This window comes from Haliotis rubra, unplaced genomic scaffold (genome assembly GCF_003918875.1).
Source record: "Haliotis rubra isolate DU_JTF1 unplaced genomic scaffold, ASM391887v1 Scf405, whole genome shotgun sequence".
NCBI classification, from domain to species: Eukaryota; Metazoa; Mollusca; class Gastropoda; order Lepetellida; family Haliotidae; genus Haliotis; species Haliotis rubra.
The window spans coordinates 625,968-748,321 of record NW_025767086.1 but is presented as its reverse complement, the minus strand read 5'-3'; the positions used below and the strand labels follow the sequence as shown (position 1 = coordinate 748,321).

General features: G+C 40.0%; 6 protein-coding genes across 6 annotated transcripts; 4 read left to right on the top strand and 2 right to left on the bottom strand.

Annotated features, from left to right (window-relative positions):
- Window positions 1–22,939: 22,939 nt before the first annotated feature.
- LOC124287698 (DIS3-like exonuclease 1) lies at window positions 22,940–58,191 on the bottom strand. Its single transcript, XM_046724217.1, is given in 26 exon segments — window positions 22,940–23,056; window positions 23,058–23,102; window positions 28,701–28,835; window positions 29,322–29,493; window positions 30,017–30,159; window positions 30,622–30,726; window positions 31,324–31,473; window positions 40,439–40,591; window positions 40,708–40,803; window positions 41,837–41,993; window positions 42,589–42,629; window positions 42,631–42,684; window positions 43,247–43,349; window positions 43,570–43,761; window positions 43,980–44,128; window positions 45,128–45,281; window positions 45,695–45,807; window positions 46,993–47,117; window positions 47,526–47,683; window positions 48,071–48,200; window positions 49,811–49,955; window positions 51,634–51,715; window positions 55,849–56,000; window positions 56,622–56,755; window positions 57,037–57,379; window positions 58,067–58,191. Coding segments are annotated over 25 exon segments (3,162 nt in total). The 5' UTR covers window positions 57,194–57,379; window positions 58,067–58,191.
- Window positions 58,192–59,451: 1,260 nt separating this feature from the next.
- LOC124287701 (RNA-binding protein 8A-like) lies at window positions 59,452–64,609 on the top strand. The gene is made up of 6 exons (XM_046724221.1): window positions 59,452–59,607; window positions 61,182–61,241; window positions 61,445–61,522; window positions 62,443–62,579; window positions 63,097–63,227; window positions 64,070–64,609. The coding sequence occupies exons 1-6, from the start codon at window positions 59,544–59,546 to the stop codon at window positions 64,098–64,100; spliced, it is 501 nt and encodes a 166-aa protein (XP_046580177.1). The 5' UTR covers window positions 59,452–59,543; the 3' UTR covers window positions 64,101–64,609.
- Window positions 64,610–64,967: 358 nt separating this feature from the next.
- On the bottom strand, window positions 64,968–68,542 carry LOC124287700 (sperm-associated antigen 8-like). The gene is made up of 6 exons (XM_046724220.1): window positions 68,351–68,542; window positions 66,997–67,171; window positions 66,310–66,355; window positions 66,058–66,172; window positions 65,697–65,759; window positions 64,968–65,444 (listed from the first exon to the last, which is right to left on the bottom strand). Exons 1-6 carry the CDS (start codon window positions 68,432–68,434, stop codon window positions 65,322–65,324), a joined length of 606 nt encoding a protein of 201 aa, XP_046580176.1. The 5' UTR covers window positions 68,435–68,542; the 3' UTR covers window positions 64,968–65,321.
- Window positions 68,543–69,605: 1,063 nt separating this feature from the next.
- Window positions 69,606–83,399, top strand: LOC124287726 (protein FAM184A-like). The gene is made up of 5 exons (XM_046724261.1): window positions 69,606–70,112; window positions 76,971–77,202; window positions 77,601–78,245; window positions 78,954–79,304; window positions 80,854–83,399. The coding sequence occupies exons 2-5, from the start codon at window positions 77,101–77,103 to the stop codon at window positions 80,995–80,997; spliced, it is 1,242 nt and encodes a 413-aa protein (XP_046580217.1). The 5' UTR covers window positions 69,606–70,112; window positions 76,971–77,100; the 3' UTR covers window positions 80,998–83,399.
- Window positions 83,400–86,342: 2,943 nt separating this feature from the next.
- LOC124287702 (Krueppel-like factor 13) lies at window positions 86,343–98,542 on the top strand. Its single transcript, XM_046724222.1, has 3 exons — window positions 86,343–87,139; window positions 93,647–93,736; window positions 94,396–98,542. The coding sequence occupies exons 1-3, from the start codon at window positions 86,614–86,616 to the stop codon at window positions 94,575–94,577; spliced, it is 798 nt and encodes a 265-aa protein (XP_046580178.1). The 5' UTR covers window positions 86,343–86,613; the 3' UTR covers window positions 94,578–98,542.
- A 7,361-nt stretch (window positions 98,543–105,903) lies between these two features.
- On the top strand, window positions 105,904–113,458 carry LOC124287707 (peptide-N(4)-(N-acetyl-beta-glucosaminyl)asparagine amidase-like). The gene is made up of 5 exons (XM_046724228.1): window positions 105,904–106,145; window positions 107,588–107,905; window positions 108,619–109,822; window positions 110,370–110,480; window positions 111,439–113,458. The coding sequence occupies exons 1-5, from the start codon at window positions 105,924–105,926 to the stop codon at window positions 111,609–111,611; spliced, it is 2,028 nt and encodes a 675-aa protein (XP_046580184.1). The 5' UTR covers window positions 105,904–105,923; the 3' UTR covers window positions 111,612–113,458.
- Window positions 113,459–122,354: the final 8,896 nt, after the last annotated feature.

Here is a 122,354-nt window from a genome sequence, read left to right as displayed (position 1 = left end):
AGAAAGCGTATCCTGTGGTACATTGTTTTATATATCTCGCTTCCTGTGTCAGCTGAGTCGACCAGATATCTCGCCGGCTGGGGCAGCTGAGTCGATCAGATATCTCGCCGGCTGGGGCAGCTGAGTCGACCAGATATCTCGCCGGCTGGGGCAGCTGAGTCGACCAGATATCTCGCCGGCTGGGGCAGCTGAGTCGACCAGATATCTCGCCGGCTGGGGCAGCTGAGTCGATCAGATATCTCGCCGGCTGGGGCAGCTGAGTCGACCAGATATCTCGCCGGCTGGGGCAGCTGAGTCGACCAGATATCTCGCCGGCTGGGGCAGCTGAGTCGATCAGATATCTCGCCGGCTGGGGCAGCTATATCTAGAGCACGGAGTATTAGTCTGGTAGGATGGGTACAGCAAGTCCCGTGGAAGTTTTGTTATGAAAGCAAGACATAGTGTTTCTTGTATCCATCAGACATGCTACCTAAATAAAAGTTTGGTTCCAAGTTGAAATATGGTGCAAATATAACTTTGAGCACTGTACAAAATGGTTGTGGAAAAGGTTGATAAAAGGTCAGAAGGTCATAATGGGAGAGTTGAATATTTAAAGTTTGGGGTTATTAACTTTATCCAAGTGTGTTTCTCTATTTCATGAAATATTTTATTAAAAGAAAACCCCAAAATATATTTTTTTAAATTAAAAAATAAAAATAAAGAACGCTCCCTCTCTCAAAATGGCAGCTAGCAGACGAATTTAAGCAGATGTAGGTTTTGTGCATTTTGTAAGTATATGATTGCTCAGTTTATCAAATCAATGTAAATCAAGTTATCAATATAAGTGAAAGAACAGTTATGTATGACACTAAAAAGAGATGTTTATTTCTGTTTGGTGAGACTGTCAGTGAAGGAGCAGTCCTTATTTCAAAATGTAGTTGGTCAATATCAGATTGTGATTTATCAATTTCTTATTAATATGTTTAAAATTTGTCTTCTAAAAGCAGAGTTCTTTGAAAATAGATAAGAATATAATGAAATGATGGATAGAACACTCTATTTTCTGCTTCACACTCTCTCAATTAAATCCTTTGAAATAATTTTCAAGTCATCGGATCGGATCATTCTGAAATGGTTTTATAATCTTTGAAAAAAAATATATACAAATAAACGTGGGTAGAATTTTTTTTATCAGCAGCCTAGGAGAAGGCACGGTGTCCATATTTAGCTTGTTTGACTTAGTCGATCAGATATCCTCGCCGGCTGGGGAGCTGAGTCGATCAGATATCTCGCCGGCTGGGGAGCTGGAGTCGACCAGATATCTCGCTTCCTGGGGCAGCTGAGTCGATCAGATATCTCGCCGGCTGGGGGCAGCTGAGTCGATCAGATATCTCGCCGGCTGGGGGAGCTGAGTCGATCAGATATCTCGCCGGCTGGGGGAGCTGAGTCGATCAGATATCTCGCCGGCTGGGGCAGCTGAGTCGACCAGATATCTCGCCGGCTGGGGAGCTGAGTCGATCAGATATCTCGCCGGCTGGGGAGCTGAGTCGACCAGATATCTCGCCGGCTGGGGCAGCTGAGTCGACCAGATATCTCGCCGGCTGGGGAGCTGAGTCGATCAGATATCTCGCCGGCTGGGGCAGCTGAGTCGACCAGATATCTCGCCGGCTGGGGAGCTGAGTCGATCAGATATCTCGCCGGCTGGGGGAGCTGAGTCGATCAGATATCTCGCCGGCTGGGGCAGCTGAGTCGATCAGATATCTCGCCGGCTGGGGCAGCTGAGTCGATCAGATATCTCGCCGGCTGGGGCAGCTGAGTCGACCAGATATCTCGCCGGCTGGGGCAGCTGAGTCGATCAGATATCTCGCCGGCTGGGGGAGCTGAGTCGATCAGATATCTCGCCGGCTGGGGGAGCTGAGTCGACCAGATATCTCGCTTCCTGGGGCAGCTGAGTCGATCAGATATCTCGCCGGCTGGGGAGCTGAGTCGATCAGATATCTCGCCGGCTGGGGAGCTGAGTCGATCAGATATCTCGCCGGCTGGGGAGCTGAGTCGATCAGATATCTCGCCGGCTGGGGGCAGCTGAGTCGACCAGATATCTCGCCGGCTGGGGAGCTGAGTCGATCAGATATCTCGCCGGCTGGGGAGCTGAGTCGACCAGATATCTCGCCGGCTGGGGCAGCTGAGTCGACCGGAAGATCTCGCCGGCTGGGGCAGCTGAGTCGATCAGATATCTCGCCGGCTGGGGCAGCTGAGTCGATCAGATATCTCGCCGGCTGGGGCAGCTGAGTCGATCAGATATCTCGCCGGCTGGGGGAGCTGAGTCGATCAGATATCTCGCCGGCTGGGGCAGCTGAGTCGACCAGATATCTCGCTTCCTGGGGCAGCTGAGTCGATCAGATATCTCGCCGGCTGGGGCAGCTGAGTCGACCAGATATCTCGCCGGCTGGGGCAGCTGAGTCGACCAGATATCTCGCCGGCTGGGGCAGCTGAGTCGACCAGATATCTCGCCGGCTGGGGCAGCTATATCTAGAGCACGGAGTATTAGTCTGGTAGGATGGGTACAGCAAGTCCCGTGGAAGTTTTGTTATGAAAGCAAGACATAGTGTTTCTTGTATCCATCAGACATGCTACCTAAATAAAAAGTTTGGTTCCAAGTTGAAATATGGTGCAAATATAACTTTGAGCACTGTACAAAATGGTTGTGGAAAAGGTTGATAAAAGGTCAGAAGGTCATAATGGGAGAGTTGAATATTTAAAGTTTGGGGTTATTAACTTTATCCAAGTGTGTTTCTCTATTTCATGAAATATTTTATTAAAAGAAAACCCCAAAATATATTTTTAAATTAAAAAATAAAATAAAGAACGCTCCTCTCTCAAAATGGCAGCTAGCAGACGAATTTAAGCAGATGTAGGTTTTGTGCATTTTGTAAGTATATGATTGCTCAGTTTATCAAATCAATGTAAATCAAGTTATCAATATAAGTGAAAGAACAGTTATGTATGACACTAAAAAGAGATGTTTATTTCTGTTTGGTGAGACTGTCAGTGAAGGAGCAGTCCTTATTTCAAAATGTAGTTGGTCAATATCAGATTGTGATTTATCAATTTCTTATTAATATGTTTAAAATTTGTCTTCTAAAAGCAGAGTTCTTTGAAAATAGATAAGAATATAATGAAATGATGGATAGAACACTCTATTTTCTGCTTCACACTCTCTCAATTAAATCCTTTGAAATAATTTTCAAGTCATCGGATCGGATCATTCTGAAATGGTTATAATCTTTGAAAAAAAATATATACAAATAAACGTGGGTAGAATTTTTTTTTTATCAGCAGCCTAGGAGAAGGCACGGTGTCCATATTTAGCTTGTTTGACTTTAGGGTTAATAAGAAGGTGTTGACTCCCTGATCTCAGAGATCTAGATGGTGCATAAGCCTGAAGAAGATGTGAGAGGTAGCCTGGAGCCATGTTAGTCATGCATTGGTATGCGAGACAGAGGAGTCTGAAGGAGATTCTGTGTTTCACGGGCAGCCAGTGGAGGTCCTTTAGAGTTGGTGTTATGTGCTGCTTTCTGGGGATCTGGGAGGTAATGAGAGCAGCTAAATTCTGTATGCGTTGGAGCTGGTCAGTAACACAAGAGGGAGATCCTGCCAAAAGGCTGTTACAGTAGTCTATACGAGATATGACTAGGCTGAGGCAGAGAGTTTTGGAGGCATCTTTGGTAAGAACGGTCTGACTTTGCTGATATTGTGGAGATCGAAGTAGCAAGTTTAAGTAACATACTTGACGTGTTCTGTCGTACTTAGATCTTGATCGATGACAACACCCAGACAGACGCAGTAGTAATGTCACACTGCTTGCGATTTCCAGCCTGTCCCAGAAGAATGGACTCTGTTTTCTCTTTTTTTCTTTATTTCAAGGCATTTGATGACATCCATGAATATCTTCTGGCAACAGTGATGTCTGATGGAGAGACGCTCTAACTGACTCTATGTTTGGTTGAAATAACATCCACAGCTGCGTGTGATCTGCGTAGAAGTGGTCAAAATTGTGGTCTGCTACAACACAGCCAAGTGGAACAGTGTAGAGGGTGAAGAGGATCGGACCAAGCACGGATCCTTGAGGGACTCCGCACTCAAGCCTAGATGCGGTTGACACAAACTCACCAACAACAACGGTTTGAGTACTGTCCTGTAGATAAGATGCCAGCCGGGTTAAAGCTGAATCCAAGTTCTGTATCAAGTCATTTGAGGAGTCTCTGGTGATCAATCGTGTCAAAGGCACTGCTTAGGTCCAGTTTTGTGAGCAGGGCCACTTGTCCTGTGTCAATACCACATCGTAGGTCATTCAGGATCTTCCGCAGAGCCGTCTCTGTGCTGTGGTGTGCTCTGTAGGCTGACTGGAACACCTCATAGAGGTTATGCCAGGAAAGGTGGCCCATGAGGCGACTGGAGATTGCACATTCAATGAGCTTGGATATAAATGCTAAGTTTGAAACATGCCTGTAGTTTATTTTGGATCCTCACAATCAAGACTTGATTTCTTCACATGTGGCCTAACTAGAGCTGACTTGAGTACACTTTGGACATAACCAGATGAAGTAGAAGAGTTAATAATCAGCACTAATGTTGGTAAGAGTACGTCTAGACAGTCATATAGAAGGTCAGTTGGAATCGGATCAAGTGAACAAGTTGTTCTTTTTGCGGATTTCAGTAGTTTAGTAACTTTAGTGTCAGTGAAACCGTCAATATGAGTAAGAGGCATGCCATCAAACATTTTTCGAGGAAAATCAGCTTCATCCATAGCCGCAGAAGACGAAATCTTGTCATGAATGTCTTGGATCTTTTTGTAGAAATAATCCGAAAATGTCTGTGCTATTGCTTCATTGTCATCGGAAGTGCCGATTCAAAGTGTTTACCCAAGATACTGAACAAAAGTTTGAACAGCAACTTTGCACTTGACTCGTTGGCGTCAATCTTAGAATTGAGATGTTGATTTGTCTGATGACCGTTGTTGAGTGATTTCTGGCTGAAATATACATTTGGCGATGAATCTCCAGGAATTTTCCATCTGCGTTCTGCTTTCCTCTTGTCTTTCACTCTGTCCTTCACTGGTGCATGTTTGTCTAGCTGCTCAAATAGAACTCTACTGTATAGCAGAACGAGACACTCAGCGTCAGATGGTGGCTCAAGTATAAGGTCTGAGTTTAGCAAATTGTCTTTAAAAGTATCCATATCCAGGGAGCGCATGTTCCTACAGCAAGTAATCTTCACATTTGGAGTGGGTATTGAGAGGACCAAGCTCACAAAGATATGGAAATGGTCAGAGAGCTGTAGATCCTGCACAGATACACAACTGACACACACGTCTGAAGCACGGAATACTATCCAGTCCAGAGTGTGTCCACCTCTGTGGCTTGCCTCTGACACGAGTTGTACACAGTTGTGGACTTCAAGAAGATTAAGTATTCGTTTAGTATCATGGTTATCCTTGTTGTCAAAATGGAAACTGAAGTCAACTTCTTCGTCAACTTATCCAGTCTGTGCCGGGACGGTGCCGAGCTGTAATTGCTGCCAATGGTGGCCATACAAAGTACTGACTTTGACGCCATCTTGTGGACTCAAGTAAACAGACACACAACAGTAAAGGCTTTGTCTACAGGCGTTTGAATTTTCACCTTTTTATCCATTGGGATTACATGAAATAATTGGTCTTTAACTAACGCAAGAAATTCATCTAAAAATGGCTTATGCGTTTCTTTTTTGAAGAATATATTTCTGGGTCGCAGTTTCATGTAAAGACCTCTTCTATAGTTGATAAACAGGGTAAGAAGTTCCTTTTTCATATTGTACTATTTCTATATAAAATATATGCTTTGTGTAGAAATGGGTTTTTTATTCATTATTATGACTTTTAGAGCTAAAAATAACTCTTTTATGTGCATTTAAGACTAAAGGCAAACTAAAAAGATCTGGTGACTTACGGCATATGAGAAATATATTCCTTAACCAAATATGCATGGTATTTGATATCAAAACCATTGTTTTGTTCCGGGGTTTTGCAACTTTTTCAGTTCCAGTTAAATTTTGGCAGCCATCTTGGATTTTGGGCTAAAACTAGCTTTCGCATTAATATTCAGATTGGAACCAAACATTTTCTTAAACTCCTTTAACGTATAAACACAAAAGATGTATGATTTGCTTTCATCAAAAAACTTTCACGGAATCCCATAAGCTACTTGACTATATCTTTTATAAGTTCAACAACTCCAGATCTCTATCGGCTATGTATGTAGCACTAGTTACTAACATAATTTCAAATAATCAAGAATATATTAGTGGACCAATAACCTTGAGTTTTTCTCCCATCGAATTACTCTGTGCTACTCGGTTCGGTGGGGTAGCCTAGTGGTTAAGGCGTTCGCTCGTCACGCCAAAGACCCGGGTTCGATTCCACACATGGGCACAATGTGTGAAGCCCATGTCTGGTGTCTCCTGCCCTGATATTGCTGGAATATTGCTAAAAGCGGCGTAAAACTCACTCACTCACTCACTCACTCTGTGCTACTTCAGTGTAGAATAATTCATTTTTAGATGTTTGGTATTGTTCATTTATTGATCGCCATGATCATTCAGCGAATATATTGAAGTATCAATCAACAACTCTTGCGACGGCCTGACGCACATCGTTGTATCCCAGTTCGGGAGATTGTCAGTCACTGGATTGTGGCCCGATAACTTACAGACCGCCTTCAGTTTGCTAGATATGTTGCTGAGGGGCATTAACCAAACTAAATAACAGATATTAACCCACCCCCACGTGTGCCCCAGTGGTTTCAGTCTTCACCTGTATTGCATAAAATGACTGCTATTAAAACACAAACCGATCGCGTTGTAAATCAATATTGTATGTATAAATATCAAACCCCAGTCCCAGCGTTGTAAATCAATATTGTATGTATAAATATCAAACCCCAGTCCCAGCGTTGTAAATCAATATTGTATGTATAAATATCAAACCCCAGTCCCAGCGTTGTAAATCAATATTGAATGTATAAATATCAAACCCCAGTCCCAGCGTTGTAAATCAATATTGTATGTATAAATATCAAACCCCAGTCCCAGCGTTGTAAATCAATATTGTATGTATAAATATCAAACCCCAGTCCCAGCGTTGTAAATCAATATTGTATGTATAAATATCAAACCCCAGTCCCAGCGTTGTAAATCAATATTGTATGTATAAATATCAAACCCCAGTCCCAGCGTTGTAAATCAATATTGTATGTATAAATATCAAACCCCAGTCCCATTGTACATCAATATTGTATGTAAAATATCAAACCCCAGTCCCAGCGTTGTAAATCAATATTGTATATAAATATCAAACCCCAGTCCCAGCGTTGTAAATCAATATTGTATGTATAAATATCAAACCCCAGTCCCAGCGTTGTACATCAATATTGTATGTATAAATATCAAACCCCAGTCCCAGCGTTGTAAATCAATATTGTATGTATAAATATCAAACCCCAGTCCCAGCTTTTGTAAATCAATATTGTATGTATAAATATCAAACCCCAGTCCCAGCGTTGTACATCAATATTGTATGTATAAATATCAAACCCCCAGTCCCAGCGTTATAAATATCAATCAATCAATATTGTATGTATAAATATCAAACCCCAGTCCCAGCGTTGTAAATCAATATTGTATGTATAAATATCAAACCCCAGTCCCAGCGTTGTACATCAATATTGTATGTATAAATATCAAACCCCAGTCCCAGCGTTGTAAATCAATATTGTATGTATAAATATCAAACCCCAGTCCCAGCGTTGTAAATCAATATTGTATGTATAAATATCAAACCCGTTAAATACATCAGACATGTAGTTAGCATCGCTTTACTGAAATATGATGTGGGCGTTGGTGAGTAGCTGACAGGGCTGATTGATTTTCACAAAGAGCAGGTTTAAAGAAACGTGTTCGATAGCACAAGCTGCCAATAATGACGTCAGTGCCTCATCAGATAGGAGGAGTCATGTTGCTTCAAACAGCAATTCAGTTTCATCGCTGTGCATGTAAAGGTAATGGTTAACCTGACCCTGGAAAACTACAGTTTATTGTAGGTTGTCTTGACTTGACATGTCGTTCTGAGTGAGTGAGTGAGTGAGTGAGTGAGTGAGTGAGTGGGTGGGTGGGTGGGTGGGTGGGTGGGTGAGTGAGTGAGGAGTGAATGAGTGAGTGAGTGAGTGGGTTTGGGGTGGGTGGGTGGGTGGGATTTGGGTGGGTGAGTGAGTGAGTGAGGGAGGGAGGGAGGGAGCGAGCGAGTGCCAGCTATGTCATCTGATTCCAGTCACCAATTTGGACCACTCCAGCCTCTTTAGCTGAGTGAGTGAGTGAGTTTTTACGCCGCATCCAGCAATGACCCAGCACAAAAACAGTAGGGAATCCCAGATATGATCAAACTCCGCCTTTTGGGGGAAACGAACCCGAACGTTCGGGTTGACGAACCTCACCGGCCTCATGACACTCATTACAACATCTACAGCTACACTGGAAATTGAGACCACGAAAACTGCAGAATAGTCGTGTAGAACGTGCTGAAAGACCAGACATTATAGTCGGTGGATTCAAAGGCGCGGCAAGCAGACCCTGACAGCTGAGGGGTTCGATTGCCGAGACAAAGCCACAGACAACTGAGCCATCCATGACAAAATTATGAGGGTGCCTGTTTACAATAGTATTTTTACTTCTTTGCACCAAATGGATATGACAAGCAAATGGATATGACAAGCAAATGGATATGACAAGCAAATGGTGATGCAGAGGATCCAGACATGTCCCCTCACTGTGGACTACACTGTCGTCTGATTCAGTGGAACGTCAAGGTGTTTACTTTTCATGGTAAATGGCGTGATGGACAGTAGTACTGTGGGACCGATTTATTGAGTAATCCCTACGTTATTAATAGTATACAGCACATTTCACAGCAAACTAAAAGAGTACAGCACACACTGAACATAAATGGACGATGCCTGTATCTAATATTCAAGTATACTCAACCACCGTGTGTCGAACATAGTACGACTGTCTATATAAGTATAAGCTTGGTCCCTATGTATAACAGATTTAGTTATCAGGTTTCACTTGTGCCTAGCCTCGCTACCTGAACGTGTTTTGCCTAGGTCCCTTTCGACACAGCGTCGACTGACTCACTAACGACCAGAAGTATCTGGCCAAAGACCCAAGCTGTTCCGGGCCACAAAAGAACAGTGTTCAGTTCTGCTCAACAGACATGCCTAGATTAATACACATTGTGTCCACGATTCTAGGAACCACAATACCGTGCGTGAACCACTGATCGAAGTGCATGTGCATCACCTTGCAGGGCACTTTCATCGATTTGTATATGCCACTGAGCGGAACAGGTGGACCCTTACAATATGCAACGACTGGTGTATAATTGATGCATATTCTCTAAGTATGGGCGTCATGACAGAGAATAACAGTTTATTATTTGTGTGATATGTATACTATTATTCGTATTTTAATATCAATATTAATACTTATATTAAATATTATTGAATAATTTAATAACATGTTCAATCAATCATTATAGGTTGTGTGCCTACACATACACAGACGTTATCACTGAAAGCTAAAGTTCGAGGGAACTCCAAAATGACTAGGGGACTGATATGGAATTATGTAAAGTAAAGTGTTGACCACTCACCACCTACAAGTAAAGTTTCGACCACTCACCACCTACAAGTAAAGTTTCGACCACTCACCACCTACAAGTAAAGTTAAACCACTCACCACCTACAAGTAAAGTTTCGACCACTCACCACCTACAAGTAAAGTTAAACCACTCACCACCAACAAGTACAGTTTCGACCACTCATCACCTACTAGTAAAGTTTCGACCACTCCCCACCTACATGTAAAGTTTCGACCAACCACTCACCACCTACAAGTAAAGTTCGAACACACACCACCTACGTGTAAAGTTTCGACCACTCACCACCAACAAATACAGTTTCGACCACTCACCACCAACAAGTAAAGTTTCGACCACTCACCACCTACAAGTAAAGTTTCGACCACTCACCACCTACATGTAAAGTTTCCACCACTCACCACCTACATGTAAAGTTTCGACCACTCACCACCTACAAGTACAGTTTCGACCACTCACCACCTACATGTAAAGTTTCGACCACTCACCACCAACAAGTACAGTTTCGACCACTCACCACCAAGTACAGTTTTTGACCACTCACCACCTACAAGTACAGTTTCGACCACTCACCACCAACAAGTACAGTTTCGACCACTCACCACCTACAAGTACAGTTTCGACCACTCACCACCTACATGTAAGGTTTCGACCACTCACCACCAACAAGTACAGTTTCGACCACTCACCACCTACAAGTAAAGTTTCGACCACTCACCACCTACAAGTAAAGTTAGACCACTCACCACCTACAAGTAAAGTTTCGACCACTCACCACCAACATGTAAAGTTTCGACCACTCACCACCTTCAAGTACAGTTTCGACCACTCACAACCTACAAGTACAGTTTCGACCACTCACCACCTACATGTAAAGTTTCGACCACTCACCACCAACAAGTACAGTTTCGACCACTCACCACCTACAAGTAAAGTTTAGGCCACTCACCACCAACAAGTACAGTTTTTGACCACTCATCACCTACAAGTAAAGTTTTTGACCACTCCCTAAAGTTTCGACCACTCCACCACCAACAAGTACAGTTTCGACCACTCACCACCTACAAGTAAAGTGTAGGCCACTCACCACCAACAAGTACAGTTTTTGACCACTCATCACCTACAAGTAAAGTTTTTGACCACTCCCCACCTACAAGTAAAGTTTCGACCAACCACTCACCACCTACAAGTAAAGTTCGAACACTAACCACCTACATGTAAAGTTTCGACCACTCACCACCAACAAGTACAGTTTCGACCACTCACCACCTACAAGAACAGGTTCGACCACTCACCACCAACATGTAAAGTTTCGACCACTCACCACCAACAAGTACAGTTTCGACCACTCACCACCTACAAGTAAAGTTTTGACCACTCACCACAAAGTAAAGTTTTTGACCACTCCCAACCTACATGTTAAGTATAGTTTAGGCCACTCACCACCTACAAGAAAAGTTTCGACCACTAACCACCTTCAAGTAAAGTATAGTTTAGGCTACTCACCAATAGGTGATTCTGATTGGTGAAGATATGATTATAATCGGATATATAATTTCACTTGATGCCTGCAGCTTGGGGATATTCAGCCATACATCGATTTAGTTTCGTTGTCAATTGTAAATTTGGCAGCAAGGTCATTTCCACCAGATAAACTATAGATCTATAGATCGGAACTGTCTTGTGGGTTCATGTAATTTGTAAATAGCAGGTTACCGCTTACAGGTATGTTGACATCAATGGCCGATGAAGAGTAACGGAAGTTCAGCCAGGTGAATGTTTCTGGTGGAGAGGTTGTCTGGACACAAGAAGCAAATGTTGTACATGTATTTTGCTGTCTCCTTACCTGCAAGCGTCCATCAGTTCCAGGAAGACCTAAGCACCAAGCTTGTTGGTTATGATTGTTCACATCAATGGTATCCCTGTATTTTCTGACCAAACGCCTGGCACCTGTGTAGTGGACATTCATTCCAGACCACTTGCTTTAAAGTACATACCGTAGTTCTGTATACCAATAATTTGCCATCTCTGGCAAATCTGATAATCTTCTTCGTACCATAGTGGCAGACAATGATTGAACATTGTAACCAAAGCAGATTAAATACCGAAATGTGGCACGTGCACAAACTGCAGAATCCGTGGGTTTTCTTCTGGACATGCTCCATATGGGGCATTATGGGAGTCACTCCATATGGTGCATTATGGGAGTCACTCCATATGGTGCATTATGGGAGTCACTCCATATGGTGCATTATGGGAGTCACTCCATATGGTGCATTATGGGAGTCACTCCATATGGGGCATTATGGGAGTCACTCCATATGGGGCATTATGGGTGTCACTCCATATGGTGCATTATGGGAGTCACTCCATATGGGGCATTATGGGTGTCGCTCCATATGATGCATTATGGGAGTCACTCCATATGGTGCATTATGGGAGTCACTCCATATGGGGCATTATGGGTGTCACTCCATATGGTGCATTATGGGAGTCACTCCATATGGGGCATTATGGGTGTCACTCCATATGGGGCATTATGGGAGTCACTCCATATGGGGCATTATGGGTGTCACTCCATATGGGGCATTATGGGAGTCACTCCATATGGTGCATTATGGGAGTCACTCCATATGGGGCATTATGGGTGTCACTCCATATGGTGCATTATGGGAGTCACTCCATATGGGGCATTATGGGTGTCACTCCATATGGTGCATTATGGGAGTCACTCCATATGGGGCATTATGGGTGTCGCTCCATATGATGCATTATGGGAGTCACTCCATATGGTGCATTATGGGAGTCACTCCATATGGGGCATTATGGGTGTCACTCCATATAGTGCATTATGGGAGTCACTTTCCACTAAGTACATTTGCTTTCATTTAATGAACATTATTATCATGCGTATCATTATACACATGCTGAACTTGAACATAGTTCTGTTAGTATATGTATTACGGTTAGGCAGATATTTCAAACCAAAGGGCATATAGGTACAACTGCGAAATAACTGAAATATGTTATCTGATCAAGTTTGTAGGAGAACTAAAATAGTTCAGCACAGCTGTCACCACTACAGTGGGAGAAAACACGTCGATATCAATGCAGTAGCTTGTGGCATGCTAAGTAGGGCAAATATGCAATAGGTCAATAGGTAGCGATGAAATCAAATAGATAAGTTTTAAACATATATTATGCATTTTGCAATCATTACTCCATCCAAATGAACTTGTCGAGAATATTAGTACATAATATTTGTACATATTGCCTTGGTTAAGAAGGCAAAATGTTTACTGTTTGGCACTACCAGTGGCCTCTCGTCGCTATCTTGTAAGTGATATTGACCTCTCGTCGCTATCTTGTAAGTGATATTGACCTCTCGTCGCTATCTTGTAAGTGATATTGACCTCTCGTCGCTATCTTGTAAGTGATATTGACCTCTCGTCGCTATCTTGTAAGTGATATTGACCTCTCGTCGCTATCTTGTAAGTGATATTGACCTCTCGTCGCTATCTTGTAAGTGATATTGACCTCTCGTCGCTATCTTGTAAGTGATATTGACCTCTCGTCGCTATCTTGTAAGTGATATTGACCTCTCGTCGCTATCTTGTAAGTGATATTGACCTCTCGTCGCTATCTTGTAAGTGATATTGACCTCTCGTCGCTATCTTGTAAGTGATATTGACCTCTCGTCGCTATCTTGTAAAGTGATATTGACCTCTCGTCGCTATCTTGTAAGTGATATTGACCTCTCGTCTTGTAAGTGATATTGATCTTGTAAGTGATGTTGACCTCGTATCTTGTAAGTGATATTGACCTCTCGTCGCTATCTTGTAAGTGATATTGACCTCTCGTCGCCATCTTGTAAGTGATATTGACCTCTTGTAAGTCGCTATCTTGTAAGTGATATTGACCTCTCGTCGCTATCTTGTAAGTGATATTGACCTCTCGTCGCTATCTTGTAAGTGATATTGACCTCTCGTCTCGTCGCTATCTATCTTGTAAGTGATATTGACCTCTCGTCGCTATCTTGTAAGTGATATTGACCTCTCGTCGCTATCTTGTAAGTGATATTGACCTCTCGTCGCTATCTTGTAAGTGATATTGACCTCTCGTCGCTATCTTGTAAGTGATATTGACCTCTCGTCGCTATCTTGTAAGTGATATTGACCTCTCGTCGCTATCTTGTAAGTGATATTGACCTCTCGTCGCTATCTTGTGATAGTGATATTGACATTGACTCGTCGCTATCTTGTAAGTGATATTGACCTCTCGTCGCTATCTTCGTAAAGTGATATTGACCTCTCGTCGCTATCTTGTAAGTGATATTGACCTCTCGTCGCTATCTTGTAAGTGATATTGACCTCTCGTCGCTATCTTGTAAGTGATATTGACCTCTCGTCGCTATCTTGTAAGTGATATTGACCTCTCGTCGCTATCTTGTAAGTGATATTGACCTCTCGTCTATCTTCTAAGTGATATTGACCTCTCGTCGCTATCTTGTAAAGTGATATTGACATCTCTCGTCGCTATCTTGTCGACTCTCGTCTATCTTGTAAGTGATATTGACCTCTCGTCGTTGCTATCTTGTAAGTGATATTGACCTCTCGTCGCTATCTTGTATATTGACCTCTCGTCGCCATCTTGTAAAGTGATATTGACCTCTCGTCGCTATCTTGTGATAATGACCTCTCGTTGCCATCTTGTAAGTGATATTGACCTCTCGTCGCTATCTTGTAAGTGATATTGACCTCTCGTCGCTATCTAGTAAGTGATATTGACCTCTCGTCGCTATCTTGTAAGTGATATTGACCTCTCGTCGCTATCTTGTAAGTGATATTGACCTCTCGTCGCTATCTTGTAAGTGATATTGACCTCTCGTCGCTATCTTGTAAGTGATATTGACCTCTCGTCGCTATCTTGTAAGTGATATTGACCTCTCGTCGCTATCGTCGCTGACCTTGCTATCTTGTAAGTGATATTGACCTCTCGTCGCTATCTTGTAAGTGATATTGACCTCTCGTCGCTATCTTGTAAGTGATATTGACCTCTCGTCGCTATCTTGTGATAATGACCTCTCGTTGCCATCTTGTAAGTGATATTGACCTCTCGTCGCTATCTTGTAAGTGATATTGACCTCTCGTCGCTATCTTGTAAGTGATATTGACCTCTCGTCGCTATCTTGTAAGTGATATTGACCTCTCGTCGCTATCTTGTAAGTGATATTGACCTCTCGTCGCTATCTTGTAAGTGATATTGACCTCTCGTCGCTATCTTGTAAGTGATATTGACCTCTCGTCGCTATCTTGTAAGTGATATTGACCTCCTCGTCGCTATCTTGTAAGTTGATATTGACCTCTCGTCGCTATCTTGTGAGTGATATTGACCTCTCGTCGCTATCTTGTAAGTGATATTGACCTCTCGTCGCTATCTTGTATGTGATATTGACCTCTCGTCGCTATCTTGTGAGTGATATTGACCTCTCGTCGCTATCTTGTGAGTGATATTGACCTCTCGTCGCTATCTTGTATGTGATATTGACCTCTCGTCGCTATCTTGTGAGTGATACTGACCTCTCGTCGCTATCTAGTAAGTGATATTGACCTCTCGTCGCTATCTTGTATGTGATATTGACATGTTGTCGCTATCTTGTATGTGATATTGACCTCTCGTCGCTATGTAATTTACTACTAAACACAACAATGGCATACTGGTTTCTCGTCGCTATCTTGTAAGTGATATTGACCTCTCGTCGCTATCTTGTAAGTGATATTGACCTCTCGTCGCTATCTTGTAAGTGATATTGACCTCACGTCGCTATCTTGTAAGTGATATTGACCTCTCGTCGCTATCTTGTAAGTGATATTGACCTCACGTCGCTATCTTGTAAGTGATATTGACCTCTCGTCGCTATCTTGTGAGTGATATTGACCTCTCGTCGCTATCTTGTGAGTGATATTGACCTCTCGTCGCTATCTTGTAAGTGATATTGACCTCTCGTCGCTATCTTGTATGTGATATTGACCTCTCGTCGCTATCTTGTGAGTGATATTGACCTCTCGTCGCTATCTTGTGAGTGATATTGACCTCTCGTCGCTATCTTGTATGTGATATTGACCTCTCGTCGCTATCTTGTGAGTGATATTGACCTCTCGTCGCTATCTAGTAAGTGATATTGACCTCTCGTCGCTATCTTGTATGTGATATTGACATGTTGTCGCTATCTTGTATGTGATATTGACCTCTCGTCGCTATGTAATTTACTACTAAACACAACAATGGCATACTGGTTTCTGTTTTGATTCAGTAAAAGTTAACAACATTGGGTTTTGAAAATAATTAGTTGCCAGGAATGTATGCTGTTGAAGATACGATATCTTAATGTTTTGGGAGTCAAGTATGCTCTGGAATCCAAAGCAGCTGTAGTGAGTGAGTTTAGTTTAACGCCGCACTCAGCAATATTCCCGTTATATGGCGGCGGTCTGTAAATAATCGAGTTTGGACCAGACAATCCAGTGATCAACAGCATGATCATCGATCTGCGCAATAGGGATCTGATTTTTTGTAAATGACATGCAGGGAGGGTCACTTACTTTGTACATACATCGTTAATCGTACAAAGCTTTGTTATTTCACACAGAAGTTTGGAATTCTGGATGAACTTTATTGTAGATATTGAAAGTGTACAGTAATATGTCCAAGGCCTCCTTGCCCATATGCTTATATCGAAGATTTCTCATAAACGGTTTTTCCGCTATTATCTATAACTTTATACATACTCAACAGAGGCGTTAGTTGTTGTGACATCGATGTTTCTCAATCACATTCTTGAGAATGTAATGTTTGGCTTTCAACGAGAGACAGAATCTGTTAAAATGGCCGAAGACTCCCAAACAAGCATTTGTTTCAGTTGCACGAAATTTGAAAACATGCATAGCATATTCGAGAAAAATGGCCAGTTTTGTTCATTTGTTCATGTGCAAAAGTCTACCAAACGCCTTTGTTCTTCGTTGTGGCATGTGAGAACTTATCTACAAACAACTGTCTACACGTGACAAGGTATCTACAAACAATTGTCTACACGTGACAAGGTATCTACAAGCAACTGTTTACACGTGACAAGGTATCTACACTCAACTGTCTACACGTGACAAGGTATCTACACACAATTGTCTACACGTGACAAGGTATCTACACACAAATGTCTACACGTAACAACGTATCTACACACAACTGTCTACACGTGACAAGGTATCTACACACAACTGTCTACACGTGACAAGGTATCTACAAGCAAATGTCTACACGTGAGAAGGTATCTACAAGAAACTGTCTACACGTGACACGGTATCTACAAGCAACTGTCTACACGTGACAAGGTATCTACACACAATTGTCTACACGTGACAAGGTATCTACACACAACTGTCTACACGTGACACGGTGTGTACAAGCAACTGTCTACACGTGACAAGGTATCTACACACAATTGTCTACACTTGACAAGGTATCTACACTCAACTGTCTACACGTGACGAGGTATCTACACACAACTGTCTACACGTGACAAGGTATCTACACACAAATGTCTACACGTGACAAGGTATCTACAAGCAACTGTCTACACGTGACAAGGTATCTACACACAATTGTCTAGACGTGAGAAGGTATCTACACACAACTGTACACGTGACAAGGTATCTGCAAACAACTGTACACGTGACAAGGTATCTACACACAATTGTCTAGACGTGAGAAGGTATCTACACACAACTGTACACGTGACAAGGTATCTGCAAACAACTGTCTACACGTGACAAGGTATCTACACACAATTGTCTACACGTGGGAAGGTATCTAGAAACAACTGTCTACACGTGACAAGGTATCTACACACAACTGTTTACACGTGACACACATTTTTTTACACGTGACAGGGTATCTACACACAACTGTCTACACATGACAAGGTATCTACACAATTGTCTACACGCGAGAAGGTACCTACACATAACTGTACACGTGACAAGGTATCTGGAAGCAACTGTCTGCACGTGACAAGGTACCTACACACAACTGTCTACACGTGACAAGGTATCTACACACAACTGTACACGTGACAAGGTATCTACAAGCAACTCTCTACATGTGACAAGGTATCTACACACAACTGTCTACACGTGACAAGGTATCTACAAGCACCCTGTCTACACGGGACAAGGTATCTACACACAACTGTCTACACGTGACAAGGTATCTACACACAACTGTACACGTGACAAGGTATCTAGAAGCAACTGTCTACACGTGACTGGGTACCAACACACAACTGTCTACAGGTGACAAGGTATCTACACATAGCTGTCTACACGTGACAAGGTATCTACAAGCAACTGTCTACACGTGACAAGGTACCTACACACAACTGTCTACACGTGACACGGCATCTCCATCGACAAGTAACTTATTACATTTGGCAAGGTATCTACACACAGTTCTCTTCTATCAACCCCCCGTGTTTAATTATGTCTTTACCCAGAATACACTCTAATAAGGAACAAATCATTCTTTTAGTGAAGCTTCCCGCCTAAAATATATAAAAGCTGAGCAAAACATTTCCTGTCAGATACATGATTTAATCCATAGACGACGCCTTCCTTGATGACTCGACAAAAGCCTGCTCCATAGAACGTTCTAGTACTGTGGTGTTTACTCTATCAATATATGGCAGATGTCACGTCGCAGCGCACGTAGATGACGATATTGACCTCGCCCCAGTCGATCTGCGCCAACCAGACATAGCTCTTCCAGGACCGCGTTGATCAACCAACAGACACACTTGCATGTGGTCGATATGCATATATTACGGCATTAGACATATCAATAGGGACACAATCAGGTGACGCGTGCCATGATGCAGTTGCCATGACGTGCAAAACAAGATGATTTAAAAAACACGGCAATACATCCTGCTCCATCTGTACTAGAAGGCTTGTTGTTGACTTCTATTATCTTGAATACACATCACTGCCAGACGACAATCTCAAGTTATTTACCGACTGATTCATCATCTTGGGCAGAATCGGTTTACTGTACACTATACGTTTTGCCAGAGCTGACTAAAGAGCCTTGGATGACCAGGCTTGCTGACAGCGTGGCATGGTGCCTCAACGGCGTGGGATAATGATCTTGCATTCGCTCACCTGTTTGGTCTGGTTGATTCAAATTGGGAAGGATAACACTATATGGATGAACAACTTCTTTATTGCTGTGAGAGCTACGTTTCGGTGTAGGTTCTAACACCGTTATCAAGCAAATATCACAGCAATAAAGAAGTTGTTCATCCATATATTGTTATCCTTCCTTACTGCCCCAACTTCTAAATGCCTCTCAAAGAAGACGATTCAATTTAATCACCTTGTTTTGTCTGGTTAAACAAAGTCTTACCGGTTGCAAAGGTCTGATTCCAACGTCTGCTAAATGTCCTTGTATGTAATTACCATTATCATCAATATAATGGCATACACAAAAATCTTTCATCAACTGGTAGTGTTGGTAACGGGTCTTGCAATACTACAATCTTTTTCTCAACACCGTATTGTATTTATCTTACATTTGGCACCTTTCGATTCGGAAATGAGAATCTTTTGGGCGTCATATATCAGGAAATCAATTCAGGGAAATACCAATAATGACATGAAATATGAACTATATATAGAAACATGAGAAAATGGTGAGCTCCTTTAACTTCTTTAGGGTGAGGTGAAGTGAAATTGGGTTTAACGTCGTGCTTGAGAATATTTCGCTCATATGACGACGTGCATGCGTGTGTATGTGTATGTGCGGCTGCTTGTACTAGCCCAGACTTAAGCTGGTTTTATAGTGCTAGCCCATTGAGATACCATGCCGCAGTGAAGCATGACTACCCCACTCAGACACATTATACTGACTCCCAGCCGACCAGTCCTTGTTGTACCCATTAATGCCGAGCGCCAGGCAGGGACCAACAAGTACCATATTTTAAGGTCTTTTGGTATGACGCAGTCGGGGATCGAACCCGCGACCTTCCGCTCTCCGGGCGGACGCTTTAACCACTACACCACGGAGGCGGTTACTTCTTTGGGGTAGAATTCGTTGACGAATCACTGATATGATCGTTCTGCAACATGTTCTCTACAAACAATGGGGATATATTCTCTATCCACAAGAATGTCTTGGCAATAAAAACAATTGGAATCTCTGTACGAATCGGTACTATTATTGTTTTCATGGACGGGGGTCAAAGTACTAGCCATTTCTTTCACAAATTTCTCATATGCACACCGACTTGAAGAAAGTCTGAGTGGTCTATGCTCTCAGCGTTAAGAGTGAATTACTTGATTGTATAAAAGACCTTTAGCACGTATCACCCACACATGACCTATTATCACAGAGCTGACTGTGAATGTTGCCTCAGCTCATTCCTGTTCATTTCGGTGTTCCACTTCATAGGGGAGATATTTTACGAGGGCTTCAACTAATACAATGTGTGAGGTGAGGTTAAATTGGGTTTTACGTCGTGCTTGAGAATATTTCGCTCATATGACGACGTGAATGCGTGTGTATGTGTATGTGCGGCTGCTTGTACTAGCCCAGACTTAAGCTGGTTTTATAGTGCTAGCCCACTGAGATACCATGCCGCAGTGAAGTATGAATAACCCACTCAGACACATTATACTGACTCCCAGCCGACCAGTCCTTGTTGTACCCATTAATGCCAAGCGCCAGGCAGGGACCAACAAGTACCATATTTTAACGTCTTTTGGTATGACGTGGTCGGAGATCGAACCCGCGACCTTCCACTCTCCGGGCGGACGCTCTAACCACTACACCAAGGAGGCGGTACTACAATGTGTACCTTCATGAAGCAAGCTACGTGCAGTTCAGTATACATTGTAGACTTTTTTAACACATATTTCGCGATATCGTAGAATGCGCACGCAGTATAGCATAACCCATGACAGAGTTAAATTCTTTCTTTTGTTTTCTTATTTAAATTTAGGACATATCGCGCATATTGGCATCCCCCAGTAACACTCGAGGGGTTGTATTCCCCACAAGGGCACAATGCGTGAAGCCAGTTTCTGGCCTTCAAAAGCTGTGATGAAGCTGTGATGTGGCTAAAACAGGCCTAACACTATATTCACTATTAGCAAACTCTACTGTGTAAATGAAAGGGTGGGAAATATATTCACACACTGTTGCTCTTTAAACAGTGGTAGGGTACGTTCTGAAGCCAAGCAGTATGTGAAAGATCCGCTGTTCCCCGCCAATATTTGAGATACCGGTTCAATTCAGGGGACGTGGGATTACTTGCTGACAGATAGGTAAAAAACAAGGTTCAGACCACTTTTTAGTCTTGAAAGATGAAACAGTATGGTCTGTGACAGGGTCTAAATGTTCATCATCCATCATTGAGTGAGTGAGTGAGTGTTGTTTTACGCCGCGCCCGGATAGTCACGGATCTCGCTAGGACTAATGGCGCGTGAAGCATGTGCACCTTCATAAAAATGAGGTCAAGCGGTTTCTGAAAAATAGCGAAAACAAATATTATGCCATCGCAGATTTTCAGATCGACACATCCTCGCGATAGAGGAAATGTGCGTTACATGACAGGTCGTCAGAAGTAAGATCAGATTTTAGAAATGCATGCCTTATCCAACGAGATACTCCGCCCATCACAATCCGAAATATCGGAAGAGGACCATGTGATTCCTTCGTGCAAGGAGGTAGAGGACCAATTTTGATTTTGACACCTCAATAAATCATGATTATTTCCATTACCCATAGTGACTGGAGTCCTGCTCTGCTGCACTTTGTTGTAGATGCAGTATTTATAAACCAAAAGGAGAGGGCGAACGCTTCCAGCAGATATAACTGGGTGACAGCTAACGCCGTCGGTTCCAAATGAATTCCCGTGCCTCAAATACTCAATAACACCCGGGAATTCGCCAACACATGCAGTTTATCTCCGAAGTGAAACATTAGAATAAGTTAATTATATCCTTATGATTACGTCATCTGAAAGGGGGTGGGTAGTGTCTCCAAAACAAGCCATTTCAGTAAACATGAAGGGGGGAGTCACTTTAACAAGCGACTGTAGTTTCAAATTGTATGCGTCCAGCGGACTTCTACCAATCTCCCAAGCGTTTTTTGGGAGTACCTAGATAAAAGTTAAACAAAATGGGGATCGTGAAGCTGAAACATAGCAAAACCAATTTGCTTGAGGTTGACTAATAATATGTAGAAAAATAAAACAATAAACAGCTGCATTTGTATCATTTTCTAGGTGAGGCTGACTACATTTTGACTGACCCTTGTATATATAGAACATAATTATTTCATATTTATTTCATGAGTATATACATCATTTTTTGGTGTTATTATACACGTTTTCTGTTGTCGCTGTTCTAAAGTGTTGAGTTGCATACCATTTTGGCCTTCCTTATCTATGGTGATTTGCACCTCCCTGAAGAACTGTACGTCCTGCCTTGTCCACGGTCAGTCCCATCTCCCTAAAAACCTATGTTCTGACTGTGCATGGTTAACATGATCTCCCTAAAAAACTGTAGGCCCTGCCTTGTCCACTGTCAATCCCCTGATGAACTTGACCACACAGTATACCCAGCCTAGTCCACACAGGGTCCCATGTTCCTCAAGAACTGGAACACAAAGTACATCCAGTCTAATCCACAGAGCATCCCACCCCATATCCCACAGGACCACACAGTACACCCACCCCATATCCCACAGGACCACACAGTACACCCAGCCAAATCCACTGGGGGTCCATAACCCTCAAGAACTTGAACACACAGTATGTCCTGTCTGTTTCATAGTAAGTCCTGTCTACAAGTTCACCCAGGTTAGTCTAGAGCGAGTCCTGGGCGGTGGGGTAGCCTAGCGGTTAAAGCGTTTGCTCATCAGGCCAAAGACCCAGGTTTGATTCCCCACACGGGTACAATGTGTGAAGCCCATTTCTGGTGTCCCCCGCCGTGATATTGCTGGTATATTGCTAAAAGCAGCATAGTCCAGATTCAAAGCACACCCAGGTTAGTTAATACAGTGAGTCAAGATTCACAGTACACCCAGGTAAGTCCACAGTGGGTCAAGATTCCAGTACACCCAAGTTGTTGACACTGAGTCAATTCTCCAAGTACGCCCAGCTTAGTCCACTGAGAGGCCCATCTCCCTGAAGGACTGCAACAAGCAGTACAAGCTGTGATTTTCAGCAGACTGCCCGTACTCAGCCTTCAGCTGAAGGAAGTTGGAGCCCAAATCAGGGGGAGGGTAACTCTGATTTCTTCTCCTCAGCAGCACTACGGACTTCCTGTAATGTGGAAACGGGTGTAAAATAGATAAGTTGAGGAAGGAGGGTTGATGGTCTAGAAGCCATACCCCCAAAATGGTGAAAATGTGGTGCACTTCTGGCGACCAAACGGGATGTGATTTTTCACAATCAGGAATGATTTAGCTTTGATTTGAAGCCGGTTGTCATCAGCTACCGTGCGTGACTACCATGCAGGGGCCCTTTTAAGGTGCAACATGTCATGTCAGTTATGGCAATATTTTAATCGACAACTAGATGGTTTAATTTAATAACTCTGGTTTGGTTTGACCGATTTTAATAAAAATAGTAGTTTGGGAATGCTCAGACCATGATTTAAAATTGTGGACAATAATATTACATATATGCTCATCGCAAAAAGTATTTTGGTAAGGTTAAAGGTAAAAAAAATTATAGAAAGGGCATTTGATGAGAAAATATGAGTTGAACTTTACAAATTAACGATAATTTTTCCAAAATTATGTTTTTCAGATTCAGCTATAACATTTAAAGATCATATATACCGTTGGTTGGCATTGCATTCATGAAAAACTATTACAAGGAAACAAAGGTTGGTACTTTGTATTTAGATCAGCAAAATATTACACAATGTCTGTTCAACAGTAACAGCACCATGCTTTAGATAGTCAACGATACTAAATATGTCAAAGATACTGTTGGACTATCATTAAAATCACACAACATAACAGAAAGCTCTCAAATGTATAATTCAATTATTCAAGATGTCTTTCTTTATTCATCAAAGAATGATGAGTCTGTCATGTCATCATAACACAAGCAACATTGCCTTTATATCAATTCGTACTTATTGTTCATAATAGTCATAGTGTATTCCCTGTTGAAATGTTAGTTAATGTCAACACTGTCAAGATCACGGGAACATGTTTCAAGTCTACATCCACATGCCAAAATACACAACAGGTTCAACCTCTTGCAGCTACACCTTCTTGTACATTGACGTTTACATGCACAGATATGTTGAAGAAGGTCCACGGAAACAATTCAGTCTTAACTTATTTGCAACTTTATCACAGAGGAACATTTGATGAAGATCTATTAGGACAGAAACGCACTGCTTTAAATACAAAACATTAAGTGCCTGCTTTTATGGACAACTCAAACGAATCCCTAGACAATATTCATTTAAACATCTTGCTTCTACTGTAACTTTCATAAAAATATGCAAACCTCGGATTTAGTAATATATAATGATATACACAAAGGAGTTACACATAGCATGGTCATGACACTATGAGCATCGATTTTCCCAAGTGGGATTCGATGGCATGTATCAAACAAGTAAGTGAGAACGACCACCCGATCATATTAGTTCGCTCTTACAACATGGGTTGCTGAACATTAATTTTGGCCCAACATATTTGTGAACCTGTGAGAATGGTTAATGAATAAATGCATAGTCAGTCTCATGATATCTGTTGTAGATCATTCCAAATGCTATTATTGAATGTATGTCGCCAATATCTTTTCTGGTCTCTGCAAAAGTCGTACCTCAGAGAGCCAATTGTCAAGTTACATTTAATTACTATCAGCTATTCAATACACGCACAGAAGTTGGTATTTAAGTTTTGGGGGTTTAGACAGGCTTCACTTTGCATTACAGGAGGGGTTGGGCCGAAAGTTTGGAGTATGAGACTACTGGCATGTGTAAGGTCCCAGCGACCGGTGTCAGGCCAGGAAAGCCACATTTCTAATAGATTAAATAATTAATGGATTACCGTAACCGGTAAAAGACTGTTCCTACGCTAAACGCCAAAAGAAACGTTACCCTCATACCATCTATGAATTACGTTAATAAAAATATATGTTAGAAGGTTTTAGTTTAAAAAAAACCCAACTTAACAACCCAGCTTTATGCAAATCACGAATCAAATTCTCAAACGCATTCATATTTAGGTGAACTGCATCTTTTTCAGAAGATTAAATTGTCCTATTTTCGACCATGCCGAAATACACCAATAACAGTGATTTAAAATAGATGTCCAAAAGAAAGGTTGAAATAAAATTCTGCTTAAGACATAGATAAACCATTTTAAGTCACCATTTTTCAATTTTTAAAACAAGTAACACCTGTTGTAGAGTGTGTAAAAATTCCTATGAATTCAGTCTTTTAAAACATTTTCTGCTTATTTGCAATAGTGAAAACAAATAAAACGTGTCTTTGATATTGTGCAAAAGTGTTTAGGAACACCGAAAATGATCTTTGTTAACATTTTTGCTTGCAAAGTAACATTTACACACACAACAATATCAATCGCCAAAACGTAGCAATATTCAAGCAGTATTTGCATCAATTTCACGTGTAGAATGATTCTATAGGGTATAAAGAGAGCCAAGAATGCATGATATGATACACAAGCACGAGAAATGTGCAACGAGTAACAGCGGAAGAGAGGGAAAGAGCCATTGGGATGTTGCAGATGGGGTCGACATACAATGTTTCAGATGCCCTCTGATGCCACCATGTCACGGTTATAAGACTTATTCAGCGCTACAGACAGACTGGGGTCACCGTAGACAGACCAAGAAGTGGACGTCCACGCATCCCATCGAATCCCACTAGTGAAGATCGATGCTCATAGTGTCATGACCATGCTATGTGTAACACCTTTGTGTATAACATTATATATTACTAAATCCGAGGTATGCATATTTTTATGAAAGTTACAGTAGAAGCAAGATGTTTAAATGAATATTGTCTAGGAATTCCTTTGAGTCGTCCATAAAAGCAGGCACTTAATGTTTTGTATTTAAAGCAGTGCGTTTCTGTCCTAATAGATCTTCATCAAATACTCCTGTTCCTCTGTGATAAAGTTGCAAATTAAATCGTTTCCGTGGACCTTCTTCAACATATCTGTGCATGTAAACGTCAATGTACAGGAAGGTGTAGCTGCAAGGGGTTGAACCTGTTGTGTATTTCGGCATGTGGATGTAGACTTAAAACAAGTTCCCGTGATCTTGACAGTGTTGACATTGACTAACATTTCAACTGGGAATACACTATGACTAATAAGAAGAATAAATACGAATTGATATGAAGTCAATGTTTCATTAGGATGTCAAATTATTATCCATCAATTTTAAGGGTTTCACGGCATGTCAGTGCAATACTGACACTTATCAAAATATATCTCCTTCTGACATCAGCTGAATTGTTTTTTCTGCCAGAATGTCATTAAACGCAAATATGTATGACAGTTCAACAGTATCTTCGACATATATAGTATTGTTGATACTTTGTAAAGCATGGAGCTGAAATTATCTTATATTTTGCTGATCTAAATACAAAGTACCAACCTTTGTTTCCTTGTAATAGTTTTTCATGAATACAATGCCAACCAAAGGTATATGTGATCTTCAAATGATATAGCTGAATCAGAAAAACATAAGTTTGGACAAATTACCTTTAAAGTTCAACTCATATTTTCTCATTAAATGCCCTTTCTATTAAAATTGACCTTTAACCTTCAGAAATCAAAGCTAAATCATTCCAGATTATGAAAAATCACATCCCCTTTGGTCGCCAGAACTGCACCACATCTTCACCATTTTGGGGGTCTGGCTTCTAGACCATGATGATAGGGATTACATTCCATAGTCAAGATACTGTGCAGACACAGTGCTTTTCTAACATGGTAATATTATGTGCAAGAAATGATGGGTGTGGCTACATCAAAACTTTACAACATTATTGGGAAGGACAAAAGTTTCTTCGTTTTTTACAACATAATCAGTTGTAAATGTTTACTACTGACATGAATTGCTTTCCTCTTGTTGCTGGGGCTGGTCCTTTCAGGTGAGGAGATTCAAGACCTGACTGACTTTAACGATGTATGCCTTGTAAGGTGAGGAGATTCAAGACCTGACTGACTTTAACAATGTATGCCTTGTAAGGTGAGGAGATTAGGACCTGACTGACTTTAACGATGTATGCCTTGTAAGGTGAGGAGATTCAAGACCTGACTGACTTTAGTGATGTATGCCTTGTAAGGTGAGGAGATTCAAGACCAAACTGACTTTAACGATGTATGCCTTGTAAGGTGAGGAGATTCAAGACCAAACTGACTGTAACGATGTATGCCTTGTAAGGTGAGGAGATTCAAGACCAAACTGACTTTAACGTTGTATGCCTTGTAAGGTGAGGAGATTCAAGACCAGACTGACTTTATCGATGTATGCCTTGTAAGGTGAGGAGATTCAAGACCAAACTGACTTTAACGATGTATGCCTTGTAAGGTGAGGAGATTCAAGACCAGACTGACTTTAACAATGTATGCCTTGTAAGGTGTGGAGTTTCAAGACCAGACTGACTTTAACGATGTATGCCTTGTAAGGTGAGGAGATTCAAGACCAGCCTGACTTTATCAATGTATGCCTTGTAAGGTGAGGAGATTCAAGACCAGACTGACTTTAACGATGTATGCCTTGTAAGGTGAGGAGATTCAAGACCAGCCTGACTTTATCGATGTATGCCTTGTAAGGTGAGGTTCAAGACCAGCCTGATTTTATCGATGTATGCCTTGTAAGGTGAGGAGATTCAAGACCAGACTGACTTTAACGATGTATGCCTTGTAAGGTGAGGAGATTCAGGACCAGACTGACTTTAACGATGTATGCCTTGTAAGGTGAGGAGATTCAAGACCAGACTGACTTTATCGATGTATGCCTTGTAAGGTGAGGAGATTTAAGACCAGACTGACTTTAACGATGTATGCCTTGTAAGGTGAGGAGATTCAAGACCAAACTGACTTTAACGATGTATGCCTTGTAAGGTGAGGAGATTCAAGACCAGACTGACTTTAACGATGTATGCCTTGTAAGGTGAGGAGATTCAAGACCAGACTGACTTTAACGATGTATGCCTTGTAAGGTGAGGAGATTCAAGACCAAACTGACTTTAACGATGTATGCCTTGTAAGGTGAGGAGATTCAAGACCAGACTGACTTTATCGATGTATGCCTTGTAAGGTGAGGAGATTCAAGACCAGACTGACTTTAACGATGTATGCCTTGTAAGGTGAGGAGATTCAAGACCAGACTGACTTTAACGATGTATGCCTTGTAAGGTGAGGAGATTCAGGACCAGACTGACTTTAACGATGTATGCCTTGTAAGGTGAGGAGATTCAGGACCAGACTGACTTTAACGATGTATGCCTTGTAAGGTGAGGAGATTCAGGACCAGACTGACTTTAACGATGTATGCCTTGTAAGGTGAGGATATTCAAGACCAGCCTGACTTTAATGATGTATGCCTTGTAAGGACAGGTTGTCTCTCAGAGCTGAAGGTTGTTCTTCTAGGAAGGAGAGGTTAGGTCAGACTTACCTTCATGACTACGCATACATGATGAATTTTACAAAGAGGTCAAAAGTGTCATAATTCGAATCACATTCCCTTTGTAAAGTACAAATTCCAGTACATTTTGGTGAAGGTGGGTACGGTTCAGAATTCAAACCCACACCTTCAGGGTGAAGCACAAAGTCTCCAGCACTTAGTAAGCAGTCTAACCCACTCAGCCGCCTGGCTTGTCCTCCAGGTAAGGAGAGTGGAGACTAGATTTACCTTTATAATGTCTGCCTTGTTGGAACTAGTTGCTGCTCGATGCTGGGAGCTGTCTTCAAAGTGGGGAGTATTGGAGATGAGTTCCAGCTTCAGAGCTGAGGAATGGGCTCTGGATTGGATCAATATTATCTGCACCTGAGGAACAGCAACACTGATTAAATTCAGAGGATGTACCCAGAAAACAGCGCTACTTTGACCATATCAAACTGAGAATATGACCCTTTGTCACAGTCGCCAGGAAATCCTTCCAACATGGTATGCAATTGGAAAACAATGATCTGCAACGAAGTCAAAATTCTGACCAAAACAATCCATCAGTACTCATAGGACAAGCATGGGTAGCTGAAGACAAATTCTACCTGGACCTTGAGAGTAAAACATGTGAAATGGAATGAAAAGAAAAGAGGTGAGCTGATGTAGATGTTGTGAATTACAAAGCTGATTTATTCAAAATATGTTAATGTATTTTCTAAAAACATAGGACATGCTGTCCTATAAAATTGTCCCAATTTATTGTATTTTCTGAAAACATAGCTGTCCTAACCTATAACATTATTGTCCAAAGTGCAACACTTACAAAAGGGAAAGTTTACAGATGTTACCTGGATGCCATGAACTTACTGTGATGTGGTCAAACAGCTTGTATGTATGACTGCCAAAAGGGGAGGTAATTGTAATAGAAGTAGCTGTGCGTGAGAGGGAGCCACCAGTCCATTCACACTTCCCTTCAGTCGTGGCGATGGCCACCAAGTTTTCCTTGCTTCTCAGATACACAGGCCCCTTGATGCCATACCTGGGCAATGCAAACACATGTGTAACACCTGGCTTACTGGTTCATGTCAAGAAAACCTCACAATCTAATTTCCAGATGACAGATCCTCCTTTTTCTGTGTAAATTTGTTTCCACGGAAATAGCAAATATGACCATAAAATACTATCCTATTTAGCAAAAGGCGCTATACTTCAACCCTAGGTTTATATATGCACAAAGCTTCATGTCAGGAATTCCAGAGATTTACATCTGTGTGACCCAGAGCTTACAAGAGAAACTTAGAAAGTGCCCTTTAACAACCAGACAATGAAACTGCCTTGCTAACCATTGTGACATTACTGGTTGCCATGACGCCAATACACTAAGCTTTCTCCCACTGAATCAGGTTACCAGTACATATAATAATGCTTAGTACACCAGTTGTTTACAAAAGGAGAAAGTTGGTTTCTGGATGAAAAATAGAATCACACCCTTTTGTCTTCTTATATGAATATATTAAAACACATAATACTACATTATCAATACATGATTCTACACACAGTACCTGGGAAGGAAGGCCAGTACACCATTGGCTCGGATTTGGAATATGATGGCGTCCACAGTGCAGCTTGCATCAGTTGGAGATTTGTCTCGGAAGAACAGTGCCTGGAAAATGTCCTGAGAGTCTCTCTGCGAATTCTGGGATGCCTATAAATACAAATGCAATGTTGATGTGAGCCAGTAGTGACTGTGAGGGTTAAGTACACCAAATATGTACATGCTACAATTTTCCTTAATAGTGAGTGAGTGAGTGAGTTTAGTTTTATGTTGCTTTTCACAACATTCCAGCAATATCATGCCTGGGGACACCAGAAATGGGCTTGAAACCTTGATCTTCGGCATGATGAGCAAACGCTGTAACCATCAGGCCACCCCACCGCCCAACTTTCTGTGACAAAATCTGTCTCATTAGACAAATTTTACAGTACAGGCATTGCAATTTACTATAAACAAAACTTGCCTTGTATTTACTTCCTACATTATGTCATCTATGAATAATCTCAGTGATTGACCAATTGATCACATGACTATCAACCCTCACTTCACACACGCACTAGCACTTCCAATGTACTACACACATCCTCTACACCTGCACATTTGAAAACTTACCCTGTGCTTTTGATTGATGTGGTTGCTGAGTTCATCCAATTCCTTGTTGCTAGGCAACCTAGTGTGACTGTCTGCTCCAATGGCTGCCAGTAGCTGGCGATGCACCTTGCAAAGAGTTGACCAGGCTATGAATGTTGATTACACTTCACACTCACAAAATAAAGAAGTTGTTATCCATAAACTCAGTGTTCACGAATAGCGTCTGACCATCTGACAAATCCGGCAGATTCGCCAACGGTCAGACAGAAGTCTACAACCCGCCGGCCCAAGTATCTGACTATATTTCACAATGACTTTGACTGAAGTTGTTTTATGTGACACGTGACACTTGTTTGCTGTTTATACATCTTATTTATGTTTGTTAATAATTTCAATGTCAATTATAAGAAATATTAAATCTGAAATGTGTGCTTAATTTTATTCCATGGGTCCTGTGCATTTTCAATGGGTCAGACAGACATCTGAAACTTACAGGACCCAATGTCCTGTGACTTTGAAACACCATTTGTTAACACTGTAAACTTTGTCTATATTGTACTTCCCAGCTTCTAAAATGCCACACAAAGAAGTTATCAATGTTTGTTCTAAACTCAAAGCAAAACCCATCTGAAAAGAATAAATGTCCCAGAGCAAGTTGTACATCAGTGAGAAATCTGCAGCATTAATGCATTATCTTGTACTACCATTCAGTGACTGACTGACCAGGATATCTGCATATCTCCTTATGGGGGAGGTGAAGTGTGTGTAGAGATCCAGAGCCAAGCCGTAGTGGAAGAATTGGTCCCTTGCCAAGCTGCCTGTAGAGAAGTACTGGGCGTTGGACATGGCCTGTGTCGCCAGTGTGCGGAGAAGCTGCAACACACGGAGACTTCTTGCCCTCAAAATACAAATTACACTGTTACACTGTCATATCACACACAAGTCATCTCTCTCAGGGCTGACTGATCACTGCATGTTCCTGAAATCTGTTTCCAACATCCCAGATCCCTATGTATTTTACTGGCTTCCTCTGCTGACTTAAGTTGTGTGTGGATATACCTGTATGACATCATGTTTGTCCACAACAGAAGATTTCACTATTACATAATTTCTTCTGTATGGCAAAGAACTTGTATATACCTACTTTAACTGTAAGGCCTCCAGAATCTGCCCCACAAACCTAGTTAACTGTCGATTTTGCAATCTACACTATCCACCTTGTTAACTGTCAGTTTTGCCATCTACACTATCCACCTTAACTGTCAAGACTACACTATCCACCTTTTTTTCTTTTTTTTCTTCCACTTTTTTTGTTGTACAGCAAATCATATATGTCATAATATGTCATTTAGCATATGTTTCATTGAAAACAAACTGCTTATGGCAACTGGACCAATGTCATATATTGAGAAACAAAGTTTCATCGAAAAGGGTAATTGAATAGAATGGTTCAAACAACCAGCTTATGGCAACTGGACCAATGTCATACATCGAGAAACAAAGTTTCATCGAAAAGGGTAATTGAATAGAATGGTTCAAACAAACAGCTTATGGCAACTGGACCAATGTCATACATCGAGAAACAAAGTTTCATCGAAAAGGGTAATTGAATAGAATGGTTCAAAAAAAACTACTTATGGCAACTGGACCAATGTCATATATTGAGAAACAAAGTTTCATCGAAAAGGGTAATTGAATAGAATGGTTCAAACAACCAGCTTATGGCAACTGGACCAATGTCATACATCGATAAACAAAGTTTCATCGAAAAGGGTAATTGAATAGAATGGTTCATAAACAAACTACTTATGGCAACTGGACCAATGTCATATATCGAGAAACAAAGTTTCATCGAAAAGGGTAATTGAATAGAATGGTTCAAGCAAACAGCTTATGGCAACTAGACCAACGTCATACATCGAGAAGCAGTTTCATCGAAAAGGGTAATTGAATGGAATGGTTCAAACAAACAGCTTATGGCAACTGGATCAATGTAATATATCGAGAAACAAAGTTTCATCAAAAGGGGTAATTGAATAGGAAGGTTCAAACAAACAGCTTATGGCAACTGGACCAATGTCATACATCGATAAACAAAGTTTCATCGAAAGGGGTAATTGAATAGGAAGGTTCGAACCAACAGCTTATGGCAACTAGACCAACATCATACATCGAGAAGCAGTTTCATTGAAAAGGGTAATTGAATGGAATGGTTCAAGCAAACAGCTTATGGCAACTAGACCAATGTCATACATGGATAACCAAAGTTTCATAGAAAAGGGTAATTGAATAGAATGGTTCATAAACAAACTACTTATGGCAACTGGACCAATGTCATATATTGAGAAACAAAGTTTCATCGAAAAGGGTAATTGAATAGAATGGTTCAAACAACCAGCTTATGGCAACTGGACCAATGTCATACATCGAGAAACAAAGTTTCATAGAAAAGGGTAATTGAATAGAATGGTTCATAAACAAACTACTTATGGCAACTGGACCAATGTCATATATCGAGAAACAAAGTTTCATCGAAAAGGGTAATTGAATAGAATGGTTCAAGCAAACAGCTTATGGCAACTAGACCAACGTCATACATCGAGAAGCAGTTTCATCGAAAAAGGTAATTGAATGGAATGGTTCAAACAAACAGCTTATGGCAACTGGATCAATGTCATATATCGAGAAACAAAGTTTCATCAAAAGGGGTAATTGAATAGGAACGTTCAAACAAACAGCTGATGGCAACTGGACCAATGTCATACATCGATGTCATATCGAAGGGGTAATTGAATAGAAGGTTCAAACAAAGTTTCACCAACATCATACATTGAAAAGCAGTTTCATTGAAAAGGGTAATTGAATAGAATGGTTCAAACAAACAGCTTATGGCAACTGGACCAATGTCATATACATCGAGAAACAAAGTTTCATCGAAAAGGGTAATTGAATAGAATGGTTCAAACAACCAGCTTATGGCAACTGGACCAATGTCATATAATCGAGAAACAAAGTTTCATAGAAAAGGGTAATTGAATAGAATGGTTCAAGCAAACAGCTTATGGCAACTGGACCAATGCTATACATCGAGAAACAAAGTTTCATCGAAAAGGGTAATTGAATAGAATGGTTCAAACAAACAGCTTATGGCAACTAGACCAACGTCATACATCGATAACCAAAGTTTCATAGAAAAGGGTAATTGAATAGAATGGTTCAAGCAAACAGCTTATGGCAACTGGACCAATGCTATACATCGAGAAACAAAGTTTCATCGAAAAGGGTAATTGAATAAAATGGTTCAAACAAACAGCTTATGGCAACTAGACCAACGTCATACATCGATAACCAAAGTTTCATCGAAAAGGGTAATTGAATAGAATGGTTCAAACAAACCACTTATGGCAACTGGACCAATGTCATATATCGAGGAACAAAGTTTCATCGAAAGGGGTAATTGAATAGGAAGGTTCGAACCAACAGCTTATGGCAACTGGACCAATGTCATACATCGCCAAAGCAAAGCTTCATCGAAAACAGTAAGTGAATAGAATGGTTCAAACAACCAGCTTATGGCAACTGGACCAATGTCATACATCGATAAACAAAGTTTCATCGAAAGAAACAGCTTATGGCAACTGGACCAAAACTTAACAAATTTGTTGTCATCACAGTTAGAGTAAGCTATGGCTTTTGTTATGTTATAGTAATTTGTTAACTCCCTCTGGATCAAAGCAAAGGAAAGTTTCCTCCTTTAAGATAAACTTTGAAAATTGTGTTTTTTATTACGAGACAGATTACGTTTAACGGGTCATTTCATTTTGAAGGAAAGCCCAACAGAATTGTTTCTTTAGTAAACTGTATATTGATTTCCGCCTTGCTGTTTATCCAGTTTTGGACTTCAATCCAGACTGAGTTCACAATTTCACAATCCATAAAACATGACTAATATCTGCTATGAACTTATCACAAGTTGTACAAACAGGAGAGTTTAAGTATCCAATCTTAAATAAATATTTTCCAACTGGAAGGATCCGGTTAATAATTCTATATTGAAACCACCGTCAGTTGATCGAAATGGAATTTCATTAATATTCCTCCATTCCATATATGTATATTGTTTTACTATATCTTTCTCCCATTGTTGATTGGCTGAAGTCTTCTGAAACTTGGATCCTAATAAAACATTATAGTAGTATTTTGAGCTCTTTTAGCTATTCAGGAGCAAACGAATATTAAATGGTTACACTGGTGCTGTTAATGGGGTAGTATCATCAGAATCAAACTCATTTAAATATTCATTCAAGGCATTATTTACCCCGTAAAATGTTAAAAATAATTACAGGAAATATTGTATTTATTTTTGAAATTGAGGTATGAAAGAATTTGGCCATCCTGGCCCCGATTTCTCGAAACAAACTTAAGTTTTTACTTAACTGCATTTTTTAAATAATAAAAGCCCAAACAACTTAAGTTATCTATCAACCAAACTCAAATTGTCTACTAAGTTTGAGTTTAATATTGATTTGAGTTTATTCTGGGAAATGCATTTTCCTGCGTTTTCTCAAATTTGAGTAAAAACTCAGACTTAAGTTTGTTTCGAGAAATCGGGGCCTGATCTATCAAATCGTTGATATATTTTACTCTGGCTTCATCCCATTGTTTAATAAATATACATTTTTAATCAATCTTAAAGGTCACATGCAACCAAAAAATCAAACATAATTAAAACACAATTATCACTTCTTCATGACATATAATATGCATTGCTGATTATGAAAAAACATATAAACAAAATTATAAGCGTATAATCGCAAATAAAAAGTGCAATATTTTGTACTTGAGTTTACCTCCCTCGAAACGAAGCAGCCGGGATACCGAACCCAGTCAGAGCGGGTGGGTGTGCACTCAAGTGTAACGGCTGGTTCATTAGCAGATGCCGCCTTCACGGCTCATTGTGTGTGTATATATAGAGATGTTGGGTTTTGTAAATACATGCTCATTTTTTGTGTATAACATTTTGCAATCAACAGACATCATAACATGTCATGTGTTCAACTATCACACCTGCCTGTCTGTGTAATTACATAATGTGACAGAGACCGAACTCGGGCCATAAATCAATGCGTTTTGTTTATGGTGTATAGCCTGATTGGTGTTAAGTTCAAATAGCATGTGGTCAGTGATCGCAGTTGTGTATTGAATATTGTCATTAGCAGACAGGCAGGCAGACACACAGGTGTCAATAAAACAAGACATTGAGTTTTGTCTGTGACAGCGACATATCTATATCACAGTTAGAAATTGTGTCAACGCTAAATAATGACATTGCTTTTAAGTATCGAACTGAGAAAGTGACTCGGTAAGAAGAACGTGTGGTGAAATAGACAAATGAAATTATATAAACAGTTTATTTACTGTCATAACATATAAAAACCTCGCGCCTGTGAGATATCAACAAAACATTATGAAAATAGCTCACACCAAAGCCTTCACCGAGTATTCACCAGACAGCCCGCTTCCAAGTTGCGCGAACCTATTTCACTGCGCACGTGCTATGAGCGCAGCCCAGCTGTTGAAACCCGTATTCCCCAGAAAAGGCTGGGGTAAATTAGTGAAACGTTTGAACTCTGATTTCGCGCGTTTTTTTTCATCGCGTTATTTTTCAACTTTATAAGTTGAATTTGCATTTTTGATGCTTTGTTTCGGTAAGTCCATACCGAAAGGTATCAGAATCTGCAAAGTTGTGGTTTACGTTGCATGTGACCTTTAACATTATTGTTATACCATATATACTGTGAGTACGCATCCTTTCGTGTTTTCTTATGTTTGTTCAGGAATAGAGCCCAGGATGATAAAACATCTCGCCAGAAGGGGTTTCTTATGTTGTTAATGATATTATCTCTTATATAGATTGCATCCATTTCTAAAATAGTACTAGGAATAATATTTGATTCGTAAAGAGATAATCTATTTCAAGAAGGTCAATCGTCTAAGACATGCAATCTTTTGAGAAGCAATAACATCCCTTACAAGTGGAGTTTTGATACCCCCGTCCGGAATGTTGCATATTACCCTGTTCCTTTTAATCTTATTGGGTTTTTCGTTCCAAATAAATCGAAAGCAATTTGCTTGAAAATTTTGTATTACAGTTTCGGGTGGTGTAGGAACGGTAGGAAATAAAAGTTTAAAGGTCACATGCAACCAAAAAATCAAACATAATTAAAACACAATTATCACTTATTCGTGACATATAATATACATTGCTGGTTATGAAAAAACATATAAACAAAATTATAAGCGTACAATCGCAAATCAAAAGTGCAATATTGTGTACTTCGGTTTACTTCCCAAGAAACGAAGCAGCCGGGATACCAACCCAGTCAGAGCGGGTGGGTGTGCACTCAAGTGTAACGGCTGGTTCATTTGCATATGCCCTCACGGCTTATTGTGTGTGTATATATAGAGATGTTGGGTTTTGTAAATACATGCTCATTTTTTGTGTATAACATTTTGCAATCAACAGACATCATAACATGTCATGTGTTCAACTATCACACCTGCCTGTCTGTGTAATTACATAATGTGACAGAGACCGAACTCGGGCCATAAATCAATGCATTTTGTTTATGGTGTATAGCCTGATTGGTGTTAAGTTCAAATTGCATGAGCGCAGCCCAGCTGTTGAAACCTGTTTTCCCCAGAAAAGTCTGGGGAAAATTAGTGAAACGTTTGAACTCCGATTTTGCACGGTTTTTTTCATCACGTTATTTTTCAACTTTATAAGATGAATTTGCATTTTTAACGCTTTGTTTCTGTAAGTCCATACCGAAAGGTATCAGAATCTGCAAAGTTGTGTTTTACGTTGCATGTGACCTTTAAGTTTTGGTAACAATAAGGATTTTAGCACTGTGTTACATCCAAACGGCATTAACGTTCTACATTTCCACATTTTCATTAAATTTTCAATTTCTTTAAACTTTTTGTTGTAATTAGCATCTACCATATTTTCAAGATCGATGTCAAATTTGATACCCAGCAACTTAAATGTTTCAGTCCAGTCCATTCTACAGTTCTTCAATAGTTTCATTCGGCTACATTTTTTTGAACCAATCCAAATCAACTTTGTCTTATCAATGTTAATTTTTAAACCGGAAAAACGTGCAAAAAAGGTTAATGTGTTTATGACTGCCTGCAAACACTTTTCAGTACCATCTAATATTAAGGAAGTATCATCTGCAAACTGCGCTAAAAGATGCTCAATAGACCAATCTTTAATCCTCTGATAGATTTATTGCTCTTAAGTAATCTGTAGGGCTGTGCAATATTACCGGTACAGTATCTCGTGCTCTGAATGTACTTTTATTTTTGTTGGTTTTATGAATGACCCCCCTCAAAAAGTGAACACCCCCACACACACCCACATGTCATGTACAAAATCAATTACCCCCCCTCCCGTTCCCATCATTTCCTAGCGTAATTTTAAACATAATTATTTCTTAGCGTAATTTTAAACATAGCGTTACATAAAAACTTGCTGATCGCCCACCCTAGCTCCCCAGAACAAAATGGGTGAGTCCCCTTATAATCACTGACCATGAAACTTATGTTATACTATACTAAGCAGTAAAAGAAAGGTCAGTTTGGAATTTTCCTTCACAGAAACGGATAACTGTAAACTCATTTAATGTTTTGATTGTATATTTTTGACAACATCTCCAACTTTACCTGAGCAAAGACATTCCTTCCCTAACTCAGAATGGAACCTAGGAAATGGTCTCAAAAACGCTACCTGATCTCGGAGATGGTACTGTGTTCTCCATGTTTTTCATGCAGCTCATGCTGCACGCGCTGTTCGCAAGGACCAGCTCTATAAAATGCACCCCAAACCTGCTTGAAACATTCACATTACTCACGACAGCTCAGAGGTACCAGGCACTAGGAAGACTTGAAGCTGGCCACACTGCACAAGCCGTTGCCAATTACTTCCAGGTCAATGTTCGGACCATCTACAGGCTGCAGCAACGTTTCCGGGCCACCAACACCACAAATGATCGCCCCCATACTGGCAGATCAAGGGTGACCACATGACAACAAGACCACTCCCTTCATGCAGGCATCCGAAACAGCACGCCAGACAGTGTGAACACACGGAAGACCAGTCAATACTGATACAGTACGCCGACCTCTTAACAGCAGGAAACTCCATTGCCGCAGACCTTCATACCTTCGGGCCCATACTGCCAGAGCTACACGGGACTTCTTACAGCAGAATGATGTCAACATTATGCAGTGACCAGCCCTTAGTCCTGATTTAAACCCAACTGAACATCTTTGACATGAAATTCAGTGGAGACTGAATAATGTCATACCAAGGCCGAACACAGCCGATTTATTGTGCCAGGCCTTTCCCAGAGTGTGGTTCAAAGTGCCAATGGCCTTCATCAATCGATGGGTGCACTCCATGCACAGACACTGTGCTGCAGTTATTGCCGCTCGTGGTGGTCACACTAGATACTGAAGTCAAGAGTCTGAATGGACTGCAAACGTTCACGTAATGTCTTGAAAATGCGCCGAGTTATTCATTGATTTGTCAAGATATTGTACACAAAAAATGCTTTTGATCCGCTTATTATGTCCATTTCTGTAATGATTTGATTACAGTGCCTATCTAATTCTGAATTCGTACTGACGTCTTGTTTTTTTTTGCTGCTGAGTATATTACTATACTTTATCATTATGTTCTCAAACCTTTCTTGCAATACCTCAATTAAACATTCCACAATAAGGTTCTATATCATTTTATTTATCTCAAATAGCAGACAGCCATGCAGAATGAGGACTGGGAGCCTGAAAGTATGGTGTAACCGCAACTAAGAAGATAATGTCGCACACACACAGAACTATTATGAATTTATGATGTACGCACTTCGGCAGAAACCCTCCATTCAATATATCACAATATATATTGAAATATCTCTAAAATTATTGCAATATATCGCAATATGAGAATCAGGGCAATATCCAGCCCTAGTAATCTGGGTAATATTTCAGTGTATACTATGAAAATATATGGAGAGATTGGGTCTCCTTGGTGACCTTGTTAACTGTCAAGACTACACTATCCACCTTGTTAACTGTCAACTACACTATCCACCTTGTTAACTGTCAAGACTACGCTATCCACTTTGCTAACAGTCAGCTAAACTCTCTACCTTGTTTACCATCAAGACTACACTATCCACCTTGTTAACTGTCAACTACACCATCCACCTTGTTAACTGTGAACTACACTATCCACCTTGGTAACTGTCAAGACTACATTATCCACCTTATTAACTGTCAAGACTACACTATCCACCTTGTTAACTGTCAAAACTACACTATCCACCTTGGTAACTGTCAAGACTACACTATCCACCTTGTTAACTGTCAGGACTACAGTATCCATCCGGTTGACTGTCAAGACTACACTATCCACCTTGCTAACAGTCAGCTAAACTCTCCACCTTGTTTACCGTCAAGACTACACCATCCACCTTGTTAACTGTCAACTAAACTATCCACCTTGTTAACTGTCAAGACTACACTATCCACCTTGCTAACTGTCAAGACTACACTATCCACCTTGGTAACTGTCAAGACTACACTATCCACCTTGGTAACTGTCAAGACTACACTATCCACCTTGGTAACTGTCAAGACTACACTATCCACCTTGTTAACTGTCAACACTACACTATCCACCTTGTTAACTGTCAACACTACACTATCCACCTTGTTGATTGTCAACACTACACTATCCACCTTGTTAACTGTCAAGACTACACCTACCCACCTTGTTAACTGTCGGATCAGCAGGGTCTACACAGGAATCCAGGGATGCAGCAAGGGCTTTATTAGTGGACACATCTATTGTAAAACCCTTGGATTCTGCACAGTTGATGAGGTTGGCAAAGTGGTCCTGCTTTGGCAGTGGGTGATGACGAAGCTAGAATAAAAAATATCAAGCACATTACTCAAGGCTAAAGACACTCGAGCATGTTTATCACAATTTCCAGTGGAATCCGAATTGTTCAGACCAGAGCTGTCTCCCTTACAACTTACCAGAGACTGGTTAGGGAAGACTTCTGCTATCTTCCTGGCCACCCAGTGGTTGGCAAAGATCATACACTCCGCTATAGTATCATGAATTTCCAGGTGCTGAAGGAGAAATAATTCATAACGATGGAAACCATTCATGAAATGCAGTTTTCTTACATACATACTTGTGGGTGAGATAACTGATATCAAACATGTGTGAGATGAAATTCCAGGTAATTGATTGGCTACTCCATGGTGATGACTTACGGTCAGATGATGATATATGACTTTCCTGACTTTAAGTCATTCATAAGTTACATGTTCTTTGATCTGGTAAGTCTAAGTAAACTCCCGGCTTTAGAAACCCCTAAGCGTTTATACTGCAAGTCAAATATCTGTGCATTATGCAGATTTTTGTTTGTTGAGCGATTAGTGTCTGCGACCAGGGAAGAGAAAATCAAAAAACCATTTTGTAAGCCCCACCGAACTTTAAAAGAGTAGCCGTTGTCTGATTGGTTAAATCCGTTCGATCATCTCACGTTTGATTGGACGGTCATAGGTCGATCAAAGGTTACCTGACGTGACCTTCTGCTAGGGTTTGTTAGACTCAGTATAGCAGTGTAAGGAATAATACTGAGCCTAAGTTTACTTAGGCTGTTGATCTGATGTGGGATTTTTTATAATTATAGCCTTGATTATCCACATATAAGGCAGCATGTTTTGATGGGTCACAATAGGAATGGGAAGTAAATAGGCCAGTGTTGTGTACAGATGAGCCACTGTGATCAAAATGTGAATATGTTGTTAAAATGGTACAGTCTTAGCATATGTATGAAACAGATTCACACTTGTCAGATGCCACTGATCCTACAAGACTGTTTCAAAACATAACCCACTTTTGTCCATACCTTTTGAAAGAACTTTATGGATGAACAATATCTGACAGACTACATTAAGTAATGTCTATGTATAACACTGATCCATATTGTTGTCAAGTCCCAGACCATATGTAGAGACATATTATTGCCTTGATACTGATCGCTCCTAGCAGCACACATTAGATGAAGACAGGAAGACAGTCTGTCAGGGAACTTCTGCTGCTGAGCTCACGTTGAGGATGGGAAAGTCATCATGTATATAGCACAGTACTTACATCTTTTGGAGTGAGGTCATCTATCTTCTTGCTGTCATCCATTTCGACTCGAACTTCCACACTGTCAAGCTCTAAGGCACCGCCAGACACACGGCGAGACTTCAGCACCCTTGCCACCTCCATCAGTTTGAACACTGCCCACTTCAACTCCGCCAACCTGCATAGTCATAAAGTATTTCATACAGGCAAGTGTCATACACATTTGCAGTGACTCTTTGATCTCGCCACCTGGCAGAAACATGAACATTATTAGTGATCATAAAGTGCAAAAGTTTGCAAATCTGAGTCCCATTGTTCCCTAAAAATATGTAGAAATAGAATTGGTTTGAAGTACAGACCCAAGTTCAAGCAAGAGTTGCTTCCCTTACTATTACAAAAACGATTAATTAATTAATTAAAACAACAACCCTTAACAGACATTTCTCAAAAGTTAACAAGAGTTCATCTTGTCAACTCCATGACACCCAGTTTTTATTGTTTATGGCCAGTTAAGTAAACATCGCCGTGGGGTGTTGTTATGGTTCGTGAACACGACTTACAGCGTCCGGACTGTGAAGCAATTTACTGTTTATTTTACTGATTGGTTACAGCTACTTACCGTCCGGTTCCGGAAACCGAATTTCCGGATTATCGAGGCAAATTAAATAGGCATAGATTGGTAACAAGCTAAAATCGTCCGTGAGGCGAGACATCCGGATTATCGGAGTCCGGACTAACGGGGCTTCACTGTACATACAAAAACAATCACTAACCTCTCCTTCACTTCTGAATGGGCTATGCTGTGTAGCTCGGGGGACGTTACTGACGATGTCCTCATCGGAAGCTCCATCAGATATAGACTGTGCCAGCTGCAGAGGAAACCACATGGTGTCAGTAATCAGGACAGACCTGCCACCTGCTTCTGTGAGTGAGTGGGTGAAGGAGAGTGGGTGAAAGAGGGTGGGTTGGTGAGTGAGTGAGTGCATGTTTGAGTGTGTGGGGGGGAGTCTCTGTGTGTGTCTTGGGGATTGTGTGGGTGTGGGAAGAGTGGGGGTAGAAAGGAGTGGGGGAGGGAAAGAGGTTTTTTTTCTTTGAGTGTGTCTGTGTCTGTCTCTGTGTGTGTTGGGGGACTGTGTGTCTGTTATATGAGTGGGTGTCTTGTGTATGGTGGGTGGGTGGGTCATTTAGTCTAATGAAGAACACAGACATTTACATACAACACTAAGAATTAAGAGTTTAAATACTATTAATAGCTACCTGCACGTGTTCATGGCATAAGTGGTGAAAACATTGTTTCCCATTTAGTATCTGTAGAGTTGGGAAAGTATTTCAGGTATTATATCATCACAATGTTTACATTATGAACTTGCCTTTCTTAAGTCAGTTTAAAAATGTTTTACATGCACTGTACAATGTTGGATAAGCACTGACCTCATAGAATAGTTTGTACTGTGATCTGATGACAGTCCTGCCATACCAAACATTCTTCACTTGAAAGTCAGGTGTTAGCTCCCAAATAACACTCATGGCATATCTGGGGACACAACAGGGCATCAGTCACAAACATCTATGTGTATCATGGCACTACAATCATCTAGCAGAATGTAGAGAAGTATATACCAAAACAAAGTTTGTCTGTCACATATAAGTCAAACTGAAAATTCATGGGCAAAGAGTTAACTATTCTATATTCATTGCTGGTCACTACATCTAAATAATCAAGATTATTCCAGGCAGGTGCCCTGTCTACAGACCGGTCCACTCCGCTGATGAGGGAGCACAGGTTGGCACTGAGGACTGATGGCAACATATCATATCTCCGGTCCGCCAGGTACACAGATGTTGACCTTGACCTTGCCTCTACATCAGAAAGTGATCCTGGCTTCACAAAGTAGGTGACGTCTGCTATGTGCACACCAAGTTCATAGCTTCCATCAGGAAGTTGTCTGAAATGCATGGTACCATAAAAACATTATGGAAACCATTAAGGCTTGTATTATGGCCCAATCAACTCTGTACTCTGTCGAAGAACTATCCAAAACAGCAAATAGATCATAGTTGCGACTATTTAGTGCATGTTTTAACTCCAATACTTTAACCACTAAACAACAGTTTCGGGACAGGCTTCATGCTAAACTTTTCCTGGGTATTTCCCACAACGTACCTGATGGACAGAGTATCGTCCACATCCTCACAACCTTTAGGGTCAATGCTGAATATGAGATGAGACTGACGCAGATCCCGTCGAGCTGAGACCTCCTCTGCATCCATTTTCCATGGCTGCTCCGGTGTGTCAGTCGGCAGCTCCTTCAACTAGAAGACTCAAGAATACATACACATGATCTTCTGGATTGTACAGAGTGGATACTGTAGGAACCTTTATTTTAGACAGTCTTTATTGAAGAGAATCTGTATTGTTGAGAGGGTGTATTGTAGACAGTCTTTATTGAAGAGAATCTGTATTGTTGAGAGGCTGTATTGTAGACAGTCTTTATTGAAGAGAATCTGTATTGTTGAGAGGCTGTATTGTAGACAGTCTTTATTGAAGAGAATCTGTATTGTTGAGAGGCTGTATTGTAGACAGACTTTATTGAAGAGAATCTGTATTGTTGAGAGGCTGTATTGTAGACAGACTTTATTGAAGAGAATCTGTATTGAGAGGCTGTATTGTAATCTTTATTGAAGAGAATCTGTATTGTTGAGAGGCTGTATTGTAGACAGACATTGAAGAGAATTGTATTGTAGACAGACTGAAGAGAATCAGTGTATTGTTGAGAGGCTGTATTGTAGACAGACTTTATTGAAGAGAATCTGTATTGTTGAGAGGCTGTATTGTAGACAGACTTTATTGAAGAGAATCTGTATTGTTGAGAGGCTGTATTGTAGACAGTCTTTATTGAAGAGAATCTGTATTGTTGAGAGGCTGTATTGACAGACTTTATTGAGAGCTGTATTGTAGACAGTCTGTAGTTGAGAGGCTGTATTGTTTTATTGAAGAGAATCTGTATTGTTGAGAGGCTGTATTGTAGACAGACTTTATTGAAGAGAATCTGTATTGTTGAGAGGCTGTATTGTAGACAGACTTTATTGAAGAGAATCTGTATTGTTGAGAGGCTGTATTGTAGACAGACGTTTTAGAACAGTATCAATATGGTAACATCTTAAAAGGTTGCGTTATAGAGAATTAGTGTTGTGGAGTCTGTATTGCAGAAACAATTGGCTATTGTCGAGAAGCGTTATTGTTGAGAGTCTGTAGTGTAGTGAATCAGTACAGTACAGACTGGCTACATGGTTTGTTCCCTATTGACTGACCTGCAGGTCGGAGAACAGTGGTACTGAGATGTTGTTCTCCACAAGCAGTGCTGCGATCTCTGTCTCCAGCTCCCCAATCTTCCCCAAACTTCGCACAAAGTGACCATTTGGGTACTGTGAACCCACATCCCACGAGTCAATCCTAACAATTATCCTGAAAAGAGATGAATGTTTCATACACCACAGTCATTAATGTTGCAGTTACAAGTTACTTGGGTCGGGGGGTCAGTGAAACTCGTGATTGAGTGTCAGCCACTGTCAGGTGCTCAGTACCACTCACAGGTGTGTATATAATCCATGCTGCCACCTGAAAGCGATGTTAAATAACAATAAACATAACAAATTCTATTTTGAATTCAAATTTTAATCACCTCATATAAAACAAGAAAAGTTAATGAAGTGAGGTACTGGCAACCAAAGCATACATTCATAACTTCATACCAAAGCATGATCTTCATACAATAATCCTGGCAGATCCCTTGTAGTCTAAGACCACATTTTCTACACAGCGACATCTATGGACCTGTGATGGAAGAACTACTAACAGGACTGTGTAGACGGTCCTACCTGTCCTCACGGAGTGTGCCCACTTGTCGGGTACTGATGCGGATCTTGGGGATGCGGTAGTCCCAGGGGATGAGCAGCACCTTCCCAGCTTTGTTGGCGTTCTTCTGAGCCTCCTGAACACCAAGAACATACTGGTTAGGACTGTCTATTGTCATAGAACTTGATTCCCAACTTGGCAGTCCCAGTCTTGTTGTTCAGCATACCCCCATTACTTGACCACACACTAATATTCAGTTCCTCACCATACATCACTAGTTTAGTCCTTGTGTTACCTGAGGGTGTCGGGGTGTTCTACCCTTCCTCCCTAGGCAATCTGTCTAGCCACTCTGGTTCTGGGGATGATGTAGCTGAGATGGATAGTCAAAGATAAGTCCGGTATGGTGTTCAAGTCCATTTATTTTGGAATGAATTCTTTCACAAAGGTCCTCAGATATTGCCTAGCATTCCTGGTCTACACACACACACATCAGATTCACAAACTTCATGGAAGAACTTGTTGGTCTCTTGTACAACTCCTAAATTTACAAGTTCATCTGAGCCATTCTCTCAATATACAGAGAGAACCTCTCAAGTCCACCGTGGGGCCCAGAATCCCTCCTGTTCCCTCGACATGTGACAAAACTGTATCTATTACAATTTTGGCTCCTCCCCCCGAAATAATGTCCTACGTCATACAAAATGACTCATATCCAATCTTAATAATTCGTTACTTTCATTAGTCCCTTTCAGAGACTTTATTTGGTACCATCAAATTCTTCCATTCATAAAATGACATTGCTAGTTATCCTTAAGCCATCCATCAACCAAACATTGACATATCTAACTAATATCTCAGACTGGTAGGCGCGCCAGAAGATACTTAATCAAATCATTTCAGATCCTATGCGTGCCCCTTTATCAACAAACTGACTAACCTGACCATCTGTATCCCAAATGTCCATCCACCCAATTGTGTAGAAACACCAGTTTGAACCTTTCACCCTCATTTATGTCAATTCTGAGAAATTGTTATTCCCCAAGAAAAGTGAATCAATAAGAATTTGGTTAGCTTGGTCAAGGCACTTTCCCAGTACATTCACCCTTCTTAACTTGACTTCAAATTTTCCTTAAATATTTATAAAATGTATATAATGTTTTCAACTCTAAATATCCTGGTTATACTTGACTAGTCATTACATTCTAATCCGTGACTGTTTAGTAAATGTATGTAGATGAAAGAGAGCCTGGTTCAAGGTTTGTCTGTAGTATGTCAAGAGACACTGGAAATGTAATGACTGAAGAAAAGGAATCTTCCTCACCTCATCTGCAGAGAAGCTGGCCACATATTCCCTCCAGTTCCTTTGCAGCACCCCCACGACACGGCCTGTCGGCATGACACTGCTCATGTCATCATTAGTCGTCTCACCATCACCAGTTGCCTCCCCTGACAGTATAGAGTAGAACCTGTAGGACTTGGTTAAGATCTCATTCCAAACAAGCAATAATGACATAAAATGACACAAATCTCTGAATATATAAAAACTGGCTGAGAAGATATACCCCCCAGGAAGGGTTCATTCCTAGCTAGTCAGTTCATGTCTATCAAACACCACACAACAGCTGTTTAATCAAATTTTCTGATTGTACATCAGCTGTTATTTACCTTACATGTGCACTGGTTATAAAGTATAGAGGATATACAAGTTCACATTGAATGATCTTTGTAAAATGTATACTAGCACCATGATCTAACTTCCTCGAACTATGACTGCAAAACTTATACATTTATGTGAGAGATGTGAGTTACAGAGATGTGAGTTTAAGCAACAACATTGATTTCAGTCGCACAGACCTGTCTTGTCTCCTAATTCTTTGATAGAGAGTGATCTCCCCTTCCACTGAGATCGTGGCAGGAGTTCAACTACAACACTGTCACCATGAATAGCTCTGTTCCTGGACGCAGTTCCATGAATCAGGATGTCAGAGTCACTTTCTTCTTTCAAGTCACGTCTGAAGAGAATGATTGAAGTCACCGAAACAACACCAGAACTGACAGCTTCGTGACAACCCAGGTGTCCTGCCACACAGAACTGACAGCTTCGTGACAACCCAGGTGTCCTGCCACAGAACATGTCCACCAGGGTTTCAAGAATACATTACTGAGTTCTCCACTCCAAGGAAATGTCCTCAGCCCATCCTTGGTTTAGAACTTTAGACATTACGTTTACTGCACAGTATCTTTGCGAAAACTGCATAGACTGAATTGAATGCCAACACCCTGGATGCCTTTGAAAGATAATCATCAGATCATCACCTTTACTCATAATCCATTGGATTCAATTATTATGATAATAAACGATTGTTTACAAACAGAAAGCCTTGAAAATATTTTATTACCCTGTTCTCTTGACGAAGGCCTCTGTCATGGCATTGTGTTTGTTGACATTCATGCAGCCAGAGATGTAGCGGCCTGACTTGATACCTGCCTCCAACACATCGGAGGGGAGATAACCCAAGTAATCACGATCTGACAATGAGAAGTAGTTCAGTATTTAAAAACCTTTTAGTAGTCAAAAGCACCAACAGATTGAAACATCTACTACTCATGACCATTCTGTTACCAATACCATGAAAGAATAGAGACAGCCGCTCACTACATAACATCCATACCACAAAGATCATTCAGGCTTGAGGACCTCATGTTATTGTATTCCAGCAGTGAAACAGATGGTATGGTTCTAACATGATTCTTATGGTTCTTATATTACAGAGTTATTCTTTATCTAACAGTGTTCTATGTGCATTAGGGACAGTGGGGTAGCCTAGTGGTTAAAGCATTCACTCGTCATGCCAAAGGCACGGATTCGAAGTCCATTCTGGTGTCCCCCGCCATGACATTGCAGAGTTATTCATTATGTAACATTATCTAACAGTGTTCTATGTGTATTACGGACAGTGGAGTAGCCTAGTGGTTAAAGCATTCACTCGTCACGCCAAAGGCGCAGATTCCATGCCCATTTCTGGTGTTCCCCGCCATGATATTGCTGGAATATTGCTAAAAGCGGCGTAAAACTCAACTCACTAAAACTCAACACTCTATGTGTATTACATTGCACCTGTGGGAATTCAGTATGTGCAACATTTAGACAAAGTTCTGGAAGGTACTACAGGGTACTATTAACCAATGGGCCTTTCCAGTATATTCTGAACCTTGAGTTATGGAATCTTCTGGAGTTTTTCGCTTAGGTATATAAGGGAGCTAACTCTTGCCTCTCACCTGACATTAAATCTCAACTTACAAGAAGACCAGCAATTATGTGGATATCATCCTTACACTGGGTACAAGGCCTAGCTTGGAAACTTGACTGCAGTACTGTGATTGGTTTACTGTGATTGTAATACTTTTGTAGTGATTTGTATTAATTTGTAAACTTAGCTAATATCAGAATAAAATTGTTTATTATATCACATTCCTTTGTCGCTTGTTGGTTTCACACCAGGATCTTTTGTGGACTGATTCCTGGTTGACTTTTAGTTTTAACATTGGAACCAACATGTAACAACATTCACCTTTTGTGGACTGATTCCTGGTGACTGATTCCTGGTTTTGTGGACTGACTTTGACTTTTAACATTGGAACCAACATGTAACAACATTCACCTTTTGTGGACTGATTCCTGGTTGACTTTTTTTAGTTTGGAGTAAGTGATTTTAGGACACCAGCAATATTCCAGCTATATGGCGGCGGTCTGTAACAATCGAGTCTGGACCAGACAATCCAGTGATCAACAGCATTCGATCTGTGGGAACCTGACATTCAACCAAGTCAGCGAAATGACCACCCGTTAATTAAGCCTCTTTAGTCACCTTTTATGCGCAAGCACATTTTAATCTTCACGGGTCTTTAACATTGGAACCAATATGTAACAACATTCACCTTTTGTGGACTGATTCCTGGTTGACTTTTAGTTTTAACATTGGAACCAACATGTAACAACATTCACCTTTTGTGGACTGATTCCTGGTGACTTTTAGTTTTAACACTGGGACCAATATGTAACAACATTCACCTTTTGTGGACTGATTCCTGGTTGACTTTTAGTTTTAACATTGGGACCAATATGTAACAACATTCACCTTTTGTAGTCCTCAGTTCAAGAGCAGCAGTGAGAGACTCGTAGAGATCCATGGCGCCAGTGAGAGATGAGAGGAACCCTACTAAGTAGTCTTTCAAGTTCATCACAAACACATTGAGAGTCTTGTGGCCATACAGGGCTACAGCCTGCAGAAATAGTCAATCATTGTAACAAACAGCAGACAATGTATAGTCAATCAACGTTGTCAATAACAGCCTGCAGAATAGTCAATCATTGTAACAAACAGCAGCCAATGTATAGTCAATCAACGTTGTCAATAACAGCCTGCAGAAATAGTCAATCATTGTAACAAACAGCAGCCAATGTATAGTCAATCAACGTTGTCAATAACAGCCTGCAGAAATAGTCAATCATTGTAACAAACAGCAGCCAATGTATAGTCAATCAACGTTGTCAATAACAGCCTGCAGAAATAGTCAATCATTGTAACAAACAGCAGCCAATGTATAGTCAATCAACATTGTCAATAACAGCCTGCAGAAATAGTCAATCATTGTAACAAACAGCAGCCAATGTATAGTCAATCAACATTGTCAATCAACAGCCTGCAGAAGAATAGTCAATCATTGTAACAAACAGCAGCCAATGTATAGTCAATCAACATTGCCTCAATAAATCAGCCTGCAGAAATAACAGCAATCAATCATTGTAACAAACAGCAGCCAATGTATAGTCAATCAACATTGTCAATAACAGCCTGCAGAAATAGTCAATCATTGTAACAAACAGCAGCCAATGTATAGTCAATCAACGCAGAAATTGTCAATAACAGCCTGCAGAAATAGTCAATCATTGTAACAAACAGCAGCCAATGTATAGTCAATCAACGCTGTCAATAACAGCCTGCAGAAATAGTCAATCATTGTAACAAACAGCAGCCAATGTATAGTCAATCAACGTTGTCAATAACAGCCTGCAGAAATAGTCAATCATTGTAACAAACAGCAGCCAATGTATAGTCAATCAACAAACAACAGCCTGCAGAAATAGTCAATATTGTAACAAACAAGCCAATTGTCAATCAACATTAACAGCCTGCAGAAATAGTCAATCATTGTAACAAACAGCAGCCAATGTATAGTCAATCAACATTGTCAATAACAGCCTGCAGAAATAGTCAATCATTGTAACAAACAGCCTGTATAGTCAATCAACATTGAATATAGTCAATCATTGTAACAAACAGCAGCCAATGTATAGTCAATCAACGTTGTCAATAACAGCCTGCAGAAATAGTCAATCATTGTAACAAACAGCAGCCAATGTATAGTCAATCAACGTTGTCAATAACAGCCTGCAGAAATAGTCAATCATTGTAACAAACAGCAGCCAATGTATAGTCAATCAACATTGTCAATAACAGCCTGCAGAAATAGTCAATCATTGTAACAAACAGCAGCCAATGTATAGTCAATCAACGTTGTCAATAACAGCCTGCAGAAATAGTCAATCATTGTAACAAACAGCAGCCAATGCCTATAGTCAATCATTGTAACAAACAGCAGCCAATGTATAGTCAATCAACGTTGTCAATTACAGCCTGCAGATAGTCAATCATTATGATAAATCTAATTTGAGCAAATCATAAGTTCTTAGCTATACCATAGTTAAGTAAGTGTAAAAATGTTTAGCAGAAAATAACAAAACCTCTTCCTTCCATATTCGGTAACCAAGGTAACACTGATGACATGAATAACCAGGAAAACAGCATCCCTGTGACTACACAACTCCCTGTAGAACTGAAGATAGATACAGGTCATATGCCACCAGAAGAGTACTACTGACAACACAAGCATTCCTTACCTCCTGGCTCTGTGTAACCATGACCACAGGCATCTGTCCTGCAAGGTGGTTGTAGAACCACTCCGCTGCCTGGTAAGTACTTCTGTAGGAGCAGCAGAAACATCATACACATACTGTAATCGTATATATTTTCACAGGGTGCAATTTTCGCAGAAAGTTCACCAAAGACCTGTTAGCGCAGATGTTTTTTCACGCATTCATCAAACACCTGAGTGATGGTATCCATCACAAAGTTTTCACAACCGATAGACATGCAGTGATCAATGCTAGCCGCCATAACTGATTCGTGTTTACTAAAACAATCAGAGAGAGAGGTGGGATTATTCTTGTGTCAACATGACAACACCTGTCCCAATAAGTGACGTAAGTGAGCTTCGTTCATTTTGTGATTATGAGTAATCAGCTATCACTTAACTGACAAACTGATAACAAACATTTGCTGATTATGATCGCTATTACTAGTATATATGCCTCTATTCCTTTATATTTTGTTTTGATGTTGTTGTTATCTGAGAGAATAAACAAATTGCATGTTGTTCCTTCTTCAGTATTTGTCATGACTTGACCATGAATATTTTGCTTGGTATTATCACTGACACATGATCTTTTTGTGCTAAAAGCGCGAAAATTAATTCCACGTGAAAATAACTACGTTTACAGTATTACATTTAGAATATACATGGATCAAGTTGGTTGAAAGTATCTACACAGAGAGTGATCATTCTAAAATGGTCAATATTTGACCTAACATGGCAGTTAAGTCTGAAGAGGGAATAACATACATTCCATAATAAGTCACATGATGAACCTGCTTAGCTCAAATAAACAAGTAACACCTTCTTAAATTCATCCATCAACAAAATGTTACTGTATTGTATGCAGTGACTTATCCAGGAATCCAAACAAACTTATATTGATTAAAGTTTGTAATTTGTACCAAGGTTAGTATGTTTGAAAATTGAGAGGTATATATCATCAACATTGTATTTCAACACTGCTTTCACTGCAAGACTTGAAAACCATGACTCAATCCTCCTCATTGCCAGCTGTGTTACCTGTAAAATACAAGTCACCTCTACATAACCATGAGAATAGTTATAACTATGACTGTGAACTGTGAAACTCCAAATTTGGAATTGAAGCATATTTGGTGCCAAATTCTTGGAAGGTCAAGATAAATCCCAGATTGCATGGATCCCAGTAAAAACCAAATACAGCACAAGTCTTCTTCTAGGGGCAAGGGTCAAAGGGTATACAACAAAATGGTATGACTGGTGAAGGTTAGTCAAGGTGCAACCCTGGTGGCACTGGTTGCCAAAGTGTAACACTGGTGACATCAGTTGTCAAGGTGTAACACTGGTGGCACTGGTTGCCAAAGTGTAACACTGGTGACAATGGTTGTCAAGGAGTAACACTGGTGACACCGGTTATCAAGGTGTAACACTGGTGACACCGGTTGTCAAGGTGTAACACAAGTGACACCGGTTGTAAAGGTGTAACACCTGTCACAATGGTTGTCATGGTGTAACACTGGTGTTACTGGTTGTCAAGGTGTAATACTTGTCACAATGGTTGTCAAGGTGTAACACCTGTCAAAATAGTTATCAAGGTGTAACACTGGTGACATCAGTTGTCAAGGTGTAACACTGGTGACACCGGTTGTCAAGGTGTGACACGGGTCACAACAGTTGTCAACGCATAACAATACTGGTGACAATGGTTGTCAAGGAGTAACACTGGTGACACTGGTTGTCAAGGAGTAACACTGGTGTCACTGGTTGTCAAGGAGTAACACTGGTGACAATGGTTGTCAAGGAGTAACACTGGTGACACCGGTTGTCAAGGTGTAACACTGGTGACACTGGTTGTCAAGGTGTGACACGGGTCACAACAGTTGTCAACACATAACAATACTGGTGTCACTGGTTATCAAGGTGTAACACTGGTGACAATGGTTGTCAAGGTGTAACACTGGTGACAATGGTTGTCCAGGTGTAACACTGGTGACACCCGTTGTCAAGGTGTAACACTGGTGACACCAGTTGTTAAGGTGTAACACTGGTGACACCAACTGTCAAGGTGTAACAGTGGTGACACCAACTGTCAAGGTGTAACACTGGTGACACCAGTTGTCAAGGTGTAACACTGGTGACACCCGTTGTCAAGTTGTAACACTGGTGACACCAGTTGTAACACTGGTGACAGTCAAGGTGTAACACTGGTGACACCAACTGTCAAGGTGTAACACTGGTGACACCAGTTGTCAAGGTGTAACACTGGTGACACCCGTTGTCAAGTTGTAACACTGGTGACACCAGTTGTCAAGGTGTAACACTGGTGACACCAACTGTCAAGGTGTAACACTGGTGACACCAACTGTCAAGGTGTAACACTGGTGACACCAGTTGTCAAGGTGTAACACTGGTGACACCAGTTGTCAAGGTGTAACACTGGTGACACCAACTGTCAAGGTGTAACACTGGTGACACCAGTTGTCAAGGTGTAACACTGGTGACACCAGTTGTCAAGGTGTAACAGTGGTGACACCAACTGTCAAGGTGTAACACTGGTGACACAGGTTGTCAAGGTGTAACACTGGTGACACAGGTTGTCGAGGTGTAACGCTGGTGACACCAGTTGTCAAGGTGTAACGGTGTCCTCCCAAAAGTTAGACGTCCCAAAAGTTAGACGCGTTAAAATAACAAAGGTTATGGTTGGTTGCACTGAGGTTCACTACACTGTTACCTTCGTTAATTAATGGACTAGTCCAAATGTATTAATCCAAACACAAAGAGAAGATATTGTGGATAATGACAATGACTTTATTTGACATAAAACCAAATAAGTTATTTCAACAAGATAATTAGAAATGATCTATGGATGACTTTGTAATAACTTTATTTGGCATTAAAAAATATAAGTTAATTTAACAAGATAATTTAAATGGTCAATCAAATCATTCAAGAGTTGAGATTTCACATCTTTCACATCATTCACTATACAGGCAAGAATATCAACCAAGTCTGAGCAAATGCCCAACTGCATCGAGGAACTATCAGCCTGTTCTCAGTTTCCCTGTAGACCCTCTTTGTCTTCCACATTGCCAGTGAACAAACTCCCCCCTGATTCTGTTCTTGGTGTATGTGTGGCCTTGAAGGAATATCCGAGGAGTACCCTTCTATGACTTCACGTATTCTACTCTCTGAAGACCATCGTTTGTTCTCAACCCTTAGTTAGTTATTTGCTTTATTTAGCGCTGCACGCACAACTAAGGTAAAAAAGGAAAATAATATGAAATAGGTAAAGAGTAATAGAGATTTGGAATTTAATATATATGTAGTGTAATAAATGGTTATTGTTTGAGGACAGAAACCTGTTTAATTTGATTGTATTTTGTTAACATGTTGCTCTGCAACCAACCCATGTTTAAAAATATATTTATTAAGTGAATAATGATGAACATATAAAAGGTTAAAAAATGAAGTTGATAAAAAGAGAGAACTCATTTGAAAAGTTAAAAGAACATATATACATATTTAGAACAAGTTTTAAAAAGGTAAAAAGTGGAATTATTGTATTATTGTTTTTGTTGCTAGATTGTTTGGTATAATTTTGTATGAATAAGATATTTAGTGAGTGGTTTAATTAATTTGGGGTTTGTTAGAATGTGCTTGAGATCAGAAGAGTTAGCATTATTGAATTTGGCAAGTGATACATTTGCCGTTTGAACATTGTGAACATTTGGAGAACCCAGTGACTGAGTAAGCCAGTCAACATTACCATTCTGATCAAAGTATTTCTGTACAAATGTGAAAAACATCTCGTTATGTATGGGACAGGCTCATTATATCAGTGGGTAAGACTAGGTTGTAATGACAGTCATGCCTGATTGATTTGTCTGACAACTGGGACATCTGACTATCGGGACGTCTAACTTTTGGGAGTAAACCAGTGTAACACATGTCACAACGATTGTCAAGGTGTAACACTGGTCACAACGATTGTCAAGGTGTAACACTGGTCACACTGGTTGTCAAGGTGTAACACTGGTGACAGCAGCTGTCAAGGTGTAACACTGGTGACACACATGAGAAAGAAAAGAATCATAAGGACAGATGATGGTTCATTATCCGGCAGATCTATGATGATAACCAGCGGAGGCCAGTGGATGACGACAGAGTTAGACATGAGATGATGAGGGTCCAGTTTCCTTACCTGATGTGCCAGTCATTTAGGGGCTCCCCCCCTTGCCTCTCACAGTAGGCATATTTCTGGAATTCATTGTGGAAAGTGATGGACCCACGCCTTGGATCCTTCACAATATTTTTCAGTCGGGTGTAGAGACGCTTACTTCCATCGTGTTGAACCTAAAACATGTATAATGAGCATCACTGAGTAAGTGAGTGAATTTAGTTTTACACCGCTTTGAGCAATATTCCAACAATATCATAACGAAAGACAGAAAAGGGCTTCACACACTGTACCCATGTGGGGAATCGAACCTGGGTCTTTGATGTGACGAGCGAACACTTTTTACTACTAGGGTACCCTACCGCCCTATGAGCATCACTGTGCACAATCATTGTGAACTCTCATTTGAGTGAGGACATACATATGTCACCACAAAGGGATGTCGAATAGGTTGAATGTGGCTGCATCAACCTTCATTTCAGTATCAATGTGTGCATGTCTGTTATAAATATATCTTCAATAGTATAAGTAATACTCATTCTTTCAAACAAAATATAATAATTATGTTTTATTCCTCTACACCACCACATCATAAAATTGTTATGAGTAAAGTATGATAGCAAGATATTGCTATAACTAACCAATGAGATATTTTTGGTTTGTTGTTTAAGGCAACAGTAGGTAACAAATATTACAGCTATTATAATGACACCAAGAAAATAGCATTTGAGTCAGGCCAACAATTGAAAGAAAGAGCAATGCCATGGAAACATTGTGAAACATTTCCAGCCACTTACACTGTTAGCTACAGTTTGGGTGAAGATGATCCCTCTTATCTCCGGCGCCTCCAAGATTTCTAAGTAATCTCTAGCCACCTGACAGTCAGGGAACACGTAGTGGGTCACGTCACTGGGGAGTAGGGACAGGCTTTCTGTGTGATACACCACGGTACATACTGGATCAGAATTCATGCTTCATACAGACTACAAAACTAACATTTCAAAGTTGAAGAGTTAATACTGTCATTCACCAGTGATCTTTTTCTTAGAGATTTGCTAAATATCAATATACCAATTTAGACATGTTTACAAAGTGAATTTCGTCAAATATTGAAAGATTCAAGTCTCTGTAAATCTTTATTAAAATGTATATGTTCTCAAGGCATTTAAGGAATCTATATTGCAAGGCTCAACAAGTGTAAGTCTCACTTACCACCTTTGTTAAGACAACCAGCAACACACAGAGAACTCTGACATGGGATGTCTTCACGTAAATACAACTCTCGTACAACACGGATACGTCCCCCTTGACGGCTTTTCACTCGCAGTTGACGCTCTGTGCGTACAGTTGAACTGGACAACAAAACCATTCTGCAGTTTCCAAAGTGTAATTTCTTAACGTTTATGGTAAAATGCCATTCCTATCTGGTCATGATTTTCTACAGACAGTTCTCATAGACTGAGGACAGGTCATTGCATGTGATTCTGTGTCAGTGATTTGTTGCTGTGATGACCCAGATGTTCCTCAGCTTTCTTTACACACCACAAGACATCCTCTGTAAAAAAGATCATCAGGTGTGCCTTAAAAGTCTTTTGAAATGTGTTTGAGATAAATGATGGTCCTTGATGGGTCCCCTTAATGTAGGAGGAAAGCCCCAAATGAATCAAGATGGAGATGTTGGAAAGATTTATGCTGTAACCCGCACATCAATATACAATATTTATTACACCAATGATTGTTAATACTTCTGGCCAGAGGTTCAATTATTTTTTTAATCTCTGACCTGTTCTGAAACAAAGGGGAACCAGTCAACTCGTCCACACAGGGCGATATTGTATTTATTGAATCATGTATTGTTTCAAGGTTTGTTGTTATTATTGTACGAGGCGATGACAACTGACATGCATCGTGACGTCGCTTACATTGTGACGTAATGTAAAATGGTTCGATTACGAGGGGGCACACTAGAATGGCGCAGTGACGGGATAACGTCATTCAATTGTTACGTCATCAAAAACCTATACCTTTATTGTCTTATAATGTATTTTTTTTTCGATTGTTCTAACCGCTAGGCATCTTAGAAATCTAGTTACTACTACAATATCGGTCGTATTATGAATCCTGTCAACTCTTCCGCCTGCCCTCTCGGACATGCCTTACACTGAGTAACGATAAGGCATCGTCTCGCTGTCTAGGTAGCACCTACGTTATCAACATTAAATATGTACATGACATTACTCACAAACCATAATTCATGATGTGCAGTAATTTTATGTATCTTGTCACTTTTCATCCAAATAATACCATGGAGGCTGACATGTTGAATTTTGCGCCATCTGAATATTCCATGGGAGATAAGTAACTTCAGCCTGGTTCCCAGGGTACGCTGCGCTGACGCATCAGAACCAGGTAAGCTGGGCTCCGTCTCGCATATCGCGTGTTCCCGGCTGCCTTTGCGCGCGCTAACGTTCACCAATGATGATATGCGAGACGGGGCCCAGCTTAAGTTTAGCAGTTGAGTTCCTAAGCTCCGCACAGCGTCTTGTATTCACACCACCATTTCGGAGCCTTGACGTGTACACTACATTGGCGGTGTGTGTGTGTGTGTGTTGGGGGGGTGTATCCGCCCATGTACTACATGTGCGAAGAATAAATTGACACTTGTTCAAAGTTTGATCAACAATATGTTGAAATTTCTCAAAATCGTGTTTCAATGGGCAATTGGTTTATTTGACGATACGTAATTTCATATTGTATTTTCGGCAAAATAATCAAGTGTTATCTCCATCCACAAAGCAGAGTTACCGGGTTCATGACTTGCCTTCAGTTACTCATAATATTAAACTTTCATTTGCACACATTAAAAGTGTCAAAATGAATTGTCAATTCTGACAGTCTCAGAAATAAGACTTGCGACTTACGTACCCAGTCAATTCGTATATACAGTAGACTGTTGTCTCCCGAAATCTGATCTCTCTCTCTCTGATTACTCTCATTACATCTATTCATCTCTCTCTCTCTCTCTCTCTCTCTCTCTCTCTCTCTCTCACTCCTTGAATATGACTGTGAAGGTTAGTATCAATGATGTTGTTGATAATCTTGAAACTTGTAACTGAAATCAAAGAAACACAAGGCCATTTCCTTTCTTTGTATGTGTATGTGTGTGCCGTGAGCGTGCGCGTGTGTGTATGTGTGTGCCGTGAGCGTGCGCGCGTGTGTGTGAAAAGAATAATGACAAGAATTCTTTGGATATATTTCCCTTCAACTTTCTGCCAACATCTGGCGTTGTAATAGTGTTCTTTTATTTATTTATTTCTCGAATTGTTTACAAACAACATCGCACAGAAAACAAATATAATTGTACAACCGACTCTGCTTTTAGCGGAGATGTCTTCATTATGAATGTAGAAAGGGTTTTGTCGTTTACACACATGTACTCTATGTATATATATATACACATGTATAGTATATATTTCCTTTCAACTTTCTACCGACTTCGGGCGTGATCAGGCTCGTGACCCTGTGTGGAGTTCATGTGGAACACAAATTTATAGTGGTATGCAACTCCCAGGCAGCATTACCTCCCCACAAAACGTAGCGCCACCGTCGATAGCAATCGGAACCTTTCTTACAGTGCATTGTTCATGGTAATGTAGGCGACGTACCGAGGCTTACCGGAAAACATCGACCTTTGCCTACTGTTTCGAACACACGTGAAAATGGCGGACGTTTTGCTTGTGAAAGAAGATGGTGATGAATTCGAGGTCGACGAGGAGGGAGATCGTAAGTGAAAGCAGCCGAAAAAACAAATTATGAAATTACAGTAATTATGGTTTAGCATAGTTTACAACGATTTGTTTGGAAGCAATATTTATGTGGAATACCTTTCGTGTAGTTAGTGTCATTTGAAAAAGAATGTTTAGAATCGTGATTCCAAGGCTATAAAAGAAAAAAACCCACTGAAGTGTAAATCATTATGCCTTTGGCTCTCAGACAATGGCCATGGTCAAGATGCCATATGATCATCATGATGAACACAAAGGCCTGCATTGCTTTTTGTTCCTTGTGTTTTTGCAATGCAAATATATGGGATATCAAATATATTCAATAAACACAGTGTGAGTGTTAGATTTTTCAAGATTATGAGGGTTGCAAATGTTGGACGTAGGGTTAGAGATATAGCTGTAAACTCTCAATAGATCTATATTCACATGGTCACCACATGAAATATAAGCATGCTTTTCGTGAGACCCTCAGTTATTGCGGTAATTAATGTTATTGCTCTTGGGAATGTGAGTGAGTGAGTTTAGTTTTATGATGCACTCAGCAATATTCCAGCTATATGGCAGCGGTCTGTAAATAATAGAGTCTGGACCAGACATTCCGGTGAACCAATGGCATGTGTCAACCAAGTCAGCGAGCCTGACCACCTGATCCTGTTAGTCACCTCTAACGCTTGGGAATATGACATTTGGCACTTAAATATTTTTTCATTTGACTGAAGTGTAATCTTCTTTTCTGTTGTAAACACTGTGGCATATGGTCTCTAATCGTTCAAAGCTCAGTTGATCCGTAAATTGAAGCGACTCTCTATCACCACAGTATTGCTATTTTTAGGCTATGGCATGCTGTACAGGCATATGAAACTAACTATTACCTACCACAGGCAACTACTAATGTTTATAGTTTTAATATTTAAAATTATTTTTGGATTTTATTAGGATCAGTAAAATGTAAGTTTCTTTTTAACCCCAGAAATGAATCTTCTATTCATTAGGATACAAGTTAACAATAACATAGCAAACTAGTTCTTAGCCTTAAAGTGTACCATAGAATTGGCAACCGTGTGCAGTACATCACTTCAATTTATGTTTTTAGGATTATATATCTGCAGACAGCCTTATAGTTGTCACAGGATTACTCTTGACAAAGTTGGTTTTGATTTGTGCCAGATGCAAACTGCAATGCCTGTAGGGGTCACCAGTTTCAAAATGTTCCAGAACTTATTGCAAAGATGAATAATTTACTGCACTTATCATTTTTAGACCTGACAGTCCCAGAAAAAAATCACTTTTCCAAGAGCACTGAATTTGACCTATTTTGCATGTGTAAACAGCCAATGTTGGGCGTGGTGTTTCCACTTTCTTGATGTTTTCACACGTCACGATATTAGACGGTCCAAGTATACCAATTACCATGTTATCATCAGCACAAATTATCATTTTTTGTCTTCCATGTGTTACTTTTGTAAAGTATTACCATGGTTACCTGTATTTGAAGCGGAACTGTGTGACATATTTTATCTTTTGTGACTGTTATAGTAAGCTTGGTTTCAAATGTATTATTTTCCACATCAGAGGGTTTGCTGAAGCTGAAGGAAAAAGCAAAGAAGAGGAAAGGACGAGGGTTCGGTTCAGGTCAGTGAAACTAATCAAAACAATATTTATCATAATTATTACCATGAGAAAATCCTGTTTACTCCAAGTGTCAGTTTATCAGTTGTTAAAAATCCTAAATCTTAGAGAATATGGCTTCAGTTTAATTATTGTAGGAGTGGATTTTTTGACAGTTCACAATGAATGCACATAACAGAAGTTATAAAGTATTGTACATTATGCAGATGGCCCAACACGGAGCGGTGTCGAGTCATTTGAGGCGATGGAGGTGGATGAGACAGATGGACCAGGACCACAGAGATGTAAGAAATGAGTATATTTGTCAGTAGTGATAACATGATCATGAACCAGGAACTAGTTGAGTTTTTTTAGTTTGTGAAAGCAGTTCCATTGATTGGCATCAGGCATACAGAATGAATTCTACTTTTTGTGTAATTGTATATCTAGACAGATATTTTATGAAATTGTATCCACAAGAAGTAATGACTCACTCACAGAAAATATCCGTATACATGTGAAACCTTGATAATGTTCCACTTTCAGTTATGATAGAAAGTTATATAAAAGTTTGGTACACACTTTGAATTTCTTTTTCGTATTACCAAACCACGTTAACTGTAAGACATTAAAATAATTTTGGACTTGATAGTCTGGGTCCTGTTATGAAAACTCCATCCTCGATAATCTCCTGGGTATACATTACGATAAATCTCCTGGATGCATCTACGGCTCGGACCGATGATTTTTTTACCTCCCTTGGGTGGCTTTTTATCCAATCAGGTGTCTATGCTGGGAAGTTGAGCGTACCAATCACAACTCAATTTCGCTTCATAAATTATTTAACCGATTAAACTTGGCAATACAATTGATGCAGAGGTGTTCTGAAAGAGGTAGAAGGAGTTCTTGCATATATTTCAAGTTTCAGACCTGTCAATTTGTCAGTATGATTTCCCTCAAAATCTGAGTCGCATTGCGAACATTTGCGGCGAACAAACCTTCTTTGTTGACACTGGCAAGCTTGGTTGTAACGGCGGCTTAGCTGATTGGCTACTGTGAGAATGCGGAGCCAGCAAAGGGAGGTAATAAAATTATCGTGCCAAACCATAGATGCATCCAGGGTACTTGTGGAGATTTATCGGAACATATACCCTGGAGATTATCGAGGATGTGAATACTCCTGATTATCACTGAACTGTTTTAAGTGTGATGTTTCTGGTGACAGCGGTGGAGGGCTGGATTCTGTTTGTGACCGGGGTTCATGAAGAGGCCCAGGAAGATGACATCTACGACAAGTTCGCTGAGTATGGAGAAATCAAGAATCTTCACCTCAACCTAGATCGAAGAACAGGGTTTCTGAAAGTAGGTTTTGATGAGAGTCTGTACCATACTCAAATATGCCCACGACATGCAGGAGGAGAGTTAACTGTGTGCATGAACAACTTTCAATTTTTTTGTCTGAATGAAACATTTACTTAAACTTCTTTTAAATTCATGACTGCTGCACTGGTTTTAAAGGTGGGAACTAACAGACCAGCCTTTTCTTTAGCCACTTGTTCTAAGTCCTACACTAGTAATATTCTTGTATATTCTTGTGGAAATACTAAAAGTGATGCCAAGAGCCAATTTCAGGCTTGTAGAAGCTTTTGTATAAACTGAAATACTTTTACTTTCTCTTGTCTCTGTACATTTCAATGTATCATTTGAAAGGCATCTAGTCTTCTCTAATCTGTCAAAAACGGGTGCAGAAGTTGGGCCTTTGGGAAGATATGAACTTTCTAAGAATGTTACATGTTAAGTACATCTGAAGGTTATTTCAGGTGTGATTTGACTTTGTACTGGGGATATACATAATAGTTTTCTAACTCCTTTTTTCCAGGGCTATGCATTGGTGGAGTATGAAACATTCAAGGAAGCAGAGAAAGCAATGGAAGCACTCAATGGTACAGAGATCCTGGGTCAGTCCATCAGCGTGGACTGGTGTTTTGTCAGGGGGCCCAGAAAGAACAAGTGAGTAACAGTCGAAACGGACAGTTGTCAGTCAGCTGCCATGTCACATGGAGAACTGTATGCCGGTTGAAGGCAATACATTTTCTGCAGAGTAGCAGTTAGAAGCAGTTTGTCAATACAAATTACAAGATAAGTGTCATAATACAACAAGATATGTGTAAGATATGTTTGTATCTTGGTTCAACTAATTGAAATATTTGTAAAATTCCGATCCCCATTCTGGGATGTGAATATTTTGGAGTGAGTGAGATAGGGGGTTAGATTTATGCTTTGTCCATACATCTGCAGTTTTCCATTGTTGTTGTTAACAATATATCCCAGAACGTATGTGGGGATGAGGATCAGTTTGATGCCAAGAAGTCCTAGGATTGTATGCCAGTTCCAGTTAATATAAAGGTGACCTTGACCACTATTCCATGGTCAAGGCAATAATGTAACAGGTTTTCAAGTGATAGGTACAAAATAACAAACAGCAAATATTGTTGGATACAAGGTATTCATAGCCATGTACCATCCTGACAGGTAACAGACTATTCCTGATTTTGAGTTATTTTGCAGTTTTTGAGACAAACAGAATGTATGTGTTAGGCATATGTTCTGTATGCTGTGCATGACACCATTCAGTACTTTGACTGCCAAACACCCAAATCAGGAGAACTCTTTATCAGAGTAAACAGAATTCATAAAGGCGTTATTCTGCTACCTCTGATAGAAATCGCAATATGTTATTACCCAGAGATTTCACTTATTTCAAAAGTAAGACTTGAGTAAGTGAATTGCAGGTATAACTTTTTATCATGTTAAGTCTATTATATTTCTAATGCAAACCATGTCCTTTTCAGAGGCAGAAAAGATGATCGGAGACGACGCTGATATGTGCTGCATTCATCAGAATCATCATTATTAGCATACCCTGTACAGAAAGCTGTGTATATTGTTTGTAACACCCAAAGTTGAATGAACTGTCAACAAACACATATTTTGTCTTCTAATACTAATATTGCTATGTTACAAACAGGACTGTATTTTGACTACACTTATGGGGATTGCTAGGGTAATGTCATAAAAAGCGTTTGTCTACTAGCAAATTTTTATAACTCTTCTGTGAGATGCCATCATGTTCATAATCATTTTTCTCATATGTGTTCATTCACAGACTGTATCACACAGATGATGCATCAGTCCTTGTATTTATTGTCAGATACTATGTTTGTTTGCTGAAGGTCAAGGAAAGTCTTCCTCATATACAAACATTCATCAGGATGAGCTACAGATACCTAGGGCTGTACACATTTTATGTAATCATTTCATTTAGTTTATGTCTAGTACTGTCATGGTGTTATGTTCATTTTACCATTATAATAAATAGTGATAACCATGAATTTCTCTTGTTTTTTTATATGAATGCAAGGTGAAGATAGCAGCCTAACTCATTAATGTCGTTCATTTATTATCTCTAATTTATGTGATTTTCACAGATTAATAAGAAATTGTGGACAGTTTCCAATTTGAAAGGTGGGAAATAATGATGCCAGGACCAGTGATTGATATTATGATCAATGATGTTCTCTCTTGGTTGATGCCGGTCATTGTTTCATAGTTGTGTGGAGCAGTGTTCATGATGTCAGTCAGTGAATTGCTATACTACTATAGAAACTGCACCATGTGTTGAGCACATAATACAGAGGCACACTGAAGACACCTCCAGGGTAGCAATTGTGCAGCTAAGAGACAACTTTCTGTATTTACAATAGCATTTATTAATAAATGACTGTACAATATATGGACAAGATCAGTCTAGTGACAGGCTTGCACACCACATCTTAACAAAATGGTTAAAGTTAGGATAGATCCAGATGACCACATCCAGCGATAAAACCAATTTTAGAAAGGAGCTTTGACCTAAATATATTCAGAATTGACGGAAAGAAATATGAAACATAGATGTAGATGAGTTTGCTATTGCCAAGAATGTATTATTACAATAAATCTTATACTTGAGAAGCACATGTAACCCTCCATATTCCTGCTATGAAGTGTATCTTTTCAAAATCTGTACTGTCCAAAACATGTTTATCACAAAGTTAAAAATGTTCACATTTTGGGATAGTTTTCCAGCTCATATGGCTGTGGTTCATCCCAGTATTCACTGATTGGTTTACTGAAGCCATCATTCTTGCGAAACGCTGTGTCTCGGGTCTTCACCTGCGTCACACCCTGTTAATGTAAGAAGTAATACTGTCATCATCAACAGAAACTTCAGTGTGTATAAGCTGAATATGGTTCAGTGCCAAAACAAAATGAAGAAGAAAGGTCTTGTTTAGCCATCATGTCACGAATGATATTTAGCACAAAAAGGAAGATGGCAGATACAGTATTTGACATAGGAAAGCTTATATAATTAGGTTTACCCAGAATTAAATTGTAACAACTTAATGAGTCCGATCAAACAAAGGACAGATAACTCACTGTTGCTCTGTCTCTGTGCTCTGACCAGAAGCTGACTGGCTGATCTGTCCGGTAATCATGATTCTGAAATGAATAAACAAAACACTGAAACACAGCTGTGTTGATTTAAACAAGTTTAAAGTGTATGTAGATCTGACAATGGAATTTTCTGCTTTTTGGTTCCGAATACAAACTCAACATGTTTTGAGTTCCTTTGCAGTAAATGTTAGGTGTAATCTAACATGAGTCGGTGTCATTAGCCACTGTTAATGGACAATATCTCTCTCATTTTGTTTTCCAGTTTGTATTAACACAAAGACTTTCTGTTTGGACAGGTGAAGAAATCTGTAAGATATAATCAGATTTATTGTTGAATACTCACAGCTGTGGGTTTAGGTTTGATGGACACAAAATCAGGCTTGTTGAAGTCAGCCATTGTGACAGATCTGAAGTCGGCCTCTGGTGGTGGTTGGTTGAACTCATCATGCACTTCTTGACTGTCAAACAATTTCAACACAAACATAAGCTGCTAGCACTAATTCAGAATATCGTTTAGACATATTTTTCCTTGTTATTATCGATTTTTGTAAAACATCTTAATACCCATTAAAGACTAAACTGTTTGAGATCTTACCTGACTTTCTCAAACAACATCTGCTGCATTAATTCTGCTTTTTTCCCTGAAAAGACAAGTTGTTTCATTATGAACATCTTCATATTTTATACATGTTAGGAGTGAAATGATACATCAGTTCAATTTGTATTCAACCATATGAAGCACAATCTGTTAGTCACTGAATCAAAACAAGACAATACACTTATGATTCTTTTACTGACACTCCCCAACCCATAGTTTGTTATGTCAAATATTGGAAATGAATTGGTTTCAGCATACAGGTAACATGTTTAATATGAACAATAGACACAATCAACATGACATTGTGTCTCCATCTAGCTTTTCCTTGGAACCTGTACAAATAGGAAGTTTCCATATGATGTTACATGAATATGTGTATTGCAGTATTTATCGTATTGTGACCAGTTCACCTCGGTGTTATATGCTGCAGTGTTCTCCCTGTTCAGAAAACCAAACTGCACAAATAGATGTACACAGGGGTGAGTGAGTATGGTTTTAAGCTGCTTTTAGCAACACCAGACACCAGAAATGGGCTTCACACGTTTACCCATGTGGGCAATCGAAGCCGGGTCTTTGGCGTGACAGGTGAATGCTTTAACCACTTGGCTACCCCACCGCCCCAGATGCACACAAGAACAGACTTTCCACACACATGATGTTACTGAATTATGCATGCTTCATTACCTATCTGTCTGACATCAGGCCTAACAGGTTCCCTATATGAATCGGTAAATGTTGTGAGCTTCTCAGGTTTAGCATCGAATGCCGTTGATAGGATTCCTTGATGTCCATCTTTAAACCCCTGAGCACTGGCAACATTACTATTAGCATTGTCTGGTACTATCTCCTTCACCGCTCTCTGAAATACAAAAGATTGTACAAATTGATGTCAGTGTCACAGAAAAATTCAGATAAATTGAACAATTCAACAATCTATCCACTCTTAAAAGTTGCAGGTTACAGCATGAGGAGGACACATTGTTAATTTTGATAAATTTAAGTTTGTAGTGCTTCATATAAGATCTTTCTATGATTTTTGGAATGTTAATGAGAACACAGTTGTAATCATGTAAAGTACCTTTGAATTGAAAGTTCCCCTAATGGAATGAAACAGTGATCAGTACATGATTTTTAACATGGACTATTCCTTTTCCACTTTTGTTTTTAAAAAGGTTGAAATATGGTTATTTTGTATTATGCAAGATAATGCATTAGTCAGCAAAGTACTATCACATTTCTGTATATTAGACCCAAATCCAAATTTATATAGAACCATTATAATAAATTGTTTTGAAAGAGTTTCATAAACTTTTTGAAAATCAGTCTCAGTATATGGGTGGGTGTACAATGGGAATGTTTTCCCCCATCTTGGACTTGTATTGTTTTCATTGACTTAAATGCCTGAGAAATGTATGCCAGATTAATTTTACCATCTAATTTATCTACTGGGTCTACATTTACTGTTGGAGAGTAACAGTGTTTTGGTATACCGGATACTTATAGCTTTGGATTCTTCATTTATGTCACCACTGGATTTACATAAGTTTCCGTAAAATTATTTTTGTTCTTTGATAACAGCTTTTCTCTATGTTACTTCCTCACCATTGTCATTTATGACGGTGTTAAGAATAAGTTTAATCATAAATTTGTATTTTCTATTTTGCAAGTGGAAACGTGATTCGTCATCTCTCCTTCTTTCTACCGATGTATTTTGTTACGAATTTGAATTTGATCAATTTATTCTTCGTTTATTTTTTGGAGTTCAACTTGTTTCTGGATAGATATATCTAACTATATTTTACGCATGATCTACAATAGTTTGCAATATCATTCTTTAATTTATGGATGTCCAAAATAGCTTCATAAATATTTATGCAAAAAATTGTCCTAGGTATTTTTTTCGACATTAATGATATACTTGATGAATGTTTATAAATATTAGAGAGAAAGTTGTGAGCCAAATATCCGACGAAGAAACTTACACAGTGTAAAATTGTATTTTGTTACACAGGCCGTAATGGTCAAACCGCCTACTTACCTCTTCGACCCAGTTCTCTAGCAAACATTTTCCTTCAGAGTTGTTGAACCGTATCTCATTTCGACCTTGATTAAGCAAACTCATATTAAAAGGTGTGCGATTATTGAGAAAGTATGTCAAATTCACGCGCTGTCTCAAAAAAGTGAAGGCGATACAACAAGCAGTCAGGATTGTTTACACGGAAGCAGTATGGCTGACGTTGCTATGGTAAATGCGCAGAAACGATGCGCATACGTCCATCGCACCTGTCCCGTTATTAGAAGCGCACGTAAAACGTCATCATTACACAGACGATGGACCACGACTCCCATACACATTTTTTACCCGCTTATCTTAAATGACTGGGCCCATCAGCTGGCACTTTGTATTTTTATTGCAATGATGACACTTGATAGTCAGTGATCCTCTTTCAAAAAAAAATTCAAAGTGGTGCCATCACCATATTATTGTCCTGTGAAAGTTTGAATCGAAATTTGGCATTCAGTATGGGGAATGGGGCATATGTTTTTGGTCACTGTTTCCCGGCAAATATATATCCATCCAGTTTTTCACTCATTTTCATGGGTAATAGGAACACGAAATAAATTAAAAGAACAACTTTTTCTTCTTTTGAACATTATCATTTCAATTCTATGTCAACAGTGATTTCAGTAAAAGCATTATAAATCAAACAACCCCGTATATTCTAGTGTAAATATCATGTACTGAACCATCGGAATCATTAAGACAACGTTTGACAGGTTTGTCTTTACATTTATCACTCTGTACTGACACTGTTCTTTATCATCGTGATGTTTGACAACCTCTCCCGGTGCATGGAGTTAAGCTGCAAAGCGTCTCCGGCGTGATTATAGCTTCCAAAGTCACTCAACGTAATCACTTTACTCCCTGAAAGTGTCTCGATAGCAATCGTGTTATTGATTGCCAATTTTCCATTCACTTTGCCAGTCAGCAAAACAATATCTGTCTCCTACCCTTGCTGCTGTTTGTAACATTAATGCTTCAAAGAAAGCTTTATTGAATGAAAGCCCAAACAACCCTACGACGGAACTGCTTTGTTTTGATCAATATTATAACACTCTATTGGGTTGATCGATCGCGACTAAGTTTGATATAGTTAAATATAGTGACAGAACATGAGAGCTGACCTAGTATACTCCCTATAAACAATAACGGCATGCTAGATATGAAATACTCGGTCGGTGCACACGTTATAGTAATGTTTGCTACCAGTCACTAGCATGCTAAGCTACCGTCAAGACGCCAGGAGGCCGGGGCTTTATGTGGACGCAAGAATGGGATTTGTACATGTCGTTTAGCAAGGGTATTTAGTTGTGTTTACCGGCTACTCTCGGGGTGCTGTACTCTTTCAGTAGGTTATGTTTACCCGCGACACAAGCTATGGGATACTTTTACCGGCTTCACCAGATATAGCACAGCTGCCTTTCACTTTGTGGCTAGTTGAATCACGTCACTTTCCGTTGCTGAGAACAAGTGAACACGGACAGGGCAAGCGACAAAATCAGATCCAGATGTATTGATTATTTTGTTTGTCAAATCACTCCTAGACAGAGTGAAGGTGTTGGACTACAGAACTTACACAGCCTTGGACCGTCCCTTCGTGCCCGTGGGAGCAGACGACACTGATCGTCTGCCATCTGGGCAGACGACACATAGATCGCCTGGTGCCGGGGCACAGGGGAGAGTAGACGAGACAAGTTCCATTTCGCCGAGCTGTGACACGCTGGTTTCCGTACACCCGGTAAGATTGTCCTGACTGGCTCTGTCCGTCGTGACATAATGAATCCTGCAAATGCTAGACACGAACAGTGTAGTTGGTTTCGATATTAACGTGACATGTCTGAAGATTCATTTGGAGATCAGATAACCCGCATACAGTGGTAGGACTGGAACATAGACACTCCGTTTCTAAAGATTTATCGCACTATTACCACTTTAGGATATGTCGAGTTTTTCACTGACCCTAGGATTTAGAACTCAACGCTATAAGGTATTTTACGTGGTTTATTAAGTATGATCGAAGTCTGTGTGATTAATTCCCGTGTGTTGTATTTGAAGACGGGGAATATAGAGTTTGCCTCGATACCACACCTATCTTGTATTGGTATCTTGAGCGTAGCCATGTACTGTTTAAATACTGGTGTTTTCAAAGACAGCACAAAACATATTCATATACAAAGAATGCGGATCTCAACAGTCTCTAGGCTTTGCATGTGGTGAGGTGGGGTAGCCTTGTGGATAAAGTGTTAGCTCGTCACGCCGAAGAGTCAGTTTCGATTCTCCACGCAGGTTCAGTATTTCAGTCTATTCCTGACGTTGCCCCTGTCATATGGCTCTGGATGTTGCTGAATGCGGACTAAATAACTCAATCACAATATATACAAGATTTTCCAGTCATTATCTGAACACCTTAAGTACCACGATATAAACTCACAAATTTATATACATGTACAGGAAACGGAGCAAATAGTGTTTCTCCATATGTCTGGGAAATGATACATACTTACAGAACACATGGATACGATGTTATAATGACAGCGTGGTTTCACGGGGCATTTGTATCTAATACATCACCATCTCCCTTAATTAGGTGTAGTGAGTGAGTTTGGTTTTACACATTTTTTGCATAATTTTCAGCATCAGAACAGTGGGGCTCACCAGAGTCGGACTTGCACATGTGGAGAACGGCGCTTCGGAGTGACGAAAAATGTTCAAACCATTGAGCAATACTACCTACCTTATATACATTTTATGTCAAATATCAATTGATAAATAACCTGTATATATATTGATAAATCTGCCCCGCTTCGTTATCTGGAGTGATGCACACATTCTCAATGAGTGGTTTGCTGTTGGCCTTAGAGGGAGGAAGGGGTTGACGTAGCCTTGCTCCAAGGCTGTACTGAAGGCTAAGCCCATGTATGTATAGTGATTCTATCCTTTAAAGAGGCAAGTCTAGATAAGCGGACAGTACAAGGCCAAGGACGCCAGTCGGTTGGAGAAATATGTACATTCAATTTCAATTTCTTTTATTCAGGGTACTGATGAAGCCACAGGCCTATAGTACAATACAAGTGTGTACAGTTACATGGTATTTAAAACATATTTTCTACTTTTGAACCCATGAAAGATGTACATTGATAGATTTTTAACAATTTGTAGATTTGTTGCTTTCAACAATAACCTTAATTTATATTCACAGTGATTGATGCGGTAAAATGGGGGTATATATAACATTCTTAAATTGTGAAAATGCGAACAGACTAATATAAAATGATACTCATCTTCTATCACCCCTAAATCACATAACATACACAGTCTATTTTATCGTGGAACATTATGATATCTGCCCTTTTCTATATTTAATTCATGGGATGTACATCTTAGTCGTGCAGTTGCTGTCCTAAACTTTTTAATGTTAACATCAAGGAGGTAACGCTCTGCTATAAGATCTGATTTAAAAGTGCTATATAATGAGGTTTTGGGTGATAGAGTTAGCGAAGCAGTCCAGAGTGGCAAGTACATATCTTTTAACCTTTGTGTTACAGATTTAATAAAAACATTTATGTACATATATGTACATTCTTTAATATTTAGACTATATGATTTAAACTATTAATTATTTCCTTGTGCAAGTCTAGGGTTGACGGTGAGCTGTAGAATGACTACACTTGGACCACTTGGCAACTGAAGGAAGTGTGATTCATGTCATAAGAATTCACTCTATTGTCTCTTAACTGTAACTGTGTGTAGACTGTAGTTAAATGTTGTGGTCACCCGTTGGCTACAGATGTCATGTTGTAGCCAGGGCCCGCAGCTGCACCAGTTACCACATGTTTAAGACAATATTTGACAATCAACGATGTAGAATATCCAATATTAAGTCAGCAGTAGAGTTTTTCACCAACAGTTGCAAACTGCATGAAGATAGGTGCAAGGTGACTAGACCGTCTGGAGTTGAACTTAAACAATATTCTCTACAACATGAATGGCAGGGCCGATGAGTGTAGACCAGTAAGAATAGAATGTCGCGCCTCACCCTGAAGACCCTGGTTCGATTTTCCAGCCTTATTGTTATCTGGTTACTGACAGAACTGCTTCCGAAACCAGCTGATATATGATCAGCGTAGATACTCACACACCGGTTGAATGGAATAGAACACACCGTTTAGATAATAACGTTCTGCTATGGCCAGTCAGAAGGTTCAATATGGAACATTCTCAGAAACCAACCTGAACGTGGCTCTTGTAACGCCCTCTCTACGAATATCGTCGGTAAATGCACCTTGATCTGAATTGAACGTTCAAGGAGGAACTAGGCGTGGTCGACAGCTTGATCGTCATTTAGAGCGTTATTCTGGACAGTCTGTAATTCGACCAATAATTATTGATGTAAAACATTGAGGTGAGAGACGAGCACATTTTAAAACACATTTCAATTCTTTCGATTATGTTTTATCATCTTAAAAACTAGTTTGAAATAGCGCTTTGCACAGTCATTGGAATGTTTACCCTAGACTATACACAGGTATTGTGTTTATGCAGGATACACTTTTGAAAATCACGCTGGGAATCCTTCACAGCACGCCAGGAACTTTGCCTGTTAACGCATAACTTCCTCACCCAATGTTCACTGTGTTATTTACCACCCATGAGCCATTTCAGGTAGTGTATATAATTATATGCTCGGTCTTCTCCGACTGCAGACTGGAGGATGATCCTATTTCGGTCGGGTCTTTGTGTTAGCTTTGAATATCACATTCATGGTGAGGCCTTTGTGAATAACGGAAATGAAACCTATATCTTATCTAGCCGGAGCTCGTTAAGTGACAAATCGCGCTGCCATGTATACATACACGCATGTAATTGCAGATTTAACCGTTTGGCTCTAACCGTTGTGGACCCCTCAACTGCGGTCACGGTAAATACACGTACACCAACAAGATCACTTCACAGGAAGCACACATTTCTTAAACACCATCTGTTCCTTTCAAACGGGTCCACTTGCATTCATCTTGATCCTCACTCCCGATGAGACAGTGAGGACAATGCCTAAAGTCACAGAGGCCAGAGGTCAAGCAGTGACCCGGGTTTCACTGGCAACAGGTGCTTGGAGGAACAGGTAGCGCGTTACTGCGACAGGTGTGTGGCTCGACAAGGTACACTTGTTATATAGTGGATCTGTCACTTATCAGTGTGAAAGAGAGTTATGGCCATTTCAAAGTCAGAGACCCTTTAGAGTGGATGGAGCATGGTCTGTTCTCTCTTCTATTTTTATAGATGTTATGTGTTTTTATGTGCAAATAATAGAATTCAAATCTTTTAAAAGCTAGGGGCTTGCACTTATTTACCAGCCATAGAAGTCATGCAGTTAGGCTATGCATGCTAAAATCAGTCATGTCCATCAGTTAGAGGTTATTCCTGAAGATACATAAGGGTTCCAAGTCCCCACTCTATACTGTAGTCATCCGGTACACCAACCGCTAAATGTCCTGAAACGGTACTTGGTTATTTCACACAGAATGCATGCGTGCTCAGAAGCTTAGGGATAAATATTCTATTTGTTTGTCACTTTGCTCAAAGAAAGACGAAACATACATTTCAGGATTGAAATATCGGCATGTGTATATACCAAGCATACTTTTCTAAGCATCCGGCTTAGGGATGGCGACAGGATTGATTCCACAGCCTTTCAAGGTGTGATGCCGGTGTCTTTGTACCTGCAGTCTCTCTTATATACGGTAGAAACCTCGCACGCAGTGAACTAAAATGAAACATAAAATTCTTTCCAGTAAATATATATAATGTCATACAGCTGGCGTGTCTTATAATAACATCTTATCCCAGAATAAGATTAGCTAATTTAGAAAATGTGTCAGCAAGATAAAAAATATATTCAACCTGAACCCAGAACAATGCTTAATTTCAGAGCTGAGGCAGTTAGGACTTGCTAAATAATGATAGCCTGAAGTGGGATTTATTTCTTTCATATGTGTATTCTTTGGGATATGTAAGACAGACGGAATGAAATCGAGATGAATAGTCCATTATCAAATTATTATAAGCCTCGTTGTTGTTTTATGTAACCTGAAGACGTTAAGACACGCCGAGAACTATGGGTTTTATGACATTCCTCTGCGCATGCCTGTAATGTCACATTGGAGGCGCTCTAGTTATACGTACATTGTCGCGCCCCCTCCACGCGGCTTGCCCTTGTGACAGTAACAAGTGGGGTGACGGACACGTTGTCAAACACATTACTCGCTCGAAAACCAATATTGATCAAGTATTCTGTTGGAGATAACCCCTGCCCATACCCAGCTGCAGGTTGACGACGACGCTATAATCCCCCAGCCCCCCGCATACCCCGGTGTAAAGCAGGGCGATCGGGGATACACGACTGAACAAAAATAATGTCAGTCCTAAGTAGATTAATTCGCGAACAGAATTTCAGTAATACGCTTATCCCTACGCTATGGAGTAATTTCTTACAGGCTGTAAACGGTACACTCTCGAACTTGATTGACAACGGCAGGGTTTGGATGTAGGTGTTGACGATGTTTGTGAGGAGAGCTGATTCCGAACGTCAGCTGCAAAGTTCAAGGTAATATCTGTACAACACTCTGTAGTGAATTCATAACGCCGCTTTATACTTCATTTATGTTTTTATGCTATTTAATGGAGTATATATGTTGGCGATACTACCTTTGGATAGTGCTTATTAAAACCTCAAGTATTTATAGCTCTTGTCGATATTCTTGGAGTGGTGTTTATAGCATGTTCTATACGTTAGTAGGTTACCATAAACGGTGCATCGTGTGCTTGTTTGAAAATAAACTTTCTAAACTTTACCTACTGGCGAATGTACGGCAACCCAACCTAAATTATGGTGTTTTTGTTGTGATCTCAGTTACAATACCAATATATCGGCGATCAGTCGAACGTGAAAACGTTTCTTGATCTATGATCTTGATAGGTATATATCCCATTACAGTGACTGACAACGTGATCCCCACGTACGTACAGTTATGCATTATAATCAATATATTAAACCGGTGCCCCTTTGTGTTCCGTGTCAGTGGCCCCACCATACAACACGTTGTGGACAGGGCTGTACGCGGAGGGCTTCTATTGAGACATTCTTTAGAAACCTCTCTGAGTTGGGTTCGCTGTTGTGAAAACAATTCTTGACGTCACGTCAGACATTTCACCTGTTAATACAAGGAGTAACAGTTGCTAACATGTGGTCATCGCAGTAGCTCTGTATTGGCAGATAGCTAGAGCAGAGAAACCTGGAGAAACAATACGGTAGCTGGGTTCGAACCCGATACTTATCCCGATTATGATAGTTGGTCCCTTAGCTCTAGACCCGTGAAGATCCGGGTCAGAATTGATCTTCAGTAACCCATGCTTGTCGTAAGAGGCGACTAACGGCATCGGGTGGTCAGGCTCCCTGACTTGGTTGACAACATGTCAACGTATCCCAATTGTGTAGATCGATGTTCATGCTGTTGATCCCTGGATTGTCTGGTCCAGACACGATTATTTACAGACCGCCGCCATATAGCTGGAATATTGCTGAGTGCGGCGTAAAACTAAACTCACTCACCCTTAGCTCTGAACCTTGCATGCACTTTGCTTTCTCCTTATTGTATAACCAGGCGTTAAACCAACCCACTCACCAACACAGAGCCTAGTGACCCGACAGGACATGTAAACATTGGACACATATACTACTCACAAGAAGTTACGTACCACCCGATTCCTTCACAATATACGGCATGGCAGATTAACCTTAGTCATATCAAAGAAAAGGCTGATCCTTAAATCTTTTTAGTGGTATAGTTAATAAAATTGTTTCAGCAAAATGGAGGTTTCAGTGGTGGTTGTACAGATTATGGGATTTGCTACATTGTCATACGTATTTTACAGGTTTTGATTATGGTCTTGCACATCCTTTCCTGGACCTCAGCCTGCTTTGGCTCGATATAAGATCATTATGGGATATCACTGTCGATTAACCTCCAGTGAACAATTGACCGAGTCAAGAGGATTAACTAATCTCCCTTACAAGCTAGAGGGATTAAACGGAGCCACGGTGAAACCAATTGGGCCATGTAATGAAATACATTTCACAAAGTGCTGGATCAAGAAAATAAAAGATTAGGATGTACAGTCGAAACGTCAGACTAATCGTCTTAAAAATTAGCGAAAACGTCACTTCTGTGGTTCAAGAATACTTTAGCTCTGTACATGAACAGTTCGGATAGTTACGTACACTACTGTATTCCATTACGACCAGTTCGGATAGTTACGTACACTACTGTATTCCATTACGACCAGTTCGGATAGTTACGTACACTACTGTATTCCATTACGACCAGTTCGGATAGTTACGTACACTACTGTATTCCATTACGACCAGTTCGGACAGTTACGTACACTACTGTATTCCATTACGACCAGTTCGGATAGTTACGTACACTACTGTATTCCATTACGACCAGTCAGGACGAGATCCAGACATGTGGTCATGGCGTTTTAAATGACAGCGTCTGGTAAGGTTACCGATCTATCTAACACACCCCTTCATTTACAGCTACCTCAATAATGGAGTTCGGCTGAAGATAACCGACCAAGTTTAGTGACGGTTGTCAAACTGTAGCGGAGGTTGGCATGTTGGTATTTGACGGCAGTGTGACGGTGTTGTGACAGACGAAGAGGAGAACATGGAGACGCAGAGGAGAAGCTTTGAGTTCCGGATGTCCAAGAAGGTGGCGGAGCTGACGCAGGTCGTGCACATGCTCTTCACGCGGAATCACGAAAAGGAGGTAACACTGTCAAGATGAAAATGTAAAGATATAGATACGTATAGAAGTAGACTTAGATTGTTACTCCATAGTTTCTAGAGAAAGGTGGAGAATATCGCTGCATGTCTGTCTGTCATGTTTTACGTCAAGACGTTCTTGAAACGTTCATCAAGGTGCAGCTGTAGGCATCCGTGGTTAAGTTTTTGTTCCATTTCATGTGTTAAGTTCGGGTGTCCCCTCCGTGGTTTTATGGAAACTTGCCATGAACGAGGTGAAACTATACTAAATAAATAGGCCACCTGGGCTTAAAACAGAATACAATTACGCTTGTTAAAACAAGAGCGCTTATTGCCAAACAACATTTTACGAAATGATAATTATATCTTATAGTTGAATTTTCTATGTTTATCTTAATTCAGGTTGAAATCGACGCGGTGAAGGAAGCATACGAGCTGGAGATACAGAATATCATTCAGGACGCCAGGAAGAGGTTGTCAATCCTACAGGGAGATTTGGAGGACATGAAGTTCCGGGCTGGGGACGAGGGCGAGAAGATGCGACAGATAATGGAACAGGAGTACATGCAGCGGGAAGCGGAGCTCGCCAAGAGGCTGGCGGACACCGAGCAGCTCCTGGCCGACGAGAGGAGTGAGTGCCAGAACATCAGGGACCTTCTCATCACCGCCCAGAAGGACATTGAGCAGTTACGCCAAGGAGTCGCGGAACAGCTTAACCTGAAATCAGACGAGATAGCAAAACGAGACAAAGAGATCGAGCGGTTGCGCAAACACGTGACAAGCCTTGAAAAGGGAATGAAGGATTCGGAAAAAGAGACAAACTCGGCTGTGAGAGATTTCGAGAAGAGCAATGAGAAGCTGGAGTCTGAGTTGACTCGCGTGCATGAACTGTTGGAAGAGAGTCACAGGGCCAAGGATCAAGTGCTGACCAAGGTCAAGGTATTGGAAACTGAGTTGAAAAATCTGAAGCGAGATTTCAACAGACGCGTCACAGAAACTGTGGCTAGTCAAGTGAACAAGATGCCCCGCAGTGCGCCGTCATACACAGTAAGTAACCCCTCCCGATATATGTAACGCCGACTGTAGCCAGGTTTTAAGGATTATATTTCAGTATAGTCCCTTTCTCAAAATTATATCAAAAGATGTCATAATCAATCGTGATGTAAGGTGCCTATGTGCGTCGAAACAAGATCCGCTAATGGTTGGTTTCGAATTCGAGATTTTTTGTTATGGTTATCAACACTATACCTCTGGGTCGATTTTCCAGGCAGACATGGGAGACATCTGATGTTCTGTTAAGAGTGGCATTAAGCCATACTCAACTGCATAAAAAGCAGGGGCCATGGGGTAGGCTAGTGGTCAAAGCGTTCGCTCGTCACGCCGAAAACCCATGTTCGATTCACCACATGGGAACAATGTATGAAGCCCATTTCTGGTGCATGTCCCCCGCCGTGATATTGCTAAAACCTGTGTAAAACTCACTAACTCACCCACTCACTCACCAACCCACTGCAAAAGAAGCAGTTAGGTCTTAACAGAAGAGAAACATCATCATAAATCTGTGTCGTAGTATAGTACTTAGTTCTTGAAGGACTGGCGCCCCCACCGCGTTGAAATCATTTCTATGACACTACTGTGTACCTAGTCATGGGTAATTTTGTGCGGTAAACCTGCTATGTTGAAGGGGCACGTCCGCCCTGATTGATTGGTCCATGCCTTCTCAACTCACTGCAGTACCTTGTGATTGTTTTATAGAACCACAACGAAGAGCTGGAGCGACTACGTCGGGAAATACAGCGTTACCGCCTGGAGCTCAGCAATAGAGACTCAAACTTTAACCGTGTGTTCACCACGCAACAGCCAGTCATTGTAGACCCTCGGAGCGCTAAATCAGGGGCGGTGCAGTCACCTCAACCTAACAAATCTCTCAATCGAAGCCAAGGCAGCCTCGGCCATGGTCAGTCAGGGACTGTGATACAAAATGGTCTTGGCCAGCCGGTGTTGGTAAACGGGTACACAAAACCCGGGGGTCGGGGCTACAGAGGCACCGCAGTGCCCTCCAGCAAGCCCCACTTCTCAAGTACCATACAGACGTACTACGAGGAGGTAAGCCCAAGGTGCTTGGTCGTTCACGTGAGTCTGTAGATGCATGCTGCTGAAGTATTAGTACTATCATCTTATATATTGTAACTTACTTTCAAAATGGTTTCTTCAGTCTCCTGTGGCATGTACGAGGGTTAAAAGAATGGGAATCAGTAGTTTAAACTATCTCGGCTCTATCACCATCATCCCACTTTATGTATACATCTAATAATATACAAGTTGCGTGTACACAACATACATAACATAATAACCATTGACGCCAAGTGTTGGCTGCTTGCCTTCGTAGCGATATGCATTAAAAAGTCCAAAACACAATATTAAAAACACTGTGCCATTTTGCCTATTGTTCAAATTGAGGACATTAACTAATTTATATATTGAATGATCCAATGGAGGCTTCATGCATGCATGAACTCTAATGCAGTGAATAATGTGTAATAGGCTTTTCGTCTCCCATACAGGGTTTAGACATGTATTCTGCTGTTGTCAGTTTATGCGACAGACTGCACACAGACCACGAACAGTACAACGTAGAAGTGACCCAAAACCTAACGTTTTTAAAGTTATTGGGATAAATGTCTCCATTAGACCGAACGAACCCAAGGGATTGAAAGTACCGAAGGTGTAGAACTTGACTAATCACTCAGTGCTTTATAATACCACATTATCCGCGTTCGAAATTAACGTCGATCCTTAGGCCCGCAGCCGACTGAAAGCCGCTCGGACCCAGAGCCTTGCTTTTCTGCAGGTCCTTATGACTGACAGCTTTTTCATCCCCAATAACTAAGAGTATTATTTTTCAGAAAATATCATTCAGTAATTTCTAGTTTTAATCTCGATCAAAAGCTGTTGTCTGAAAATGAAATGGCTATCATTTTCGAGGGAGCAATTTAGACATTTTTTAGTTGCTCGAAATGACGTATACTGTAGGTAAAATATAGGGCCTACACATTCTGATCAGGGCTCACAACCATTTGTTGTTCTGGGTCCTTAGAACCTTCAGCCTTACTGGGTTAAGAGCAAACACTGACCACATGAGAGCCGAGTCTGTATGTGTTTAAAACTTTAGGGTGCATTTTGTGCTGGAATGTTCTGAATTTTAAGCCTAGGTCGTGTGTATATCCATAAGTCATTTTTGTTAATAATATTAGAGTTTCAAGCTTTGTTTCAGTTTGATTCCTGAATTCAAACTTCAAAATATGACATACCTGACTCTGTACTTTTCGCAGATATGGACATTTTGACTTAAAGCGTTTCCGCCATATGTACATCGACTAAACGTAGAATAATTGAAACAGGATCAATTTCTATCAGTTGAAGGATTGTTACAAAGGTTCTTGGTAACCAAAGATGGCGATGTAGTGAGATTAACACATTCCATTTTGATTTCTACCTGCACTTCCATGAATCAGGAAAGGGATTACACAGTCAAAACAAGTATAATACTCAGTACGACTCTTAATGGTTGGTATTAAAAGTAATGATATAAACGTATTTCCAAATGAACGTATATCAAATTTAATATCAATTTGAACGTGTGTATTTTTTCCAGCTGAATCAAAGTCCGCGGCCAAACTCGGCTTCCAGTCAGTTACCATCCATTGCTTCCTCAACGTCTTCCGCCGAGGGAAGGTCAAGGTCACAGAAATTTTCGAAGCCGAGGCCGCTACCAAAGGAGATGCTCTTTTCAAAATGACACCATGGAAAAAGGCAAATACCACTGCACGAGTGACATTTACTATGACGTACTGTGCATTTGAAGACTTCAGTGATGGGTAGTAATCAGCCATTTAAGGAGGTGGACATTGTAGCGAAGGGTTCAGGAAGAATGTGTCTTTTGAAGAAAAAAACCCTGTTTGGTGTGTCGGATGGTGTATAATTTCAGGTTATATTAACAAAGCAGTTCTGTGATAAGCCTGTGTGGCGGACACTATTGTGATTATACCATAACAGGCATTTATGTGACGCTATACACCGATGCAAGGTCATACTCGTGTGGTTCCCTTCCCTGTGATACTATTACGTCATAGAACCACGCTCACACATTTGATCTATTCAAAACCACGTCCTAAAAACATTTAACGTCATTCAAAAGGATATTAATGTCGGACACTTCAGTGACGTTATTCAACGTGTTACCACGCCAAAAGCTACAATTCAGATATTCACTCATGATATAACTCATCGTGAATTTGACATTATTTATGTTAGTTAATTATTTAATGTCGTGTACTCGAGAACCGGCTTTTCCGTCGGACGAGGGTTCGTATGAACCACACATGGCTGCATGATTTCAGGCCCCTTTAAGAATATCCTTGCAACGACCCATCCAAATGAAGAATTGCGAAATATATATGCACATCCAGACTATGGACTCAACGACGCTAGACTAACAGACGACATTCTAAAATATACATCTACCCTAGTAACTGTTTGACACACCTTTACATTTATTGTTCAATGAACGATCAGTTAATCAATGACGACTTACATTTGTAGCCATATGTTCAAGAAAACAATTCGCATCGGCCAGTATGATGTAAATACATTAAGACGCGCTCTGACCGACGTCCTGATAACATTTTTTTAATCCAGTTGCAGTAATATTATATAAAGAAATAAAATAAATTTTCTAGAAATCAATGTTACCTTGTCACGATGTGAAAGAATATTCTACTTGACTCTATAAGGATTCTGTATGACAGGAGAAAATAAAACGAAAAACAAATACTATACAAGTAAATTACATATAATGGTATGCGTGTAAAGTAAATTTGTACGTATGTATTCATCTAAATTATTCCATGAAGGAAATTGCGTTTACGTTGAGTGTGGTCGCCAGTAAACCGCACTACTTTTCCATTGCGTACATGGCACTACACGCATCTATGGAAGCGTATTGGTGCCAGTCTTTTAAAATATTTTCATCTACATAGACAAAACTTTCTTCTACGTTGAAGATACTCACACCATGTAAGTGATACCTTCATTGATGTAGAAGACTCTTTTATTTTCTTAAGTGGAGACCAGACCCAGAATAACCCTCGAATAGTCAAGAAAATATGGTTAAGAAAGTCGATAATACGAAGATGAAAGTATTGTTTACGTAGAGGGACGGTGGGGTAGCATAAAGGGTAAAGAGTTTGCTCTTCACGTTAACGACTCGGGTTCGATTCCACACATGGGTATTATGTGTGAAGCTCATTTCTGATGTAAGTGATGTTGCTGAAATAATGCTAAAGGCTGCGTACAAGACCATACTCAGTCACTCTTCTCAGTAGATGAAAGTATTAAACTGAGGCACTACGCATCACAGTCATATTTGCTTCTAATAATCTTCTCATCCCTAAGTCTCAATATTTTAAATTTTGTATGTTGTGAATGTGTTTTCCTGAGATTCTGATATAGGAATAGATACATATACTGGTATATAGATGAATTGGAAGCATATACACACTCCCATAAAAATGCTACAATACAGTAACATCTGAGTCTTTCACTCAATCTACACACCTACACACACACACACACACACACACACACACACACACACACACACACATGGTCAGTTGATCATCCACTGGTCTATATAGAGAGTTTGAATTAATGTGCTAAACCTTTCACAAAAACATCATATATCGGCGTTTGAAGTATCGGGAAGCATGGCTACTTAGGGTTTGAACTATGTTTGGCTGTCAGACCTTAGCATGCAGTTTGTGTCCCGCCCATGCAGCAAATATTAAAACGCCCAGATCACCATGTGACTGATGTCATGATAGGTCACCACACATGCAGATAATCTTGTGTTAGGCGTAGGCAGCAATGACATCGCAACAGTTCATGTCATTATAAATGCAACAGAATGGCTGCTGTTGGTTTGGGTTTTTTTAAATATAACCAGTACTTACCAGTTAATACGCGATGTTGAAGGTATTAAGATGGGTGTAGTTGCAGTCTTAAATATATCCTGATCAAAATGCACTCAGTCCATCCATTATGAAGCTACGGTTGTCGCATTTGTTATGTCTACGACATAAACCAACCACTATTTTTGTACATAAAGTATGACCAGAAATTATTGAGAATTTTAGGAACATGTTTAATTGGATTTCTAGTATAAACAACCTTGACCAGCTATCAAGTGCTTGGTTTCATTCCAGAGAGACAACTCTGTTAATCACTTTTTCATTAGTTTGTGAAGAGTTATCCCCTTTGTTTACTTGCTAGCAGACGACATTTTCAGTGATCCTCAGTATGGATGATTTAGAGAAGAGGAAGTTGATTTTAGAGTATTATAACAAGGACATCAGATCAGCTAAAGTGATTTCAAGTAGAACAGGCATCCCTTTGTCCACTGTTTATCGTGTTTTGAAAAATATTGCAAATGGATATGGCATTGAGCACCAGGGAGGCGCAGGTAGGCCCAGACAATTGACTGTCGGTGACAGGAGACGGCTTGGTATTCTTGTTTCTAAAAACAAACGAAGGAGTTTAGAAAACTTAAGGCTGGATATGATTGATAGAGGAACTGTGGCTGTCTGTAAGGAGACAATTAGAACTGAGCTGCATGCAATGGGTTGGCAGAAAAAAACGAGGAATTCCATCACCGATCATGAAACCTGAACAAAAGGAGCGAAGGTTGAACTGGTGCTTACAGCATAGAAAGTTTAACTGGGACAATGTTATTTTCTCAGATGAAAGTTCTGTGTGGCTGTTTCCTAATACACTGAAATTCTGCACCAAACAAACTGAAAAACCTTTGTATCAGCGCCCAAAGTACAGTCCGAAATTTAACGTGTGGGGTGACATATCTGTGTTAGGGGCAACGCCCCTCTGTGTATTTGAAGGGAATATGAACAGTGAGCGGTACACAGATACCGAGGGACATTTACTTCCATCTGCTCACGTGTTCTATGGAAATTGTTGGATTTTCCAGCAGGACAATGACCCAAAACATCGTTCAAAGCATTCACAGGCCTGGTTTGGACCCAAATATGACATTATTAGTTTGACCGATATTGGGACAGCATGGACCACGACTTTCTAACTTCTTTGATCAGTAGTATGCCCCGCCGCATTGAAGCCTGCATTGCTGCCCATGGTGACTTGACAAAATACTAACTGTTCACCTGTCTTTGAATCTGGAGTTATGTTCTGCTAATATTCACATTTAATACGTGAGTAATGAGTGAAAAAAATATAAAAATTTACAGTCTTTAAATTCTCAATAATTTCTGGTTGTACTGTACAATAAAGCATTTTTATAGTCCATATCTCGTTTCTTCTTCATTGGTAATGGGAGCTGCTGCCTAACCACAATAGGCGTGTCACCGACAACGTGACAGCACCGAAGGGGCCCCCAGGTGTTTCTTGTGCTTTACCTGTTGACAAATATCACAAAAATACTCCACCGTCATATAACTGAATTATCTTTCGGTAGGGCGTTAAAAAAGAAACAAAACAAAGATCCATTAACAAATTTAGCTTTTGTTTTATATATACATGTACGTATATGTAGCTGCAAGTTTGATCGACTGAGCGAAATTACACCCGCGATGGGTTCAAATGATAAAGTTGTGTTTATTGAGGAGCAAACGTCTTCAGGAAAGCGCATTTTACGAACTCTTCGTTGGATTTAACCCCACACGTGCTCAAACAGGCTCTGAGTGAAGAGGGCCAATACCAGATTAACTCGCTGGCGAGGGCTTGCCTCTCCATCTCTATATCAATTAGCGTCATTAAGTTGATATGGATTTCTAGTATAGAGTACCTGTCTGTGTCAGGTATATGTGCTTTAGCCAATTTCTTTGGATTTGTCCCGGTCTTCATTAGTATTAATTATAGTTTCACTGATTGGTTAATTGATGGTCAGTAATATTCCCACAATATAACGTCGGGGATACCAGAAATGACCTTCACACTACTAGCTAGCCCTGTGCGGATTCGAACGAAGGTCATCGGAGTGACGATTGAACCGCCAGGCCACCCCAGCGATGCTTTAAAAAACGATTGTATGATACAATACTTCACGATATATAGGTACAGTTGACAACTCACAACGTCGTCACAGCGTTACCTACTTGACATCGCTTCGTCAACTTAGTCTACCCGATCTAATCTCACCCCACATCAATGTAATTTGTCTGTTGAAAGGGGCTTTGATGTAGTAGATTCGAGTACCATGTAATATTTGTTTTACGAATATGGTCTTCTCTACACCACAGAGCTGCAGGTAGGACGCGAAATATCCAACTGAATGAATTTACAGAAGATGAGCAATGTTGTCATTGCGTGCGTAACCGGAATGTATTGTTTTCAGAAGGAAAAAGCTTTTGTCAATATACCCTATTATTTTCAAATACTCCATTTCATTATGAAACGCAATATGTAAATAAGAGATTCTGTCCTGCAATATACAGGTGGTTTGGTACCTTAAACTTCTTTTTATTATTGAAATCACCGCCTTTAATCATGTCCCCATCACCAAACGACCATATTTGAGGACGACTTCAGTGGCCCTCTGTGTTGTAGTTGGATCTATTTCTTTTCTAACAGAATAAGTTGGTTGTTTAATATCAGTACTGAAAGAATATGCACTTACAAACCACGTTAGGTAGATGCGTCAGTAGTTCTAGAACAAATAATGTATCATTGCTATTGTTATACGTTTTTAATGGTTTTGACATACTTGTTTTAAATTAGACTTGTCGTGCACCTGCGGCTGTGCTTTTAAAATATATTGTCATATATTTTCTAGGTCAAAAGGCTTCACAATTCGTTCATTTACAACTGTTCTGCAAATATTTCCAAAACGTATTTCTAAAACCAAATACTTTTTAGTTGTGCAGTAATGATGGGTTCGGCGGCGGGTGACCTACAAATCTAACGCGCTAGATTTACCAGCTTTTGTTCGGGATAGTTGTCGGCCATCAGCTGATTATCCAGGTCGAATATTCTTATCTTTCGCGGGTTTGTGATTCAGTAGCCAATGAAATCACGGGATAACTTGTTTGACGTCACTTCCGACTTTAGGAACGGCACGCCCACTGCACGCGGTGTGGAATGAAACATTGCAGTGGCGTTTGTTAGACGTGAGTGTGTAGACCTGAAAGTCACACGAGACAAAACAAGTCAGCATATCTCCGGAACGAGTAATTTCATAAGGGGAACATTACATTCGAGGTGAGGTTACCATCTTCGCCGTAGCTGATCGTCATAAGGTGAAATTGTCGGGAACAAGCTGTGTTCAAACAAAGAGGGCGTGTGATCTTACAAGACCAGCTGATTTTATGTGACCTTTCAAGACATCAAAATGACACTCTTGCAGCATAAAGACTGTCGCGATTATGACACAAACCTGGCGGCAGAATGCCTTGTCGCAATGTCAAATTCATGTTTTAACCCTCGATCAGACGACACAGCAGCTGTGTCAGTTGAATGTGAGGAGAGAGTTGCCACAACAACGGACACTTCGAGAAGTCAACCGGAGTCTTTGTTCATGTTGGCCAGAATTCTGGCTGATTTGAGTAAATTCAAGCAAGACCCAATTGACAATGATTACGATAGTGACGAACTTTGTAGAATTAACTCCAGTAATCATCACAACACATTTGACATTTGTCAGAATGTTTCCGCGCAGCGTAAACGAGTGCGACGGCGAAGAGCTAACTCGACCACGCCTACTTTGAGTGGAAGTGACTGGGAGGGGAAGAAAGGAGACCAACTTGGCAAAGACATGTCAGCAGCAGTTAAGAAGCTTCACAAATGTCACTATCTGGGATGTGAGAAAGTGTATGGCAAAAGTTCCCATCTCAAGGCCCATCTTAGAACCCATACAGGTAAGAATGTACAGCGGTTATCCTCGCAGTGTGTTGCGCGCCATTGTTTGTTGTCGACCGCATGGCGAGGTAAACACAGGCCAACGCCTTCTTTCAAAACTCGAGTTTCCTAGTAGTTGTAAGGATAACAGTCGGTCTGACAAACATTTATCATTTGTGATAACTATTTTATTTAATAATTACGAGTTTAATGTGTGTTATTCTGTTTTATTTATGGAAAATAAACGTTCCCGCCCAGTGAAAATTACGTCAGTTCATCTTTAGTTTGTTGGGGCTTAAAATAGAACAGATGTAATCGGATCGATTGGCTATTCGAGTAGCTTATTTATTTCAAATACTGACAGCTCATCATTCATGTTGACGTATGATTGTATTCTGTGTGTTGGAAACGTTTTGCATTGTATGTCAAGTTGTGGGAACACAGTCGCACCCATTCCTTTGTCCCAATAATTCTGTGCTAAATAGGTCAGAGGCCATGTGCTCACTCCCATGCGAACTCACAGGTTTAGCAAAGTGCTTGCAATCTCAACAAGAACCCCACTAAACAGTCACACCCATTTAACTTTCAGATTCACTGAGTTACTCAATTTGTGATATTAAACTCGAAAACATTACCGATATTGTCAGCTTGTTTTCCATAATTGATCATGCCCAGTTTATGGGTAGGTTCATGGAAAGAAGGAAACTAATATAGCTGGCCCAAGAGAACACTTGAAACAATTGTATAGATCTACAGTGTGACAAGAATTTTGGTAAGAGTTCCTCGCGTTCCCCTTCCCAAATAACATTTATAAATATACTAAAATTGTTTACAAAACTTAACACAACAATAACCAGAGAACTCAATGACTAAAAGTCCAAAATTTAAGTTAGGTTTAGGGTTGGGGGGACGGAAGGAACTCTTTCCCTCATATATGTGATGTCAATGTCAAATTGAAGTTTACAGTCTGAGTGTAACCCTGTTGTTTTTATCAAGATCTACCAACTTTTGTTTGTCATGTTTTTTTAAATTGATATGAACTTCAATTAAACATCTGGAAGTGGAAGGGGCTTTTACTTTGAAATGTATCATGACAAATATTGCCACTTCTAATGTTTAAAAGTAATACCAAATACTCCTATTTGCCCATGCTCCCCACTATGATTACATGCTACTATTCTGTATTTGGCTATGCTGAATCTTACCAGTATATTGTGAGGAGTGGTTCAAACAATGGCTAGTGTGAAACCAGCATGTCAACAGTCAGTCTCCATGGATACCAATTATTCATGCTCTCTTATATTTTGAGAATATTTTCTGAACTTAGGAAAAGTCTATACCTTTATCCATTGGTAAGGTATTTTATGATTGGATTATTTTCTTCAATGGCTAACATTTACTGCCCCTAACAGAACTGAATCATTTTCATGCGATTCAAATTCCCTGTCTTTTTTTCCTTCTTCAACTGCTTTGAAAGTCAAAACTGCACTTGATCTCATTTCAACGTTTGCTAAAATGAGCTGTTGAACCACCCCGATATGTCTGTCTCTGAACCATTTCCTTCAAGCTGTTGAACATTGCCTGTGGTCACTGAAGCATTGCAACTGAGAATGTTTGAGTTTTTGTCTGGGCTGATAACGGCAGGTGTTTTTAGGTGTGACGTCTTTGTGGGGTTTTGTGTAGGTCGGGTCGTGTGCAGGCCACGTGCCATCTGTCCCGCCTCGTGCCCGCCATCCCGCTCAACCAATATAATAACTTAGCTATGATGTCCCCCTCTACACCTGTATTCAAATGAGGTGTGTAGGTAAGCCTCCTTCAGTCCTTTGTGTGGAGATGTGCCACTACGTTGCCCATGGTTTTGGCTCGTGGCCTGTCGAACAAAGCCAACTTCTCTCCCCTGCTCCCTGTCCTCTCACTGATCACTTTCATTTGTCTTCCCTAAAACTTTGTTTGAATTGTCTCGGTAGGAGTAACTGTGTCGTTTACCTTTAGGGCAGGTCGAAGGACTTGCGGCTGCTACCAACCACATCACCTGTCTTTAACATCCTGAACTTTGCCTTATCAGCGACTTGCTCAGTACTTGAAAACTTTTAAAAATATTCTTTTTAAAAAATGGGTAAACAGTTGTGCAGGCTGAACTGGTTAGGTTTGTTTAACTCATGCTGACCTACTTTTATTTCTTTCTAAACAGTCTTAGCTAAATGGTGATGAAATAATTAGTGTTGTGGAGGACATTTTAAAGCTGTGATCCCAGCATGATTTTGTTGTGTATGTAGCATGGCAACGCCCAGAATTTTAAAAAGAAAATATGTCTAGCGTACCAGTGATTAACATACTGCCCAGATTTTGAAATGTCACATATTTTAATTTCTATCAGTTAGTTTGATTGTAGCATATTTTTGCACAGAAGAAATAGGACAGTGCTTGTTTAATAATCCGAATACTTTACCTTTCTGTGAAACTTATCCTTACAAAGAATGCTTAATTACAAGTTTGTGCTAGACTTAATGAGCTTCAATTGTCAAGTCCCAAGCTGATTTTTATCTGTGTTTGAATCATGTAGGCATTGAAGCATGTAAATCCCCCAGTGGAACCTGTGATTTCAGGTGGGCTTGCTTACCAGATTAATTACTGTCTCATGGCTGCTGACAATAGGACCTAATTATCTCTGATTTAAATATCTATGAATATGACTTACAAGGTCTGTTTCACTTTCAGCCCTTTATACAAGAGAGAACCACTTTGCAAATTACACACTGCAGGAATATGGTTTCAGTACAGTGACACTTTGTTTGGGTGGTTAAATTAATCAGTTGATTTGAATAATAAATTTGTTCAGAAAAGGTAAACAAATAATTTGAAATACGGTCTTATTTCCAGACAAATATTTCGAGACACCCGTATTTTACTACTAAAACAAAGACAGTTGCACTTTCTTGTCAGAATAATTTAAAGCAACATTTCAGGATGTTGTGAGTGTATTGTCTTCTAACCATGTATTTATTCCTGTAAATGATAGGAATGGTCACGAGATATGTGTCCTACATATTATTTTGGCAATAGAACACAGCAGTGTTGTACAAGGAACTGTTTCACATCAATTACGTTTTGTTACATATATTTTGAAAGGTTCTGTTCTTAAGAATTTGTTGTTGAAGGCTACACTTGTCTCTTGACACTGTACATATGTTTTGTTTTTCTTTTCAAATTTATTGTTTAACATAAGTTTTAACCAAGAATGTATATGAAGAAGAAGAAGAAAAATAATTTATTTAAGTGTCAAGCGATGCAAGCATTAAACACAATATAAAATACCATGTAAAACATGGCCCGGCCAACTTGGGCCTATTTGACACTAATTGTCTTAAAATGTACATATAAAAGCACCACATGGTGCTAAAAGGTAATAATAAAAGTAAGCGATTGTGATTGAGCTTGCATTAAAATACAAACAGAATTTTTTTATTAAAAAAAACACGTTTTAGGACACATTTTGAGTGAGTCTAAATCTAAACATATTTTTAATTAAAGCGGCGACGGAGTGGTTAAGGTTTGGGTGTTTCATTAAAAACAGGAGTTGTTCCTTCGCAGACAGGTGGGGGAAATTTTGATCTAAAGACGAGGCGCGATTCAAAAGCGGGCTTCATACGGCTGAATATAAACTGCATGTTGTCAGAAAATGAACGTCTTCAATAACCTTAGCATTACAAAACTTGCATAGGCGATTCTCAAGGGGGATTTTAGGTTTTGTGAAACGACCAGTCTCGATTTCTAAGGGGAGTGTGCCACTTCTAAATTTTGCTAAATAGCTACAGGCGACTCTGTCATGTGATTTCACATAGTCTGAAGTACAAAAAGCAGTTTTATAGAGACGGTACGTCCTTAACTTATTCCCATTAACTTGTCCCCTGTCGTCCCGGAGTTTTAAAAGCCAATTATTTGTATCGATATCTATAAGTTTACATTTTAAAACGTCAAACTGAGAAGTCAAAGATAAATTAAGACTTTCAAATAGCTTCACAACTATACAGTCCCATGATTTAGGCACCGACAGGGACCATCTGTGAATAAGAAAAGGTAATCTATTTTCACTAACAAGGCATATTCTCTTATAAAAAAGGAGCAATTTTGATGCTGTGTTTTGCTGCATTAGATATCCACCCCATATCTCCATATCATATGTACTGGTGCCGCTAATATTGGTGCAAGTTAGCTGATGTAGTATTGAGAAATATTCAATCCATCACTCACAACATAGCAGTTCAGACAAGGAAGCTTTATAGACAAATATATATCATGCATTTTATCCCGGTTTGTGAGATGTATTTATGTCAATCTTGCCTATTGTTCACTGGGTGCAGAAATTACAGTTCCTGTTCCCATTCCTAACTTAAAGATGGAGTTTTAACACATTCAGTCACATTAACCAGTTTTTAGAGGTTTGAGAATGTTATTCATATTGATTATTAGCTTCACGATGCACACAGAATTACTCTCCTGTTATCACAATTAAGTTTGACTGAGGATTTGAGCAGCTACATCCACTGAATGTCAGCAGTTATCTGGTATCCCCACACCTTCCTGTAGGGCACCTTCCATACTCCCGCCTCCACACTGTCAGCTGTGCTTAGGAGCCTCCACTGTACATGATAGCTGTCTGTCACACTGATCTGTGTGGCCCAGCTGATATGTGTACAAGCAGTTACTGTGCTGCCTCCTTGTGGCGCTTGCTTGACCCTGGGTCACCAACTGCTGCTACTGAGCTGAGAGCAATGTGTCACTAATGACTAACTTACCCTAGTTGTACAGGGCTTGTGTACCACTCAAAGGAAGTGTAGGAATGCACACTAGCTTATGTGTGATGTCTTGACAGATTAACAATTATACTGATTTCTAATCTCTGAAATGAACATATTTTACCAAGAAACAAAAGTTAAATTATCTCAGTTAAATATAATGAAAAGGAGCCTAGAGACTTGGTTCATATTTCGGAACTGCTGTAATCTGAAGTTGTTGAATATATAAAACTTGTATTTGCGGTATTGGATATACTTGTTTCAGTGTCTGTGTAGCAGATCTGTTACAAATAGTCATTTGGCAATATTGGTTGTTTGTCAACTGTTTTTGAGAACTACATGCTGTTTTATTCTGAAAGATATATGTCTATCCATGCATCCTGGAACGTATTATTTACAAATTGTTAACATGTTAATTTTCTTTTGTTTTATGGAGATAGCTTTCATGTTTATCTGAATTTAGTGAAACATGTTAGTTCTTCAGACATGAGATTTTTGTCTGCCTCTGTAATGAATATTTTTAAGGATGTATGCTAATTAAACAACATCTTATTTTAGTTATAGTTTCAAATTAATTCAAAACAATACCTGGCCAAACTTCTCTAAGATTGAAATAATACTTAACACATGTATTGAATATGTTTCCGTTTTGAATATAATATTTAATTAAGGCCTGTTCAGTCTGTCCGAACACCGTGGCTGCACACTGCGTCTTTGTCAAACACTCAGTGGTTACCTTACCTATAGATGAAAGTATTCACCTGTCCAAGAAGGCGTTGTTTCATCTGTTACCAAGATTGTATGTCTACAGGCACCAACAGTGCTTTGTACTTATTATTACAAAGATCCATTCTACTTTTTCCACTACATTTAACAGTATTATTCTTTAATACATCAACTGTGGAACATATGGTCAGATGAGGAATATTATTATTGATTTTTATTGTGCATGGCTTTTGGCTCCAATAAATAAATCTGCTGATAGAAATAGTAATATGTTTAGCAGGAATAGCCTGGCCTTGGGGTTTGTAACATGTTATATGCATTTTTATGAAGTCTTCATGTACTAAATGCATCACACAGGGCTAATAAACACATCAAATATAGCCAATCACTTTGTATAGATGTTCAGCTAGTACTAGTGTCCTGTACATTGATTAGGTCCAGTGTATGTATAGGTATGTTTTGAAAAGTCACAAGTCAACAGCTGCCTTTATAAACTTTGGGTGATTTTACATCTGAATGGTTTTATTTGCATTATTGTCATATGTGTCCTGTTACTTCGAAAGTGACAGTACACATATTTAAAGGTGAGATGTAACCATAATCTGTTGAACCAATGCTGTCATGTCTTCCTACAAATTAATGTTGTCCAAATTCTTATTAGCATCTTAAGGAGTTGGGTTAAATGTGAAACTGTTCATGGGACATCATTGTACTCAAATATTTGTCTTCACACAGTGAAGGTGTAGAGTGCAATTGCCAATTTGTATCCATGGCTTTTTGAGAGGACTTGTCTAATGATTCACGTACTGTTGGCCTGAATCAGATTGTGTGATGTTTCTTCAGGCTCTTTGAAATACTTAACCACTTACCTCTTCACCTCATGTGATAAAACATCAGCTTGTTAAATAATCAACTTGTAATTATGTGACATTTTACAGAATCTAACAGGAAAAAGCTTTATGTACCCATTGCATCAGGGTGATTAATCTGTGTGTTTATCCACAGGTGAACGACCATTCCCATGTACTTGGTATGGATGTGAGAAACGCTTTGCCCGATCTGATGAACTTGCACGACACATACGCACTCACACAGGTAAGCCAGCTTTCTGTATTCTCAATACTGGATTTACATTTCAAACAAATCTGAATTAACTCAATATTCTTTAGCTGTGTTGTGTTCATTATCTTATGGATGCTTAGATCTGTTGATGTCCTTATATTTTGGAAGCCACAAGTCCATTTAGAAGAGTATTAAACAGCTAGTAATAGGTCAAACATGGTGAATCAAATACAGTCAGGCTAAAATATGCCAAGGGAAAACTAGGGTAAGGTAAAACTGAAGTTAAGTCAATGGAAAATTGTATATGAAAACTGATGCTTTTAAGCTGTTCAGCTGTTGCTAGTGGATTTATGCTGTATCTGTTAGAATGTAAGACTTTAAGCCTTATGGTATAACTGTGGAAACAGATGGGGATAACTCAGCTGCTATCACCGACCAGGGTGGGGCTGTGGATATGAATCCCGTTCTATAAATAGTCAAATCCAAGCCACCTACCTTTCTCTTTGCTCCACAGCCTAGATATCTGCAGCATGTCAGTTTAGAGACTTCTTGTTTTGGGTTTGATCAAACTGGTGAATTTCTATGTGTTGTTTTGCATAAATCCTAGAATGTTTCACTTTGTTTTGCTGCATGTTTACCGGAGACGTCAGAATTGTTTCTGATTGTATGGTGCTTTTTTTATTATTTTTTAGGTGAAAAGAAGTTCTCATGTCCAATCTGTGAAAAACGCTTTATGCGTAGTGATCATTTGAACAAACATGCTCGACGCCACCCTGAGTTTGAACCTGGAATGCTCAAGAAACGACCACAGCCTAAAATAGATATCAACAGTGATGGAATATCTGACCGGTCCAGTCCTGGGGCATCACCGTAATTGTCTCCCCCCTCCAAGACATGAAGCCTCTTAGGAACGGCCAGCATGGACAATGTCACTACACTGAGATCTTACTGTTAGGCTAACCCATCAGAAAGGGTTGAAAACTTAAACAGTTTCAGATAACATGAAGATGTAACATCCTTGTCAGAAAGATCACATCCAGTCTTTATGTGTACTTAATGTGTGTCTGACTATCATGAGTCAATGACTTGGCTGAAGTTGTCCCTATGTGGAGCCACCTCTCTATAGTGCTAGCTCGTGTGCTGTGTTCATCCCACAAAGTGTGCCTTCACACATCAGCACTGTATCCTGGTGTAGGTCATGACTCAAACATCCAGGGTCTCCTGTATTGCCATCACAACACTTTGCAGGCAAATATTCATCAGCTGATATCAGTAAACTAGATTTTGCATTCATGGTACCGAGCCTAAAATAATCAAATGAGATGGAGTTTCACATAACATAGGTGTGCAAATTCATTGATTTGATACCTTAAAAAAGGAGAAGATTTATTTTATACTGATTCAGCATCCAGACTCCTGAGAGTTACTTTTATTTAGTCATTAGTGTAACAGAAACGTCAACCAGTTGAAGACACTTTGGAATTTCATATATTTTCAAATCAAAAATGTTCATTTTTCACTTGTTTATGTTAATTGTTATTTTTGAGTCTTCTGATAACTGTTATTAATGTCACAGCGTTTGGAAAATAACATATGATTGATAGAAGTTATGCATTATCTTCCATTCACTTCCTAGGTGGTAGTAACTGCGTTGAGATGACAGACTGCAAACATACTGTTGAACTGATGGTGAAGTTATGAGTGTAAAGTGTACATAAGAACCTATATCCTATATTTGCTTTCATATCCTATGTGTGATGATCCATGTTTGTGATGATTTGTGGTGTTTGTTGCATATTATTTGTTGTACATATATCAAAGTTGGCAAACTGCAAGCCTGGTACAATATTTCATACTTTCAACTAGTTTTTACCAGGAATGGAATGGCTGATGGTTTTTTTTGTGAACCAAGGAAATGGTGCTTTTGAAATTCATTGGATCTGAATTTGTTTTAATGAAACATGAATGTTCCGTGAAAAAATGACATTCATTAAAAATAATTTCTCCTGCTGGGAGTATTTCATTCATTCATGTGTAAAGGATGGTTCACTTTTCATCTTTATTTGTTGTTACATGTCTTTCAAAGTATTCCAACGAAATCCAAGTGAAAATGCTGGAGACGCATAGAATAACTTACTTGGTCAAAGGGAGGTAACTCCTTTGTTTTGGGAGCATCCCCCCCATTTGTTTTCCTTCTCCTGAACTTCATGCAGTTATCGTTCATGAAAATTAATTTGCTTTACGTATGAATGATTTTCTGCAAAATGTATTTGAAGACTCAAACCATAAGGTAAGCATGTGGTGTTCATGAAATGTTAATATGATGAAAAATAGCTTGAGATAAATATATTGTTTAAAATGTTAAAGAATTTATTTAGAGTTTATCACAAAGTTGAGACTACTTCCATGATTAAGTCTTTCTGTCTTAAAATGTATATATTGAAGTGTTACATTGAAGTGGTGTTTTGTTAAATGTCAACAATAAATATCTTGCACTGAACTAAATCTAAGGATGAAGTCATAGAATTTGATGTGTCTTTTTTTCAAGATAACTTGTGAGTGACCATATGTTTCAGTACAGAAGTTTGTAATTTGTCAGTCAGGGTAGTAGGTGATATATATGAATCATAGGGCCATAGTTGAAAAAAGATCTGTTTCCTTATTCCTTATCCTATATATTTGATAATTCGAGTACAGCCATTTGATCCAAGAAAAGGAAAATATTTGATTTAAACATGATTGTTGTGTTTGTCAGTCCTTCCATTAGAATGATAAAGAGTGATTGAGATTTTGACTCTGAAGATAATTATTGGTGTTGCTCCTTTTCCTAAGGCTGATTAGACTTATTTTCAATTTTGCACTTGCAATTGTGCACTGATAACACCTGCTGTTCTGTACATGTTGAATTATCTATTATATTGTTACCAACAGTATGGCGCTGTGTGTCTGCTATAGCTGACACATATATACATGACTATTGTTGCATGTCATGACATTCCTTCTGATCTCCATGTCGACCATCTGGCACCACTGTCAGGCTGTCGCTTCCATCTTCTGCAGACATCTTCACTCCAGCAGAAAGACATGCATTCATCAAGACTCACACATATGCATTCATCATAGGACATATGTATCTGATGCCACAGCTTTCATACTGTATATTTTAGCAGAAACTGAAGTGATATTTTCATTTTAGTTCTTCATAGTCATTTTCAAGTATATTTTAGACATCAGTTTTGTCCTCTACTATTTTCTGTGTATACTGCTATTTCTGTTACTTTTCCTCCCCTCAGTACCTACTGTTTAATTTATGTTCATATTTCTTTCATTGGGACAGTCTCCCTCAACCTGTAATCACACAATTGTTTCATGAATATCCCGAAGCCTATGCTCCTTGTCTATGAAAGATGATCTTGCCTACATGTTTACTGACATTTGTTAAACAACTGACTGGTCCTGTGGCAATGTGATTTACACATCAAATGCTTTGACAGTGTTTATTTTATTTGGACCCAACAGATAGTTGAAAACATTAACACTTGTTGATAACAAAAATCTCAATGGATCTCAAATATTGGAATTTGTGATTCTTCACAGCTGACTATCGAAAACTGTTTATTACACATCTTTAGAACGGGTAAATGTTTGCTTTGTTTTAAGTGAATTCATCCGCATTGCTTATTTTAACGTCCATAAAAATTCATTCCTGATTTTCAACTTAGTTGAAATTTCATATGCATGTTTTATGCCGTCACAATCTCCATACAGATCATTGTCACTTTTAGTTTTAATCCAGTCCGATGTTTCCACCCATTTCATTTGCTTGTATAATCTGAATAGTGTTGATATTGTAATTACTGTGTGTATTTCAGTTTGAGTTGTATACAGTACTGTACAAGTTTGATGTTTTAGTTGACATGGGAAGATACGTATGCACTGGACTGTTAGTTCTAGAGCAACCAAGATATTGGCTTTATTGTCCAGTATAGCAGATATGCACTTATCAGATTAATAACATCAAGGATTGATAAGGAAGTACCCAGATAACCCTTTCAACTCCCAGTGAAATATATTTTAGAGGGAGGTGTAATACAAAACTTACAAAGCCACATTTCTGATGTTTGTATACTTTTTTGCAGAGTGTGTTAACAATGTAGGTACAAAGCTTGCTCATTGTATTCATAAGTTATTGTATATGAAAACTTGCCAAAGAAGGAATCTGTACTCAGTAGCAAGACTAACTTATTTATTGCATGGTTGTAAATGACAGGCAGTTATTTCTACAATTATTTACCTTGTGAATATAATTTGATATCTTTTCAAGCAGTTTGATATGCAAGATATATATTCTGCTGTTAATATTTGCTTCAGCAGTTACACTGATACAGGAATCTTCATGTTGGTAAGTTGTCACTTTGATGGATTGTGATTACTACTCAGGATATTTAATTGAATATTTATTGATATCTTTCAGTTAATGATGAAGAGATTTGAGCTTTGTCATTAATATATCTTGGTTCTTACAGATAGTGTTGAAAGTATTCGTTTAATGGTTTAAATATTGTGGAAATAATCAACCTGATTCAGTTTGGAGGAAAGATAACAGTGTGTGCCAGGGAGTCATGAATATTACTAAAGGTTATGACAAAACATACAATGTCATTTTCAATTGGTTTCAAACAGACACCTTCGTGTCTCCCCCTGGTATTGTGTGTAAGTGGACACATGAGGACAGTTGACCTGTGTCACAGTGCTAGATATCTGGGCAGTTGGATCCCAGTGAATGGAAGGAGTGTAGTACCTGTCTGTTAAAGGTAAAATAAACATTGTATATCTACACCACCATGTTTTTTCTTGTCTTTTACAAATTTATGGGTTTCCCTGTAGTGCTTCAACTTTCATATTGCATCCCCTTGTCCCTCTGCTGAGACCCTGCAGAGTCTCAGATTTATTCCATTATGATCATGGGTTCTTAGGCATTATAATTGTGCTGGTGTTTTCACCAGAGTGATTGCCTGCTATGGACTTTCCTCCAACATGGTGAAAGAAACTTATTGAACTGGTCCTCTGCTATCTGGCAGCCTCAGTGGTCCAGTGGATGGAGCATCAGTCGGGAGGTGACCGTCAGTAGTTCAAGTCCAGGCTGCATCATATGGTACTGTGACTGTACCAGTTGCTGGACATTAAGTGGATAAAGCATAGCCTGGAGTCAGTATATTGTATGTAAATATGCATTACAAGCTCAGAATTGTATTTTCAAATAATGTACTCAGACTGACAAATAGTAACTAACAAAATAGGTCACTCGTTAATTAACACTTAACACTTGTGACTTATTTTTGGTACCCGCTAGTAACTTGTCATCTAATGGATACCCACGTGTCATTACAACACACACACACACACACACACACACACACACACACACACACACACACTGAGCTCAACGTACTCTTTCATCAGGCCTCAGTGGAAGCAATAAAGGGACACACACATTTGCATACTCCTCCACGCTATTAAAAAGTAATCTCGAGATACGTTAAACTCCATGCCACCTCTCCCATAACTATTTCTAAATAGGTTTATTTTAACCCTAAAACGTATTTTCCCTTTGACAGCATATGTATATAGTACTGATGTTTGTGAACTATGCATTGAATTTTATTCCTGTGTAAATCCATATTTTATAATTGAAAGTTCTGGGGATTGTCTTTGAAATGCATGACATGTTATTTAGCAATGTTGACGTTACACAGCTAATGAAATTAGGTTGACATGGAACCAGCATAACATTTTCTGACATGTAACACTATTACAAGAACTGCGCACGTGGTAGCATTCCGCAAGCAAGTCCATATGACCTAACACGTGTACAAACATACACGTGCTACTACATCCAGCACGTGTGTCATTGCACACAAGACGCTACAGGCAGACAGGCGGAGTCTGGCTGCATAAGATTGAGGGTTAAAGGACTGTAGGCGTAATAACTCTATGAAGAGGCAATTTGTCTAAATATATCTTTCTAACACGATAAGAAGTTCTTTTTTTTCCAGAATGTTGGAATCAGCAATTGAAACCTATGACGGAAGAACATTATGGTGCGTCAGACCACAGCTAGTTACATGTGTAAGGTACTACAGTCTCAGTCAAATGGATGCCTGTAAACATCGGGAAAATATATTTATTCATTTGGCAGTGAATAATTACGCTAGTTATGTCACAGCCCCAAAACATCTCTGTACAAACGAGCTAGGTTTGGAGCCCGGTTTCCTAATGCAGGAAACCATGTTGGGTAGAATGTATTCATCATATCACCCATGTGTTTGTAAATCATTGCACACAATTAAACGTCACTGTTGAAAAGACCTACCGTAAACCCACACATAGATACCAATGCATAGATGGGTATCATGTTTGAACCACATTTCTCGTGTCCCCCGCCGTGATAATGATGGAATATTGCTAATAGTGACGTAAGACCACACTCGCTCACTTTTAAAAGGGCAACATCGCGTGGTAACAGAAGACACATGCCCCAAAAGAGGGCTGGTTGAAGAAAACGAAATGTCAGTATTATAGTCCGTGTGGCTCAAAAGCGGACCGATGAATTGCAATCTAACTCGAAAACTAATAAACTTAAAATACTCAATGAAACGCTGATCATAATCAAAACATCAGACCAACTCTCTGATTTGTTTGCAGAATTTATCTTCTAAAATAAAAAAAGTTGTTTAACACTTATCATTAAAAGTTCACTATTTGTTACACGGGTGGTCAGGCTCGCTGGCTTGGTTGACACATGTCATTGGTTCCCAGTTGCGCAGATCGATGCTCATGCTGTTCATCACTGGATTGTCTGTTCCAGATTATTATTTACAGGCCGCCGCCATATAGATGCAATATTGCTGAGTGTGGCGTAAAACTAAACTCACTCACTCACTCACTAACTATTTGTTGGAACGTCGTCATATGAGCGAAATATTCTCAAGCACGACGTTAAACCCAATTCCACCACCCCCACTATTTGTTGAACCGCCTCCGTGGTGTAGTGGTTAGAGCGTCCGCCCGGAGAGCGGAAGGTCGCGGGTTCGATCCCCGACCGCGTCATACCAAAAGACGTTAAAATATGGTATTTGTTGGTCCCTGCCTGGCGCTCGGCATTAATGGGTACAATAAGGACTGGTCGGTTCTGAGTAAGTATTATGTGTCTGAGTGGGGTATTCATGCTTCACTGCGGCATGGTATCTCAGTGGGCTAGCTCTATATACATGTACCAGCTTCAGTCTGGGCTAGTACAAGCAGCCGCACATACACATACACACGTATGCACGTCGTCATATGAGCGAAATATTTTCAAGCACGACGTTAAACCCAATTTCACCTCACCTCACCCCACTATTTGTTACGAGGGAGGAGTGCAGAGAAAGGGGACAGCCCGGTGTTAGAGAAGCGAGTGCCGACAACGTTATTGATTCATAAACCTGTGCTGTTCCGTCTCCATCCTTTCTCGCACACCTGGCTGTCCCTTTCTCTGCACTCCTCCCTCGTAACAAATAGTGAACTGTGTCGATATTTTAATGATAGTTTGTTAAACAACTTTTTTATTTTTAGGACATAAATTCTGCAAAAACCTCACAGAGTTGGTCTGAGGTTTTGATTATGATCAGTGTTTCATTGAGTATTTTATGTTTATTAGTTTTCGAGTTAGATTGCAATTCATTGGTCCGCTTTTGAGTCAAACGGGCTATAGTTGTGACCACCATCTGTGTTGAAAGAGACAGCGTCGGTGCATCTAAGACATAAGATGACTGAATACGGCCCGGGAGGTTGTTCCAAATGTGGACCAAAGATTGTGGTCATGTCGCTCCATCTCATCCCAAGTTATGTTCTATTGGAAAGAGGTACGGAGAAACAGCATGTCAGTGAAGCTATGTTATATATATGCATCTCTGAAGTACGTGCACCATGTGGCCGGACATGTTTCAGCTGCAACGCGACGTTATGACCCTGTATCTACACAGAAGGTGGAACAACACCTCCAACGATGTTGTAGTGTTATCAACTGTCTGAGTAACAAAAGAGTCGCTTAAACTTCCCACTGTAAACCCTTGCATGATAACCAGAGCTGTTCAGATGAGACCTGGAAGGTCGCAGTTTTGTCTTTCGAACCTAAAATACTGCCTACACAAAGTTTGGCACGTGATAATGGGTGTATCGTTGGATGTTGACGTTGACCATATACTCTGTATTCTTCACACCATTGACGTCGCAGCCGACGATGCTGATAAGTTAAAATGACGCATCGAACTGGCCGTCTCGGGCGAATACCTGCGACACGTGTATGGTTCCTCGCTATCTGTGCTGATATAATACGCAATCCTGGAATTGCTGTAGTTTTAGAGGTGGCCGTGGTGAGCCTATCAGGGTCACGATGGCGCCTCAAATACGATCGGTCACCTGAATGGTGTTCAAGCTAATCATTCCAAGTTAATATTAGGTTTTCCTTGTTTATTGTACGTCTCATTGCTTGTATTTGCCCCTAGTTCACAGCCGTTCTATCAAATTAGTAAAATGATCATGTAATATAGCTTTTGCCTTTTAAGGTGCAGGACAGCGCCTTTTGGCATTTATCCAAAGACCTGGTATACCCAATAAACAAGCCAAACAGACAATGGGACGTGGACAGAGGATTATTTACTCCGTGTGAAACACGATTGGCACGTAGCGCAAATTCTTTATCCACTTTACAAGTATCATTTGATGCAGTTACTACATCATTCAGAAGTCTTACTTTCGTTGAACAGGATCGTGAACTAGGTCCCCTCGACGTTCCATTCAGTAGTTCGATTACATCATTGGTCTTGTAGTTTGGTAGCACATCACCCAGTACACAACTCCGTCGTCGGTAATGTTGCAGTCTGCAACCATGGATCTCATTCTAGCCTCTATAGTCTGTCTCACAGTCCCTGAACCACATTATTTTCCCTAATGCCAAGCACTCTCTGCAGTGCTATAGCCCTAAATAAAGCAAGTCTAGATTTCCTCAGGTTCTGAATCTCTGGTCTCCCTAGGGCTCCTTTTCAATTTAAATGGGCTTGTTTGTTACTATCAAAATTATATATATTCAGAGACTAAGCCATAGTCTATAGCCTCTAGTGAAGCGTCGGTTGTAGTTAGCAGTTTGGCACAAATCCGTGATGATGACATTATATAGGAACAGTTGTTCAAAGAAGTCTTAGATTTGTTATGATGCAAACGTGATGTAGCTCCAACTATGCCAAGGTGCTGAACGACAAACAATGCGTTATACTGCCCCTGGATCCACACAAGATAAACGCTGCATTATTCTCATGCTTGATTATCTGTCCCAGTCATTAAACAGAGATTGATGTGTCCCAGTGGTCGTGTTGAAGCATAATATACGACACCATGTTCATTGCATAACCAAACAGATTAAATAGGGAGCAGAGTAATTCAACCGTTAGTGGAACTACAGCAAAATACACCTGAGCAACAACCTGTTTAAATCAGAAGTTGGACAGACGTCGCTGCAGATACGAAGCCATCCTTCTCTGATTAGAAACACTGGATCTTTGTCCAAATATTCATGTTGCGGTCTAAACTCTTATCACGATGCCTGTATCTTCTGCTACTGCTGAGCAATAGTTTAGCACCATGAGACATGTGAAACCCTATCTCAGGTCAACAATGGTAACTAAGCGGCTCAGTGCACAAGCACATCTTCTTATCCACCGAGGTTGACTTTGATCACGTTGTTCAGAGCTTTTCACAAGGGCAAAACAGGACATTTGCACTACTCTTTTAGTAACATCGCGAGATTTATTGCCCTGGCTTGAGAGTTGTTAGGAAATGTAACTGGCATCATTCTTTGAGATGTCGTTTTTAGAATCCGCTTGTTTCGTTTGCCAATTTTGTAATTTTACTATTGTCGTAATGGGTTTTTCTAATTTTAATTTCTGTTCTGTTCTCGGTGAAAGGTTTTAAGAATGTGTTTTATTGTATATAGTTCAAAGTATTACTGTCTGTTAAGTGCAAATATTTCAAATAATTCAGCTTAGTTAAACTTCACCGTATTGATCTTTTCCAGCATTTATGTGAATACAGTTATTTTTTTCCCCAGCTACGCACCTGCTTAACATTGGAATATCTGGTATAAGAAAATGTAAACATGAACTGCGTAACTGTTCCCGGGTGTTCATGTCTTGAAGATGAATATTCTAAATCTTGGCAGTTTGATGTCAACTTATTTAATAACATTTTTACTTCAAAAACACTTCCACAAAATTGTACATGCTGGCTTTCACATCCTCACATATTGGTATGTCGACAAACCTGTACACTTAGTCTAAGCATTGTAGATATAAAGAATGATTGATTTTCTCTATGAGTTCAGCCTCCGTGCTACTTCCTAGTCTAGTCTATAGAGCCTCCGAAGGTGTGTGGTTCCAAACCCGACTGCAGTGCCTTGCCAAAAGACGGGAAAGGTGGTCTGTAAAATTTGGTCGCTTCCATGTCTGTTTATTGCGTCTCCGTGGGGTATTTTTTACACTTCGGAGTGGTATCTCATTGTGCTAACTTGATAAAGCCATCATTAACCCCATAGCATTCTCACTGAATCGGGGTATTTAAAGTACGATTTAACTTCACCACACGAGCCAGATCTGTAAATGTTCATTAACTTCAATTCCGAACAAATATATTTTAAATAATAAGATATTAAGCAAACACCGTGAAAAGGTTTTTGAGAATCTAAACATACATATTAAAGTTAATTATTTCCTAGGCAGAACATATTTTGCTAGTAGCACTAATTGAATGTATTTGTAAACTGTTTTTAGGGTTATTCTAAACTTAATGTATGAAAATATTTAGTCAGACCAGATCATTTGTCTTTAAATAATTGAAACTTTATTTCATTGAACGAGATGCGATGTGTTCAAATTTCACAAGAATTTAATTGAATGTAGATATTTTGCAGGATTTTCATTTTATTTAAAGAGTCATGCTCGTGATGTGTCACCTGATTTAAGTGCATTTCTTGTTTCTGGATGAGTGAAATATACACGTTTTCTACCGTGAAGGTCCGGGTTAGAATGAGCCTTCAGTAACCCATGCTTGTCGTAAGAGGCGACTAACGGTATCGGGTGGTCAGGCTTGCTGACTTGGTTGACACATGCCATCGGTTCCCAATTACACAGATCGATGCTCATGCTGTTGATGACTTGATTGTGTGGTCCAGGCTCGATTATTTACAGACCGCCGCCACACAGGCCCCCACTGCCAGTCAGAAAATCGATAAACTAGGCCCGATTTTCTGACCCGCAGTGGGGGCCTGTGCGCCGCCATATAGCTGGAATATTGCTGAGTGCGGCGTAAACTAAACTCATTCACTCACTCACTCAAAAGTTATTCTTATTTAGCCCAGGGAGACTATATATATGTAGATTATCCCTGTTTAGCCCCAGGAGTGTTGCGTCATATGTCTCTGCAGTGAGTACGATTATTTCCTTCGGCCTTCCTAGGCTCAGTGGCAGTTGACTATTAATAATTTAAAACGCAGCATCAAATCACTGGCAATAATATAAATTTAGCTGATACGAGTAACACTTAATGAAATGAATGAATACAAATATGCATCTTTCCGTCACAGTCAGTATTATAATGACGGCCAGGAAAGTGCAGATATGGTCTTGCGTCGATTTAGCAATATTCCAACAATAATACGATTGGGACACCAGACATGGGCTATGCCATTTCGATCTATGGATCTCTTTGTTCAGACATTCAAGGAATGTTCATCTAAAACATACTCCCGCGCAGTGATGACATAGAACGCAACTCTGGGTAGGAGAGTTTATATAAAACGTATATAGACGTCCCAGAAATACCTGTTATGCACCGTTCGCCCATGCGAAAGCAATATCATTAGCGGTTTCATGCAGCTTGGGGTCACTGAGTGACAAATACAGTGTGAGCACAGTAGTGTAAGGGAGCTAAATCCACCAACTGCTGCACAAAGTCCAGACAGTCACCGTGTCCAAGTTGCGCAACTAGGACATGGTACCAGTTTACGATAAGCTGCGTTCCACACTTTGTTATCCGACACCGTACAACGCACAAACTCATGAGCACAGCACTGCCGCGAGTGTTGAATCATGGACCCGGAAGTGATCCAATCACGTGACTCATCATAGCTATGGCCTCTACGTGGGATTCTGTGTCCCAACTTTTGGCGGAGAATTCTAAGGAAATTTTTATCGAAACTTCCGAGTTGTTGCTTAAATTTGCCAGCAATATACTAAAGAAACCGAATGAGGCCAAGTATAGAAAGATCCGTTTGGGAAACCCCATCGTACAGTCGAAGTTACTCCCAATTAGTGGCGCTTTGGAAGTTCTGTTTGAAATGGGATTCTTAGAGGTACGATCACTTTATTTCTTCCATCTACATTATTCATAACTGCCGCAAAAGTGAAAATGGTTTATTCTGTATTTAGTTAACTACATTATAATAGTGTGGAATATGGTAACTGTTGAAGGTACTACTGGGTATGATCACAGTTAAATTCTTTAGTCCAGGTGTTTTAAATATTTAACGTTATGTGTTCATAAATCATGCCTGATGGCAAATCGTTTGCCATAAGTCACTGTAATTTTTGTGTAAAACTAATCCTCAATCAGTGTTGTAATAGTCCTTCATGTGGTTAAGCGGTGGTGGGGTAGTCGAGTGGTTAAAGCTTTCGCTCGTCACGCCAAAGACCCGGGTTCGATTCCCCACATGGGTACAATATGTGAAAGCCATTTCTGGTGTCCCCCACCGTGATAATGCTGGAATATTGCTAAAAGCGGGGCGTAAAACGAAACTCATGCAGTCACTCATGTGGTTAAGCAAATTATCGACATCCAGCCCAGAGAAAGGAAGATCAGCAGATTCATCTCTGGATACATGATACCAAAAGAACTTAAAATATGTTACATGTTGTTACCCAGCCTGGAGTTCGGCATTAAAGGAACAGAACAAAGACTTGTTGACTCGGAGCCATTATGCTGAGTGTGTGGAGATGTACATGTGCATGCACCTCAGTATATAAGCAATGTAATCTTGAACGCAAAGTTATACCCGGTATGCTACTTCACATCACCTGACTATATAATCATCTCAGAGTAACTTCCTTAAAGTGTGACCAGGGAAGCATCCTTCAGAGCAATCGTGCCACCATGACTTTCCCTTCTTTTATGCAGACCTTCAATAAATGTTGTGCTACAATGGCTGTCTGGAAAAGCTCTGAACAAAACTGTTGAACTATATTATCTAATACCTATAAGTCCAATGAACAATTACAGAGCAGAACATTCTGTTCATCATTTTATCAAGATAATGATATGTAAAAGCTACGAACCTACTCAACTTTAAATAACTACGATAATGATAAAAAATACATGGGTCATATTGAGCATAACAGAGATATTTCTAATGGCTTATCCAGTAGGGGTGACTATTGAAGGGGAAACAACTATTGCGATAGCAAGAGTCTATTGCAACATACTATTGCGACCAACTATTGCAATACCATTGCAATAGTTGTTTTCTCCATAACTCTAAATCAAAGTGAACGAATCAGGTACTTCCTGTATTTTGTGCTGCGCATTTATTTATTAACAGAAGTCAATTACTAAACTATTGATAGTCACACATACTATTGATGCATTGATAGTTTTTAGTTTCTACCATAGATTCATTGTTATCGGAGACTCAACAATTGCTATCCATTGATAGTTCAATGCATCGTTACAGCCCTACTATCCACACAAAATTTTGCTGTGTGTCTTATGTGTCTTCATGTCAGTTGCTTCTTGCTGCAGGATGGCGAGTACTTGACAATGCCAGTTGGCTCGGGACTCAACACACTCCGTCTCATCTGTGCTGAACTGCAGTCTCAACGCAGCAAGCTGGGTGCACCTGTACTTGACAATGTTGAATCTGTCACCTCCCAACATCCCACTCTGGTATCACAGTCTCCAGCTCAAACGACATCCATTGCAATATCTACAACGTCTATCTCAACACAAGCTCCCAGCAGTGCATCAACAGCTATGTCTACACCCTCTCTATCTCCGCAAGCTCCTCGCAGCGCTGCAACAGCATCTGCTCAACAGACCATGTCATCGCAGGATGTTCATGTATGTGTGTCTTCCCAGCAAGGGTAACATGTTTGAACAAGGATGCACCATAGTTAATGAAATCTGGAAGATTATGACTATAGACTAAGGTAGCAGACTGGGTTTAGTACATGTATGTATTTTGAAATTTATTACATTTTGTTTGTCTTGCTAGGTTTTAGCAAGTATATCTTTTGCCTTGACAAAATCCTATTTGCAGTGATGGGGGATGGCTGGCGAGCTGGCTAAGGTGCCAGGCTAGTGATCCAGCGAGGTTGAGGTGTCAGGATCGAGCCCACATGTGACCGAGTGTAAAAACTTTGGAGTCAACTTTATGTGCAGACTCTTTCAGTGTTGTCACAACCCTTAGTGTACAGTACACAAGCCTGTGCACTTAAAAATCCCACATATCCATTGGTATATCAGATGGTGGCCACATGAATACGTGCAAACACCTAGTTGCGGGTACAGCAACGTGCAGTGAACTTAGACAAAGTACTGTGACTATGTGTCCCAGTCCACCAGCTGCCTTGAGCATGCACTAGTTGCCTGGGTGTGTGCAGTATATAAATATACTATAATAAAAATGGGTGTGGCTTTAGTGGCAAGAATTTGAAAGTTTGGAAGGATCTTCAGTGTAACACATGTTACCTGAAAAGATTGATCAATTATTAGCTATGCTCTGAGCTAGAATTTATTCATAATGTTATGAATTTAAACTTTGTATATTGTAGGAAATGGAGTCAGTTTTCTTCAGCAAGATTCAGAGCTCAATGTCCCATGTATTGATGTACGAGGACCGTACCCTGCAGCAGAAGGCAAGGGAGGTAATTCCACTGGAACAGCTCCAGAAGGCAGCAGACGCCAACTGGCGGAACCTGATCCAGGAGTGCCCAGCTGGACGTGGTGAGGTGGCTCTGGACAGACAAGACACTCTTCTGTTGGAGCTGCTTGGGTGGTTCAAAAAATCCTTTTTTCAGTGGGTGGATGCTCCTCCATGCAATGCATGTGGGGCCGAGACTCGACTTATGGGTGGAGTTGATCCTTTACCTCAGGAAAGGATTTGGGGGGCATCTCGAGTAGAAAACTACAGGTGCAATTCTTGCCAGCAGCACACACGTTTCCCACGTTACAACCATCCACAGAAACTCCTGGAGACACGGAGAGGCCGATGTGGAGAGTGGGCCAACTGCTTCACTCTGTGTTGTCGAGCTGTGGGTTTTGAAGCTAGATACGTCTTGGACTGGACTGACCATGTGTGGACTGAAGTGTACTCGAATTCACAGAGGCGATGGCTGCACTGTGACCCCTGTGAAAATGTCTGTGATAAACCCTTGCTTTATGAGGCTGGTTGGGGGAAGAAGCTGACATATATCATTGCTTTCTCCAAAGATGAAGTGCTGGATGTTACGTGGCGGTATTCATCCAAACATCCTGAAGTGCTATTGAGAAGAAAAGAATGTCGTGAAAACTGGCTGTGTAGTGTCCTCACACGACAGTGGAACAAGAAAGTTAATGCTTTATCCACGTCCAGGAAAAATGAACTTTTAAATCGCCTGATTATAGAGCTGGTTGAATTCCTTACTCCTAAAACAGCAGATGGTCAAGGCTTGTCAGGGCGTACTACGGGGTCACTAGCTTGGCGACAGGCTCGTGGAGAAATAGGGAGGGCTGAAGGTACCGATTCAAGTGGTTCATTCATTTTCACTCTGACACAGGAAGAGAAAGAGCGAGAAGTGTGTCACTTTCAGTATAACTGTGCTGAAGACAAGTATGTGCGCTTGTCGTCGAGTAACTCGGAGACAGCAGGCTGGCTGAGTTGTGTACACAAGGCATCATCTGTGTTTAGGAAGGAGGAGAGAGACTGGAAGATGGTGTACCTAACGCGGACAGAAGGATCTGCTCGGGCATCAGTCTCGTGGAAATTTGACTTTAAAGGTTAAGGTCATTCAATGATTTGCTAATTGTGAAATGTTTGGAAAGAATGATGTTTGCTGTAGTACATGATTGGAGGTAGAATCTAAACCTGAAATTGTTATCATATGGTTTGAGTGTAGTATCTCTATCCATTATGACTTGGACCCATGGCATCCCTCTTAACTTTTCACATGGTTAAGTAAATGCTTTGAATATGTAATGGCAGCAGAATCTTTAACATGTTTGACTAGTACATGGATATGATTCTTTGTGTGGTTATGGCTGTGTTATGACTGTTTTAGAGTTACTAGTATATACAAAACAGTATCAAGAGCCATAACCATGATACTGATAGCAGATTATATGTCTGGATTAAAATATAATTACTATGGTTACTGAATTGTGTTAAATGTCTGTAACCATAGTAACACAATTATTCATTTACATTAGTTGATTGCTTTGAGTTAATCATTTTTGTCAGTTGAACACATACATACAACTGAAATATATATCTTAAACGTAAATCATTTCATGAGAGTGACTGAAAATTGTTTTCATATTATTCTAGAAAGTGGTCTGCGAGTCAACCGGTGTCTACTGAAGGCAGACAGTTCTGTGTTTGAGAGTGGTAAAGTGATGTGGACAATCTGTGGAGATGACAAGTGTATCAGAATGAGAGGTACAATGTTCTATTCACCCCCACCTATTGAACCCATCAATACCAGCTTCACATGTCCTTCGTCCTGAGCAGACTTCTCATTTAACATGTTTAAGAATATTCAAAATGGCTGTGCTTATAGCTTATTTAAGTTTAAGTTAAATTTGTGCCATTGCCAACATCTAAATTACATGGTAATTTTGTTTACATGTCAAATAGTGGGTAGCGATCTTCAAAATAAAATAAAATTATGTTTTGTACATTTAACATGGTGGTAAGATAAATACGTTGTATGCTTCTCCCTCAGGTTATATGGTCTGATATACGCCTCTTTATAGCAGTGTTATCCCTCGCCTACCAGCTCGGCTAAGACTGCTACACAGAAGCGTACATCAGACCGTATTACCCTTGAGAGAAGCGTACTACTTATAATGTACTCTGTTTACAGGGTGATATATATAGGATGCATGAGCAGCTTTAGTCTCCTTCCCTACGTGGAGAAGACAAGCAGTTGGGAGGATCTAGTTCTGCAATATGGAAATGAAATGTGTTTTTATGTAGCTGATATGTCTTCTTGGACATGTGTCCTTAATCATCATGTGTATCATAATTCCACTGAGTTAATGGCATTTTGATACCTAGGACCCATTCAGCAAACTGAAGCTACCTGGACTTTCTCTGTTTTAACTAACCTAGAACATACCGGTAATTGTTCTGATTCATGATTTTGAAATCAGCAACCAATCGGAATGTTTCTTCTGCATGTGAGTGTGGCATGGATCGCTATTCAAAATCTTCACCTATTTGGAGCTAGCCCCTGATCATATTGAATTTGATGAGTTTCAGCATGTCCAGGGTATTTATCATTGCATAATGGAGATTTAAAACAACTGGGTAATGGAAGATGGTTCCGGGAGTTCCATATTGTATGTTCACCTAAAGTACATTAACTGAAATGGACTTGTGATGCATCTTGCAGGTCCTGAACTGGTGACCTTGAGGGAGGTTGATGTGAAGGGATGTCTGACATTGACTATCACTGCGGACCTGAGCGGTGGTAATGGAGACAATGCCTGGCAACACACACAGCTATTCAGACAGGAAATGAATGCTGATAACCCTCCCTTTGAAGTGAAGATAAGTCTGGCGTGATTTCCTGTAGGTGGTGAAATTGCAGAATAGTTTGTCGTGTCCCACAAATGTGAATGGCTGATATTCAGTTTCAGTAAATATATTTCATAGGATGGAACGGAAAGTTGATATTAATTCTGTCATGGGGAAACATATTGGAGTTCCTATCATGGAAAATTTGTTTGAATGTTATGTACAATAGGTGTCACTATCAGCATCTGTGTCATACATTTCTTTGTAGATGTTCAGATGCTGGGCATCATGGTTGCCGAAAAGTAGCCATTAGGACCCAGGCCTTTGTTATGAGATTCGTCTGTGAAGTAGAACAGTTTATGGGCACAGTTTCAACTTATGCAATAATCCATAAGGTTTCATGTGAAAATAATAACAGGTGGGGCTAGGTTTTGATTTTGTCATATTTAAGAGCCCAAATGGTTTAAGCTATTAAATATTGTAATGGGTTATGAGACCATGTTGTTTTATTTCAATGAATTGGTTTATGAATTTACAAAACAATTCCAATTCCAGCTGAAACATGTTTTATTAGGAATTACACAAGTATCTACAAAATCAAATCATATTCCCTGAGTGACCAACAAGTGGTACATACTCAATGACCTGTCAGTGTTTGCACAACCATTATTCATAGCATCATTCGTTCAAAAAGTGTGTGTAAATACCAACAGGAAACCTGAGAAAGACTCTGGAGGCAAAGTTATAAAAGGCCTCCATGTGTAAGTTCATGAAAAAGTTTCTAGACAATGAATTTTGTAAAGAATTACTCTTTTTAACTGCATTGAAAAAGATCCTGGACATGGTTTGGGTGTGCTCAGTATGAATAAATTACTAACAAGTTAATGTGAAAATACAATGCTTGCTTGCCTCAGTGTAATTCCACATACCATGACTGTATTCATATGTCCACTGGAGGATGAACTTAGGTTACACGTCAAACAAGAAGGGACTTGTAATAAACATGTGTATCAACAACAGTATTACCATTACTAATGGAATATTTCTCTACTATCTGCTGTTTTTAAGGCAATGTGTGCAATGTGTTTGTAGCTTTAACAGTTACACTTCTGTGATAACATGTGTGCTTGCAACTGTTTGTGGGCTTGTTGATGACTATTCATTATGTTAATTTACTTACAGGTGTCAGGTGTGGTGTAAAACATCCACTTGCTCCATATGATGTAACCAAAAATGTGTCAATGTGATGATGTATTTGAGTGAAGTTGTAAATGGTAAGCATGGCGTCTACTGTGATGCTCCACCACACTGCTTCCACAGCTGGATATGTAGTTGTCTGTGACATGTGGTACATATTGTGAGTGAGTGAGTTTAGTTTTACGCTGATTTTAACAATATTCCAGCAACATTATGGCAGGGAATACCAGAAATGGGCTTCACACATTGTGCCCATATGGGGAATTGAACCCGGGTCTTCGGCATGACGAGTGAACGTCTTAACCACTAGGCTACCCCACTGCCCATGTGGTACATATAGCTAGGTGCAGCATATTTAGTCAGAGTACTGTAAAGGGTTCAAGTGTGTAAGTGTGTAAGGAGACTCCTTCCTTGTCCCAGCCTTGTTCTGTCTAACCACTAATTATACATGACCATGATGTATTGTGCTATATTTAGTAATGTTGATGTGATCGACTCTTTCTAAACACTCCTTAATTTGTAGAAATACAAAAAAATTATTAATTCCAGTGACAAGATGTTCGGATTTTCACATCTTTTTCCTGTATGATTAAATCTTGACCTATTGAACACAAAAATGTGAAGATCTGAGTTAGAATTGATCTTCAGTAACCCATGATTGTCGTAAGAGGCGACTAACGGTATCGGGTGGTCAGACTTGCTGACTTGGTTGACACATGTCATCGTATCCCAATTACTCAGATCGATGCTCATGCTGTTCATCACTGGATTGTCTGGTCCAGGCTCGATTATTTACAGACCACCGCCATATAGCTGGAATATTGCCGAGTGTGGCGTATAACTAAACTCACTCAATCACTCACTTGACCTTCTGTCTCCCAAGCTAAGACTTGACAAGATATGTTATGTTACTCTGTTTAATGGTAAATATGTCAGGCATATCTTCTTATATTTGTACAGTAAAGAGCAGAAAATATGCAACATTTTACAGAAGTAAATTTTTTTTTTCAGTCAAATTCAAAGATCTTTTACATACACATACTTTGGATATGGAAGTTTAAGAATATGCAAGTCAATAGTCTGTTAGTGTGCCGTTTCTCTTGATACACTGTTGGATGCAGCGTTCCCTGTTTATTAAATTGTCTATGTATCCCTGGGGTAGATCTACCCACATTTGATTGATGAAGTGGGACCATTCCACGACACTCTTTGCTTCGAGTTTTTCGAGTTTTCTTCATTATCTGCCACACATTTTCAATGGGGTTCAAGTTTCTGGGAATTTCTGTAAAGTCACGTGATTTGTCTCAAACCAGATACAGGTGTGTCTTGACTTATCTACAGGTGCATTGTCCTGTGACAGTTTAAAAGGTGTGCCACTCTGACCTAGATGTGATTCCACTATAACTTCTTGTATAAGTTGGCAGTACTTGAGTGAATCCATCCATCCTGTAATAGTCAGAAGAACCCGTGAAGGTTGGGGTTGGAATATTGATCTTCGTCGTAAGAGGCGACTAACGGGATTGGGTGGTCAGGCTCCCTGGCTTGCTTGACACATGTCATCGGTTCCCAATTGCGCAGATCGATGCTCATGCTGTTGATCACTGGATTGTCTGGTCCAGACGCGATTATTTACAGACCGCCGCCATATAGCTGAGTGTGGTGTAAAACTAAACTCACTCACTCACTAGTCAGAAGAGGTGTTTGCTAATGCCACCCCAAATCATGACGCTTGGTGATTACTTTGGAACGATTTTACAGCAATGATTACCCACTGCTTGACCATCTTACCCCCTGAACCACCCCTCTGGATCCGCCACTGATATGCACTGCTGTCATATATGGGATTTACTTTGGGACTCGCTTGACATACCCAGATTGCTTCAGGGGTTCCTTAGAGCCTTCACAGCAAGTTGTTTGGCAGACCAGTTTGCGTGTACCGCTGCAAGACATCCGTCGCCTGTCATTCACACTGAGAGAATCCCATCGTCCCGATCCAGCCCTTCCGCTCTGACCCAGTCCAGCTTCAAATTTCTTCATATTGCAGGTAGATTGAACCCCTATGTAAATCTGTCAAATTCACAGTCTGTTTACTGATTTTATACCATATTCATAAAATGTGTGTTGATTTCTGTTGCTTTGTAACATCATGCTTAAGCTACTAGCAAGGAGGTCAGGTGACCAAGCTGTCTCAAGGGAGATAATCTCGTAACAACGGCATAAGCTACAGACAGATCAAAACACATTATTTGGGCTATTTCATGAGTGGCATCGAATCTGAGGAAACATGTTTGTCACTTCCTTTCTGCTCGCTACTATATATATCAGATGATATGTCTCAGGACCTTGTTCAGTGAATACCTTCCCTGTAATTAACAAAAGAATGGTTTTGACACCAGTTTGATTTCCTATGACTATGACCAGTTATGAATTTAGAAATGTCTGTGTATTCAAGAATCTGAAGGAATATGAATGTATACATGTAAATATTTATAACTAACACCAAGGTGTAGATTTTTGTGCAAATTCTTCTAGCATACCTGCATCTACACACACATACATGATTATGAATCAGATGGGTTCTTAGAGCTTTTAATGTCACATTTTTGCTTTTTCTGGTAATTTTATGAATGGCTGAATAATTGCATGAATTAACTTTATTTGTTTGTCTTGTTTATGTTTTACACGCTATATGTGGAATTATGTTTTACACGCTATATGTGGAACGGAATGTTGATATTGTTGTCAGTGGAATGTTGTAGAAATTAATCCTGCGTGCCTTTTTGTCAAAGATTGCCACCCCTTGGACATGTTTTACGACCGACCACAGCTTCATGCATAGTGGTGGAACTGGTCACTTGCGAGTAATATGTATATTCCTGTGTACAGTTGTATGTAGAACTTTCATGTGTATATTTGTGAGACTGGTCACTTGTATGTAACACTTTCATGTGAACGATGATTAAAAGATACTTTCTTGTATATGGATTGTTTCCATCACATTGATTCACTGATACTAATCAATTTCTAAGTATGTCACCCCATGTGTCATCTGAAAAGTTATCTTGTAACAGGTTTGGGAAACAGTCATAAAAGCTTATTCTAGCACGACATTGTGTGATACTCGATTCTGATTGGCTGAGAGCACATCAAAATCGTACTTAAATGGCAGGTTAAGACCGTTAATTAAAGTGACCGATTCACCGCGTATGAATACAACGAACTCGTTGACCCTATTGTTTGTAAACAAACATGTCGGACATTGGCAGTTTCTGCCGCGTCAGCATCTTTGGTGCTTTTGAAGTAAAAAGCGAATGGTTTAAAGACGAATTTCTTTAGCCTAATCCCAGTGAAGAAACTACGAAGCTGGAAAATCCGTCAGTAGCGCAAAAGCAGTAGTATATTCAAACCGGGTACAGATCTAGGTGGCATGACGTCGACAACACGCTTCGGCCCACACGTCCTAACCTGACCGCTTCCTACCCGGACGTCATGCCCAGTCCTTCCGCTTCCACTGTCCATGTATCCCACATAAAACGTGGCATTTCAGGTCTTTTGCAAAATGGGAATAGTCGGGTGGTTATCAACAATTATTTCCGTGAATAAAGTTAGCGGCGACTAAACTTAGCGAGTTCACTGCTTAAATTGGGGCAAATCGATTGTCATACAGTAGGGGCGGTCAATAATTCGCTTGAGAAAAATCAAATAATTGTACTTGCTCGCAGTATAAAATGTATTTTTTTCATTTATGTATGCTACTTGTTATAAATACAAGCATACTGGTTCCTGAAATAAAGCATTATGTTGTTGAAAATGTCTTATTTTGTTCATTACACAACCTGTCCCTCAACGGGACAATTCCAAGCGATTTCCAGGAAAAAGGCCTCTTCATGTCTTGTGTTCTTGCGCGCCAAACAGTTCGGTTTTAAAACGCTTATCAGCCGTGCTAGAATGAAGATAAAGCTACTCTGTTTTCAATTTTGCGATCCGTTATCGTTGATTTGAGACCGCTAAATGTTTGGTTTTAAATTAAACTTTTAGCGGTCTTAAATCAATGATAAAGGACCACAAAATTTAAAACAGATTGTTTTTCTTCTAAGTATGATGCTCTGTGGTATGTTGGCTGCCTCCTGTCACTTCAATGTCAGGTTTTAGAAACTGGCTGACTGACCCTGTTGACAGTTGTCTATATAGAGAGTCACTGACTCAACTATCAACAGACATCCAAGTGTTGGATAGCGATTGTTTCAAGACAAATTTGCAGATAAAGAACACCTGTGTTAAGTTTTCAGTAACCTAATAAAGGTGAGCTGCTGTACCTCTGATACTTTTGGGTATATATTTTAATGACCTTCAGTGTGTGCTTTTGTTGGTGTCCAGGTGACCAAGGATAACAAGACTGAATAGACATTTGAATAGATGAGGACGTTTGTCTGTACAGTCCAATAGATTCTCCTTGTATTATCAAGTTGTATATAAATCTTATTATATATTTGTTGGAGGTTATTGTGTCTGTTGTCTGTTCACACTGATTCTGCTAGTTACAGCTGGTCTTTAGGGGATCTCTTCAAGTACTCTTCAGAGTCAAGGAGAGGGAGGAATTAGCTTCATTTTGAAATGAGGTTCAGAACTGCCAGCAGTGCCAGTTGGATGTGGATAATGTGGTGTGAATCCATCCACCATCTTTGAACAGTACTGTTGTTCGGTTGGCATAAAACACATTTCACTCACTAACTCAATATCCTTATTGATCCCAAACTCCAGCTTTGCCAAGTTTACACCGTAACTATCTTTAAATCATATCGTAGTCCTCGGTATGTGTAGCGGTACGGAACACTAAGATCTGATTGTAATAAGACTGGCATCCTGATTATGAAAAAACCGGAACCGAGACAGAAATCATCAGCATCTGTGTTTGGTTCAGTTGAAAATGTGTGGGGTTCTTGGACTGACATGCAGAATGTATTCTAATTCTACAGGAACATGTAACACCTCATATACATTTACCACCGCCGTAGATGACTTGGTCCTTTTTGTTAAGCTAACGTACACGTCTGCCAGAAAATGCTGCACTAAAAAGTAAATGAAACAAGTCTTGATTTGTTCAGTTTCACACATTTAGGCGCACCTTTAATTTGAATGAAGTTCTGAGACTATGCCTCTCTTTCTCTGTCTCTCTCCCTCTAGGTGTGTGTGTGTGTAAGGTGTGTCTCTGTCTCTCTACATATACATACATACATACATACATACATACATACATACATACATACATACATACATACATACATACATATATATATATATATATATACATACATACAAAGATATATATATATATATATATACTAGGCACATAAAGAAACTGTGCATTGTCAAAATATTATCCCAGTTGATAAGTACGATAACAATGTCAAAGGTACATATAAACTTTAATGGAGGGATCATGAGACCATAACAAGTCGGGAGAATTTCAATTGAAAAGTCAATCACAATGACGTCACGAGTCCACAAGCGGGACAGGGGTCAAACGACCATGTCACAAGCTCAATAACGGGTATGTCCGCCATCGGCATTGAGAACAGCAGTGCATCGACGATGCATAAAGCCTATAAAACGTGCAAGGAAGGCTTGTGGGATTTCACGCCAGATTCTCTCAAGTTCTGCTGCAAGGTCAAGGACGTTATCTGGCGGATGAGGAAGACGGCGTAGACGTCGATCCATCTCTTCCCAAACATGCTCTATCGGGGAGAGATCCGGTGAATTTGCAGGCCAAGGCAGTAAGTCAACGTTGTGGTTTTGCAAGAAATCCATAGCAACCCTTGCCGTATGAGGGCGGGCATTGTTCTGTTGGAATGTTGACCCAGGGCCATGACGTTGCAAAAAAGGAATTGCCACAGGTCGAAGAATCTGATCCCTGTAGCCCACACCAGTTAAATTGCCCTGAACAATCACCAAAGGAGTTCTTTGGCGTGCTGTTATTCCACCCCAAATTAACACGGAACCACCACCAAAGCGATTCCTCTCCAAGACACAGGCCTGTGCATAACGTTCTCCCACGCGTCTATAGGCACGTTGACGTCCATCACTATGGGAAATGTTAAACCTGGACTCATCTGTAAAAACAACATTTCTCCACCAAAACAAGGGTCTGCGGACATGATTTCGGCACCACATTCGGCGAGCTTGTCGATGACGTTGTGTCAGGATAGGCCGTATGGCGGGATGTCGTGGTCTGATCCCGTGATGACTTAAACGTTGTCGAACTGTGTTGGGGTGGATACGGCGAAGTCCTGGGATGGTTCGGGCAGTCATCACTGCAGTCTGAAACCTGTGGCGAAGATGGGTCACCCTTATCCATATGTCCTGTCTTGGCGTTGTTACACGTGGACGTCCAGAACGTGGCCGATCGATGACCTCATTTGTGTTCTGGTAGCGTCTCACCTGTGCAGAAATGGTGTTCCGCTTGCAATGGAAATGTGCAGCCACTTGTCGTTGAGACATTCCCCCACGGGCCATGCCAATGGCCTCATGACGTTGTGCAGACGTGAGCCATGGCATGCTATGCGTTTCAATAGCCGTTTAATTTTTTGAACGATCGCAAGGGCAGGCGTTGAGCTTTCCAAAGTGACAGTATTGTGTGGCATTTATTTGCTCTGTTTCTCTTTCCCGGAATGCATGGGCAACAACGTATTGCACGTCTCAAGGACGCACCCACTGACGTCACGGAACGTGGCACGTGCATGCATGTTGGATACATGTCACTAATCTCTGAGTTTAAATCCTTATGTGTCTACACAGGTTTGATAAATTTAGATTTTAAATTTTTGTATGCACAGTTTCTTTATGTGCCTAGTATATATAGTTTTATAGTTGTCTCCATCTGTGGTCATAGAATTATATTCAGCACACAGTTGTTGGCAAAATATTTCTTACCCGACGAATGCAGAGCACATAGCAGCATGTCACGTCTGTAGATCTCATGGTGCATACAAATATAGGCGAGACTTCGCCACAGCGCGTGTTCTCCGTCATTGTTAGGGAAGAACAGGAAGGCCTCGCTCTGCCAAACGTCCCCTGAGTGGAGCTAAAGCAAACTTCCTTACTGATATGCTGACGATCCAATAACTGCAAGAATCTCCAGGTACTTTCATTTTCTTCTCCGAACAACTACTCACATAAGTCATTGTAATAAGTTTAAATTGCTTATCTAATGTCGATTTATGTTTTCGAAACATGGCGCAGAGATACATGTGGATAACAGAAAAAGATTACTGCTGTACACTAAATATAGAAGCCTCAGGCTAAAACGTTAATTTGCGTTTCAAAATTTAAACTAACAGATAAATCATACATACATATCTTAAGCTTATGGGTAACATGAACTTAAAACAAGCATATTGGTCCCAAGCATCACAGTTGATGCAAACGATGTGGCCATTATCGCTGGCTGTATTCCTGTCGCGTTATAAAGAACAGTCTGAAACAGATCGAAACGCAGATACACCGTACCCTAATCATCTAAAATATGTGAATTATAAATGTCTTATCTGTAATGTATGTGACATTTCTATTCTGCAATGCCACATAGCAGCTTGCCCGATTTCAGAAATGTGGCATGTATTGTAACGTGATACAAAGGTTCAACATCATGGTATTAATGCATACATTTTAAATTAATCGGAATGGTTGACATGTTTTTAGTGTTCGCAAAAAAAAACCGTTTACTTTGACAGAATCTCGTGTACACACTTTTGTCCTTCACCACTAACATTAGTATTCTCGCATATATACTGAAAGTCATTAAAACGCAATTTGACATTCATACTTTCTTTACCCACACAAATGTCAACATATATAAATGTAACTGGCAGATATGTTTTAATTGAACATCTGTGAATAATTTCATCTGAAAATGTCCAATCAACAACAACATCAGTGACGCAACAACGACATCAAACAAAGAAGGGGTCACTTGCAATCAATATCGTGTGTCCACCGTGCGCTGCAAGACATGCTCGCAGTCTTCGAGGCATTGAAAGACACAGATGTCTCAGGAATAGCTGTGGGATGGTCTGCCAGTGATGTTGAAGGGCCTGTGTCAATTCAGCAACTGTCCTTGGTGGCACAAGTTGATTTCGAACTCGCCGTCCAAATTCATTCCACAGATGCTCGATTCATGTCTGGGCACAATTAAGGCCAGTCCATCACACGAACATTCTCATTATTTAAAACAAATCCATTGTTACCCTGGCTGCATTATCATGCTGAAACACAAAATGGTTATGACCGCCATGTTGATCCATCATTGTGAGTACAGCCGGACGAATGATATTGTCCTCAAAACGTTGAGCATTCAGATTGCCGTTAACCACTACCATCTGGGATCGGAAGTTGGCATTGAAGGACACAGTTTAGCTAGTCTTTCGCCTCGACGTCGGTAAATCCGTTTGCAAAGGATACGTTAAACCTGGATTAATGACCTGGAAAATATGACATCTCGCTATGGCCTGTTAGCAAGATTGGTCCCATTAGCTGCCTATCGCTGTGTGGCAAGTCAGTGGCGATGCAATAAGGTTGGACCACGGTACGGTACGGGCGACGACACCGGATGTTGAAGACAGCAAGGCGTCTCCGCACCGTTTGGGCGCTGACATGACGTTGTCTTGTCCCAATTGTCCTCCTTGCCGTATCAGCAGCTGTTTGGAACCGATTTCGCAAGTGTGAAACTCGTTCCTGTCGAGCTGTCGTCGCAGGTGGTGCACCAGGTCGCGGACGATCAGCAACACTTCCGGTGTCCCGAAAACATTGTCTGATTCGACCAACAGTGGATGGATGCACATTAAACTGCCTGGCAATCATCACATCTGAAGCACCTTGACTGACCATACCAATAGCCTGATTCCTTTCGTCTTGTGTCAAGCGTGGCATTTTCTCAAAGTGATTGAGTTTCACAATTACTTGTGCTTTTCAAGGGCCTGGGTGCAGGTAATGCACGTGCAACACGTGTTTCATGAATGTGGTTGTGTTTACGAGAAATGTCAAAGGTTCAGTTTTAACAGGGAGAATAGAAGACGTGCTGTAGATTATCCCTGGTTTTAAGCATCAAAGTTCATATGAGAGGAATGCTCTGGGACTCGAGCTTGACATGGGTCAGAATAACAACCTTTTATCCCTACATCCTCTGTATCGCAGGAAAAAAATATACAATAGAACTTTTGTAAGTTCCAGGACAACAAATACCAATTGCGTTTTAAATGGCTTTCAGTATATGTCTATCTGCGCTCAGTTGTAAAATACTATGTTAGTATTATTATCATTTCATTGAAGCTGGGAATCAAGATTAATGAAAACAAATATCTTTGAATGAAAGATAAAGAAAATTATATAGTGTTCCTTGTATTTTCGGCAGACAACTGAGATTTTCTGGCGGTCACGTTTCACATCTCATGTTCAGTATTGGTATGTGTGTCCCATAGTAGTGTAGTATATTCGTGCATTACCATAAGATAAGAAAGACTATCGCTTATATTTAAGCAGTGTGGGCTTTCGTATTAGGATAGATCTCCAGTATCTCATACTCACGGTGGGGTAGCCTAG

What these genes read in the sequence shown, in the direction of transcription:
- LOC124287701 (XM_046724221.1), top strand. Translation starts at nt 59,544, where the DNA reads ATGGCGGACGTTTTGCTTGTGAAAGAAGATGGTGATGAATTCGAGGTC. An exon ending in GGTCGACGAGGAGGGAGATC is followed by an intron (nt 59,608 to 61,181) that starts GTAAGTGAAAGC and finishes TTTCCACATCAG; the next exon opens with AGGGTTTGCTGAAGCTGAAG. An exon ending in AGGACGAGGGTTCGGTTCAG is followed by an intron (nt 61,242 to 61,444) that starts GTCAGTGAAACT and finishes TACATTATGCAG; the next exon opens with ATGGCCCAACACGGAGCGGT.
- LOC124287700 (XM_046724220.1), bottom strand. Translation starts at nt 68,434, where the DNA reads ATGAGTTTGCTTAATCAAGGTCGAAATGAGATACGGTTCAACAACTCT. An exon ending in GCCTGATGTCAGACAGATAG is followed by an intron (nt 66,356 to 66,996) that starts GTAATGAAGCAT and finishes TTGTCTTTTCAG; the next exon opens with GGAAAAAAGCAGAATTAATG. An exon ending in ATGTTGTTTGAGAAAGTCAG is followed by an intron (nt 66,173 to 66,309) that starts GTAAGATCTCAA and finishes ATTGTTTGACAG; the next exon opens with TCAAGAAGTGCATGATGAGT.
- LOC124287726 (XM_046724261.1), top strand. Translation starts at nt 77,101, where the DNA reads ATGGAGACGCAGAGGAGAAGCTTTGAGTTCCGGATGTCCAAGAAGGTG. An exon ending in GCAGTGCGCCGTCATACACA is followed by an intron (nt 78,246 to 78,953) that starts GTAAGTAACCCC and finishes ATTGTTTTATAG; the next exon opens with AACCACAACGAAGAGCTGGA. An exon ending in TACAGACGTACTACGAGGAG is followed by an intron (nt 79,305 to 80,853) that starts GTAAGCCCAAGG and finishes TATTTTTTCCAG; the next exon opens with CTGAATCAAAGTCCGCGGCC.
- LOC124287702 (XM_046724222.1), top strand. Translation starts at nt 86,614, where the DNA reads ATGACACTCTTGCAGCATAAAGACTGTCGCGATTATGACACAAACCTG. An exon ending in CCATCTTAGAACCCATACAG is followed by an intron (nt 87,140 to 93,646) that starts GTAAGAATGTAC and finishes GTTTATCCACAG; the next exon opens with GTGAACGACCATTCCCATGT. An exon ending in ACACATACGCACTCACACAG is followed by an intron (nt 93,737 to 94,395) that starts GTAAGCCAGCTT and finishes ATTATTTTTTAG; the next exon opens with GTGAAAAGAAGTTCTCATGT.
- LOC124287707 (XM_046724228.1), top strand. Translation starts at nt 105,924, where the DNA reads ATGGCCTCTACGTGGGATTCTGTGTCCCAACTTTTGGCGGAGAATTCT. An exon ending in TTGAAATGGGATTCTTAGAG is followed by an intron (nt 106,146 to 107,587) that starts GTACGATCACTT and finishes TTCTTGCTGCAG; the next exon opens with GATGGCGAGTACTTGACAAT. An exon ending in GTGGAAATTTGACTTTAAAG is followed by an intron (nt 109,823 to 110,369) that starts GTTAAGGTCATT and finishes ATATTATTCTAG; the next exon opens with AAAGTGGTCTGCGAGTCAAC.